Source organism: Macaca nemestrina, chromosome 14 (genome assembly GCF_043159975.1).
Source record: "Macaca nemestrina isolate mMacNem1 chromosome 14, mMacNem.hap1, whole genome shotgun sequence".
NCBI lineage: Eukaryota > Metazoa > Chordata > Mammalia > Primates > Cercopithecidae > Macaca > Macaca nemestrina.
In genome coordinates, this window is record NC_092138.1 from 60,478,734 (window position 1) to 60,622,912 (window position 144,179).

General features: G+C 35.2%; 1 protein-coding gene and 2 pseudogenes across 1 annotated transcript; all 3 read right to left on the reverse strand.

Annotated features, from left to right (window-relative positions):
• Positions 1-4,989: 4,989 nt before the first annotated feature.
• LOC105485782 (keratin, type I cytoskeletal 18 pseudogene) lies at positions 4,990-6,273 on the reverse strand (annotated as a pseudogene).
• A 9,204-nt stretch (positions 6,274-15,477) lies between these two features.
• On the reverse strand, positions 15,478-16,243 carry LOC105485630 (mitochondrial transcription rescue factor 1 pseudogene; annotated as a pseudogene).
• A 55,124-nt stretch (positions 16,244-71,367) lies between these two features.
• LOC105485783 (DNA repair protein SWI5 homolog) lies at positions 71,368-93,384 on the reverse strand. Its single transcript, XM_071077419.1, has 5 exons — positions 93,299-93,384; positions 88,185-88,298; positions 87,678-87,705; positions 77,388-77,459; positions 71,368-72,120 (listed from the first exon to the last, which is right to left on the reverse strand). Exons 1-5 carry the CDS (start codon positions 93,382-93,384, stop codon positions 71,641-71,643), a joined length of 780 nt encoding a protein of 259 aa, XP_070933520.1. The 3' UTR covers positions 71,368-71,640.
• Between the last annotated feature and the right edge of the window lie 50,795 nt (positions 93,385-144,179).

A 144,179-nucleotide genomic window follows, 5' to 3' on the forward strand; every position in this document is an offset into this window, starting at 1 on the left:
ATAATTATATTTCTGTTGCCGTGATTTAATCACATGGCTTTGTTATCCTTTCCACTTTGGACTGAAAACCAGAAATCAGCTTGTTATCTAAAGACTACCATTGACAGATTAGGGAACTGATACGCTTCTTTTACTAAGGTGTCTGGTGAAGTAAATCTTCCCAATATATAGTGACTTTCCAGTCAGCCTCAGATTCCCAAGAGGTTCTGAGTATAAAATTCACATAGGAAATGCAGCAAATCTAGAAAGAATTATACAAGCAGGAAGAAAATAAGACCCAGAGAGAAGCTGAAGTACACATTGGAGGAGTCAGGAGAATAGGAAAGAATTAATACTTAGTTCAGAGGGGATGACCAAAAAATGTGAGTAACCAAACATATTGTAGATTTATTATTCAACCCTGAAATAAATAAATTATAATTAATTTATTTATCAGCTTACAAAACGGTTATATCCTTGCAATTAGCCCTTCTGCCCTAAAGGAAAGAGCTTTTTGTTTCCTAAAACACTAAAGTGCCAAACTAACACTGTTTCAATTGTTATCACAGTGACCAAGACACAGCCTAGAGATGAAGGATGACTACTATAGCCATATATCCATATTCTGAATATATCGATTCCTGATTACTCCCAAAAAGCCCCCAATTTTTTTTCACTTTAGAAAACCAAGGTCATTAAGTTGGTATTTACCACACCAATGACTCATATATAAAAGTGTACACATATTCTTGGGAAGCTACAATCTGTAATTGTGTTGTTTTTAAATAAATGGGCACAAAACATTTTAGTTCAAATGCATTTGGTGATTCTGAGATTGCTTTCCTACAGCACACTCCTTTTTTTTTTTTTTTTTTTCCAGAGGAATACAGAAGCATTTTGGGAGAATTAACTTCTACCCTGGAGTTGGAACAGGACAGCCACAGACCTAGTTACTCTTAGAGCAATACAAAAAGACAGAACTTCCCCAGGGCCATCCTGGTCAGCATCCACCTGCTGGAGTTGACCTACCAGGTTTACAATTTAAAAAAAAAAGAGAAAGTAAAATTTAGCCCGTTTGTATATCTACACTTGAGGTATAGTGAATAGAGAATGATATTAGAAGATAGAAGCCTGGCTATATTACTAATTACCTCTCTCTCTGAGAAAGTAATTTAACCTCCCTGGTCTTCAATTTCCTAACTTCTAATGAGATGTGGCTGTAAAGGATTGTCTATAATAAACCCTCCAACTCTTCAAATCTGTAAATTATCTTGTCAACCCCTGACATATCTGAATAAACCTGAAGAAGTTATTACACTGAGCACAATTTTATTCCAGGGACTTGTTTAACTCAAGCAAGCAATCATGTTCTGATTTTGGCGATTTTAAAAATTGATATATACACTCAGCTGAGATGTTGAGAGTTGAGTTACACATTGTATCATTGTTTGAAATGGGCACAGATTTCACAGTATTAAATATTTCCAGTGTTATATTGATACATTATATAAATATGTAACTATTTATATTTTTATAAATTATTTTAAAAATTTGGAGAGTTTTAATTTGATATACTTTTGCAACTTGAGAAAAAAAGACCTTTTCTCTGAATCAGGTTTTAGTTTTCTTTGATTCTTTACTTTTCCCTACTAATTATTAAACTGAAAAAAAAATGTTCTTAGGTAAAATGAATAGTTTGGAGCTTACTTTCTATGTTTTAGTTGCTGTGGAATTTCAAGACATGTGTAATATGATTTTTCAATGGCAATAGAAGACTTGGTTTTAAGTCCCAATTCGGCTTTTAGTATTTCTTTCCATCTGATAGCAGTCTCCTTTTTCTTACTAACAAATTTCCTGACTAAGGCAAAAACAAACAACAAAAAATTAGGGAAGTAAAGCTTAATGTTAGAAAGCAAAGGAAGGAATTAAGTCGACAGAGTAGAAGGAAATGCATCACATTTAGCATTTCTTACCTTTTCTCCTGCACTTCCTAAACCCTCTTTATTTCATGAGATCACCACCTGATAGTCAGTCACCTGATAGTTAGTTTGGAGGTAGTCTTCTCCTCACTTCCTAGTATTCTTACACCAGAATTGTGCTTCCATTGTTTTAACTACAAAATCACATCTTGCAGCAGTTACAGTTCTGAATTTTCACCCCATTAAAATTTTACATTATTTGAAGACACAAAATGGATCACATTTGTATTTGTATATCCCAGAATGCTTCCTTAGTTAAAATTAAAACTCAATGAATATGTGTAAATTATAAGAAGCTGGATATCCAGAGGCTTTATTTTCTCTGTCAATATTCAACTGTTTCTCAGAGTGTCTGACTCAGTTTAGAATAGATAATATTTAATGGTTCATTTTGTGAGGCAGATTTATGTACTTGTCAGCATTGCTTTGTAATAAGTAACCCCCAGAGCTTAGCTAGTTACAATTATGGTCATTTCTTGCTCAATTCACATGTCACCATCTGCAGTTCAACTATAACTGCTGCCCTTGCAGCTTTTGTAGGTAGTGCTTGGCATAACTCCCAGAGAATTTTATCTCTGGAAAGAGGGCAGCCCTATTGTGAACATGCCAATTACCAAAGCGAAAAGGAAGAAAGCAGGGCTGAGCTCAGTCACAAAATGTAACTTCAAGTTTCTTCTTGAATGTGCCACTTTAGCTCATATTCCATAAACAAAGCAAGTCATGTGACCAAGTCCAAAGTTAAAGAGGCAAAGATCTCACATAGTAATGAGTGTATTATATAATTCTATTACTGAAAAAATTGAGTCAAAAATTATAAAGAATGCAGTAGAACACTTTCCACACTCCTGGAGAGAAATATTCATTTTCCTCCTTTTCATATGCAATATATATATTTTCCTTACCTCCCCCCAAAGAAGGCACCATCACATTCTTATGCCATCTGCTCATCAGGCTCAAAGTCAGAGTTCATGACCATCTACACAGAAGTTACAAATGTGGTTTATCTAAATATGGAGAAATATGGACTGAAAAGAGAAATTATTTTCCTACACACAGCCAATGCACATCAACAGGACAAAGGATAACTACAGTAAGCATCTGCATTCAGAAAGGGAAAGAAAGGGAGGCAGACAGATGTCATTGGTTCATAACAATTCCAAAGCCAGATAGCCCTTGTTTTGAAGGAAGAGAACATTTCTTTATTATGCTCAAATTCATTTCTGAGAGAAGTAACCCCATACAAATATTGTTGGGACTCTTTGTTTTTCCATCTGAAATGTATTGTTTCTCATTACCCTTCCTGTGACTGTCCCAAGAGGATGATGGTTAACCTGCACTCCTAGAGGGTAGCAGAACTTCTGACTTTTTTTTCCAGTCTATAAACATATGGGACATCAATTGATGGTTTACATGCCCAAAATACCAACAACTTCTAATCCAGCCTGGAATTAAATTTGTCAGTATAAAAGTCTCAAAAAATATAACAATGAGTTACTTCTATAGTAGTCTCCCCTTATCCATGGTTATGTTTTTCATGGTTGTAGGTTTCAGTAACCCACAGGCAACCATTGTCTGAAAATATTAAATGAAAGATTGCAGACAAACAACTCAAAAGTTTAAAATTACACACTGTTTGGAGTAGAGTGATGAATTCTCAAGTCATCCAGCTCCCTCCTGCCTGGGATGTGAATCCCCCGTGTTCAGCAGATTCATGCTGTAGAAGCCACTCACCACCCCGTGGTCACTTAAGTAGCCTTCTTGGTTATCTGTTAACTCTTGCTCTATCACAGTGCTTATGTTCCAGAAACCTGTATCTTACTTAATAATGACCCCAAAGTGCAAGAGCAGTGATGTTGGCATATTGTTATAATTGTTCTGTATTATTATGGGTTCTATTGTTATTGTTGTTAATCTAGTACTCTTCCTAACTTATACATTAAACTTTATCATAGGTATATTTGTATAGGAAAAAGCATTGTATATATAGGTTTTAGTACTATACGAAGTTTCAGGCATTCACTGGGGGTCTTGGAAAGCATCCCCCATGAATAAGCGGTGGACTACTGTATATTCATTATGTACAGGTCAAATTTTCTAAATTAGTTTGTTAATAATGTATCATTTAGATTTCTATGAAACAATTATGCTAGCTGTTTATAAATGTCAGCCTTATGCATTTCTTACATTAATAGTCTGTTTCTTTATATTGACTTCTTGCATTAGTTAGGACTCTGGTCTGTGACAAGCAAAAATATTGTTACTGGACACATACAGCTTTTACACAATTTTAGAGGAAAAGCATTAAATATTTTTCTAATAACTTACGTTTTAGTTGCACAGTTTTTTGTTGTTGATGTGGTTTTTCACATTAAAAATGTTCATGTCCTTGCTTATTTTGCTGAGACTTAATTTTTATCATGCCCATTTGTTGAATTTTATCAAAAACGTTTCTGCACCTATTGAAAAAATTACTTGTTATTAAGTTGCATATTGCATTGAATCACGAGTTGATGTTCAAGTATATTGCATTTTTCATTTATATGATATTGTCACACATTGGATTATCTATACATGATGCAGTATAGTTTTTATATATCATTGGATTTGAATGGCTAATAACTTGTTCGGGACTCGTTGGTTTAATCATGCAATTGTTTAAACATTGTTCCGCAATTTTTCTTTTTTTATCTAGTTTTTTTTCTTGAGGGGGCGTCAAATTTTCATATGAAAATTATTCTGGCCTCCTAAAATGAATTGGCAAGTGTTCCTCTTTGTTAGTTCTTTCTGAGTTTATGCGATTTTAGTGATATTTCTACCATACTTATTTGTACAAATTTACTTATTTACTTGCACACCATCTGAGATTGGAATTTGTTGTTTTTGGAAAGCGTTATTTAGAATTCAATTTTCTTACAGGATTTTTTAAGATTTTTCTATTATTTCTTTCCTTTTTTTTTTTTTTTTGACATCCAATGACCTCTGAACTTTTCATTGGTCTCCTGCTCCCCAAAGAGTACCCTGCTTCTCCGGCTTAATGTCTCCGAACTTTGGTGGTGTTGATCAGATGCCACTTTGGCATTCACTATCAGGAGGGTGGTGTTTTGTATGGTTTGCATGGAGTTTCTGCTGTCCAGGGCATCACCAAGATTGAAGTCTTCGCCATTTTCCAGCAGGCGGCGGTAGGTGGCGATCTCAGCCTCCAGGTTGACCTTGATGTTCAGCATAACCTGGTACTCCTAGGCCTGGTGCTACTCCTCTGCCCGGGTCTGTGCCAACTCTGACTCCAGGTGCAGCAGGATCCCGTTGAACTGTTCCATCTGTAGGGCGTAGTGGACCTCCACCTCCCTCAGGCTGTTTTCCAAGCTGGCCTTCAGATTTCTCATCAAGTCCAGGTCGATCTCCAAGGACTGGACTGTAGGTCTCAGCTCGTGAACGTCACCTCAGCAGATCCAACCTCAGGGGTCTGCGTGGTGACCACTGTGGTGCTCTCCTCAATCTGCCTAGACCAGTACTTGTCCAGCTCTTCTCAGTTCTTGCGAGCCAGCTCGTCATATTGGACCCAGATGTCTGTCACGATCTTGGCGAGGTCCTGAGATTTGGGGGCATCTACCTCCACAGTTAACCTAGAGGTGCAATCTGGGCTTGCAGGCCTTTTATTTCCTCTTCACGGTTCTTCTTCATAAACAACAGCTTCTCATTGAGAGCCTCAATCTCTGTCTCCAGCTGCAGCGGAGTGAAATTGGTGTCATCAATGACCTTGCGGAGCCCACGGATGTTGTTCTCCACAGACTGGCGCATGACCAGCTCTGTCTCATACTTGACTCTAAAGCCATCAGCAGCAGGTGGGGTATTGTTGATCTGCTTTACAATGTGGACATTGTCTGTGGTATTTGCGAAGATCGGAGCCCTCAGGTCCTGAACAGTCTTGAAGTAATGGCTCCAGTCTCTGCCCTGAGGTCCCTTCTTTTCCAGGTGTTCCCCGATTTTGCTCTCCAGCTTCCTGTTCTCGGTCTCCAGGCTCCTCACTCTGTCCAAGTAGTAAGCCAGGCCGTCGGTCAAGCTTTGCATGGTCTCCTTCTTGTTCTGGATGCCTCCCCATTCCTGCTAGACCCCTGGCCATCGCCAAGGCCGGGCCCCTGGACTCCATGCCACCTGGGAAGCTGGTGGAGCGGGACACAGAGATCCGGGAACCAGAGCCCTCGCCTGCATTGACGCTGGCTGCACTGCTGGCTGTCCAGGTGCCATAGCTGGGCACCTGGACAGAGCTCAGGGATCGGTAGTTGGTGGAGAAGGTGGAGCAAGTGGTGAAGCTCATGCTGTTCGGGGAGGTGAGCGAGAGGACAGGACTTAGGCTTTGCCGATGACCACATTTTCTGTTATTTTTTGAATTGGTTTTGATAAGTTGTGTTTTTTTCATGAACTTTGCTTTATCCAAATTGTTATTACATAAGCTTGTTCATAGCATCCTTTATTATCTTTTATTTTATTTTGATCGGTTATATTATCAATTTCTGTATAATAAATTTCACCCATTATAAATCCACAATGCAATGCATTTTTGACCAAGGTCATTTTAAATGAGGAATAAATCGTTTGGTAACATAAATAGCAACATAAAGAGTTTGGTAACGTACCTTTTTTCAGTCAATTCGCTAGCGCTACCTACTGGCTACAGGAAACAACCAATCTTCTTTATTTTGTTATGGTTTTGTCTTTTTGAGAATTTCAAATAAATGAAATAATGAAATATGTAATCTTGTGTGTCTGGATTCTTTCACTTTCAGAATACATTTGATACTCGTGCTCTATTATGTATCATACACTAAGTGATTTTCATCACTAAGTACCATTCCACTGAATGGAGATACCATAATTTGCTTAATCATTCATAATTTGGATATGCTCACAATTTGTGATGAATATTTGGGTTGTTTACAGTTTGGATCATTATAAATAAAGCTCCTATGAACATTCTCATAGAAATTTTACATAAATGTGTTTTCCTTATTCTTGGCTAAAAACCTGTAAATTTAATTTCTGGATTATACAGTAATCACATCTTTAATTATACAAGAAATTGACCAACTACTTGCACAAGTGTCTGTACCATTTCACATTCCCCTAGCAATATCCGAGAGTTATAGATGCTCCACATCTTTGTCAACACTTGCCATTTTCTTTTTAGTACTAACCCACCTGAGAGGGCATGCACCGGCATCTCATGTGGTTTTAATATTCATTTCTCTAATGACTGATACTGAGCATTATGTCTACAATGTCATTTTATGAACTTTTTAACTTCTATAGGATTTCAGGTCATGTTAAATTATTTGCAAGAATGGCAAAAATAATTTTTCCTGCATACCTACTTTTTGCCATATAAAGTTGAATTTTTTTTTCTCATTGGAAGGTGGAGTTTCTTTACCCTTTGGATCTGGGCTTAAACATGTGATTTGCTTTGGGAAATTTGCCACTTAGAAATAAGGTATAAACAAATGTTAAAATGCTTTAATCAAGTGCACCAGTAATCTTCATTTTGATTACTAAAGAATTCATTATTTTTCTGTCCTTAACTTATTAATCTGTCAGCAACATTTGACATTATTTCTCACTCATCTTTGAAACACTTTCAGACTCTATACACTTTACTTCTTAAACAGCAACCTTGCTTAATTTTCTTGCTATATTTTTGGATCTTCGTACTTCATTTCCTCATCGAAACAATCTCTTGAATTTAGAGTGCACCAGGATATGGTCTTTGGATTTCTTTTCTTTTCTACTGACATTCAGGCCATTTGTGATCTTATTCAGTCTCACAGAACATAATGCATCTATCAATTGATGAATACCCAATATATACCTCCATCTCAGATCTCTATGTATGAGCTCTAGGTTCATATCCATTGCTTACCCAATATATCCATTTAGATGCCTCCTGATGCTCTTAAAATTAACATAAACAAACAAGTTTCTAACCATTTACCTCAAACAAAGCCTTCTGAAGTCTTACAGATCTCAATTACTCTTATCATAATATTCTCGGAGTCATCTTGAATCCCTGTCTTCCTCATGAATCCCATGTCCAGTCTCTCAGCAAATTCTATCTATTGTAACTTGAAAATACATACAGAATACAACAAACTCTTAATTTCTCTATTGCCACAACTCTGATCCAATCATCGTCATTCTTGTCTGGATTATTTCATTGATCATCTAACTCATCCCCCTAATGCTATTCTAATCTTTATATGTCCCTTTTCACCCCAGTAACAATAGTATCCTTTAAAACCATGGGGCATATTATGCTACTTTTCATTTTGTAAGACCTACACAATCTGGTCCCCTCTCACCTCTTTGAATGCATTTACTATTCATCGCCTTACTTTCTCAGGTACAGTTGTAGTGACTTTCATCACATTACCCCAACATGTTGCAACATTGTTCTCTTCAAACTGACTCTCATTTTTGGCTGAAATTTCTACCATAGATTTCTATCACTCATTCCCTCATGTTGCTCAGATTTTTATTCCATAACTTTTTCAGTGAGCTCTTCCCTAAATGGCAGATTTAATAATAAATGTCCCTTTGCAAATATTCTGTCTTCACAACACACGGTGTTTGTATTTACTCTGTAAAATATGATCCTTGTTATAGCAAGGATATGTGTCATCATCCATTTGTCCACTGCTCTATCCAATGTGTGTGTCAAAGTGATAGGCTATTGATAAACATGTGTTGAATAACTGAATGCATTAATAAATCTAGTTTATAGCCTCAAATTCTTCTCACTAAAATAATAATAATATCTTGGTTTCTCTGTGGCTTTATTTCAAACAAAGTGGATATCTGAAATGCAGAAACAAAAATGTTTTGTGAACCATTAAGTCTTTGAAATAATGGAGTGACTGAAATTATCTAACAAAACTTACTAAGGCAATTTATTTTTCTAAAATTACAGAGGATAAGTGAACAAAATAGGAGTGTTGAAAACATCCTACCAAAATGAGCATACAAAAAAACCTAGGTCGCAAAATCTACCAATAATGCATTGAACCTACTGTTGAAAACTAACAATTTAGCCGGGCGCGGTGGCTCAAGCCTGTAATCCCAGCACTTTGGGAGGCCGAGACGGGCGGATCACGAGGTCAGGAGATCGAGACCATCCTGGCTAACCCGGTGAAACCCCGTCTCTACTAAAAAAATACAAAAAACTAGCCGGGTGAGGTGGCGGCGCCTGTAGTCCCAGCTACTCGGGAGGCTGAGGCAGGAGAATGGCGTAAAAACCCGGGAGGCAGAGCTTGTAGTGAGCTGAGATCTGGCCACTGCACTCCAGCCTAGGCGACAGAGCAAGACTCCGTCTCAAAAAAAAAAAAAAAAAAAAAAAAAGAAAACTAACAATTTAGAGTTGAAATATGAAATCACTAAGCATATCCTCTAAAGGTTGTTTAACCAAGTGAAAATATGTACAACACTATGTACTAAGTTTCCATCATATATTGTCAAATGAGGTTCAACTAGTATTACTTTGTCATAGCCAAATATCTAAACTACAATAATAATTATTAGCTAAGGGATTATTCCATTATAACTTTTAAAAAGCATTCTCACTATACTCATGGGTTAGCCACTATTCCATATTATCTTGTAAGCCACAGTATGTTGGTTATAACCCAAACCTACTGTGACTTCTTAACTGTTAAAAAATAATTAATATATAATTCTTGGTATAGGCTGGGGGGGTAGCTAATTGAATGATTAAAAAATTAACAAGAAATAGGCTATTTCAAGAAAATGGAAAATTTTTTGTTATTAATCAGTTCAGAAAATACAATTTTCCATTAAGAAAATATTAGCAAAACTTCTAGCTGAATAGCAGAAAGAATTTGGAATTTAAGTTTGGAAGGCATATCAAGGATATGTTCATAATGGGATACAGTTGCATATTCTTAATTGCTTATTTTGCATGTATTAGATGAATATTGAATATTAACATCTATGTAACATAAATATTTAATTCCCTTCATCATTCTGAAATGGAATTCAGGGCACTTAAAAAATTCCATTAACCAGAGTAAAAATAATTGTATATTAAAATTATTGTAAGAAGGAGAACAAATCAAGAGAAGGATTTATAAACATATATGAAAATGACTGACTTGCATGCAAATTACATGGAAGGAAAAGAAATGAATGCTTGCTGTGAACTTACTCTTTGGATCATTTTTAAGTTTACCTCATTTATAAAAATAAACATTTCAGTACCTGATTTTTTTCCCAAATTGCATTGCTTGTAGAAATATAGTAGGTGAATTGCATAAGAATCAGACTACTAAGAACTCAACAAGAACATGAACACAGAGCCCCACCTTATTGCCTCCGAGTTTTACAGACAGTATTTTAAACAAATGTCTTACAAACTACTCAATAAGATAAGGAGAATAAAGTACATGTATAACTATTGAAAAAATTATGACACAGTGCATGATATGCCTGATGTGTGTTTCTAATTGAAAGATAAAAATTATTAAAAACACTGTAAATGCTCACAAACTGGCCAATTATCCGATCTTATACAGCTTAATCTCTGAATTTTCCTATATACATATCCACACATCGAAAAATCTTATATAAACACTGACACATGAAAAATAAGAATAAATATACGAAAACATGCAAATAATTTTGATGGAATCATTTCATAAATATGTTATATTTCTTACTAACAACAGCAATGTATTTTAAACAATTGGAGCATGGGTAACTACATAAAGAAAGAAATGTACTGGATATTTTGGCCTGACAAGTTTCTAAACCCTTTCTCCAGACTAAAAGCCATTCTCAAGACAAAGAAAAAAGTGAAACTATGAAATTCTGATAGTTTGTACTGATATACCTCAAGTAAGAGATTGTTTACAATTTGAAGAAGATACCAAAACAACAGAAATAATTCTCAGCTGAGTCAAGAGATCAAAAATGTTTATTACTTTTTAGATTTTAATGTATTTTGGAGTTACTGAGTAGCTAATAGTAGGGAGGAACCCATTAGATATTTCTAAAAATTCAATATTTGACACAGATAAGGTTAGAGAGATGTCATAATAAACTTATATGATACAGGTAAATATTTGAAGGGAATTATTGAAAAAAAAATACTTAAAGGGCAAAGACCATAAAAATAATTCACAAAGTAGAACACCCAATAAACAAAACTAAAATCAAAATATCTTGGTGAGATTTAATAAAGAGAAATTGTACTGAATTGAGAGAAAAACTGTACCTTCATATTGAAAAGTCAATCTGAAAACAAGAAATTTTGACTCATCATGAGAGATATGAAGACCTAGATAAGGCCTGGCCTGAAGCTTACTCAATTTGATGCACTTTTTTATGAAAAGGAGTGTAAAATTATGAATACAGAATTGGGTATAAAATTAAATATCAATTTAGAATAAGAAAAAAATACAAATCTAAAAGTGTTTGACTAATAACTCCAACATCACAAAAGACAAAAAACAAAATAATATTTTTGTTAAGTGCATTATAAACCCTATAATAATTTTCTCCCCTACATTTATTGATAGCATTATTATTGTCTTTCAAAATTATTTTATTGACTTATGAAATATATTGCATTGCTTTCCTCCCCAAGGATCATTATTTAACATTCAGAATTTAGAATAATGTGTTTCAGATTCTCAACATGCTATTGCTAATATCATGTATTTTTTTAGGGCTTTCATTAACTTGAGAAAGTCTTGTAATAAAGTTTGTAGCCCCCTCTCCAACACTTGGATGAGTTTTCCGGTTTAGCTTCTGATGTCATACTTTTCAAAATGTCTTTCTTATACTACATCATTCAGTTGTAGGTGCTGTAGTATATACTCATATTGTATTGTGATCACTACACCTGCATCTGACTTTAGATAGCAGTTAATATAATATTTTATTGCTGATTTTGTTTTTTTTATTTCTAGGAAGTAAAGTATATAGCATTTTTTCTTCCAATTTTCTACTTTTATATAACGCTTGGCATTTAATAATACTGATATGCAGTGACAAATAAAATAAATTGTAATGAAATTAGAAAAAATTATTAAGCTTATGGGATAAAGATAGCTTTTATAAGTTCATTATTTATCCTAGAGGCTGTGAAAAAAATAAAAGATGTACAGATGAGAATTCATAAAAATTTAAGGTCCACATGTGGAGCAAAATAAAAAAAATATATAGAATACAATTGACAGATTAAAAAAGATTTTATAATATATCATTGACAAAGATTAAATAGCTAGAATATATTTTAAAACTCAAGTGAATAAGAAAAAGACAAACGACATAAGAACATAGGTAAAGGACAAGACTGAATAATTCTAAAAGAAGATACAAATTACCTATAAACAAGTGAGAAGGCAATAACAAAAAACATAAACACTGAAAGAATTGATAGAGCGTATGTTTTCTACAAAGTGGATAAATGGAAAATATAAATTCAATTTAAACTCAAGAAGTTTGGGTAACACAGAAAGTAATACAAACTTACTGACAGAAAAGTTGACAGTGTCCATTAAAATTTAAAACTTATACATACTTAAAATTCAACAATAAGAACACAAACAAACTGATTAATAAATCAACACAAGACCTTAACAGACGCCTCATTGAAGAAAATATAGAGATGGCAAGCAAGCACATCATAAAAATCAGGAAAATGCAAATTAAAAAGAGATATCACTACCTACCTATTAGAATGGTCACAATCTAAAACATTCAGAGTACTACATATTGGTGAAGATATGGAACAAAAGAAACTTTCTTTCATTGCTGGTGAAAATGCAAAATTGTACAACCACTTTGGTAAAATTTGTGGAGATTTATTTCTTACAGAACCAAGTGTACTCTGACCATACGAAACAGCAATCATACTTCTCGATATTTACCAAAAAGAGCTGGAGACTTATATCCAGACAATGACCTGCATATAGAAATTTACTGAAGCTTTTTTTTTTTCTCACAATTGCCAATATTTACAAGCAACTGAGATCTCTTTCAATAGATGAATGCCTAAATAAACTATGGTGCATCCAGACGATGGAATATTATTCAGTGCTAAAAAGAAATGATCCAGCAAGCAATGAAAAGGTATAAAGGAAAATTAAACACATTATTACTAAGTGAAAGAAGCCAGTCTGAAAAAAAGATATATACTATATAATTATAACTGTGTGACATCCTGGCAAACGTAAAACTATGGAGAAGTAAAAAGATCAATGGTTTCCAGGAGTTGAGGGGAAGGGGAGATGAATAGGAGGAGCACAGATGATTCTTAGGGCAGTGTAATTTCTCAGTATAATACTATATTAGTGGATATATGTTGTTATACATATATCCAAACCCATAGAGTGTACGTGACCAAGAAGGTACTCTAATGTAAACAATGGACATTCAGTGATAATAATGCTTCAATATAGGTTCATCAATTGTGACAAATGTACCACTCTGGTGGGGGATGTTGACAGAACTGGAGAGGCTATGCATGTGTGGGAGTAAGGGGTATGTGGGAAATCTCTGTACCTTCTGCTCATTTTTCCTATGACCTTAAATCTGCTCTAAAAATAAAATCCATTATAAAAACAAAAGCTAACAAACAGCAACAAAAAGTATATATCTATTAATCTCTCTCTCTCTCTTAAATTTAGACATTTAGATGAGGAATGTGGAGTGGTGGAGAGAGAGTAAGTTGACATTCAGAGTGGGATTGTGCAGTACAATCTTGTTTATAAAGAAAAAGAACTCAAAAAATCTATTTGACCCACAATGCCACACTGGAAAAGTGCCATATGACATATCCAAGTAATAGAATACTAAGTAGCCACTAAAAGTTAGAGGTAGATCTACACAGAGCAGCATGGATAGATATGCCCAGTATTATTAAATAAAACAGTAAGAGTAATGAAAAGTCCAGCTTCAAATGCATATGCACATGTACATGCATATATACACATCTCTATATATGCACACATATAATACAATTTATTTGCAAATAAGACATATGTCTCATTGTTTCTACATGCATATAAGTATTTATTTGAGCCAGCAGAGAAGGCATCAGAAAGATTTCCCAACTGTCAACAGAGCTTAACTCTGGTGATATCCGAGTGAGAGATAAGGAAAGCAAGCAAAGCTGGATTGGAGAAATTGAACATTTTTACTTTTCATTCATATTATTGTATATCACTTAATGAGAAAATAAAATACATATTTATCTTCAAATTTATCATTGATAATGATAAATTAGACTTGGCATTAATTCTCAATGAATTCACATAGACATGTAAACATACAGTTTTTTTTAAAAAAAAATCTTGTATACTACAAATAGTTTTAAATATCTGTGGCCCGCCAGGTCCCACATACATTTTTAGAGACACAGTGTTGAACAAGCCAATTACAACATGAGCTGTGTAACAATAGGGGTATGCTCAAGGGCTGGTAGAATTCAGGGAAGGTTTCCCATGAGGCAGGTCATCACCAGATGAGGTTTCCTCAAGAGCTGTGAGGCAAGCAGTGACTGAAAGAGCGGTTGTTAAATATAAGAGGGAGGGCCTTTTTGAAAAAGGATGTTATTTGGAAAGGCGTAACAATGTGTGAGTGCATATTTGGGAAATCTCAAATAATTGCATACTACCTATGTGCAGATTATATATGGGGATTGCAGGAGTTAAGAAAAAGTTAGCAAGAGCCCAATCATAAAGAGTATTGGGCCAGGGCATGGACTTTGGTTCCTTTTTTGTTCTGCTCTGTTTTAATTACTTTCCCCACCTCAAAAAGAGAAACGAAGAGTTTTGTTTCAAAAAGATTGTTCTGAAAATAAAACGAAAAATGAAAAACAGGTGGAATAAAGGGCAGATTCTAAATTTAGAGAAAGAAGTAAAGACGAAATACTTTAGCTTATGGAAATGTGTGATTTCATAAACTAAGGTAACAAAAATGGGAATGAGGAGAAAGGGAGAAATTCAGTAGTTACCATTACGTTAGAACATAGTGATACAGGAAGGTATTGGGTATGGGGAGATGTATATAGACTTTTCCATAAAAATTACACTATAATAAACATGAAAACACATTTCTAGATTAGATTCAGCTTTGCTTGATTATTTATTTTGCTTTCCTTACAAGATGTCAGTTTATAAATGTAATTATTAAGGATTTAGAATAACCCAATGAACCACTAAATGAACTGATATATTGACACCTCTCTAACAGAATGGGGCCAGGGTTACCACTATTTGTGTTGCCTTTTTGCTAGATAACGCAGAAGAGGTAAGAAACAAAATGAACAGCAGTAGTTTTGGCCTCTGAAAAGCTAAAATCCACTTTTTTTTTTCTTTTTGCTTAGGGACCTCATCGAACATATACAGGAAGGTAAAAAATGAAGTTTCTTGTTCCAGGAATAGTGTGTGTGTGTGTGTGTGTGTGTATATATATATAACACTAGAAAGCAGCTTTATTGCTAAAAAGCAATCCATTTATTTAGATGTTCTCTTCTTAGGCAACTGTAAACTTTTCTACCACCATAACACCACTCTGTATTTTTCACTTTCAGTCTTCTCTTCAAACACTTTTTTCAAGAGAATCCGCATAACTGTCTCTGTTCCTGCTTCTTTATCCTCTCCAATGAGAAGATCCAATGTATCTCCCACTTTCACCGTTCTGCTTTTCTTCCATAATTTTTCCTCATTCAGCCTGAGTTCACCTTTGTAGAATGCATCTTCCACTTTGTTTCTCCCAATATCTAGCCCCGTCTTCAAGACAACATCATACCAAAAAGACTGCACTGCTTTTTCCAGGTCTTTATAGTCTTTGACTACAGTGGGGTCATCCTCAAGCTCCTCTTCCTGCTCACTCATCTCCTCATGATCGCTTTCTTCATCAGAGTCCTCTTCATCTACTTTATGCAGAGACTTTTTAGTAGATTTTGTAGAGCTTATATTACTTTTGAGTCTTATGGAAAAAGGAAAAATATATTCTGGAGATAGTAAAAGTCCTGGGAGTCTCAGTGAGAAAATATTATAAAAAAGTGTTTTATAATTTGGTGCACGTAACTTGGTACTAGAAAAATACAAGTATCGATTCCAGGAAGTACAGAGTTTGTATGACGCAGGTGTCCCTCGGAGAACACCCCAGAGTCCAATCCAGGCATCTGGCTTTCTTAAAACACCAGCAAGCAATTTAACACTAGCCATAGCCATGGCGCTTATAATCTGTACGTCAGGCCCTCTCGTCCCTCCGCGCCAGGAATATTTTAAATTGAATCTCTCAACCAACTGAAATTCAAGTGAGAGACAGCAGTCAATTTAGCAAAAAAGTATATAATATCAGATCTTAAAAAATATTCACGATTATTATATATTTGTATTAGATGTGTGAGCTTAGAGTCATTTATACCCTTTGGTAAAGATTTAAAACTTTTGCTATACATTAAGCCACAATCTGTTAGTCTCACAAATTTACTCCAGTATAATGTGGTAGGGTTTTCTGGGGTTTTTTGTTTGTTTGTTTTTGTTTTAACCTAAGGTATATCATTTAGGATGTAAGTAAAAATAATATTAAAGTTTTCATGGATACTGAGTTACAGTTACTATTTTTCTTTGGAACAAGAAAAGTTTGGGACATGTGAGTCAATATATTGAGTTCAATTGCTCATCAAAGAATCCCTTTCTTGAAGATCACTTAGCAAATGAGCATAGCTTTTCAAGTTCTAATTACAATAGATAAATAGATAGGTAGATATACAATTGATCGGTAGATAGATGAATAGAAATATATAGTCATATCTTAGGGAAATACTTTTGGGCAATTGATCACAGCTAATTTAACCTTTTGCATATTTAACGTAAACCTTTAACATAAAATTTATTTCCTAAATTTTATTTGTACATGTATACACTTCCTGTGTCTGTGCTTTCGTTTCAAATTCACAGTCAATTTTTTCCTTGACTGCTGGTGTAAAACAATAGAAACAAGACATATGGGAGCAAAACTGCCAGTAAGCCACACTGGGGCAAATTATCAACCTTTACATCCCAGCCCATCAAAGACATGGTTTCAATATTACTGATTTAAGGTGTTTCAAAGTTGAAATAATTTTTAAAATGATGACTAAAGAGAAAAATCTGCATTGGTTACTAGGTAGAGATTTTTGTCATTTGTCATTTGACAATTAATTAAATTGTTTGTCTTCTGTTACAATGTGGAATAGCCTAAAGGCCACCAGGTGAAGAAGTATTGTTAATAGGAACTTCTCCATTTATTAACTACCTGTGACAGGAATTGTTGGCTAATATATCTATAATTCAACAGAGTCAAAATCTATCTATCACAGTCTAAACTAACTAAACCAGGGTGAGAATTATGTCAAAAGGGATTTCTTACTTCTAAAGGGAATTCATCTCGAGACAACTCCAAATATGGAACAGAATTTGGTAAGCCTAAAATAAGACTTAATTTTTCATATTTGTTCATAATATCTTCAGAAACATGGTTTTATGCCAGGTGCAGTCACTTATGCCTGTAATCCTAGGGTTTTGGGAGGCCAAGGAAGAAGGATTTCTTGAGGCCAGGCATTCCAGACCAGCCTGGGCAACACAGAGAGACCCCATCTCTAAAAAAAATAATACAAAATAGTTGGGCATGGTGGTGCACAGCTATAGGCCTAATTACTTGAGAGACTCAGGCAGGAGGATCACCTGAGCCCAGGGGTTCAAGATTACAGTATGCTATGATCATGCCACTGCACTTTAGCCTGGATGAGACAGTGAGACCCTATCTCAAAAACAAACCAAAACAAGAAAGCATGGTTTTATAAATTTTAAAACAATCGTAGTTAAACAATTTTTTAAAAGATTTAAAAGTTACCAGCATCCTTCAAGGAGCAAATGTTAGGTTTTATTTTTTAAGTAGGTACTTAAATATCTAAAGTTTATTTTTCTAATTTTAGTTCTTAGACGAATACAACAAAGTTTGCAGGTATTAGTATTTAAATTTAAGAATAAAATGCACTTATTTTAATAGAATTCAAACTGAAAAAAAGGAAAGAAACTCAAATTGTTTTAGCTACTTAAATCATTTCTATCAGGCTATGTCCCTGAAGGAGGATAATTCAATTTAAAAAGATCAGAGTATTGACTGAGACAAAGATCCCTAGGTACTTAACAGATAAATGAAACAGATTAAAATGAAACCTACCTAATGTGATAAAACTGAATGTGGATATTTATATTTAGGGCTCTTTTTCTTAGGACAGTTAATTATTTAGAATAGAATAGTATATGGGAGACTAACTTTCACTGGGTGTATTAAGAAAGAACATAGTAATTGCTAGAATATAAAAGATTAATTGTTAGATAATGGCCATTACTAACTACTTAACCTGAACATAAGTCTTTTCGAAGTTACACAAGAATGTAAGCTTCTTTCTCAATGTGACTTTAGTGACATTTTCGAATATTATTATTAGAAAAGGAAGAGGTTATTGTTAATAATTTGGACCCTGGATTCAAGTGCTCTGGATATATTCTTATCAGCAAAATGATCCTATGTAAGTTATGTATGACCCCTTAACATCAATTTCTTCCTCTACCACAGGGGTCCTCAAACCCCAGGCCATGGACCCATACCAGTCCATAGCCTCTTAGTAACTGGGTTTCACAGCAGGAAGTGGGTCACAGGTGAGCCACAAAGCTTCATCTATATTTACAGCCACTCCCCATCACTCGCATTACCACCTGAGCTCCACCTCCTGTCAGATAAGCAGAGGTATTAGCTTCTCAAAGGAGAACGAACCCTATTGTGAATTGCACAAGCAAAGAATCTAGGTTGCAGGCTCCTTATGAGACTCGAATGCTGATGATCTGTCACTGTCTCCCATCATCACGAGATGGGAGTGTCTAGTTGCAGGAAAACAAGCTCAGAGATCCCACTGATTCTACATTATGGTGCGTTGTATAGTTATTTTATTATATATTATAATGTAATAATAATAGTAATAAAGTGTACAATAAATGCAATGTTCTTGAATCATCATGAAACCATCCCCTTACCACCAATCTGGTCCTTGGAAAAATTGTCTTCCATGAAACAGGTCCCTGGTGCCAAAAAGGTTGAGAACTGTTGGTCTACAAAATGGTGGTAATGAGTGCCTCTCTCAGAATGGAATAAATATTTAATAATATACTGTATCTAAAACATTAACTGAAGTGATTGGCATAAATACAAAAATAATAAAAAATGATAGTTCTTGTTTTCCTGTTTTTATTACTGTATTGTTTTTATAGCTCCCCTTCAAGCATAAACAATGTCAAAAATTTCCAAGTGTACCTTTAATTAAAGTCCTTCTTGTTTTTGTTAAAATGAATACAAGTTAATATGTAATCTGTTAGGGTAAACAGATTATCTGATTAATAATTCATATTAAAACAGCACCATTATTGTTGTGGGAAGTCAGGGACCCCGAATGGATGGACTGACTGAAGCCATGGCAGAAGAACATAAATTGTGAAGATTTCATGGACATTTATTAGTTCCCCAAATTAATACTTTTATAATTTCTTATGCGTGCCTTTACTGCAATCTCTGAACACAAATTGTGAAGATTTCATGGACACTTATCACTTCCCCAATCAATACCATTGTGATTTCCTATGCCTGTCTTTACTTTAATCTCTTAATCCCATCATCTTCGTAAACTGAGGAGGATGTATGTTGCCTCAGGACCCTGTGATGATTGCGTTAACTGCACAAATTGTTCATAGAGCATGTGTGTTTGAACAATATGAAATCTGGGCACTTTGAAAAAAGAACAGGATAACAGCAATCTTTAGGGAACAAAGGAGATGACCTTGGACTCTGACTGCCAGTGAGCCAGGTGGAACAGAGCCATATTTCTCTTCTTTCAAAAGCAAATAGGAGAAATATCGCTGAATTATTTTTCTCAGTAAGGAACATCCCTGAGAAAGAGAATGTGTCCTGAGGGTAGGTCTATAGACGGCCCCCTTGAGGCAGCCACCTTTTACGGTCAAAGCCGAAGGGATGAAATAAGTCCCGGTTTCCTGTAGCGCTCCCGGGATTATTAGGATGAGGAAATTCTCACCTAATAAATTTTAGTCAGACAGGTTGTCTGCTCTCAAACCTTGTCTCCTGATACAATGCATGCCCGAAACTTCATTAGCAATTTTAATTTCACCCCTTCCTGTGGTCCTGTGATCTCGCCCTGCCTGCACTTGCTTTGTGATATTTTATTACTTTGTGAAGCATGTGATCTCTGTGACTCACACCCTATTCATACACTCCCTCCCTTTTTGAAAATCGTTAATGAAAACTTGCTGGTTTTACGGCTTGGGGAGCATCATGGAACCTGCCGACATGTGATATCTCCCCCAGACACCCAGATTTAAAATTTCTCTCTCTTGTACTCTTCCTCTTTATTTCTCAAACCAGTCGAGATGCTTAGGGAAATAGAAAAGAACCCACGATAAATATCAGGGGTGGGGTTTCCCCCAATACATTATACATATTCAACAGTCTTACAAATGCTCAATTTGCCTACCTTCTTCAACCATAGTCTTATCATTGCCCTGGGTCCTTATCAGCTGCAAGGAGAGAAACCAAGAGAGATCATCAGACACAGCAGCACAGAGACCAGAGAAAGATTTATCTCAGCTTTTGCATGAGGAAGTCAGCACCATGAAAGAAAAAAGGTAGGTTATTTCCCAAGGGTAGTATGTAGGTTAATTGTATATGGCCTCCCTATAGGGAAGGGTTTCATCAAGATATATATGGGAGGGTTTTCCCTAGCACTTGTGTAGTCACTTCACATGCTTTCTCATACATTGCATATAACATTATCATTTTAAATCTCCACCCCTGGGCATGACTTTTAGCATTGTAAACCAAAAATAAAATGTTAAGGCTCTCCAACCATCTGAATGGACCCTTCCTCTCAGCCAAGGGCATTCCAAAGTTAACTGGAAAAAATTAGTTCAGGCCATGATAGTAGTAGGGTGGTCAACTATGTCTCATTATACCCTCCTCCTTTTTGGAATTCAAGAAAAGCTGACCAGTGTTAACATCAACACTGACCTTAAGTCTGATAAGAAACATTTACGGCCGGGCACAGTGGCTCAAGCCTGTAATCCCAGCACTTTGGGAGGCTGAGACGGGCGGATCACGAGGTCAGGAGATCGAGACCATCCTGGCTAAAATGGTGAAACCCCATCTCTACTAAAAAATACAAAAAACTAGCCAGGCGAGGTGGTGGGCACCTGTAGTCCCAGCTATTCGGGAGGCTGAGGCAGGAGAATGGCATGAACCCGGGAGGTGGAGCTTGCAGTGAGCTGAGATCCAGCCACTGCACTCCAGCCTGGGCAACAGAGCGAGACTCCGTCTCAAAAAAAAAAAAAAAGAAAGAAAGAAACATTTACATATTCTCTCTGCAGCCTGCTACTTGGAGGCTTCAGCTGCATGATAATCCCTTGACCTTCACAACCCCTTATTAGAACCTAGACATCTCTTTCTATTGATAATAACTCTTCCAACAAATTGCTAACCAGAAAACCTTTAAATCTACCTATGACTGCTGCTTTGAGTTGTCTTGCTGTTCCAGATCAAACCAATGTAAATCTTACATGTATTGATTGTTATATTATGTCTCCTTAAAATGTATAAAAGCAAGCTATACATCGACCGCCTTGGGCACATGTCATCAGGGCTTCCTGAGGTTGTATCATGGGCACATCCTGAATCTTGTTAAAATAAGCTTTGTAAATTAATTGAGACTTGTCTCAGATCCTTTTTGGTTCACAGCACTAAAATGAGGGAGGGATAATTATGAGTTGAAGATTAAGTCTAAGTGTTCATGAGGGGTACTGGGTAACTTCTTAGCCCCCTAAAGCAGGCATTTGAGATTAATAGCTTCTTGGGTCTTTTGTTGGTGATTGGCTGGAAGTTAGGTTAGCTACAGTTTGAGTAAGGAGCTTTTGTTCTTTTTCTCTAAATCACATCAAAACAGTAAACCAGTCAGCCTGCCTGTCTCAATGGGAATCAATCATTCCTTCAACAAACATTCCATTGTCTCTTCTTTTGCAGAACTTATACTACAATTTTAACACTAGCAGCCCCTGAATTACTTTTATTTGCCTTTGCATTCAAGGCAAACTGCCAACCTTCAAGTGCACAGAGTAGAAAGGAAGACATGAGTTAGGAGGTGCTCAAGTGATGAAAGGACTTGAGTATTAGGCAGACTAGCTAGGAATTGTTGTTAGAAAGATCTAGGAGTTCAAACCTGGTGACTTCCATGTTTGAGGTTAAGACTGACTGAAAATAAAGGTAGATGTGACAGGTAGATGTGAAAAAAAGATGCAAAACAATCTTTTTTTGAAGTTGGGAAAATTCCTACTAGCAGAATAAGCAGACAGTTTTGCTTGGCCTTTGAAGTCATACACATTTGTGGGTCTGACCCCAAACATTAATTTATGGAGTTGTGGGATTTTCAGCATCAATACTCAGCTATGTGGATAAAGAAACTGAGAAAATAGATGGCAAGCCTGTGACTTTATGAAAATGAGAAGAAGAGGAGCAAGGGAGCTATGAGGTTTTGGAAAACAGTTCTTATAATGATGGGCTACTGACTACAGGCTGGAGAAAGGAAAATAGTGCAAGAGGAAATTCACTTTTGGACAGACTGGGGATTAACGGGATTGATGACTAATATAATTGTTGTTAGGATAAATTGTGGTGTATAATGCTAGAATTGATAAATTTATAAATAATACATTTTAAGATCATCCAGAAAAAAAAAAGTATACACATCAATTCATGTTAAGTTGACATTTAAATTGGGCCATGTGTGAGTGCTTTAATGAAATCAGTGATTTAAGTTATAGATTTGAGTATTTAGTGGGGCTGCATCAGAAATTAACTATTATTTCATATTTTTTCCTGGTGGGGAAATTTCCATTAAAAAAGAATACTAACAAAATCTCTAAACCTGGTGCTGTGCTACTTAGTGTATTATAATTATTCACCATAAATTTGAAACTATCACAAAATATATCATTATAACTATACCGAGGTTCAATATATTGAAATCAATGAAACATCTGGCTAGCTTCCATGGAAAAAATCTCTCTATTTGAAAGAGTCACATGATAAAAATCAAATTGAATACATCCTAGCAAGTCAGTGTGATTCCTATACATGCTTGATTTTAAAACTATATAAAGAACTTCATATTATGTATTTGTCAAATACAAGAGAAAGCAAATATGGACGAAACCATAGCTCATCAGAAAACTTCTACTCTCAAGGCAAAACATCTAAAACTATGGAGAGAAAATATTAAAATAGTGCAAGAATAGAAAGTCATGTAGGGGATGCTGAAGAAATATAGGTAGTCTTTACAATAAAAGTAAGTGAAAGAGTTTATATAATTTTCACAAAACTACCTACAAAAAATAACTAATTGATGTTCTGTTTTACTGACATAAGAAAAACCTTGCTCTATCAAGACAGAAGACAGCCTGCAATATAACACTGCTTCAGTTCTGAAACATAAATCTATGTTGTCTTCAAAAGTGAAATGTTTTGGCAGAGAGTTGAATGAAGAGAGAAAAGAAAGTCTCCAGAGACAAGAGAATAGATAAAATAAATTTGATAACTCAGTGAAAGCTTTTGCTTTAGTGTTAATTTGTTCTACCATGAGTTTATTGACAAGGGCCCAAACTTTGCTTTTTATATTTATAGGAGTTATGTTATGTTGGACATTTAGTTGAAAAAGGCCAAATGGCACTCCCATCCATTCTCTCAGATTGCTAGAGTAAGAGAAAGCACTTTGGCTAGAGAAGACTGGCTAAACAGTAAATTCCTGGAGTTCTTCCTGGAATTCTTCCATCACATGACCTATCTTCTTATTCAATGCTGCCAAGTGACAAAAGTTTCACCCAGGGTGAGAAAATACTTAATTTGAGCAAAAGCTCCCAAATGTCTATAATCAACCCCACCCCAGTGAAATATTACCTGATTTTTCTTTTGTATTAAGGAAAATACATCGCAAGATCATCAGGAAAGTTTTTTTAGTCCTAGAGAGGCAGGCAACAAATGAAACAACAACAACAACACTAACAAACAAATATCTCAAGGAAATGTTCCCATAGATGCATTCACACCTATCAAAGTAACACATCCCTTCCCTCAGCCAAGCGATCAGGCTGCACATGTGGGTGGGGGATGAAAATTTCAGGAGAGAATTTTGTCATTAAGAAAAAGCATAAAATATCTGAGAATATGGGCTCCTGTAAAGACATCATCTGGCTACGTACTGTGGAGATTAAGATCACCCATCCCAATCCCAGTGTAAAGCAGTAAACACATCTTCTGAAACAACTTGACAGATTAAGAAACGGCTATTTCTTGAGTTCTGTATGCAAGCCCCTTCAGTCATAGATTCCTTGAAGTGGATTGTTTCCTAGACAGTAGTACATGTGTATGCCTCTGAAATGTTTCTGGTAGGAAAATGAGTAAGGGTTTGTGTAGAACCTGGTGTTCCTGGTCCACCAAGCAGTGGACCTCCTCAGTGTTGTATCTAAAAACTCTTCCAAGTCCACTGTTATTTGGCTTTACATTTTTCAACTTTTATCACTAGGTAAAATTCAGCATACATTATATAATGTGCATTTGCCTAGATCATTCTTTCTTTAGGTATACATATTTATAAAGGTGGGTATTTCCAGGTGGTAATATAGTTTGTTTTTTAAGTATAGGGACATCAATCTGGCTTTGGTAAGAAAATAGCTTTAGTGAGCATATTTACATATCTGCCAAGCTTTCCACTTGATTCAGCTTTTCTCTATTTATGTGACTTTTTACAAGAATAGTATTTGCTTTGCATGACTTGATTTCTTATTTGAGCTATAAATTTATAACCATGCAATTTAATTCTTTAGACTCTTAAGAAAGAAATTTCAAAATAAAGCCTAACCCTTACTCTGCCAGACCTCTTAGCTCAGTTACTTAGTCATCTCTGAATCGATGCTACAATTAAGAAGGTGTTTACAGCTTGCATAAATGACACACTCATTTTATTTCAGAAGATATAATATGAAAGCTACTGTTTGAAAAAAGAATTGAAAATATTACACATTAACCTTGGATCCCCTGGAAACAACCCATGAAGCATCCCTTCTTGCACCTAGTTAGCCCTCATTATAACTAAATTCACAGAGAGGAGGATGGTTCCATCTGAATTGAAAACAACTTCATTGAAAGAAAAATATATGGGAGAAGCCCACTGAAAAAGGGAATTTACTATTCTGGGTGCTTTTAGTGGAAGACAGGGGAAAATACAATTTCAAGCTGGGTCTTATGTTGCAGACTGAAAAGAGGAAATACAATGGTAAGGAAGAAACTTCTTCCTTCAGAAGTGAGAATGGAAGATGTTTTCATGGTGGAAAAATTATGTCAAAATTTGGGTACTTTCTCTGCAAGTCTCTCTTCAGCTTTTCCATTCTGACTTTGGTTCAGAATTTATTGTTTTTCCTATAATTAGTCTTGGTATTTCCAATAAATTATTTATTATTGAGTTTCAGAAAAGGCAGTTTATTATCAGTTTATTATCAACCCATCTTTTCCTAGAAGCTAGTATTAGAAAGGAATAGGGTTAATTTTGTGTCTACTGGTTAGGATTGAAAAAAAAAGAAAAACAGAACTAATAAGCACCAGATTGATTGGCTACATGTATTTCTTGTATCTGGACCATAAGGAGGGCGCTAGTGTAGGTAGTGGCAATTAAGTATATTAAAATAAGACAGGAAGAAAACATTTAGATACGCTCCTTACTCCTTGTTATGTTCCCAAAATAATTACAAATTCAATATAAGATGCACCGTATACAATTAAATACTGTTAATATAGAAAGAATTAGTAACATTATGGATTCCTGTGCTCGTTTTCTTTACAGAATTGAGAGGCTCTTGAAGGCAGAGTTAATATCTTATTTACTTTGAACTCCCATCCTTAAGCTTACTGGTTGGCACATAGTAAATCTTTAATTAGTATATATTAAGAGAATGAGTGATGGAGCAAATGAAGAATGCATGGCACAGAGATTTCAACTCAGGATATGATATTATGTATTCAAAAATATTTAAGCATTCCTATTTAATTAAAATTATTTTATTTGTGTTTTTTTCATATTAATACCCTAAGATGATCACTAACCAAACCGAGATGAACATTTGCTCTCCCATGGGTAGTTTTCTCATAGCCTTCCCTAGTTAATGCCCTCCTCACATAGCGAATCCTTTTCATATTAGTGCCAATCTGAATTAATTTGTATACTTTTCAAGCTACACCACAGTTTATTTATTCTGCCATTGAAAACCATTTAGATTTGTTTTTCTCCAATAGAATAAAAATGTTAAGTGGGAATTGAACAATGAGAACACATGGACACAGGGAGGGGAACATCACACACCGAGGCCTGTTGTGGGGTGGGGGTCAAAGGGAGGGAGAGGATTAGGATAAATACCTAGTGCATGTGGGGCTTAAAATCTGGATGATGGGTTGATAGGTGCAGCAAACCACCATGGCACATGTATTCCTGTGTAACGAACATGCAGATTCTATACATGTATCCCAGAACTTAAAGTAAAAATTTTTTTAAAATTGTGTAAGATATTTTATGCACATAGGCATTGTTCATCTTAGATATATACTTAAGAGAAGGAATGCAGGGGTATAGGTAGGTATATGTTAAAACATATAAGAAATTGACATCACATTTTTAAAGTGGTTTTATCATTTACATTCAAACCAGAAATGTGTAAAAGCTACTGTTGCCAAACGTTTTCTCCAACACTGTGTATTTTCAGTCTTCTAAAACATAACCGTCTGGTAGGTATGTAATAGTATTGCATTGTGGTTTTAATTTGCATTCTCCTGATAACTAATAATACTGTGTACATTTTCATATGTTATTCAGTCTCTATATTATGCCATTTTATAAAATATCTATTTGAGTAGTTTGGTCTATTTTTCAATATTGTATTAAAATGTATTCAAAGACAAACAAAAGTTGAAAATATATTGCAGTGTACATTCATGCCCATAATCTAAACTCTAATTTTACTTGCTCTATCACACATACAGTCATCTAGTCATCACTATCCATTATTTTCTCTTGTACTGGAGACAACATTAAATAAAGAGAAAACATCAGTATAGTGTCCAAAATAAATATTATTAACATGTTTTTTGTTTCTTTTTAACTATCTGGCTTAGGATACACTCAGCTTTGGGGCTTGAGTATAGATGTTCTTTCGTCAATTTTGAAAAAAACAAATTCTGACATTTTCTATCTCTATATATTTTTTTCTCCCTCTTTGTCCACCTATTATTCTGAAGATCCAAATACACATAGTTTATTCTGTTAGCTATTATTCCACATAGCTCTATTTTATTTTATTTTCTGAATTTAGTCTATGATCCATTTTGAATAATTTCTATTAGATTATTTTCAAGTTACCAATCCTTTCTCCCACTACACTTAGCTTGCTCTTATTGCAGACTTCCTTGTGTTCAATATTTCTTAATGGCTTTGTAAGGGGAAAAAAATCTATCTATCTATCTGTCTATCTATCTATCTGTCTATCTATCTATCATTTATCTATCTTCTATCAATCATCTATCTAATTATCCATTCCTTAGTTCATTAGTTAGTGTACATAAACATGTAGAATATCTATTAAAAACATATTTTCTCATGACACTCTCCAGTCAGAATTTCAACAGAGGCTACAATTGTTTTGATTCTGTCCTCAAAAGGTTAGTTTTGCTTACTTTCATGAATTCTTTAAGTGAAGCTATAAATTATACACTCTTTTATGGAAGACTACATTCGCAAAACATGTTTGTGACACTCATCTTTTTGTTTTTATTGATCATTTCACTTTGTAATACTTTATTTTATGAATATATCACAGGTTTGGGGCATTTGATTGTTGGTTTTGTTTTTAATATATTTCCCTATTGATGGATATGGAGTTGTTTCTGATTTGAGGCTGTCATGAATAAACATCCTATGAAGAAATCAGATATATATGTCTTTCTGTCGATACTATTTTCACTTTTCTTGAGTAAGTACATAAGGTTGTATTTTCTGGATTATTAAATAGATATAGATTTGGTGATATGGTTTGGCTGTATTTCCACCCAAATCTCAACTTGAATTGTATCTCCCCGAATTCCCACGTGTTGTGAGAATAAGTCTCAAGAGGTCTGATGAACCCATCAGGTCAGGGGGTTCTTGCTTTTGCTTTCTCTTCCTTTTTTTCTTGCTGCTACCATGTAAGAAGTGACTTTCACCTCCTGCCATGATTCTGAGGCCTCCCCAGTCATGTGGAACTGTAAGTCCAATTAAACTTCTTTTTCTTCCCAGTCTTGGATATGTCTTTATCAACAGCCTGAAAACGGACTAATACAGTTAATTGGTACCAGTAGAGTGCGGTGTTGCTGAAAAGATAACTGAAAATGTGGAAGTGACTTTGGAACTGGGTAACAGGCAGAGGTTGAAACAATTTGGAGGGCTCAGAAGAACACAAGAAAATGTGGGAAAATTTGGAACTTCCTAGAGACTTGTTGAATGGCTTTGTCCAAAATGTAGATAGTGATATGAACAATTAGGTCCAGGCTGAGGTGGTCTCAAATGGAGATGAGGAACTTGTTGGGAACTGGAGCAAAGGTGACTCTTGTTATGTTTTAGCAAAGAGACTGGTAGCATTTTGCCCCTGCCCTAGAGATTTGTGGAACTTTGAACTTGAGAGAGATGATTTAGAGTATCTGGCAGAAAAAATTTCTAAGCAGCAAAGCATTCAAAAAGTGACCAGGGTACTATTAAAAGCATTCCATTTTAAAAGGGAAACAGCATAAAAGTTCAGAAAATTTGCAGACTGACAATGCAGTAGAAAAGAAAAACCCATTTTTTGAGGAGAAATTCAGCCTGCTGCAGAAATTTGCATAAATAGCAAAGAGCCTAATTTTAATCCCCAAGACCATGGGAAAAATGTCTCCAGGCCATGTCAGGGAACTTCCTGGCAGCCCCTCCTATCATAGGCCCAGAGGCCCAGGAAGAAAAAGTGGTTTCATGGGCTGGGTCCAGGGTCCCTGTGCTGTGTGCGGCCTAGGGACTTGGTGCCCTGTGTCCCTGCTGCTCCAGCTGTGACTGAAAGGGGCCAACATACAGCTTAGGCTGTGGCTTTGAGGATGGAAGCCCTAAGCCTTGGCAGCTTCTACGTGGTGTTGAGCCTTACAGGGGCACAGAAGTCAAGAATTGAGGTTTGGGAACCTCCACCTAGATTTCAGAGGATGTGTAGAAATGACTGGTTACCCAGTCAAAAATTTGCTGCAGGGACAGGGCTGTCATGGAGAACCTCTACTAGGTCAGTACAGAAGGGAAATGTGGGGCCAGAGCCCCCACAAAGAGTTCCTACTGGGGCACTGCTCAGTGGAGCTGTGAGAAGAGGATCGTCGTCTTCCAGACCCCACAATGGTAGATCCACTGACAGCTTGCACTATACACCTGGAAAAGTGACAGACACTCAATGCCAGCCCGTGGACACTCAATGCAACCAGGAGGGAGGCTGTTCCCTGCAGAGCCACAGGAATGGAGCTGCCCAAGACCATGGGAAACTACCTCTTGCATCAGCGTGACCTGGATCCGAGACCTGGAGTAAAAGGAGATCATTTTGGAGCTTTAAAATGTGACTGCCCTGCTGGAAATTTCTCCCATTTGGAATGGCTATATTTACCCAGTAACTGTACCCCCATTGTATCTAGGAAGTAACTAGCTTGTTTTTGATTTTACAGGCTCATAGGTGGAAGGGACTTGCCTTGCCTCAGAAGAAAGTTTGGACTGTGGACTTTTGGGTTAATGCTGAAATAAGTTAATACTTTGGGGGACTGTTGGGAGGGCATGACTGGTATTGAAATGTGAGGACATGAGATCTGGAGGAGCCAGGGCAGAATTATATGGTTTGGCTGTGTCCACACCCAAATCTCAACTTGAATTGTATCTCCTTAAATTCCAATGTGTTGTGTGAAGGACCCAGGGGGAAGTAATTGAATCTTGGGAGCCAGTCTTTTCTGTGCTATTCTCGGGATAATGAATAAGGGGTTTCCACTTTTGAGTCTTCCTCAGTTTTGTCTTGCCACCACCATGTAAGAAGTGCCTTTTGCCTCCCGCCATGATTCTTAGGCCTCCCCAGTTATGTGGAACTACAAGTCCAATTAAATCTCTTTTTCTTCCCAGTCTTGGGTATGTCTTTATCAGTAGCCTGAAAACAGACTAATACGAAATTGCGAGATATTTTCCCAAGTGGCTGTGCCATCTTAAACTACAATGAAAATGTTTGAGAGAATCAGTTGTTCCACTTTCTAATCAATATCGGATGTTGTCAATGTTTCTAATGTTATCCATTCTTATGGGAGTATAACTGCTGATTAGATATCTACCTTCTTCCTTGATATAGAAAATTGAGGGCCTAGAGAACGGTTTTCATTTTCATATTTAACACCTGCAATTTTTTTTCATACAAGGGTGATTTAGTTAGGAAAACTCCCTTTCAATTTTCTAGGTTGTCTCTGAATTTTATTGGGGTTTACCTCCATGTGCCAAAGACCACATCTAAAATTTTTCACAAGACAGGCTTTTTTTTTTTTGAGACAGAGTCTCGCTCTGTCACCCAGCCTGGAGAGCAGTGGCACCATCTCAGCTCGCTGCAAGCTCCGCCTCCCGGGTTCAAGCCATTCTCCTGCCTCAGCCTCCCTAGTAGCTGGGACTACAGGCGCCCACCACTGTGCCCGGCTAATTTTTTGTACTTTTTAGTAGAGACGGGGTTTCACTGTGTTAGCCAGGATGGTCTTGATCTCCTGACCTCGTGATCCGCCCGCCTCGGCCTCCCAAAGTGCTGGGATTACAGGCGTGAGCCACTGTGCCCGGCCAAGACAGGCTTCTTTATACTTTTGTTATACAAGGCCAGTGAGGGACAATATTCTTGAGATTTTTATAAGTACCTTTGTTTGTAATGGTCTAATAATCACAGCTTTAAAACTTTCTAAAGCACTGAAATGTTTTTATAATCAGACTCTTAATACAATTCATCTTTAGGCTGATTTTACCTTAAGAATCTCAAGCTTCCAGGAGACACTGAATTTCTGAAAAGAATTATATTTCTACTCAATCTGTCCTACACACTTCATATTTATTCTAAATTCATCTTGCAAGCTAAACAATTCCTTCTTTAGTTCATTTCACACTTTTTAAAAAGTCTTATCATATGCAGCTAAAAAATTAAATTGACACTTTCCACGTTGTGCTAGAAAGCTTATTAGTCAGAACCACAAGTTCATTTTCTACTTTTCAAGTTAACTCAGTAGACAGTTTTGCAATTTTTGTACCACTATGACTAGAAGTTGCTGTTTCTCCAGCCTCCCACAGCAATCCCACTGTTATCCCAACTCCACCAAGTTTTCTTACTGCCCTTTCAGCCTTTTGCCTGCTGTCTCCTCCCTGGACAAACGTCACATATTATAGTTTTTTGTTTTTGTTTTTGTTACAGCAACACCAAACCCTTGATAACTATGTCTGTTTCAGTTAGTTGTTTGCACATAACATACTCTCTAGAAATTACTGGCATAAAACAATAATTCATTTTTGTTTACAGTTCTTTACATTATCACATATAATCACTCACATGGCAGTAGTTATCTGACATTTTTAAGAAAGCTGGTAAATCCAAGAAAGGTACACTTAAATGAATAAAAGTGTGGGGTGAGGTATATAATAAAAGTTCTCATTTTTCATTATAATTATGCTATGGTCAATACATTAGCTATCTTTAAGTGGTAAGCATTGATGGCTATAAAGTCTAAGCTAGCATGTCTTTTCCTCTTATGAAACCAGGAAACAGCTGTGTGACAAATGTTATTCTTCTTGACATCTTAATACACTTTTCACAGTTTCTACTTATCTTTAAAAACACTTAATATGATCGTTTAAATGCCTTAAAATAGCTCATGTCTCAGTTATTTCTTACCGTGGATCGGAATGACCATACTATAAGTTCTGAGCTCAGAAATAAGCCCTAGTAAGTGCTAATGAGGTGAAAGATAGTTTAAAAAATTTTCCCTTTTCCCAGCAACATCAGTTTTGGCTACTGTCTTAACTTTACCTGTTTTTCACTAGTATTCATCCAGTTATTCAGGCAGATGAACTCGAAAACATATCCTACATCTAAATAGACATTAAGTCCTATGGATTCTATACTCCCTGGACTTATTTTGTACAATCACTCAAGACTCCAAAAGAAAGAGCAGTACAGTCTGGAAAGACAAGGCTCACAACTATCATTGCCGTGAAGATTCTGTTCTTACTTTGCCCATGAGGAATATAATGACAAGCCCTTCCAAACTCTACCCACGTGCTTCCCAGTGATTTATAGGCTTGGGATCTGCATATGTGTGTGGAGGAGAGGATGGTAAAGAGTTTAAACAATTTGACGGCAATATTCTGTCAAGTCTCCCGAGATTGCAAACTATGCAATTATAAGTAAAACTCTCAAAAAAAGTTTCACATACATGCAGGGACAAGTATATTTTTGCATAGATTTGCCTCAAGGATTTCTAAGTTTACAACAGAAAGATATTTAAGATGTTATAGAGAGAAGAAGAGATATAAGATATAGATATAGACGTAGATATAGGATATATATTTAGAGAGAGGGAAAGAGAGAAAGACAAAGACAGAGAGAGATGGGAACAGACAGAGAAAGAGATTAAAAAGTGCTATAATCGTGGGGCCCAATCCAAGTAACAGGCCGTAATAGTAGTCTAAGGATAGTCTCCTGATTATAACACAATGCCCTGAATCCTCAAAATAAATAGCAGAGAACTTATAAACTTTAAAAAAATAAATTGAGATTTTAACTCAGTTTGTTCTCTAATTTTTGTTGGATTGTAGAAGCATTCTGAAATAAGTTGCTTTAAATGACACAAATTTGTTTCATCTGAAGGAGACTTTCACTTTACAGACACATGAAAACTCACACTCTCACAGATATCGTCTATATATTCAGTAGGCATTCTATTTTTGGGGAAAATTGTTTTAACTTTGTCCATAATTAAAATAAAACTAGTTCACAATAAATAAGTTATCTAAAATATGAAAGATGATTTTCTGTTTGCTTTTAATCACATTTTAATGCACTGACAATAGCATGAATGCCTATCTTGTTCAAGACTTAACCAATTAATACAATTTACAATTCTATTTTTTAGTGTTATAATACAGTATATTTTAAGAGACTTTGGCTTCCTTTAAACACCTTTGAAAATAGTACAATGAATTATTTGGGGTTGTATTTCTGTGAGGAACTCTTTACCCCTGAGGCGTTGGATGATTTAGTAATCATAATGGCAATGTGATTTATTTATAGCTGGTCTTCCTACTAATGAATTTTATTACCCCCCTTTGCTACACAAAAAAAGAAACAAAATATACTTGCCAAAACTTAGACCATACTCTACATACAAATTTATATTTATAATGATAAGTAAAGAGTGAAAGTATTTGACACGGGTAACTCACCAGGTGGCTAAGATGAGAGTAACTAAGTTAACTGTCTATTCCAGTGGGAATCATCACTACTGTAATGAAAAACACAATTTGTTTTTAGTCTGCTCTCACACTACAACAATCAGTACAGAAGCCTTCTGTTATCAAATGTCCAGTTTCTTCCTGTACCCCAAACAAGCCATCCATTCTGCAATGGACATCAACTACGTGTTCTGAACCCAGTTTAATTCTCACACTCTCTACCTGGAGATAGTGTCAGATCTCACAGTGAAGGGCTTAGTCCCACAAGACTGCTCCCCACTTCTCAGGTCAATCACAAACCCTAGGATGTTTTACCTGTGCTTCTGACTGACCGGCTATTTATTAATCAAGGATCCCACAACTCCGTCCTTGGGCTTGCTTAATCATGGGGCCCAAGCAAGAGTAGCTCACTGAACTTAGAGAAACAGGTTTCCTGGTTTACTATAAAATATAATGTAAAGGATATAGAAAAAGCAATTCATAGAATGAGGTACGGGAAGGGACAAAGAGCTTCCATGCCCTCTTAGGGTGTGCCACCCACCGGGAACCTCCATGTGTTCAGTTATGTGGAAATTCTCTGAACATTCTCCTCTGGGGATTTTGTGGAAGCTTCAGTACATAAACATGATTCATTAAATCATTGGCCATTAGTGATCAACTTAACCTTCAGCCCCCTCCCCTTTCCAGAGATTGAAGAGTGGAGGTGAAAGTCCTAAGCCTCTAATCAATCCTTGGTCTTTCAAATGAATAACCTCCATCTTGAAGCTACTCACAGGCTGCCAGCCATCAGTTAACTCATTAGTATACAAAAAGACATCACGTTGGAGATTCTAAGGATCTTAGAGATTGTATGTCAGGAAATGGGAAAAGGACCAAATATTTATTGTACAATATCACAACTACATTCTAGTTCTTCCTCCTAATTCCTTTTCTATAAATGTGACTTTCAGATGAAAATGCACAGCTATAACAAAATTGATCTTAGCACCCCTTACTTTTAACATAGTCACATTTTCTCTTATCTATCATATAGCCATAAAAATACAATGTAATAGAAATCTGTAGTTTATTTGTATAAGAAGATATGTAGTAGCATAGAAAGTTGAGGAGCTACCTTCAAGTACTAAGAATCTGAGCCCAGGAGACAAGAAACCTCCATTCTGATTTCGATATTTTGACAATTTAGTTGTGTATCTGTGGGCAAGTCAAATAATATCTCCAAAGACTCAGCTTTCTCATCTGTAAATTAATGAATTGTGCTAGATATTTTATATGTTTTTATCTCACTACTTAGCAAAGAGTACATAGTAAGTGTTATAGAGAAAAACATAACTGATCTGATGAGCAAAACTCATTTTCTGATGAATTAGTGACGGGCCATTGGCAGGAATTATGATGATTCAGGGGAATAAAAACTGCCATTGAAAATATTTTCATAATTTGAACTAAACGAGGTACACAGGTGTTTTTATAGCCCATCACCCTTTATATATCTGAAAATGAGACTCTGTCAGAGAGCTGTGAATGCCCCAACCCTAAAATATGTAAAATTTATGTATTCTTTACTTTTCAAATGTTATAAAAATAAGTTTGTCAATACATAAAATACATAATACAGCGAGACTGATTGGGGTTTATCCCAACAATGTAAGGTTGATTTGTCTATTAAGAATATGCCAAAAAAAGACATACAATTGGCCAACAGGTATGTGAAAAAATGTTCAACATCACTAATTTTCAGAGAAATGCAAATTAAAACTACAATGAGATATTATCTTACCTCAGTTAAATTGGCTTTTCTCAAAAGACAGGCAATAATGAATGTTGGTGAGGATATGGAGAAAGGAGAACCCACGTATGCCATTTTGGAGATGTAAATTGGTACAGACACTATGGAGATCAGTATGGAGGTTACTCAAAAAACTATAGGTAAAAATAGAATTACCATATGATTCAGCTATCTAACTGCAAAGTATATATCAAAAAAAAAAAAAGGAATTCAGTATATTTGAAGGGATATCTGCACTTCCACATTTATTGCAACACTATTCACAATAGCCAAGCTATGAATCAACCTAAGTTTCTATTAGTGGATAAATTAATAAAGAAAAGGTGAGACCTATATACAATGGAATATTATTCAGTTATAAAAAGGAAGAAAATCTTGTCGTTTGCAACAAAATGGATAAAACTGGAAGTCATTATGTTAGTGAAATATGCCAGGCACAGAAAAACAAAAATCTCATGTTTTCCCTCACATGCGGAAGCTAAAACAATTTGATTTCATGAAAATAGGAAGTAGAATGATGGTTACCAGAGGAAGGGTAATGTGGATGAGGGGAAAAAAGAAATAATGGTAAATTTGTGCAAAAATACATTTAGGTAGAAGGAATAAGACTTAGTGTTTGGTAGCACAATAGGTCAAATATAGTTAACAATAATTTATTACATATTTCAAAATGACTGGAAAAGTGGAATTGGAATTTTCCTAATAAAAAGAAATGATAAATGCTTGAGGTGATGGATATCCCCAATTACTCATAGTTACCTATTTCTGAAGGCAGTTATAAAACTGTGATATGTCTATATCCCAGTACAAATCCCTGGCTTTAACTAGGACTTATCAATCAAAGATGTTTAAGCAATTTTGAATTTTAATTTAGTAACAATAATAATCACTAAATTTGTAAGATAATACGTATAGAACTATAAAAGAATGGACTATATTTAAGTTACTTTTTAGAAGTGTCACACATTAAGTTCAAGATTTTTTCCAATTATATTATTACAAATATTTCTGTTAGAGGTATTAGTTCAGTGGCTTTTGTTTCACTGTTAGTTATTGAGACATTAAATGTTTGTAAACTTTTAGTTAGCCAAACCAGTAGTTCAGATTTCTAAAGTATTATTGCTTCATAAATCTGGCTGCAAATCATAAATATCTGGTGAATGAGATGAGTGATCACTGACAATACTAGTGAATATTTGCTAAATGATTTATGAACACTCAGAGGTTTATCATATTATTCATTGGCATATTAAGGTATATTTAATGATGTTTTAGAAAAATAATTTATTGTAAAAGTTCAATGTATTATACAATTACATTTATCACTATTAGTAGAAACATACTATTTTATCAGATATTTACATAAAATATTTTCCTACCTTGGATAATATGTATTTCCTTGCCATTTATTGACACAAAAATAGTACCCTACAAATGAGTACAATTTTAATGATCCTTTAATTTATTTTCTCAATATTTTCCTATTTATCAAATGAGTGCTCTTATAATTTTACTATGAGCAGCCCAGTTTTAAAACCTGAAGTGCTTCTACAAACTAGTGATGACAATACGATACAAACTGGAAGAAATACATTGCATACTAGAGACTGAATGAGTTCTCTACCAATGTATTGTAACAGTTCAAAGATCTCTTCACATTATTTTATTTGATACTACTTTGGCTATCCCACATTAATGAAATATAGCCTAATTTAATTACATATTATGATCATTGTACATACATGAGTTCCTGGTTATTTAAATTCATCCAATGCAATGTTTAAGAAGATTTTCAGGCAATTATTTTGAGTATTGCACTACCTCTGCTAAACTAATACCTTATGGATCTAACATAAGGTATTTATCAAAAGATAAGCCATTTAAACTTATTAGATTTTAACAAATCTTGTCTTCTGGTAAGCTTGCATAATATTGTGATAGAAGACTATAAATCACTGAGTTTCCAAATCCAAAGAAAATTAATTTCTTCAAAATAAGTGTATTTTGTGTCTGGATCATTTTCCTACCACCTCATTTTCATTATAATGGCTTATTCTCACTATAATTCAAATGTGTCCCCATAACTATGTATTCATGTTATAGACAAATTGCATAGAGACAATTAATTACATTCACTTCCTTAAGTGGTCAAAATTAAACAAGTTGCATGATTCATAACATAAAAATAATGGTACTGACAGACATTAAATTAATAAACAGGGCCACCTATATTGAGAATTGCACCTGTTTTTTGTAGTAAAACATCCGCTTGTGAATTTTGTAGGTCTGAAAGCTTGTTGACTCCCTTTTGTCAGCCTTAGATAACTGTGCAATTGAGTTGATTAAATTCAGTAGAGAGGTTTATGTCTTTGGCCGTATAATGTCTAGGCTCAGCATATCTATTATTGTGCTCAATAAACTTTAATTCATGGAAAACAAAGGTTTTATAGTCAATCTTTAGAAAACACAGGTTGCTAAATCTCCTCTTAATGAATTATTATATATATAAACATGTTGAAACTTCTGTGCAGTTCTGTGTGAAGAAAAATTAACTTTACACTTGAGCAAGCAAGATTATTTATCCAGTATAAGACACTTTTATGTGCACATTCATGTACATCACTTGGAACAGATATCTCTTAACTTTGGTTCTGAGGCACTGCTGAGGTATCACAATTAGACTGGACTTGTTCTTCATCTTAAAACAAAAATTGCAAAAGTGAAATAGACATATTATAACATTTTAAAACCATTTAAAGTGAAAAAAGTATGTCTTCCCCTCTGCTTTATTCTCAATTCCTACGTTCATTATTCATTTACTCCAGTATTTTAGTATGAAAAATTTTCAAGAATACATCAAATTTGAAAGAATTTTACAGTGAATACCAGCCAGATATGAACATTCACATTATGCAAATCATTAACTGAAGTTTAATATACGTGTACTTTTAAAAAATGATGTAAACTTTACAATGAAATGCATGAATTTTAAATGTGCAACTGCTGTGTCTTTACACATATATATATATATACCCTTCAAATAAATAATATAGAACCTTGATGAAATTTAGAACATTATCATTACTGCCAGAATGTTCTCTCATATACATTTTCAACCCATCAATGTAATCTCCTACTCTAAGGCAAATCCAATTTTGTTTTAACCACAGATTAATTTTTCCTGTTCAAGAATGTTATATAAATAGATTCATATAGTATATACCCTTTTATAAAAGGTATTTTATACTTAGAATAATATTCCTGATATTTATTAATGATGTTCCAGAGGAATTATTAAGATTTATTTTCTTAAGGTAATGTATTCTTAAGAGATAGTACATATCAGACATTTTCTCATAGTGGATAACTTTTGCACATAGCCAATCTCTTCTAATTCTTGTCAACTTTATTATTCTTCATTTCAGGAGTTAAGTCTTGTCTAACTGCCTCTAAATTATTAATAAAGCTATTTTCTTTTTGTGGTTTCTGCTAAAATATTTGATCCCAAAAAGTCCACTATATTACCTTTTTGAAAAGTCTTTAGTTTTTTAGAGCCATTTTATGTTCACATCAAAATTAAAAGAAAGGTATTGAAATTTCCCATATAACCCTGGTCCCTACACATGCATACTCTCCTGTATTATCAACATCTCCCAGTACATTTGTCAAAACTGATGAATTTACAGTCATACATCATTGTAATCATCGTCATTCAGAGTCCATAATTTACATTAGCTTCACTCTTTTTATTGTATATTCTGTGAGTTTTGGACAAATGTATAATGATATATCTACCATTATAATATCATACAAAATATTTTCATTATCCTAAAAATCCTATGTGCTCTGTCTGTTCATCACACTTCCCTTCCTCCAACACCAGGCAACCACTGATCTTTTCACTGTCTTCACAGTTTTGCCTTAGAGTGTCACACAGTTGGAGTTAAACAGTATGCAGCCTTTTAAAACTAACATCTTTCACTAGTAATATACATGGACATCTTGGCTAGTTTTTTCCCCAAGTTCTGACAATTATGATTAAAACTGCCAGGCCGAGCGCGGTGGCTCGCGTCTGTAATCCCCGCACTTCGGGAGGCCGAGGCAGGCGTATTAAAGGTCAGGAGATCGAGACCATCCTGGCTAACACGGTGAAACCCCGTCTCTGCTAAAAATACAAAAAATTAGCCGGGCGAGGTTGCGGGCACCTGTAGTCCCAGCTACTGGGGAGGCTGAGGCAGGAGAATGGTGTGAACCCGGGAGGCGGAGCTTGCAGTGAGCCGAGATCGCGCCACTGCACTCCAGCCTGGGCGACAGAGCGAGATCCTGTCTCAGAAAAACAAAACAAAACGAAACAACAACAACAACAAAAACTGCCATAAACGTCCTTGTGTAGGTTTTTGCGTAGAACTAAACTTTCAGTTCCTTTGGATAAATACCAAGAAGTATGATTGCTGCATCATATGGTATGAGTTTATTTGGTTTTGTAGGAAACCACCAAACTGTCTCCTGAAATCGCTGTACCATTTTGCATTTTCAGAATCAAATGACTGAGCGTTCAATTTGATTCACATCCTCATTAGCATTTGATGTTGTCAGTGCTCTGTATTTTGGCCATTCTAATAGTTCGGTTGTAGTATATCTTTGTTCTTTTCATTGTTATTTCCCTGATGACATGATGTGGAATATCTCTTCATATGTTTATTTGCTATCTGTATATCTTTTTTGGTGAGGTCTCTGTTAAGGTCCTTGGCCCAATTATTAACTGGTTGTCTGTTATCTTATTGTTGACTTTTAAGAATTTTTTATATAGTTTAAATAACAACTATCAGGCATGTCTTTTGCAAATATTATCTCCTTGTCTGTGCTTTATTTTTTTATTTATTCTTTAGACACTGTATTTCCCAGTGCAGATTTTTTTTTTTTTTTTTTTTTTTTTTTTTTTTTTTGAGACAGAGTCTTGCTCTGTCGCCCAAGCTGGGGTGCAGTGGCCGGATCTCAGCTCACTGCAAGCTCCGCCTCCCGGGTTTAGACCATTCTCCTGCCTCAGCCTCCCGAGTAGCTGGGACTACAGGCGCCCGCCACCTCGCCCGGCTAGTTTTTTTTTTGTATTTTTTAGTAGAGACGAGGTTTCACCGGGTTAGCCAGGATGGTCTCGATCTCCTGACCTCGTGATCCGCCCGTCTCGGCCTCCCAAAGTGCTGGGATTACAGGCTTGAGCCACCGCGCCCGGACCCCAGTGCAGATTTTAAAATATTTAATAAGGTCTAGTGTATCAATTCTTTCTTTCATGAATTGTGCTTTCATTGTCACATCTAAAAATTTGCCAGACTCTCAGTCACCTAGATTTTATGTTATGTTATCTTCTAGAAGATAGTTTTGCATCTTACATTTAGTCTGTGATCCATTTTGAGTTAACTTTTGCAAAGAGTATAAAGTCTGTGTTTAGATTCTTTTTTTTTTTTTTTTTTTTTTTTGCAAGTGGATGTCCAGTTGTTTCAGGACCATTTATTAAAAAAAAAAATATCTTTGTTCCATTGTATTTTCTTTGTTCAAAGATCGGCCAACTGTATTTGTGGTAGACAAAACTATTAATGGAAAAGAATATAGAACTCTGGAGCTCTAAATTCTGTTCCATTAATAGTTTTGCCTACTCTTTTGCCAATAATACACTGTCAGGATTATAGTACTTTAGAGTAGGTCTTGAAATTAGGTGGTGTGAATCCTCCAACTTCTCTCTTCTTCATTATTATGTTGGCTATAAGACTTTTTGCCCCTCTATATAAATGTTAAAATAAGTTTATTAATATAAATAAAATGAGTTGCTGGGATTTTGATTCAGATTGCATTGACGCTACAGATCAAGTTGGGAAAAACTGACATTCTGACAATATTCAGTTCTCCTATCCATGAACATAAAAGATCTCTCCAGGTATTAAGTTCTTTGATTTTTTTTCATCAGTTTTGTAGTTTTCCTCATATAGATCTTATTTGTATTTTGTTAGATTTGTAACCAAGTATTTCATATTTGGGATGCTAGTGTAAATGGTATTGTTTTTAATTTCAAATTCCACTTTCATTCCTCATATGTAGTACAGTAACTAATTTTATACATTTTTATATTCTGCAATTTTGCTATAATCACTTATTAGATTCAGGAGATTTTTGTTAACTTGTTCGGATATACCAGATAAAAAGTCATGTCATCTGCATACAAAAATAATTTTATTTCTTCCTTCACAGTCAGTATACCTTCTCTTTCCTTTTCCTGTTTTATTACATTAGCTAGGACTTCCAGCATGATTTTGAAAGGGGGTAACAAGAGGAGACATCTTTACCTTATTTCTGTTCTTAGTGGGAATGGTTTTCTTACCATGAAGATGTATGATGTTGTCTGTTGTTTTTCCTTTTTTGTAGATTTCAAAAATCAGGTTAGGAAGTTTTCTTCTATTCAGAATGTACTGAGAATTTTTATTGTGAATAGATGTTCCATTTTGTAAAATGCTTTCTCTGCATCTATTGATATAACCATGTGATTTTTTTTTTCTTCAGCCTGTTGATGTGGTGGATTACAATAATTTACTTTTGAATGTTGAACTAACTTTACATACCTGAGATAAATCCCACTTTGTCATAATGTGGGATTATTTTTATACATAGTTTGTTCTATTTGCTAATATTTTGTTGGAAATTTTTACATCTATGCTCATCAGAGATGTTGATCTGCAGATTTTGTTGTTGTTGTTCTTGTAAGGACTCTGACTGATTTTGGTAGCAGGGTACTGCTGAAAACAGAATGAATTGGGGAGTAGCCTCTCTGCTTCTACCTTCTGAAGGAGTTTTCAGAACACTGGTATGATTTCTTTTATATAAAAGATAAGAAAAATTCACTAATGTATACATCTGGGCCTGGTGCTTTTTGCTTTATAAACTAATTAATTATTGACTGAGTTTCATTGGTAGACATTATGAATGTCTTTTTGTGTGAGTCTTAGACAATTTTGTCTGTCAAGACATTGGCCCATTTTATTCATATTTATTGAATGTGTAAGTTTGGAGTATAGTATTCATTTGTTATCCTTTTAATATTTCTGGGATGTGTAGCATTGGCCCCTCTTTTATCTCTGATACTATTAATTTATATTCTATTTTTTTCTTACTTAGCTTGGCTAGAGGCTTTTCAATTTTATCTTTTCAAAGAACCAGATTAAAAGTCATTGATTTTCTTTACTGATTTCCTGTTTTCAATTTCATTGATTTCTGCTCAAATTTTTATTATTTATTTTCTTCTCCTTACATTGGATTTAATTGGCTTTTCTATTTCTAGTTTCCTAAGGTGGAAGCTTAAAATGTTAATTTTAGCTCTTTCTTCTTTACCAATATATGCATTCATTTCTATAACTTTCACTCTCAGCACTGTTTTCACTGCTCCTCACAAAGTTTGATATTTTATTTTTATTTTCATTTAGTTCAAAGTTTTTAAATCATCCTCGAAATTTCTCTTTTGATCCAAGTGTTATTTACTTGTTTAGCATTAAGGGGAAACATGTACCAGTTAATTACATGGGTACATTATGTGACGCTGAGGATCCCATCACCCAGGTATCAAAGGTAGTTTTTCGTGCAATGCCTCCTCCCTCCTTCCCTTTTTTGGTAGTATCCAGTGTCTATTGTCTCCATCTTTATGTCTGTGTTTATGCAATGTTTAGCTCCCACTTATAAGTAAGAACATGAAGTATTTGGTTTTCTGTATTAATTCACTTAGGATAATGGCCTCCAGCTGCATCATGTTGGTTCAAAGGACATAATTTAGTTATTTTTTACAGTCGTGCAGTATTCCATCGTGTATTATACCACATTTTCTTTATTCAATCTATCATTGATGAATACCAAAGGAAAATAACTTGGTCTACCAAAAAGACATGTTGCCAGGCATAGTGGCTCATGCTTGTAATCTCCACACATTGGCTGAAGTGGAAAGAGTGCTTGAGCCCAGGAGTTCAAGACCAGCCTGGGCAACATGACCAGACCTAGTCTCTTCAAAAAATACAAAAAATTACCTGGATGTGTTTGTATGCACCTGTAGTCCCAGCTACTCAGGAGGCAGAGGTGGGAAGATCACTGGAGGCTGAGAGATCAAGGCGAGGTAGGCCATGATTGTGCAACTGCACTTCAGCTGGGTGACAGAGTGAGACCCTGTCTCAAAAAGAAGAAAGAAAGAAACCACATATCAACTTATATGGTCATCACAGTGCTACTTAAATTTCATCAAAGACAGACATAAAGTCAACTATGTGTTATTTAGATATATTTTGGAATTTTCAAGTCACTCTTAATTTACTAATTTATAGTTTAATACCATTGTGTTCTGAGAGTAGGCATTGTATAATGTCTATCATTAGAGTTTTTAATATGTGTTTTTTGTACCAGCATGCTATCTGGTATTTCATGTGAGCTTGAGAAGAACGTGTATACTTCTGCTGTGGGATGAATTAGTCTACAGATATCAATTGCATACAGTTAATTGATAGTATTTTTGAGTTTAACTATGTTACTACTCACTTTGTGTCTGCTGGATTTGTCCATTTCTGAAAAAGGGGTGTAGAATTACCCAAATACAATAGTAGTTTCCTCTAATTCCTCCTTACAATTCTCTCAGTTTTTGCCTTGCATATTTTGACAGTGTTAGGCACATACATGTTAAGGATTCTTATGCTTTCTTTAAGAATTTACCCCTTTATCATTATTCAGTGTCTTTCCTTATCTTTCTACCTAGCTAGCTTTGATGTCTGCTTTATCTGAAATTAATATAGCTATTTATACTTTCTTTTGATTAGTGTTAGCATGATATATCTTTCTCTATTCATTTTCTTTTAAGCTATGTATGTCTTTAAAGTGAGTTTCTTATAGGCAACATATACTTACTTGAGTATTATTTTTAATCCAATCTGATAATCTTTGTCCTTTAATTGATACAAGACAAGTTGATACCCAAAGTGATTACTGATATATATGGATAAATATCTACTCTATTTGTTACTGTTTTCTATTTGAGTTGCCACTGGAAGAAAGATGTCTATCCAGAGAATGAAATAATATAGCCTTCTAATAACTGGGATCATTAATTAATATTTTATTCTTGGTATTGATACAAAGTTTAACACAAAGAGATGACTTAATTACTATATACTAAATTACTCTAGAAATTCATGAATAAAATATGTTTAACTTCAATTGTTAAAGGGTCTTTTATTGGTTAGTTCCATGCTAATATGTACTTTGTGCCTGTTGAAATAATTGTAGTTCCAAAAAGATCCTAATATATGTAATTACTCAAACACACTAGAGGTTTTCTTCCTTGTTTATTTAACCATTGATATTAATATGTGTGTTTGGTGGTTAGCTTTTTGCTGCAAGTTGTTTAACAAAGTAAAGCTTGTAACTCTGCTATTCCTGCACACATTTGTGTTATTTGACAATAGCCAGCAGCAGAAGAAAATACAGGGTGGGCACACTTGCTTCATAATGTCTTGGTCTGGAAATTTCACATATAATTCCTTTCATATTCTATTAACAAGGACTCAGTTACATGGTCTATTCTTTTTTTTTTTTTTTTTTTTTTTTTTTTTTTTTTTTTTTGAGACGGAGTCTCGCTTTGTCGCCCAGGCTGGAGTGCAGTGGCCGGATCTCAGCTCACTGCAAGCTCCGCCTCCCGGGTTTACGCCATTCTCCTGCCTCAGCCTCCCGAGTAGCTGGGACTACAGGCGCCCACCACCTCGCCCGGCTAGTTTTTTGTATTTTTAGTAGAGACGGGGTTTCACCATATTAGCCAGGATGGTCTCGATCTCCTGACCTCGTGATCCGCCCGTCTCGGCCTCCCAAAGTGCTGGGATTACAGGCTTGAGCCACCGCGCCCGGCCTACATGGTCTATTCTAACTTCAAGAGAGACAGATAACTTCATCTCTGGGTGGCCAGTAATAAGAGAAACTGGATAATTTATGGAAAACTTAAAACCTCTGCAAAAACTTGTGAGGTTACAATGATGTATGTTCTGCCTCTGTGTCATGATATAGTGGATTTCAGTGATTTCATTTTCAAATTCCAGTTTTGAAACAAATTTGCATTTATATCCACACCTTAAAACTTACCTAAGATACTGGAACAAAGAAATACTCAGAATATTTTCAAACATCACCTGATTCTACTGTAGTTAAGCGTTAGCAACAGAGTGTTCGTGAAAAAGTATATACTAAGTGTTGAAGCTTTGTTAATTAGAAAAATATATATTTACTTTCTGTGAATAATTTTGTTGATTAATAATATTTTATCCCGTAAGCATCCTGACCATCTGTGGAAAGCAGAGACAGGGACTTCTGAATTACATTGAGTGAGTCATTTGGAAATGTACAATTTTAATTAAATAATCATTTACATACCACAATTTTTTCTCAAATCTCACATTCTCATATGGTGGGTCATAATTATTAATTATTATATAACCCTGCGATGTAGGTATTTAAATTTCTATTTCAGAGATTTTGAAACTGTGAATCTTTTCCATTTCAAGACAGTTAAGAAATGGCAGATGTTGAATTCAAACTCAGTTTTCTCTAAGTAAAAATTCTGTGCACCTTCTACTACACTACATTATTTTCTCTCCTTTGCTAGGATTGAGAGCATTTAGTTTGGAAGTGTAGGAGATTTCATTTAACCTTAGGATAATGTTTTATAATACATTTATTCTATTGTTCTAGATAGTAAAATTATTTGGAAAAGATCTATTTTTGTAGGCTATTCAAGTGTAAAAATTCTTGATTGGCACTTTTTTTATTTTTATTTTTTAATTTTCAGCACTTGGAATATGTCATCTCTATTGCCTTCTAACTGCAATTATTTATTACATCAGTTGTTAATTATACTGGGCTCCTTGTGTGAAGAGTTGGTTTTCTTTGGCTGCTTTCAAGATTTTCTTTTTATGTTTGGCTTTCAACAATTTGGCTATGATATGTGTAAGTGTGGAACTGTGTGTTTATCCAGCTTACTAAGAACTTCAAACATCAGAATGTATAAATGTTTTTCACCAAATTTGGGAAGTTTTCTGTTATTATTTCTTCAAAAATATTTCTTTACCTCTCATATCATTGTGGTACTCTTATTATGTGTATGTTGGTGTGCTTAATGATAATCCAAATTTATTTGAGACTGTTTGTTTTTCTTTCCTTAATTTTCACTATTTTTCAAATTGAACAATCTCTATCAATTTTTCTTCAATTTTGTGGATCTTTTCTTCTGCCAATTCCCATATACTGTTCAGCCATACCAGTACATTTTTATTATTTTAATGTAAATTCCAGAAATATTTTAAAATAATTTCTACTTCTTTATTGAAATTATGTATTTGATGAGAAATTGCCGTCATAAGTTTTTTTTGGTCTGTAATTCTTTGCACTTGCTTTCCTTTTAGCATTTCAACATACTTATTATAGTTACTTTGAGGTCTTTGTTTACTAAGCTCCAACATCATCTGGGAGTCTTCGAAAACAGTTTTTATTGACTGATTTGTATTGTTTTTTTTTTACTGCAGTGCCTGGGATCCTCTCTCTTGTTTCTTTATATACCTCATAATTTTTGTTTAAAAAATAAGCATTTTAGATAATATATTGTAGCAACTTTGAATATTGATCACCCGAGGTTGGGTTAATATTGTTGTTGTTTGCTTGTCTCTTTGTATACTTGTTTGATGACTTGGCTAATCTAATTCTGTAAAGTCTGTTTCTTCTAGAGTATGCCCTTTCTCACATTGTTTTCCTTAATTTCATCTTTTTGCCTGGTTACCAAAGGGTCCCTCCTGAGTCAGCAGAAGCCTCTTATTTGCCCAGCATGGTGTTTACGCTTCTTCAGTAAGTTATGTTTTTATGTTTTACCATTGGCTGTGTTTGTGTGGCTTGGAGGTGCTACCATAGATCAAGGATTTTAACTTTTTGCCTCACATTCAGCCAGGGACTAGTAAGTCTGATATTCTCTTTCTGACCACTTCTGAGTAGGGGCAGCCCTGGATGTGCACACAGTCTTCTACCTCTCCAAGGATGCTTTTGGTTTTATTTTTAATCCTAGTTTTTAGGAGTTGACCCTAGTTTATAGTAGCTTACTATTTATCCTTTTTTGGTAGATGGTGTGTTTCAGTGCCTTTGACAGTGAGGCTTCCAGGCTATACTGATGGACTTGTGGGCAGATTGACGTTTTCCTGTCTGCCCATGTCCTGCTCTCATTGCCGTGAGTTTAGCCTAGTACATGTGCACAACCTTTCTGACTTCCAGAAGTGCCTATGATTCCAGAAGAATGACACTTGGCTATACTTTAATCAGGTTCTTTTTGTCATAGTTTTGTTGTTCTGTTGTTTTGATTGCTGCTAGTATTCTGGAGCTAGGAAAACTCTCTTAATTACTATTAATCATGATCTCCAGTGATTTTGACACATATCTTAGGCATGGAATTTTCCATGCCCTGTTTCAAATAAAGTCAGTTTCCTTAAACAGAGCTGCAAAGCTCTTATTCATTAAATCATGACTCCTCTCCTCTGGACAGAACATCTGTGTCACCACAAAGGATCTAGGAGACCAGATGTCTTCTCAGTTCTCCAGAATAATATCCCGTCACTATGAGCAGGCATGAAGATAGAGATAATAGCTCCTGGTCTTCTCCACATACCTTTCTCAGTGTGAAATATCTTCCTCATGAGCAATCTGAATGGGAGCAATCAGAGCACAGTGTTCTTGGCCTGCCACATTTGCAGTGAAGTTTGCATCCTACAAGCAGGGGCTAGATGGGAAAAGGGAAATTCTATAATAGTTGTTTGGGTGGGGAGAGGATGAGAAAGGCTGATGGCCTCCCCCTTCAGAGGTGAAATCACAGCTATAAACTTGAAGATGGGGGTAGACAGAGTCACCTGTCTTCTTGGCTATACTCATTTGTCTTTTTTAGTTCAGGATGTTGTAACAAAATACCATAAACTTGGTTGCTTATAAAAACTAGAAATGTATTACTCACAGTTCTGGAAACTGAAAGTCAGAGATCAGGGTGACAACATAGTTGGATTCTGGTGAAGACTCTCTCTCATACAGCAGACTGCCGACTTCTCATTGTAATCTTACATGGCGGAGAGCGGAGTGAAGCGATTTCTCTTAGAACTCTTATAAGGGCACTATTACCACTCGTGAGGTCTCTGCCCTCATCACCTCATCTAATACTAATTACTTCCAGAGGCCACACTCTTAATACAATCACATTGGGGGATAGGGTTTCAACATATGAATTTGGGGAGGCAAATACTTAGTCTAGAATATTCCATCCCTTGCCTCCAAATTTCATGTTCTTCTCTCATGTAAAATACATTCACTTTATCTCAACAGCCCCAAAAGTCTGGAATCAATCCAACATCAATTGTAAAATCTAAAATATCATCAACATATCATCTAAATCAGATATAGATGAGATTTAGGGTGCAATTTATCCTGGGGCAACATTCTTCTCTAGCTGTAACCCTGTGAAAGCAAACAAGTTATATGATTCCAAAATATAAACAGACATAGCATAGACATTCCCATTCCAAAAGGAACAAGTAGGAAAGAGGGAAGGTTGAGGGTTCCCAAGAAAAGTGTAAAACCTAGAAAGACAAACTACATTAGACCTTAAGCCTCAAGAATAATCCTCTTTGGTTTGATGTTCTTCCTTCTAAGTGCACTGGGAAGGAGGTCTAACCCAGCTAACTCAACAGAAGTCAGTGCACCAGAGTGCATAGGCCCCAGAGACACGACTGCCTCCACCTAAGTTTCAAAGAACACACAGAACTGGAGAGAACCATGGGAGTGGAGTTCAGACTGATTGCTTCTTTGGGCCCTTCCCATCTGGTCTAGCCATGGGGGTGATGTCACCATCCCAGTGGTCCTAGAAGGCAGAGAAATTGAGACATAAATTGTAATGGCCTTGTCAGAATCTATATAGAGCTACATTGGAAAGTATAGGTGGTATATTCAAATTATGATATGATTTTATTTTTTATTGCTCTTTTGTAATGCATACAATGAGTGGAAATGAATAAATAAAAGGAATTTTTGTAATTTGGTACCTAAGGACAGAAATAATGCTCCATTTACTTCTGTATTTTCAGTAGCTGGCATCTAATAAGTATTCAATACATTAAATAATTGTTGCATTACTGAAGGAATTAAGGTGTTTGTTTTATGTCATTTTCTAGTATTAACTTTAATAGACTACAAATTGCATGAGCATAATATGCATGTATGTTTCACATACTTGTCATAATCTAAGATTCTAGCTCACTCTTTTGCATACAATAGAAACACAAGACCACTCTACTTATTGGATCATTAAATGATGGATGATAGAAGCCCCATGTGTAAGGTGACCAAGCAAACTTGTTCAGTCAATACATTCTTTCCGAATTAAATTATCTATATTTGATGGAATAGCTGATTTAAAGCTAGACATTATTTTTAGAAAAGGAATGCAAAAGTTAGTGCTAATAATACCTGAAAACCATTTATTGTTTAGGTGGACACTACCAGGCACACTGTCAGATTGTATCAGTGTAACTTCCTGTTCTCTGAGCCAGTTGGAAGAAAACGATGAACAAATAAAAATGGGGCTCTCATTCCTGGACTAGAAATGGGTAGAGAGCCAATTCTTACTGGCTACTGTGGAGACAATTTTTAGAAAAGCTTCTAACAAAATATTATAACTATAAGATATTCTACTTTGTATAGTAAGGAAGTGAAGGAGATTTTTTTTTTTTTAATTTCTGCTGAGGCACCAGTAGGATAATGAAAAGATAATAGATAGTAAGTGCTAGACCACCCACAGAGGACAGCAAGAGGAAATTGTTTAAATTTGATTTTGCAACACTTAAGCAGCAGCCAGCTTAAGAGTAGTTAAGTTGATTGCAGTTTTTCCTCTTTTTCTAGTCATAAAGAAGGCAAAAATATGTGTTAAAAAATAAAAATCTCTTTGCAGCATAAGCAAAGCCATGTAACTATGACTTATTTATTTATTTATTTATTTTGGAGAGAAATTGGCATGGCATTTCACCTTCATGTGGCAGGGCAAAAAGTTCATAGAGATCTCAACACTGCTCCTCTTCTAGGCTGAAGCGTAGAGGAGTACTGATGAGATCTTCACAGACTGTTTCACCTGCCACATGAAGATGCTACAAGTTCCAAATAGTACAGCTACATCATGGGGGAGTCTCTGTTATCCTGGGTCCCTGAGTGTCTGTGTAGAACAGGGCATGCCCATATCAACCTAAGTGAACTAAAAGTATAAGTGAAGAATCAAGGTTTGCTGTAGTACATTTCCATGTGTTACCACAACATAAACTTCTTCATCCAGATCAGTGCTGTTATAAAAGAGATGAGACTGAAGTGACTGAGAAAATAAAAAAAAAAAAAAAATTTGACCTGCCTATCCTGATGAACCTCCTGACTTCAACTGAGAGAGAGGGATTTCAATGATACTAAATAAAAGCCTAGCCTGACTTTCTTGTAGAGATACAGAGTTAGAGATACAGAGCTACTTAATAAAAGGAGGAAAGACATTGGTGGGTCATTGAAGGAGCAGAACTGAAAGGGACTTTCAGAATTGCCTAGCAAGTACATTGATAAACTTATTTTTCTAAACCAACAAAAATATAGACAAAATAACTAAAATTAACCATTTTAGGACTCTGGAAATTAACAAATACCACAGAATGAACTAAAAATAACTTAATCAAGAGAGAATATTTAATTTTGGTAAAATAGTGAGGTCTGCAATATTTTAACTTGAGTTTATTTCTACTTTCCCCTTCTCTGAACTCAGTGGCGTGATAGCAGAGAAAAGCTGTTAGGCAGGGATCTAGACCCAACATGGCAGTATCACCTGGCATGGCAGGCCCTTTGTTAGGACTCCCCGCCCTTCACTTCCTGCTAAGACTCTCAGCACGTGAAAAAAGCCCACGCCCACCAAAAAAACGCCTGCTCTGGGCAAGCTCCTGGACATGTCATTCCTCAGAAACCAAAACCTACAAACCCCTCCTACCTCGCCCTATAAAAGACCCCCGATACCCGCTCCTAGCGTGACTTCCTTGGCCCTCCTTCTAGGGAACCAGTGAACCTCGCCCACGAGTCCAATAAAGGCTACCTCTGTTCTCATCTGCCTCATGTCTTCTTGCTCGGGTCGCCATTACATTACAAAAGCTCTGCAGCGAAAGAAGATGACTTACCACTTTTGGAGGTATCTTAAAAGCCCCGTCTCCACACACAGTCAATATTTTGTCTGAACTTGAAGATCCTGGAAAATCTCTGTTCCCAGAGTTTAGTGCTTTTTGATCTGACACAGTCCTTAGATGAGCAGGGTAGGGGATGCCAACTTCCAGGGCATTACTAAACAAAATGAAACTGCTGGCAACAGCTCACTTGCCTTCAACTGTGATTTCAGTTAGAGCAGCTTGGCCAGGATTTATAAGGAAATTCTGGAGGACTAGATAACAACAGGGAACTTTGAAAAGCTCTGACATGTTCTGGGTAATCTAAAAGGTTCTTTACATGTGCAACGCCATAATAATTGCTTTTTGAGAAGGGTCGTATAATGAAGTATATTATCATTATTATTCTGGCAATGCTGCTGTGATGAGATAATTTGTTTTTCATTTTTGTCTTCAAATAATAGAATACATAAAAAGGGAGAGGTGAGGTGTCAATAAAAGTCTGCAGTTCATAGGCTGTATTTGAGCTATTTATCAAAAACTTATGTAAGAGGCATGCCTGTTCCTTATTTAAAACATGAATGGCTTGCCTCACAATTGATTCACTAATAAAGAAGCCAATACAGGCAGAGACAGGGCCTCATAATTTTGTTATTATATCTCATTACAATTACAATTTCATCTTTCTCCTAAATGAAAAGCAACATTTTTTTCTTTAACAACAACCTCAAACAATGTCTCTTTTCAATGTAGTCATTTTAACTTCGTGTTGTAATTGATGTACTTCTATGGGACTTACATCACTTAAGTATTTACAGTCATTACACCCCAATATTACTCTCTCTGTGTGAGTCTGTCTCTGTCTCTCTCTCTTTCTTCATTGCATTCACTCTTGAAGCACTCTCATTTTAGGATGTTTGTATCCACTGCTCTTGTCAATGTTACTAATAATCGTCACACTGTCAAAACCAATGATCAAATATCATTTATCATCTTAGTTAATATTTAAGCACTATTTGATTTGTTTGATAAATATAACACTCTTCCATTAGCTGTATGTAAATCTTTTTTGGTCCTATTCATATTTTCTTTTTTTTTTTTGTCCATTCCTTCCACTTCTCCTTAATCTGTAAAGGTTAGAGCAGTTGTTCTTCAGAGCCCTCTGGCCTCTAAATTGAACCCCAGGTAGGTTTCTCCAAATATATTGCTTTACATATTATATAACATTGGATAACTCCAAAATTTATATCTTCTATGCTGGCTTATTTTCACAGCTCCAAAGATAAGTAGCCAATTGTTCATAAGTCATCTTAACTTGATGCCTTGTAAACATCTCAAGACAATATATCCAAACCAAACTCTTAACAACTCCTGTCCAAGTATGATTCATTCCTGATTTTCCATATTTTAGTAAATGGCAACAGCATATTTCTAATTGCTCAGCCCAAACACTTTAAGATTATTTCTCAGCTCTTTACCATCACAATCCATATCTAATTAATGAAAAAAAATCTATTTTCAAAATATATCCAGAATCAAACCATTTCTCACTATCACCAATGTTACCATCCTTTTCAATACTACTATAGCATTTCATCATGTTTAATGTAGTAACATTCTAATATTCTTCTACTGTCTACACTGATTTTCTGTGTCTCTTCTTCATAAAACATTCAAACTGATATTTCTAAAGTTATAGCATGATAACTTATATTACACACTTCCCAGTGGTTTTCTATGATATTTAGAATACAATCTGAGGTAAGTTACATGGGCTAAAAATCCATATATAACTTGCTACAACTGGTTTACCTTTCTGATCTCATCTCCTGATGTCCCCTTCCTCACTCATGGCATCTACTTCCATTGACTTCATTACCATGCCTCCAACGTACCTAGCACACTCTCACTTTAAAGCTCGTTCCCAGTGCCTGGACTACTAATACTACTATCCCCCAGTAGTCTATATGGCCCACACCATAAGTAAAATACATTGGAAAATGACCCATTTTATTCCAGTTCTCACAGGGTTGTCCACAGAACATTCACACTGAAAAGAGCTGGTAGTTATTGTTAAACATGTCGGTTCTACTCTTCCTTTCAGTCATATGGAGTTCAATATCAAGGCCTGGGATCCTGGAAACTGTACCTTTAAATATCATTTGAGTCGAATTCAATACATAGTGAAATTTGAGAACCAGTGACTGGAGAGTTGGAGGCAGATCTAATACAACAAACATAACAAATGAGCTTATTTCCATGTCAAAGACAACTTTAAACAGATCTAAATCCACATGTCCACTCTTTAGCTTCACACTTGTGCATTTTGGCAGCAAAAGAGATGGCAGTTCTGGGATAGGTGATAAATAACTTACTGAGTTCATTAATGGGGCTGTAGTTCCTGGGTCTAAAAGTCATGTTTAATTTATTATTTTAAAGTTCTAGTCTTCTATGAGATAATACTGCCAAGATCTTCCAAAAACTATATAACTATATACATATATAGTCAAACAATATGTCTTTAGCACAATTAGGCAAAAAAACCCCCACTAAACTTCAATTTGGACAAGTGGAGAATGTCCTTGTATATGTAAGTGCAGAAAAAACCTGAAGTCAGCAGAGCTAGGTACGGAGTTAATATCAAAGCAAGAAGTCAGAGGGAGGCTTAGGAAAATGGAAGAGGCAGATGAATCCTAGCCAAAGCAAAACACAGTTATAATCAATCTCAGAGAGAGTGAAAGAGTTTCAAACTGTATGTCAAATACCAGAAAATATTCCAAAATCTGATGAATCTGACCTTATCTGTGTATTCTCAACAAGCAGGAGAAAAAGACTTCAAAATGAGTGAGACCAGGGGAGGTAAACTTGGACGGCAAAGTCTCATGGAGAGAGGAAACTGTCTTGCATGAAAGAAGTTAGTTCTCCTGGAGAACTGGTGGTAAAATGAAAGAAGGAAGTGAGTGTGAGAAATTAAAAGTTCCACAGAAACAGAATATCAAAAAATTGGTAAATCTCTTGCTCCCAAAACAAACGAAAGGAAAGCATCATCTACTTCTGTGAAGCTTCACTGGCTGAAAAAATAATATGGGACTTGAGCAACATAAGATTTCTTTGACAAAATCAACCTTGACAAGGTTTGATTGATACAGATGGTTCATATAGAAAACAATGTTTCCTCTAGGAAACATCTAGAGTATTAAAAACTCAGTGGGATCAAAGGAGATGAAGCACAAACATTATACAGTACACAATTGTTAGGTCATAACTTTAGTATTTTTATATATAAGAAGCCAGCATTTAGAAAGTCACTAGATATTCCTTTATTTTCATTGCATAGCACTAGAGGGTATATTTATATTCAAAAGTAATGTTAGTTTCTCAAAAATTTTCTTAAAAGAGAGTGTGAAATATGTATTAACTAAATCTTAATGGAATAATTTATTAGAATAACATACTGTATTTTCATTGGTAGTTAGAGATGTCATAAAATAATTAAATTAAACAAGAAATTAATCCAAATGACTGAAAAAATTTTATTCTACTTTTTATCTCTGGTGTCAATCCCGATGGGCCTTAAAGCATGACCCTAAAGTCATAAGTCTGACAGTTGATGAGGCTCACAACCTTTTGATAGAAAACACTTTCATTTATTTTTAGATATATTAGAAGTATTGGACTTTTAACCCCTGTGTTAGAGAAAATGCAATGGGATGTTTTGTGTCCCTGAGTATAAAAGGTTATCTCAGGTGGGTAGTCATTTGTGATACTTGCCTGCTCAACAAAACGTCTCTTTTTGATTGATGGTGTCCCTATGACATTGAGTAGAAGAGTAGTCTAACTGTGATGAAACAGAAGAAAATATAGTATATAAGAATGCTATCCAGAGAAGTGGCTATGGTTACTGACTCCTGTTAAATGCTTTTTTTTTTTCCATTCGGTTAAAATTCATATAGCTATAAATTTTAGGACAAGGGAGAAAATGTTTGTGGCTACGCATAAAGCAACACTAAATCAAAGCAAAATCTCTACGGCAAATACATGGAATTTTTTGCATTGTTAGCTGCTTTTAGATAAATTATATATCTCATCTGCAATATGACAAAATAAGTACTACTTATATGCAACAAGAAAATCACATATGTGCCCCCAAATTAACATTCACAAGAATCTTCTACTTTTATTTACCTCCCTTAGATTTCGAATATATAAAATGTACTGATTCCTGGGAAATAACAACAAATGTCAAAATCAGAAACATCTCAATATGCTAGAAAATAAACAAACTCATAATAAGCATTCTTGAGTAATAATTTAATAAACTGTAATATTCTTAGCCAAATATTGAATATTAATGTTGCCTATTAGACATCTATACTTTTAAGAAATACCCAATAGAGATAACAATGTAACTTTTTAAAATCTAGTGGTCACCAAAGGTATGTATACACAGTGAGACAGTCAGGTGGGAGACAGTCCCCGGAAAGACTCCAACCAGCCTGCACACTGGAAGGAATGTGCAGTGGGGTAGAGCTACAAATGTTTGCACTATTTGCAGTGTGAGGAGCCTGGCCCCTCCTTTTCCTGGGTGGAAACTGGGATTCAAACTGTGAGGCAGGAAGCATTCTAGCAGGAATGCTGGCCTTGCAGAGAGTCCCTTCCCCCGCTTTTTTTTCCCTCCTTTCGCCCAATAAAACCTGCTTTACTCACCCTTCAAACTGTCTGCGAACCTAAACTTTTGTGGCTGTGGAACAAGGACCCTGTCTTTAGCTGAACCAAGAAAAAGTCCTGCAACATTTTTGGCATGCAACATGGAGCTCAAGAAGTGGTGAGTGAAATGAGGACTCAAAACCTCTCACAGTGTCTTTTAAGCTGTTCATTCTCAGACTCCTGAGGTTAGCCCAAACATGCCCCAAACCGCCATTGCTCCTGGGGGTTGGGGACCTTTCCATGGCCCTTTTCTTAGTTTTTTCAGATGAGCGGGACTCTTCACTCCCACTCCCCTCCATGCCGTGGTAAGGATGCATGGTCCAGGGGTCCTGCGCAGTCAGCCAGCTGGTTCCCAGCCACATGCCACTGCAGCCTTTCCCTTGCCTAGCCAAGGGTTTTAACTCCATTGGACAGTAGTTAAACTACTCTCCCTGGTGGAGGAACTACTTGCATAAGAATAAGAGGTTCTTCCCCAGGAATTTTAAAACTGTTTCTTTTCTTCCTCTTCTCTACCCCATCAGCAGTTAACCTTTAAAGTTTCTTTTTTTTCCTGCTTTTAGAAGACACTTTACTAGGCCAGGCCCCCAAACTGTTGCTGTTTATATTTTCTGTAAAGCTTTTAATTGTGAAAAAGGATTTGTGAGGCTGGTCTTAAACAGTAGCCAATCTGGTGTGCTTCCCATGTCCCTATGGTTTGTAGCAAACTTCCTTGCAAGCCTCCATCTTGTTTTACATCCTGGGGGCATGGCTTGTAATTCCAGTGGCAAGGCTTTGTTCAGCAATCCTGCCTTACGGAATAAGTTCCTTTCTGTTTTGATATCTACATGTTTTCCTAGCCCTGTCTCTTAAAGAACCCCACTTGGGGACTGGGTTTTCTCCTGCCTGTCTTTGTAGTTATATTTGTGTGTGTGTGCGTGACATCTGTAAAAAGAGCTCTAATTAATTTGGTCTAAAGACAGATAAGTGAGTGCTTAGATAAAATATTTTTTAAAGGGAAGAATAAAGTTGTAGTACCTTTCAGTTCACTTGACTTTAATCTTTGAGAAATAAAAAACCTTAAAGATTATTGGTATAATGCAGGTATCATTAAAATATAAATAGGTGAACGAAATTATGCTGATCAGTTGCAAGGTTTGGTAAATATTTTAAGGTTATAAACTGCTTTGTGGGTTTTGAGAACAATTTGATTTGCCAGCTTCACAACTGGTAAGACCTAGGGACATAGGGAACTAACCACACCCTTAATTAAGAAGGCAAACCTTGGCTGCACTTAGCACATGATTAAAACAACTTACCAGGCTTTACCTTAAAGCCAATAATTACTAGGATTTATCATGACATGTAATTGAAACTACTGGAAATAAATGATGTTCAATCTTCATTAGGTTATATTTTTGTGAATAATGCTAATATATATTCCAAAGTTGTATGGGAGTTCTAAAATTCTAATGTCTAAGTATATGCTATTAATCATAATTAAGGTTGCTATGTTAAGTTATTGTAAACCACGGAGATAACCAAACTTCTTTGTCAATTGTGTTCTAACTGTAACTACCCTGGACATTTTGTTATTCACAGAAAATAGTTGTCTTGTTTTAATTCTTTTCAAAAATGGTTTCTAATAAGCTATAGGACTCTTACAGGTGATCATAAATACAATTTCTGCTTGTATTGGAGACAATCGGGCTTCTGATAACTTTGGAGATTGTGACATTAGAATAAAGGAATATGTACAGGACTCATCAAATCTGAAATGTTCACAAATATCAAGCAAAACAAAAGTTAACTAAATGGACTGAATTCAGAAAGCTCAAGCAAGCTTTTTGACTTTTGATTGGAATATTGCTGATCCTTGATTTGTTTTTCAAGGAAACTTATTTTGAGCTATTTATAGGCTTTAATAATTGAGTAAGGTATACTCCTATGAAAAACGTTGGAGCATGTTTGTTTCTGTCTGTCTGGTTCCTCTAGAGTTTGGAGACTATCTGTGAGTATTCTTATGGCAATATAGTTGTTTGCACCAGTGCAATAAGAATCTATTTTTATTTTGGAACAGGACACTATTGGAGAAAGTGGTTATGTTACCAAGGCTTTGACTGGAAGGGTATGCTTCCCTTTAGGGAGTCATTATTGATTTGCAGAACCAATAAAAGCCCCATGGGAGAAACTGGCCTCATACCCTCATATATGCTGTCCCTGCACAGGGTTCCTGATCTGTGGTCAGTAAAGAGTGTCACTTTCTAACAGGTCCGGGAGCTCAGAGTTTATCTTGAGACCTTAAGAGGAGAGAATTGTTATGCCCAGACCGTTTATTCCCTGAAGAAGACCACCAGAGTCCAGAGTCAAAGCTAAGCAGCAAGGATCTTTACTACAGGTTAGAACCTGGAGCTCTCACTTGCTCGTGAAACGAGACGGGCAGGAGAGCTCCCCCACTGAGCTCCGAACAATGTTATATAGTCTAAGGAAAGTAGGCATAGAATCATTATACAAATTAGAGGTATGATTGGCTGGAGTTTGAACAAAGCGATTTGGCAAGCTATGATTGGTTCCCGCCATTTCTGATATTTCAGTACAACCCTTGAGGCGGAAGAGCAGTTTTACACAAAGGCAGTTAATTATATTGCATCAGGTTGCACGACCAGTTTATGGCTATCTTGCTTAAACACACCTTGTGACCTGGCTATCTTACTTAAACATTCCTTATGACCTGGCCTCAGAAAGAAAAACATGTACTTACAGAACTTACGAAACCTCTGGTACGTGCAGAGATTAGAAAGCAGAACAAAGAGTTTGGCAACATCGGGGGGAGGGGAAGGGACGGTACGCATTTTTGTATCTTTGTGTCCTTTCAGAATCACACAACTTGCAGCTATTTGAGGATGGAAACCCATGGCTGGACTCAGATTTTAAAAGTCTTATCTGAGATTCCTTGTGGAACAAACTTCCATCAAAGCCAATCCAAAGGGCCTATGTAGAAATAATTATTCTTGCCGCACTTTATGCAAGTAATCATGCCAAGTGTAAGACTAAAGTCTATTTTGCAAACCATTTAGTCCTATAATTTTTTTTTAACAAAAATGAGAACTGGTGAGAAAGAAATCTTGTTTCAAAACTTATCATATATTTGTCATTAAATTCGAAACTCACTAGTAGTTTTTAAGTTTTTGCCTACATTTTAGACTAACCCTGCTTGTTCCTATAAAGCAACCAGCATCTCTGGCTGCAGCTCAGAAAGAACAAAAGGGATGGATAATGTAGAAATCTGGATCAATATTCTAGCTCAAAGCAATTATCCTGCAAATTCTGCCAGGTGATGGGAATAAACAGGGTGCCCATCATATGGAGGTTTCCTTTTTGGGAAAGTAAGACCAAGGGAGCTAACCAAAGCCAAGCCCCATGCACCCAAATCCTAGCAAGCATAACTATAGTTGCGAGTTATCTGGGTGTGTCAAAAGACACCCTTTTCTCTCCCTTGATGGAGGAGGGCTCAATTCCACAGTTTCGCCTTAGCACTCAGCTTATGATAAGGAGTCCACGACACCCCCTAGAGACACAGTTTTGTCCCAAACTCAATTCCAAGCTTCAGGTTAAAGCCCTAAGAAAGAAAACTAGATATAAGGGACCCAGAAGCAGACAACAGAGGTTAAAAGGCACAGTGCAGGTAAGCATGGCTGATTCCTGCCGATTAAGCCAAGTCCAAGCTTCCTATTTCAAGGATAAAGGCCATGTTAGTATCCATGGCATAAATGAAATATACGGAATTCAAGGCTACTGACAGCAGGGGAGATAGGACATCTGTGCATAACAGCAGATGATTTTCACCTCCTAGGTCCCCCTGCTTCGTGAGTGCAAGCTGCTTTGACACTCATGGCAGCACCTGCCAAGGTCGCCGGGACTTGGGGATGAGAGGATGGAAGAAGGAAAGAGAATGTTCTTCCTGCTTTCCCTCACATATCCCGCATATCTGCTAGGAAGAGAAGAGAACCAGTGATGCCTGCTCCCTCTCTCTTTATGAGTAGCCATTCATCTTCAGTCTGCACCCCTTTCAAATGCATCCTGAACTCCTGGGACTCATTTGAAAGGTGCCTTCTTTGTTCCTTTCTCCTCCTCGGTTCTGTCTTCACAGAAAGGTAACTGTCTTCATACTACAGGACACTCCCCTCAGATGCATCCTCCAAAATGGAAAGAGTTAATTTTCTAAACTGGTTGGCTTAGTATTGGGTTCGGGGGAGGGGAACCCAAAAACCCAACATGCCAGCAAAAAGGGTAAACATGTTTAAGTTGGGCTTTTGGCCTCCCTCGCCCCAAGCAAATTGGTAAAAGGCCTCAGCACTTTAGCGCTGTCCTTACCCCTCCCTTTGTTTTGCATGCGATCAATGATAGCTATTGTAATGTATACATAGGTATTGATGCAGGTTTTCTAATAACCCAGTTTGTTTGTTCTTGCCTTCAGGCCATTAAACTTCAAATGGTCATGCAACTGAAGCCTCTGACGATGGCCCCTGCTGCTGGGAGCCCCTAAATAGGCCTCTGAGGGAGCTCTGACTGCTGTTTACTCCAAAACATCACCCTCTGTCAGCAGGAAGCAGTTAAAACCAGTCTTCATCCTTATCCTTATTCTAACAGCAGTTAGATGTACTTCTTTAGAGGGTGGGAATAAACAACCAGCTGGGAGGAGGTCCCCGGAAAAACTCTAGCCAGCCTGCACACTGGAAGGAATGTGCACTGAGGTGGAGCCACAGAGGTTTACACCGTTTGCAGTGGCGAGGAGCCTGGCACCTCCACTTCCTGGGTGGAACTTGGGATTCAAACTGCGAGGCGGGAAGCAGGAACTCTAGCCTTGTGGAGAGTCCCTGGTTCCCCATTTTTTCCTTTTCACCCAATAAAACCCTGCTTTACTCACACTTTAAATCATCTGTGAGATTAAACTTTCATGGCCCTGGGACAAGAACACTGTCTTTAGCTGAACTAAGGACAAGTCTTGCAAAAAAAGCACCCTGCAGGCTCACAGATATATTAGACCTTAATAGAGTAATTATATTCTTGAGCAAGTGTTACCTAGGAGCGATTATGTGTGACACTGCCCTTACCAAGGCCATAGGATTCTGGAAAAAGTTACTTATGAAGTGACATGCGCATTCGTGTGAAGAGACCACCAAACAGGCTTTGTGTGAGCAACATGGCTGTTTATTTCACCTGGGTGCAGGCGGGCTGAGTCCGAAAAGAGAGTCAGCACAGGGAGATAAGGGTGGGGCCGTTTTATAGGATTTGGGTAGGTAAAGGAAAATTGCAGTCAAAGGGGGGTTGTTCTCTGGCGGGCAGGAGTGGGGGTCACAAGGTGCTCAGTGGGGGAGCTTTTGGAGCCAGGATGAGCCAGGAAAAGGAATTTCACAAGATAATATCATCCCTTAAGGCAAGGACCGGCCATTTTCACTTCTTTTGTGGTGGAATGTCATCGGTTAAGGCGAGGCAGGGCATTTGCACTTCTTTTGTGATTCTTCAGTTACTTCAGGCCATCTGGGCGAATACGTGCAAGTCACAGGGGATGTGATGGCTTGGCTTAGGCTCAGAGGCCTGACATTCCTGCCTTCTTATAGTAATAAGAAAAATAAAACAAAACAATGTGAAGTGTTGAGGCAGTGAAAAAATTTTTGGGGGGTGGTATGGAGAGAGAATGGGCGATGTTTCTCAGGGCTGCTTCAAGTGGGATTAGGGGCAGCGTGGGAACCTAGAGTGGGAGAGATTAAGCTGAAGGAAGATTTTGTGGTAAGGGGTGATATTGTGGGGTCATTAGAAGAAACATTTGTTGTATTGAATGATTGGTGATGGCCTGGGTACGGTTTTGGAAGAATTGAGAAATTAAATGGAAGATACAAGGTCTGAATAAAACAAGGAGAAAAATGGGTATTAAAGGACTAAGAATTGGGAGGGCCTAGGACATCTAATTAGAGAGTGCCCAAGGAGGCTCAGCATAGCCTTGCCAGCAAAGATTATTTGTTTACTTTAAGAGGGAATTTAGAGTGGTGGTTTGGGATAGCACTAGGAGATATCAGCTGTGATGGCTTGGAGAAACAGTGTAAACTGGCAGTGTAAACACGACCAGGGCATTTATGAGTCATTAAGAACGGTGAATAGGAGTATGACTAGACAGAAGACAGTAGGGATGACAAGTTTTTTGGGGTGCAGTCCAAGTTGGTCTAGTGTCTGGAATGACACTGGGACCTAATAAAAAGGAGTGTCCACGCAGGAGCTCAAATGGGCTGTAACCTGTAGCATTCTGAGGACAGGCCTGAATTCTGAGAAAGGAAAGTGGTAAAAGTATTGTCTAGTCCTTTTTAAGTTGGTGACTGAGCTTGGTGAGGTGTGTTTTTAAAAGACTATTAGTCTGTTCTACCTTTCCTGAAGATTCAGGACGGTAAAGGATATAAAGGTTTAACTGAATACCAAGAGCCTGAGAAACTGCTTGGGTGATTCGACTAGTAAAGGCTGGTCCGTTATCAGACTGTATAGAGATAGGAAGGCCAAACTGAGGAATTATATCTGACAGAAGGGAAGAAATGACCACGGTGGCCTTCTCAGACCCTGTGGGAAAGGCCTCTACCCATCCAGTGAAAATGTCTACCCAGACTAAGAGATATTTTAGTTTTCTGACTCGGGGCATGTGAGTAAAGTCATTGGCCAGTCCTGGGCAGGAGCAAATCCTCAAGCTTGATGTGTAGGAAAGGGAGGGGGCCTGAACAATCCCTGAGGGGTAGTAGAATAGCAGATGGAACACTGAGAAGTGACCTCCTTGAGGATAGATTTCCATGATGGAAAGGAAATGAGAGGTTCTAAGAGGTGGACTAGCAGCTTGTAACCTACATGGAAGAGGTCATGAAATGACGACAGAATAGAATGGGCCTGTGAGGCTGGAAGAAGATATTTTCCTTGGTCTAAGAAACATTTGCCTTGTGTGGGAAGAGATTGATAGGTGGAAGTTTCAGCGGCGGAGTAGATGGGAGTGCCCGAAGTGAAGGAGGAAAACTGCCCTGCGGGATAGAAGTTGGAATGCTAGCTGCTTTCTAAGCTAACTTATCAGCATAAGCATTGTCCTGAGTGATGGTTGGGGGAAGAAAATAGATTTTGGAAGTTATGAGAACTGTAGAGAGTTGAGCATAGTTTGTGATTTTTAGGGCCTCTAACAGTATTAAACCAGTGGCAGCCGCTGTGCGCAGACATGAGGGCTAGGCTAAAGCAGTAAGGTCAAGTTGTTTGGACAGAAAGGCTGCAGGATGCGGTCCCAGCTCTTGTGTAAGAATTCTGTCTGCACTAACCATGCCTAGGAAGGAAAGGAGTTGTTTTACAGAAGGGATTGGGGTTTGGGAGATTAGCCGGACATGATCAGCAGGGAGAGTAAGTGTGTATTTATGAGAATTATGCCGATAGGCATAATGAGGAAGACATTTGGGCTTGACTGAAGTAATGGGGGTTGTCCGTGAGGCCTTGCAGCAGTACATCCTAGGTAATTTGTTGAGCCTGATGGGTGTCAGGGTCAGTCCAAGTGAAAGCAAAGAGAGGCTGGGATGAAGGGTGCAGGGGAATAGTGAAAAAAGCTTCTTTAAGAACAAGAACAGAATAGTGAGTTGTGGAGGAAGGTACTGAGGACAAAAGAGTATACAGGTTGGGCACCACAGGGTTGATAGGCAAAACAGTTTGGTTGATAAGGCGCAGATCTTGAACTAATCTGTAAGACTTGTCCGGTTTTTGGGCAGGTAAAATGGGGGAATTGTAAGGAGAGTTTATAGGTTTTAAAAGTCCAGGCTGTAGCAGGCAAGTGATAACAGGCTTTAATCGTTTTAAAGTGTGCTGCGGGATGGGATATTGGCGTTGAGTGGGGTAAGGGTGATTAGGTTTTAATGGGATGGTAAGGGGTGCATGATCAGTCACCAAGGAGGGAGTAGAGGTATCATATACTTGTGGGTTAAGGTGGGGGGATACGAGGGGAGGATGTGAAGGAGGCTTTGAACTGGGGGAAAAGGCAGCAATGAGGTGTGGCTGTAGCCTAGGAATAGTCAGGGAAGCAGATAATTTAGAGGTTTAGAAGCCTGGCTGTCAATACCCACAACAGATATGGAGGCAAGGGAAACAGGCCCAGAAAAGAAGGTAATGTGGAGTGGGTAGCCCCGTATTGATTAAGAAGGGGACGGACTTACCCTCCACTGTAAGAGTTACCCAAAGTGTCTGTGATGGTCCAGGAGGCTTCCGAGGCAATGGGGCAGTGTCAATCTTCAGCCGCTAAGCCGAGAAGGTCTGGAAAGGAGTCAGTCAGAGAGCCTTGGGCCAGAGCTCCAGGGGCTCTGGGAGTGGCCGCTGGGCGAGATGAACAGTCTGATTTCCAGTGGGGTCCCACACGGATGGCACACGCTTAGGAGGAATCCCGGGCATTCCTTGGCCTAGTGGCCAGATTTCCAGCACTTGTAGCAAGCTCTTTGGGGAGGAGGTTCTGGAGGAACCCCTGGCAGCTGCGGTTCAGGCGTTTGGAGTTGTGTGCTGGAGATGTGGCTGGGGTTTGTCTCACAGTGGAGGCAAGGAATTACAACTCAGAAATAAGTTGCTACTTGGCTGCCCCTACTCTTATTATTGTACACCTTGAAGGCGAGGTTCATTAAGTCCTGTTGTGGGGTTTGAGGGCCGGAATTTAATTTTTGGAGCTTTATTTAATGTTGGGAGCAGATTGGGTAATAAAATAAAATGCATATTGAGAATAAGTCGGCCTTCTGACCTTTCAGGGTGTAGGGCTGAAAAGCGTCTCAGTGTTGCTGCTAAACGGGCCAGGAACTGGGCTAAGTTTTTTATATTTGATGAAAAAGAGCCTAAACGCTAACTGATTTAGGAGAGGTCGGATAAAGAAAAAGGAACATTAACCTTGACTATGCCTTTAGCTCTACCCACTTTTTTAAGAGGAAATTGCTGGGCAGGTGGGGGAGGCCTAGTCGTGGAACTAAACTGTAAGCCAGACTGGGTGTGAGGAGGGGAGGTGATAAAAGGATTACAGGGTAGGGGATCAGAAGCTGAGGAAAAATTGGGACCTAACTCGGCCTGGCGAGGAAAGAAGAGATCAGATGGGTCTATAGACAAGGAAGATTAGAAAGACTCAGCGACGATTGGGGTTGGGACTGAGGGGACAGGCAGGAGGGAAAGAAGGAAGATTTGGGAGGAGTTGCATTGGAAACAGAGACTAGGGAGGGACGGATGTGTAAAAGAATGCCTGGACGTCAGGCACCTCAGACCGTTTGCCCATTTTATGACAAGAATTATTTAGATTTTGTAGGATGGAAAAATCGAAAGTGCCGTTTTCTGGCTATTTGGAGCCATTGTCAAGGTTGTATTGGGGCCAAGCGGTGTTGCAGAAGAAGATAAGGTATTTAGGTTTTAGGTCAGGTGTGAGTTGAAGAGGTTATAAGTTCTTGAGAACACAGGCTAAAGGAGAAGAAGGAGGAATGGAGGGTGGAAGGTTGCCCATAGTGAAGGAGGCAAGCCCAGAGAAAAGAGAGACTAGAAATACGGAGAGGAGTTCGGGGGTTCTTGCCCCCCAGAAAAGCGGGAAAGGGGTCAGGGAGCAGAAATAAGGTATTGGGGTGCAAAAATAAGAGATCGGGGCACAAAAATAAGAAGGGGTGCAAAAATAAGAGGTCAGGGCACAAAAATAAGAGGGGGCATAAAAATAAGAAGTCAGGGTACTTGCCCCTCCCCCAGAAAAGCAGAGAAGGGGTAGAAACAGGGAGAGAACGGGTCGGGGTGCTTGCCCCTCCCCCAGAAAAGCAGAGAAGGGGTAGAGACAGGGAGGGTAGGGGTTGGGGTGCCTGCCCCTCCCCCAGGAAAGCGGGACTTGCTGCTTAGGGTGAAGGACCAAGGCAGGCGTCTCCGCAGCGTGGTCAGACACACCTGAAACGTGGGTGAGTAATCAGAGAGGCATCCCTGCAGTGATTAAACACCAAGGGAAGGCTGCCTTCCCCAGTCCGTGACCGGCGCCAGCATTTTGGGTTCCATGGATAAAACGTGTTTCATTTTCTGGTTAGAGACAAAGGATTTGTCTCTAACCAGAAAATGAAAGGAATTGAAATTAAGAGAAGGGAGAGATTGAAGGGTGGTGCCAAGATTGAAAGGAGAAAGAGGTTAAGAGAGAGTGAGAGAGGTTGAAGAGAGCAAAAAGAGGCCACTTACCCGATTTAAAATTGGTGAGCTGTTCCTTGGGCTGGTGGGTCTGAGGACCAGAGGTCGTGGGTGGATCTTTCTCATGGAGCAAAGAGCAGGAGGACAGGGGATTGATCTCCCAAGGGAGGTACCCTGATCTGAGTCAAGGCACCAAAATGTCATGCGCATCCGTGTGAAGAGACCACCAAACAGGCTTTGTGTGAGCAACATGGCTATTTATTTCACGTGGGTGCAGGCGGGCTGAGTCAGAAAAGAGAGTCAGCATAAGGGTGGGACTGTTTTATAGGATTTGGGTAGGTAAAGGAAAATTGCAGTCAAAGGGGGTTGTTCTCTGGCAGGCAGGAGTGGGGGTCACAAGGTTCTCAGTGGGGGAGCTTTTTGAGCCAGGATGAGCCAGGAAAAGGAATTTCACAAGATAATATCATCGCTTAAGGCAAGGACTGGCCATTTTCACTTTTGTGGTGCGAGGCAGGGCATTTGCACTTCTTTTGTGATTCTTCAGTTACTTCAGGCCATCTGGGCGAATACGTGCAAGTCACGGGATGCGATGGCTTGACTTGGGCTCAGAGGCCTGATGTGAAGAATTATTATCAAATGGGATAATATCTCTACCTTGGTTGTGCCAGGTGGGTTTTGAGAAGAAACATCATAAAATATTAGATCAATTCATTTAGACGGTTAAGCAGAATTCACCCGTGTTAGAATAATGATACCTGACAGAGATTCAGTTCATATTGTAAAGCTTTCCCAGTATTCTTTCATTTGTAATATATTTAAAAATTCTAGTAATTGCCTATGCATTGTGTACCTGTTTTAATTTACTATTAATTACTTCATTTAGCAAGCATTTATTGACACTTTGTGTCCCAGTCATTCTGTAAAATGATCATTATCCAGACGCTACACTTAGTTTCAAGGATCTCACTGTTAGTGACAGTTTCCTTCATTCAGAGTTGATGGAGTTCAGAGATTGACATTACTGATTGGTATAATCCTTTTAAATGTAACAGTTGATTGACAATAAGAGGCAAAAGGCTAGGTTTTAGAAATGACACTTTCTTACAATTAAGGTTTGCAAATTAATTATTAGTTAATTTCCTGTAATTAGTACTGCATATTTCCTCAAAGGATTAACATGTAAAGAATCTGTAGCAACGGTCTTAATAATAATGGGATATTCTATTGTAGCATCCACCCCCTCATTTCTCATTTTTAAAATACCTCAGGATAAAAAACAATATGCTCTCTATAACTTTTTATTGGATTGAAAGTCATCTGCAAATCTCTACTTCTAGTGATATATGTAGTATTACCTGTGTATATATTATAGCTATCATTACATTCTTTCTTATTGCCTCATAAAGGTATATTACATATATTTTCAATTCTGACAATAGTGATATATATATAGTAATACCTATGTATACATTATAATAGCTATCATTTATCGCATTATTTTTTATTTCCTCATATCTACATATACATTATTTTTCAATTCTGACAACAATAATAAGAAGTGGACATAAATATTTCTGCCATTTAATATGTAAGGAAATCGAAGCAAGCAGGTTAACAATTTGCCTCAGTTCTCACTTATATCTAGTAAGTAGGGGAGTCAGTATCCCAATATTGGCAGTCTGACTCCAATAACAGTTGTAATATTCTTGCTGTTTTTATAGATGTGTAATTATATATACTTTTGTATGCTTATATAGTATTATGTGTACTGTATTTAACAGTTATCCATCTGTGTATATGTTTCTGTTCTTGTTTTGTATGTTTGCTCTTGGTAAAGAGGCAATAGCATGTTGAATAGGAGAGTGCAATGGTTTGCAAGCTAATTTTAAAAACTGAAAGTTACAGAAGTATTTCCTAATATATTTATACACTCCAATTTAGCACAATAAGAAAACCTACTAAATAAATGGCAGTATATATTTGCATATACATCCATACTTCTTGGAATGCTAAAACAAAAAGTATTATTATACTGTTTGTATATGTAGAACAATTTCATCATTGCATTCATTTAGATTTCCAAAATCTGTATGTTATGATATTTTATATGTAGTCTGTCAGTCAAATCAATGAGATTGGTGTTTACTTAATGTCTTAAGATTCATTTTTTAACTTACTGTTTTGGCTTATGATTCACTTTTTAGTATCATACTGTTTTTTTCTTCAGAATGCTAAGCCATACCATTATTGTTCATTAGATCCTCAGGAGACTCTTTATTCAAGCTTTCATAATATGGTCAAATGAGAAGGTAGCATGTGATTTAATGTAAGCAAGTATATTGAATTTGAAAACAACCATTTGAATTTGGTAAGATAAACTATGCTAATGAATACAAACTGTGTACATTTTAGATATTTTCCAGTACTGAAATTAATATATTTTGCCAAAGAAAGCAATTCTTATTAGAATATATCACTTTTATTCCCATCTGTTTTTTTAGAAAGTCTCAATTATATTTAGTTTAAGCGATTTACCCATAAGGTCTATCTTGTTTTAACTCTAAAGCTTTCAAGACTGGAGAGTAATTTGATATGATCCAATCCCTTTAATGTTTGAAGATTTTTACTTTAACCTTTAAAATGTTGTTATAATTTATGCATTACTGCATCTTTGCAAAGGTTAAAAGCAAGGCACAATCATACATGGTACCAAGAGAATAGCCTACATTTCCTGCTATTATCCCCATCTTCAAAATAGATTGGTCTCATGCATTTCAATAGAATTTAATTATATTTCTCTAATTCCCTGAATGTTTTTATTAAACCAAGAAGTTCATAAGTTAATGGTTCCATTTTATCTCGCTGCATTTGAATTTTAAGAATATAATGATAACAAGGAACATAAATTTCTACATATAACCACATTTCTTCTTTCAATTTGACTATAAAACAGCACATAGGCTAGCATTTTAATGCTAAATATGATATATTTCACTTTTGGTGTTGCTTTCTTAGGAAATGTAAAATTTGTGATAGAGACATCAGCAATAATTTTTATATACTCTGCTTCAAAATTCAGTTTCATTGTAGTTTGAAAATTATCTACATCAACTCTTCCAAGTTTATATATATATCTGTGTGTGTGTGTGTGTATTCTAATTTCACATACGTTAGTCCCTTTCAAATCAGTATATAACTGGCCTTTATAATAGTGTTGTCATAATTTTTGAAGTATGTATTTTCTATATGTTTAAATTACTGTGTGATGTTGACTTGTATAATCCATGAGGCCGTGTATGCTCATAATTTTTAATTAATAATCATTTCTGGTACCATAGACTCACCTTTCAAACACTTGAGCAACAGATGATGCTAGGCTTTGCAGCATTCACTAATTGATTTTCTAGGTCAAAAGAGGTTAGAGCCAAATCTTTAGTACATATACTAATTCATTTTCAACAATAAGCTTGAAGCAGTATGCATAGTAAAAGAGCTACACATGCAGCACAGAAGTGATTGAAGACTTTGAAGAAAAATACAAAGAAAACATGGTTGAAACAAAGAAAAATAAGAGGAAACTACGGTCTTTTAATGTACTGGGCTCTCTTTTTATTCTTGACACTGGTACATGTTGTTTATTTTGTCTGAAATATTCTTCTCACATAGCATTATCTACTTTGCTTCTAGTGATTCTTAAATTCTCATCTCAGATGCCATTTATGCTGAAAAGCTTTCTTTATTCCCAATATTAAGTTTTTTCTTATTCTATGTTCTTTAATTTTTTTGTCTCCCATAAAAGATTATTGCATATTTATATTTTCTCCTATATGGCCACTCTCTAGACAAAAAGTATATGAAGAAATCAGACACTACCTCCTTATTTTTTTCGGTCATGTACCCACTTTATGCTCCAGAAATTGTGTAATAGATGGATGGATGGATGATGGATGGATAGATGGGTGGAGGAATGGATGGGATGCATGGATAGATGATTAGATGGATGCATAGATGTATGTATGCTTAGGTAGATAAATGAATTGGTGCCTGTATACCTTCTTTATCCTATTTTATCCTCTCAGAAGTCATTATCTTATGAAAACATCAGGCTTTCTCCAGAAAATGTCTCACATATATATTTGATCAATATTTCTTTCTGTTATATAAAGGTTTGTCCTCTATTCCCATTGTAAATAGACATACTTAGGAAAATAAGACTTTGGAAATGTTGACATATCCCATAAAAATAATCCGAGTAGGCAAATCCCAGTTGTTCTTATTGAAACTTGTTTATATGCAATAGATGCCAAAAACCTATATTTCTTTCAGAAAACAAAAGATAACATGTGAAAAGTACTTGACACCTAGCATTTGTTGGCTTTCTTTTGTTAATTAAAAAAGTGGGTTTCAATTTACATACGGCAATGGAGTCACAATATTAACAATGAGAAAAGGAATAACAATGTGAGATAAACTTTGTGAAATGTTTTACATACTTTTTAACCCTAAGTAGCTTCTGTTTGAGAGATATTGATTTATTCTAATTGCAGGTCTAATATATTTAATTTTATTCACTCTTTTAGAAAACAGAAGTGATAAATCTTCATAGATATATCCCATTGTATAATCATGTATAATTCTGTGAGATATAATTCCAAGGCTTCTAAGCGCATGTTTTAAAAACCTAAATTCAAGTATAAGACTAATGAAGTATAAGACTTGAATTTTAAGACTCCTTTTAACTTTTTTCTCAATTTTTTCTTATAAGGTCTATTTTTGTCTTAAAATTTCTTTTTTTTTTTTTTTTCAGTGTACAGATATGTTTATTGACAAATAAAGTACATGTATCCCTATACAAGTATCACTGCGACATTTCAGGAACCTTGGAGCTGGGAACGCCCCTTCCTCCCTGCCCGCCTCTTCTCTAGGCTCCTCCTGATTCAGCTTGGGCTCTCTAGAAAAGCGCTTCTGGCATTTTCTTGCTGGAAACTCTGTAGGTGTGCTGGTTGGGCTCTCAGCGTTTATCATGGCCACACCCTTCTGTCCCTGGGGACTGTGGACAAGGGGCGATGAGCCTGCTCAGTCATTCATGTCCAGCCCAAACTCTGGATACAACTCTTTGGTGGTGACACCTCGGATCACAGCTAGTTTGCCCATCAGCATCTGCCCCACATCCTTGATGTCATTGTACTGGTGAAGCTGGGTAATGTGGTCCTCCAGTTCATCCACACTGTAGCCTTCAGATATGAACTGGGAGATCTCCTCATCCAGCATGTCCCTCTTCTCCTTCAGTTTCTGAATGTCAAGGTGCAGAGACTCCTCGCTGGTCCCATCAGCCTGGCCAGACTTGGGCGATGGCCTAGGGGATCGGAAGGCCCCGCGGCAACTTCGGGTAAGTCCTGGTTCAGTCCTCCTGAGCCCTGGGATCCGAGGCCCCCGGATCAGGGGGTTCAGTGGCGCAAGAGGGTCCAGCGCGGGAGTCGGAGAGCGGCCTCTCAGGTGCGCGGGGCAAGGAACACTGACTGTCTTAAAATTTCTAATGATGTGCACTACAAGTTTCTAACAGTGAGTCCAAAGTTATTCTAAATTTGTTAAAAAAACATGTCTATGAAAGAATATATTTATTTAAAATATATCTCAAGAGAGGGAGAAGCAAGAATTCTGCGGAAAAGGAATTTAATGAAGTCTCTGAAGAGATTATGATAATTCTTGCAAAGTCTAAGAAATATGTTAGTACATGTGAATTAAGATAAATGCTAATACAAATAAGCATATTTTCAATTCGAGGACCATGCAGCTTCAGAAATTTTAAAAGATGACATCAAATTTTTTTAGTCTACTTGTGAAGAACTTTGTGTGTGCATGTGTGTGATTTCTGTAAAAAGTAAGAACAAGAGTGTATGTGGATCCTAGTGATAGAAGAGAGAAACTGTAACTTCTCTAATGATCACTTCGTTGCTTTTGTCTAGTTTTAAAATATTTGTGTCATTTATCTCAACTTTTTTTTTTTTTTTTTTTTTTTTTGAGACGGAGTCTCGCTGTGCCGCCCAGGCTGGAGTGCAGTGGCCGGATCTCAGCTCACTGCAAGCTCCGCCTTCCGGGTTCACGCCATTCTCCTGCCTCAGCCTCCCGAGTAGTTGGGACTACAGTCGCCCGCCACCGCGCCCGGCTAGTTTTTTGTATTTTTTAGTAGAGATGGGGTTTCACCCGGTTAGCCAGGATGGTCTCGATCTCCTGACCTTGTGATCCGCCCCTCTCGGCCTCCCAAAGTGCTGGGATTACAGGCTTGAGCCACCGCGCCCGGCCTATCTCAACTTTTTATGTGTCACAATATTTCTTCTTGAGAAGACTAAGAAATAATTGATGTAAGATGATATGTTTCTCAATTAATATGTCATAAAAAATGAAATCTTAATAGAAAAAAAGTGTGTAGCTTAGATCTCTAGAAAAATAAGATGTACTGCTAAATTCTTCAAAAAATGAATATCCTTAGTTTTGCTGGTTATTTTTTAGATAATAGAAATGAAGCCAATACTCTCCACTTTGGTCTGTTTTTCCTTTTCTACTCTCCCATCAATGTGTATCTACTGGAGTTGTAATTTTACCTGAACAGACTGGCCAGTTAGTAAAAGAGCCTACATGTTAGTCTGACACTAGAATTGGCCATCCTGGATCTTTTGAATGTAAAATGTGAAAATGCATGGTAGCACAGTATAAATAAACAAGAAAAAACTGTCTTAAATTATTATAGATAGCCATCACATGACTAATATGCATGCACGCACATACTCACGCCCCATGAACATTGGCATTCATAAGCATTCACGCATCTTTCTTTAAATTACTTGAGAGAGAGAGAGATGATATGGAGATAAAAGGAGAGAGGAATGAATGAATATCTAATAGATGACTCTTTAAAAGGAGCTTGCTACTTGGTACTTGGACATTTCTTTCACTTATTACTTACCTATTATTTACATTTATAACCAGATTTTTCCATCTATCTATGTCTTTATCTATAGTGAAGGAAGATTTTCAGGAATTAAAGAAATGACTGGAAATCCCAAATTGTCTGAGGAAAATAAAGAAATATAGTTAACTCATTAATATAAAGTGTGTGGTTTTAGGGTGCTGCTCTATATGCCACTGGATTTGCAACATAATATACATTATATTAATCTTATTGCCTTTCCAAGTTTAGAAATACATGTGGCCCTAAAGATTTTGGATAAAATTGTTGACCTCTATTTCAAAATCAGTCGCCATATTGACTGTACCAAAGTACACTTCAAACCAGCAGGGGAGTTTTTACATAGATACTGTGAGACCTTTTAATATTGCCAAGAAGATCCATGGGAAATGGCTTTCCACTGTTGTGTTACAGTAATCTTCCTTAATACTGAGGAGCTGACACTTACTTACATATCTGTAGGCATTTAGTATTTCTTCTACTTAAAAATCAAATGCCTTTCTGTAAAGTTTGCTCACTTTCCTTTGTTTTCCTTTTCTACTTAATATACAGTGTAGGAATTTTGTTTGTATTCGGAATATCACTCTTGTTATTCCATGTGCTTATTTTTTTACCTTTGTCTATATTTTTATTTGATGTCAAGATTTATCAAACTTTTTTGATCTCTGTGCCTTTCACACTTAGATCTTTAATCTACCTGAAATGGATTTATTATTCATTTACTATTTACTAAATATATATTCACTAAGCACTTCTCCATTAATTTATTTTATATTAGAAGTAGTATGAATCTAATTCATTATTCAAAAACTCAGATTTATTTTGTAATTAACCAAGTATCTCTTCAACCATGTCTTGTCTGTATTTTATCATATTCTAGAATTCTAAAATTGTGACTACCTCTCTGTTTTTTCTGTATTTTATTTTTTTATTTTTGTTTTATTTTGTTTTTGAGATAGAGTCTCTGTTGCCTAGGCTGGAATGCAGAGGCACGATCTCTGCCCCCTGCAACCTCTGCCTTCTGGGTTCAAGCAATTCTCCTGCCTCAGCCTCTCAAGTAGATGGGACTACAGGTGCCCACCACCGTGCCTGGCTAATTTTTGTATTTTTAGTAGAGATAAAACAGGGTTTCACCATGTTGGCCAGGCTGGTCTCCAACTCCTGACCTCAAGTGATCCACCTGCCTCGGCCTCCCAAAGTGCTGAGATTGTAGGCATGAGCCACCGTGCCTGGTCAGTTTTCTCTATATTTTAATTTCTGGATATCAAATGTACTAATGTCTCATGTGCAACAGTTCTCATTTCATGTGTCTCTTTGTTATAATATTTAACATTTAATATTCTATTTTTATGGACATATTTCTTCATAAATATTTGAAGTAAATTAATATTATAATTGATGTTTTTGCCTTTCCTAATATTCTATTTTTCTGCAAGTTTTAGAATTTTGACTAGGGATTGTTCATATTCTTTGATGATGTGTTGTTTTGTTTTCCCCTTTCCTTTTGTGGTCTTCATTCCGTGTTGGTTGTTTTGCATTTGCTTCCATCCAGCCCCTGGCACTCCAATCAACCTAAAGGTCTTAGATTGTATTCTAGGCTTCTATGGTGATAACAAGGATCTTATGGATCCATCCAACAGATGAACTGGTAAAGCTCCTGATGATGAGGTAAGGTATTTTGTTAGGCCTGCAGCCTCATATACACAGTAGATTTGGTAGTGGCCGACAGAGGGATTTTTTGGGGGGTTTTCAACGTATTTTCAAAATCAAATAATCTCAATTTAGACATACATGCATGCAATGAACCTTGTTACTGTCTTATTTTGAAACCACATTTAGTACTGCGGTATCATATTTGTTGCTACCAACATGTGCAGCACCAGAAAGCATAATGCTTCAACCCCACCCTTCAACTTTTCTCTTTTATCTTGTTTTTGGACCTAAAATTGTTTTTACTTTTTTCTTTTATACGTATTATAGAACAACATTTTAATCAGTCGGTATTTTGCAATACTAAACTGGCCTATGGAATTTTCCACAGTGATTTTCAGCTCCTGGCCCATATACATTTTTAAATACAGGGCCTGACAAGGGTAATGTAAAGTTGATTATTTGTTAAAAGTATACAGATGGGGGCGGTAGGTCACACCTGTAATCCCAGCACTTTGGGAGGCCGAGGTGGGCAGATTGTTTGAGGTCAGGAGTTTGAGACCAGCCTGGCCAACACGGCAATACCTATCTCTACAAAAAATACAAAAATTAGCCGGGCATAGTGGTGCACATCTGTAATCCCAGCTACTCAGGAGGCTGAGGCATAAGAATCACTTAAGACCAGGAGTTGGAGATTGCACTGAGGTTGTCCCACTGCACTCCAGCCTGGGCAACAGAGCTAGGCTCTGTCTAAAAAAAAAAAAGAAGTGTATAGATGATGTTTACAATTGTCCATTCAAAGATGAGTTTCTAAAGACCAAAAAAAAAAAAAAAAAAAAAGAAATGCAATCATCTGTTGTTCCAGAAATGAACTAACACCTCTTTCCATATGAACTATGCCACGGCAGTTGTTTTACTTCAAATCAAATCAAATTATATAGGCTTAATAGAGCATAACACATAAGGTTACCTGTGGAATTGTTTATTTATAAGTCACATCACTAGCATCTTACTGCATGCATTTTAATATTAAACTTATGTTTGAGTTTATATTATGTGATTTCTTTAGTAGCAGAGACATATAAGAATAGAAAATGTGCTTTAACTTCCAGGTAGGTTAAATAGCTATAAATATACTGATAGGAACAGAGGTGTTAATACAGATATGGAAAAGCAGAATTGGAAATATGTAACAATCTGAAATTATTTATTACAGATAATCAAGTGAAATAGAAACTATATTAAGCTTAATGTCACTCTGCATATATGAAGTTGTATTTACCATCATAGATAATAATTAACATTGTTTTAAACCATGCAAATTTCTCAGCCATAAATTATTAACAAAATATGTGCAAGAATCCAAGTGTTAAGATACTAAAAGGCAGAAATAAGGATGACTCAATTTGATTGTTTCTGTTTATTTTGTATTTAATATATACGATGGAGTGCATGATTGATAAAATGATTGGCAAAGAGTTATCTAAGGGATGAATGACATCTCATTTTTCTGTTCCTACCACACCTGGTCATTTTGCCTTAGACCTGGTAATATTTGTCTTTGTTCCATTTTTTTAAAATATATTTTTTATATTAAATAATGAACCTGGCCTTTTCATCGCTAAAATTTGTTTTAGCCGGAAAGACATGGGACCCCTCACTTTACCAGAACTTTACCATCTCTATTTTCATAGAGATAATGACCTATTTGCTCAGCACAATGTAATTTCTGACCTAATCAAACACTGTGACTAGGCATAAAATAAACCAATCAGCAAACAAGATGGAGTTAAATTTTCTATTGAAAAGAATTAGGATATATACTTTTAAATCTTAATTTTAATAATTTGTCATTATCAAAATTTGACTTTTGCAAATTTTTAAAAATAAACACTATTACTGTTAACATTTTGATAAAACTGACTGATTATTTAACTGAATTGGTAATCCACTTTTAGCCAAATTGTTGAAAGGTTGTTAAATTTTGATACAGTCATCCTGTGTTCTATCATAATTGTAGCTTTGTCAGTGTGAGAACATTGGATTTACAAAATACGTTAGTAATTTTATCCTATTACCCATAATGCAAACTCAGTGTGAGTCAATGACAATGGCAGACAGCAGGTCAAGGTGAACTGCAAAGTACAAAAGATTTACAGTTGTCCCTTGAATAATGTGGGTGTGAACTGCATGTGTCCACTTATACATGATTTTTCTTCTGCCTCTGCCATGCTTGAGACACTAAGACCAACTCCTCCACTTCTTCCTCCTCTTCGGCCTATTCAATATGACAATAATGAGGGTAAAGACCTTTATGATAATCCACTTTTGTTTAATGAATAGTAAATATATTTTCTCTTCTTTATGTTTTTTTAGTGACTTCTTTTTTCTCTAGCTTACTTTATTGTCAGAATGCAGTATATAATACATATAGCATACAAAATATGTGTTAACTGACTGTTTATGTTGTAAGGCTTGCAGTCAACAGTAGGCTATTAATAGTTAGATTTTTGGAGAATTACAAGTTGTACGTGGATTTTTGACTGTATGAGGATTGGCACCCCAGCACCCATTTTTTCCAACGTATTTTGAGTTTGCTGAGAGTTATTGGTTATCAGAATCAGAATGGTAAAGTAAGAAAAACTTTTTGTCCAGTTTTTAAAATTTTATTTAATCTCTCAATCTCCCTGTTGTTAACATACTCTGACTAAAAGGAAACATAAAAACAAAAAGAAAACTCTACTACATTGATTCATTCTATATGAAAAGTATCACAATCCTGCCATACCAAGTAATGGAAATATATTTTGAGATATATGTTATTAGAGGATTTTGTCATGTGCAAACACAAACCTAAATGGTATAGGCTACTGCACACCTAGGCTATTTCATATAACCTATTGCTTCTAGGCTACAAACCTATACTGCATGTTACTGTACTGAATACTGTAGACAATTATATCACAATGGTAATATTTGTGTATCTACACATAGAAAAGGTACAATAAAAGTACACCATGAAATATTATAAATGGCACACCTCGTATAGGGCAGCCCCATTATAATCTCATAGTCTCAATGTTGTATGTGTAGTTCCTTTTTGACAAAAACATCCTTATGAGGGGTGTGACTGTATTTTATTTCTTTGTTTATATCCATCTTTTGATAATAATGAAGAAGGAAAGTATACCTATCAGTGTTCAGCTTGCTTCCATTTGTCACCTCTCTTGATATTTTAATAATTATGTAATTTTAAATTTATTGAATAGGCTTTTCTAGAATGTATTAACTAAGACAGAATGATCCATACTCACTTATTAAAAAATCTCAAAGGTTACTAATGGTAATCCAGTAACTATGTCCTGAAAGTGTTTTCTGAAATTCTCTCCTATATCTGTGGTATTCTGCTTCGATGACTCTTATGTTCTATTTACACCTCACAGTTCAGATAATATCCTTCCATCCTGCTTTGTACTAGAAGAGGATAAATGATATGGATTCTTTTCTTGCCTTCTACCTTCCTATTGGGTTTTGTTGGTAGGGTGTGTGGGCAGAAGACTTGTGGGAGGGAGGAGACTGAGTCAGAGTCACAGAGACTCTGTCAGGTGGCCCCTCTCCAGTTTGCCCCTTAAGTCACAGGGTGTGTGCCTTAATGGTGCCCCTACACACCCTATTAGGGGGTACTACTGCACTATACCTTCTATTTTTCTGCATATTGCCCACACCTTTGTGAATTACTATTTTATTAAATTATCTCCAAATTATCAAATATTGTATGCCTCTTGTTGCCTTCAGAATTGTGACTGACCATCCCTTCTTGAGACTCCATTTTCTCTTTTCTGCTTTACTGGAATCCATTCCTACTTTGCTTTTGAGAAGTATTTATGGCAGCAGCTCTTTTTCCATATCCTATGCCTAGTGTTTTCTAGGTGTACCTTTTTAGATTTCTTTCCGTTACTCTCCATTTGTTTACTGCTTTATTGTATAGATCCCTATCTATATGCATATATACTACTTGCATCTACCTTTAGCTTGTATGCCATGCTTGAACTTCCGGCCCAAGGTGCTTATTAAATGATAACCCGTAAGTGTTACCAAACTGATCATATCATCTTCTTTCTCATATTTATTTCCAAAATGATACTTCATCTGGCCAGTTGCTCGATCTTAAAACTGAGCTATCATTGGCTACTACCTTTGACTAATCCCCTACCTCCAGTCACTAAATTATGTCATTCTTAAGTCTTAAGGTATCTTTAATCCAATCCCTTCATTGCACTTCCATTATCATTAACTTAGTTCCTGCACAGAATTACTTCAGTAGCTTTCTTACTTTTACGATTTCCCAGGTCTCAGGGCTTCACTCAGGCTGTTACCTCAACTCTTGAGTGGAAACAGTGATCTTCACTTGACAAACTCCTATGTATGTGTTTAGTCTCAATGAAGCCACCACCATCCTCCTAAGACAGCTGCTCTTTGCCTTTCCGTTCTTGGTAACATGTTTAAACGTGCTTCTCCAGCATACTATTCATGTGTCTACTAAAAGATTTTTCACAGATGTTGACAAATGGCTGTTCATTTGCCTTTGAGACCATAGATATTGTCATATGTATATTTAATTACTAATATAGCACCTGCAACAATGTAAGCATACATCCTATTTCATATAAAATAAATAAGGAAAAGAGTGTGAGCCCTGCCCTTAAAAAACTTATTTTAGTAAATGTGCAGATACACTGTAATTGCTGCAGTTTTAAAAGCTACACTGAAGTTAACAGATTCCTACTGCAGGTGCAATGATGCCCCAGGATGCAGTGTTCCATACCATTTGGACTTGTTTTTAAACATGAAATTCAAAATAGAATGAGAGAACTTAAAATCATTTTGAGGTTATATAAGTGAAAAATTTGATGATTGATTAATAAAATTTTTACTGTAAAAATTTTTCTTTTTTTAATGAATACCTTACTTTAAAGAGTTTTATAATGAGAGAAGTTTCAGGAACGAGAGTTTTAGATTGAAATAAAATTGTTCTTAATTTGATTTCTCTTAAGTTCTCATTCATGGGGAATGTCTGTATCCTTTGGAAAGACAGTCGAAGTAAACTAGGGCTAGGATCAATTCTGCTTTCAGCCTGCAATAAAACTGTCATAGACATTTACCAAATAAAATAAAATAATGATCAGCAGTGAGTAGCAGGATCAGCAGCTCAGTCAGACTACTAATATTGAAGAGTCTTGCCCGCCTGAAGAAATAGGCAACTTATTGATAATAATAAAAAGTTGCACTTGTTATTGTGTGTTGACTTTCTGTTTTCTTCTGAAGCTATAAATTGCAGAATTCAGACTTTTAAGAATTTGTGCATGAAACAAGGAACATAAGCTTAAATACTTCTCCTTGGAGATAAATCAATAATTGCAGTTCTCTCTTTTAGGCTGATATTTTATACTCTCACAAAAAGGAGAGGCTATATCAATACTTTAACTTTGGTGTGGTACTCATCCTTATTTAGGTACTTGTTTGTAAGTGTCCTCTGATGATAGTACAAATATCTGTGATGTTTTCCAAATAGAGCTCCTTAGTAAAAAATAACAGGCCATTAACAGTAACTTAATGAGGGTATTTCTGCTTCCTAAGCTTAGAATTTAATGATCATTTAATTATACATGCATCATCTATCTAAAATAAGAAATACCACTAAATTTATGATGGGAAATACATCTTTCCCAATAGCCGTTAATCTAATTGCAGTTACAATTAAGAATTTGGATTTAAGTCTCCACATTTTTAATCTAATGTAATCATTAAATACAAATAATATAATGCCATACAATTTTAGAAATTTGATTTTAATTACTACATGGATATCATAAAGTAAGCACATGTTTAATGTAACCCAGGGAAATATTTAGATGGTTTATCTCACTAATGATGTGTGTGTGTGTGTAATACCCAGTTTTAGATAAATGATGAAATTATATCTTACATAATTTACTGGTCATTAGTTATTTTTTCATAATTTACTAAGCTGAATAATTTAGATCTTTTTAAGGTGAAATAACCCAGGTAGGCACAGCCTGAAGGCATAGTGACTCGTATGACAAAGTCAAGGCGGAATCTTGAGAGTCACACCATCTTTGCATTTCTAATGAGAATACTCAGTTCTTCTCTTTCAACCAAACTATCTTTTCAGTTTCTGTAAATTAGTTCTGGAATTTATAGGTACTCAGGTAGACCAAGCCTCATTTTATGTGTCTCAACACCAAATCCTTCCACATTTTAATTTTATTCAAAGGAAGAATTTTATTTCAAATAATTCAATCTGTTTACCATTTAAAATTCCTTGACAGAAATAAGCTTGCAAACTAGTATTAGGTCTTACTCTTTATTCCCAAATATCTATTTTAGTTATCTAATATCCTAGACCTCTTCTGTAATTTTGGATAGCTCTACTTTCATTATCTTTCATCCTGAAGAATGAGACTGACTCCACATCCCAGTGCCTCAGAGTATGATGTATTATACTGACATGTCTACTGGATGCTTATCTGGATTTTAAGATGTTCTTTGTCCTACCACATTTTCGGATGCCCTTAATTTGGATTTTAAATCATATCTGGAGTTAAGATTTAACATGTTCAAAACTAATCCATTGCACTTTTGCTACCTTCAGAGCAAGACTATTTCAGAAATGATACCTGCATCCTAAAGCACAGACACAACCAAATGCATAAGTCAGTGAATCCTGGTCTAATGCAGAGGTGGCAAGTAAAGGCTGGGTGCCACTGGCTCACAATATAGAGAAAGCTGCAAGACTTGGACTTCAGTTCCCTAATAGTGACAGGTGAGCGACTGCCACTTCCTCAACCATGAATTCTGAAGTTGTAGAACAGGACTGGGTCCCATGTTTTTTCCATAATATCACGAGTTTAAATTCTAATCCCTGGGCCAGGCATAATGGCTCACGCCTATAGTCCCAGCACTTTGGGAGGCTGAGGGAGGGTGGATCACCTGAAGTCAGGAGTTCGAGACCAGCCTGGTCAACATGGTGAAACCCTATCTCCACTAAAAATACAAAAATTAGCCAGGTGTGGCTACTCGGGTGGCTGAGGCAGGAGAATCGCTTGAACCCGGGAGACGGTGGTTGCAGTGAGCCGAGATCGCGCCATTGCACTCCAGCCTGGGAGATGAGCAAAAGTCCATTAAAAAAAAAATTTGAATCCCCATTTATACCAGGCACAGAGATGATTCTCAATCAGTGTTTGCCAAATTAGTTGAGCAGAGCAGAAGGTGAGAGTCTACAATGTCATATAATTTTAGCCTTCGGTAACCAAGTCTTGGATCCTATAAGCCGGGTGCGTCCTAATCATGCATACTGTAAGCTTTACAGCCTAAGAATGAGTTTCACTCTTTGGAAATCTGATGTCCAACCTGCAATTATCCTTGATTATTTCATCAGTGTGTATTGAGGACAGATTAAACCAAGCACCTACTACTGCTTTTCTCACTAAAACGTTTTCCCAACAAATGTTATTCCTGGCTTTCAGTGTGTGCCTTGTGGTCATTTGTCCTTGTTTGCTCCACAACCTCCTCCCACTATGGACATCTTGCCTGTGAGGGTCTGTACTTACCAGGGGGATTATACATTGTCTTCTTTTGAATGAACTTGCAGTTGCATATTTATGAGTACATTTTACTTCATATTGAGTAATTTCACTAAATTAACTTACTAATTATAATTGTTGTCTGTAATCTTTTTGGATTTTCAAAATACACAAAATGTCATATGTAAATATTGACAGGTTAATTTTTTCTCTTTCAATCATTATATCCACTCTTTGTTTTGGTTTTAACTTATTTAAGTATCCAGGACTTCCAGTAGGATGGGAATAGAAATGGTGATAGTTTATTTCTCTGTTTCATTTCCAGTCTTAATATGTAAACATTCCACCATTAAATATCTGTTGTAAGTTTTTCTGTGGATACTGATTATCATGTAAGAGAAGCCCCATTATATTCCTAGTTTGTTAAGGTTTGCAAATGTGTAAGGTTTGTTTTGCTTAATCAGGAATGTGTGTTGAATTTTATGATATAATTAATTGGCTTTTGAAAATGATTGTGTGATTTTTCTCTTCATTTTCTTTTAATAAGCTAAATTATATTGGTACTATAATGCTAAATAAGTACTGTAACTCTTGAGTAAACTCAAACTGGATTTGATGTATTATTTTTATACAAAGTAGTATTCAATTTGGTACTTATTTATTGGACTTTTTATATATAAATTAGTGTAAGAGAATAGGCTTTTGTTTATTCAAATACTTTTTGAAGTATCAAGATATTTTATGCCTATTAAAATCTGTTGGGAAGTATTCCAAATTTTTCTATTTCTTGGTAGAGTTTATATAGATTAATATAACACTAGTGGGGTCGGGGCTGGGCGCAGTGGCTCACGCCTGTAATCCCGGCATTTTGGGAGGCTGAGGCAGGAGGATCACGAGGTCAGGAGATTGAGATCATGGTGAAACCTCATCTCCACTAAAAATACAAAAAATCAGCCGGGCATGGTGGTGGGCGCCTGTAGTCCCAGCTACTTGGGAGGCTGAGGCAGAATTGCTTAAACCCAGGAGGCGGAGCTTGCAGTGAGCCGAGATCTCGCCACTGCACTTCAGCCTGGGTGACAGAGTAAGACTCCGTCTCAAAAAAAAAAAAAAAAAAAAAAAAAAAAAAAATCACTAGTGGGGTCTGAACTATTTTGGGAGAAATTGTTTTAGAAAATGATTTTTTAGCAAATACAAGAATATCTCACTTTTATTTATTTCTTCTTAGGCCATTTTTGTAAGTTATGAAGTTATGAAAACAATTTGTTCATATCACTTAACAGGTGAAATTCCTATTAAATGCTGTTTCTAATATCCTTATACCATCTTTTAATAACATTAATTTCTATAATAATATCACTTTTTCTATTTCTGATATCGAAAGTTTTTATTTCTTTCCCTTCTTCTATTGAAAGTTTTTATTTCCTAATCTTCCTCTCACTTTAATTAGGCCTTAATAACTTTATTAATATTTCAAAGTAAACTTTGGCTTTGCTATTTTCTGTTATTGCATATTTATCTGTGTTGTTAATTTTTGTTCTTACATTTTAAAATTATTTTCTCTCTTCTATATTTATTTGAGTTTGATTGCTATGATATAGTCTAGCTTATAAAGATAGAAAATTCTATTAGTAATTTTTATTTTTCATCTAATCTAACAAATCTATTCAAATCTATACAGTTTACTTGAAGTAAATTCCAATATGTTAAATGTTTTAGTTTTATGCATCTCAAAATCCTTTCTAATTTCTGTTGTTATTTGACCCACAGATTATATTTATGGAGTAATATAATTAATTTTTTTCAATTGCTAGTTTAATTGTAACTTAATTGAAAACATGTACTGATTTTATAAATTATTGGAAATTAGATGAAATTTGCTTTATTAGGCAGCATATGATCAGTTTTGGGAAAGTACTATAGATACTTTAAAAATAATATGTATGCTTTCTTTGTTGGTACAATTTTCCATTAGAAAACTGATTTTCTACTGATTTGTTTTGCTGGTCATTGCAAGTAGTATATTGAAGTCTTCTATTATTGCTGTGGATTTGCCAAATTCTCTTTTAATTTTTGCCAACTGTTGCCTTATACATTGTAAATTTGGTTCTCTGTGATTCGGACTCTGAGACAAGGTTTAAGTGAAGGAGGTTGATTGAATTATGTCCTTGGGACCAAAACCTGTGAAAAGGAGATAAACAAAGTAAGGTTAGGCAGAAGAAGAATTTAAGCTGCAGTGTACATTGAACAACAGCTTTAGCCAACCTCAGGGAAACTCAGGAGTAATAATAATCACTTAGAGTAGTCCTGAGTAAAGCCAAAATTGTTCATGTTCATTGATCAGTCATTGGATGTGGATAATCTGAGAAGGGTCATCTGCAAAAGAAGTAGATGTATGGGCTTGTCGTTGAAGATTCATTTGCAGAAATTGGGGTCAAAAGTCCACGCTTGCAGGATGATCATAGTGGCATACCCCAGTGTCATCTTATATGTTTTGATTCCGTATTGATTGGGTGCATACAAATTTAGACATGTTATATCTTTATAGCAGATTGACGTCTCAAAAATATAAAACGTCACTTTTTGCCAAAAGAAACGCATCATCTCTTACAGCCTACTATACCTAATATTAGTATAGCTATACCAACATTCTTTATCAAATATGGTTTATCTTTTTTTTTTTTTTTTTTTTTTTTGAGACAGGGTCTTGTTCTATTGCCCAGGCTGGAGTGCAGAGGCCTGATCTCGGCTCACTGCAACCTCTGTCTCCCAGGTTCAAGCGATTCTCCTGCCTCAGCCTCCCAAGTAGCTGGGATTATAGGTGCACACCACCAGGCCTGGATAATTCTTGTATTTTTAGTAGAGAGGGGGTTTCATCATGTTGGTCAGGCTGGTCTTGAACTCCTGACCTCATGATCCGCCCGCCTCGGCCTCCCAAAGTGCTGGAATTACAGGCATGAGCCACTGTGCCCGGCCGGTGGTTTATCTTTTTCCATCATTTTACTTCTAAATATTTTGTTTCTTTGTATTTAATGTCATCTTTTGGAATAAACATTTTAAATTTCCAGTGTGAAATATTACTTTTTTAATGTAATTTCTAATTCACTTTGTTGTAATGTGATGGGTGATACATTTGGTTTCATATCTACTTCTCACTATTTGCTGTCCATATGACTTATCTATTTTATGTTCCTTTTGTTTCTCCTTCTTGGCTTCCTTTTAGATTGATCAAACACTTCATTTTAATTTGTCATTTTTACTTTAATATTAGATGTAAAAGTCTTTAAAATAATTTTATATATTTTTATTTGATAAATCATATAAAGATACATTCTTTACTTAGTACACTATAATACAAATATTAATTTTATTTTTTCTAACGGTAAATCTTAAGGCACTATATATAGCTATTACCTCCCCCAGGTTTTAGCACCACTTTGCATATATTTCACATGTTTTAAATCTACATACAATTTAACTTCCAAAATGCATTGCAATTATTTTTTGTAAGTAAATATTTACATACATTTAGTGCCATATTCAATTTTCATTGTTCCTCTTTCTTTCTGCATTACCATGATTCTACCTGGAATCCTGTTTTTTGGAGAGGGCAGGGGTAAAGCACTCAATTTAATCTGTCTTAACTTGAGGTTATAAGCAATTTATTCCATGATGGTTTATCTGGAAATAGATTTATTTTGTCTTCTGATGTGAAGAACACTTAGTGTATTTAATTCTAGGTGAGCAGAACTTCAAGTACAGCATTCCATTGTTTGTGTTTTCAATTTTTTCTTTGAAAATTCAGATGTCCTTATAGGGTTTTTATAGTTTTGGGTTATACATTTGTCTTTAATCTCCCTAGGCAATACCATGGAGGACATAGGCACAGGCAAAGATTTCATGCAACAAAAGCAAAAATTGACAAATGAGATCTTATTAAACTAAAGACCTTCTGTGCAGCAAAAGAAACTATCATCAGAGCAAACAGGCAACCTACAGAGTGGAAGAAACTTTTTGTAATCTATCCATGTGACAAAGGTCTAATATCCAGAATCTATGAGGAACTTAAATTTACAAGAAAAAACAAACAACCCCATTAAAGAGTGGGCAAAGGACATGAATAGACACTTCTCAAATGAAGACATTCATATGGCCAACAAATAGGAAAATAAGCTCAATATCACGGATCATTAGAGAAATGCAAATCAAAACCACAATAAGATACCATCTCACGTCAGTCAGAGTAGCAATTATTAAAAAGTCAAGAAACTACAGATGCTGGAGAAGTTTTGGAGAAATAAGAATGCGTTTGCACTGTTAGTGGGAATGTAAATTAATTCAACCATTGTGGAAGAAGGTATGGTGATTCCTCAAAGATCTAGAACCAGAAATACCATTTGACCCAGCAATCCCATTACTGGGTATATACCCAAAGGAATATAAATCATTCTATTACAAAGATACATGCAAGCATATGTTCATTGCACCACTATTTACAATAGTAATAACATGGAATGAAGCCAAATGCCCATCAATAATAGACTGGATAAAAAAAATGTGGTATATATTCACCATGGAATACTATGCAGCCATAAAAAGGAATGAGATCTTGCTCTTTGCAGTAACATGAATGGAACTGGAAGCCCTTATCCTCAGCAAATTAATGCAGGAACAGGAAACCAGAAACAACATGTTCTCACTTATAAGTGTGAGCTGAACAATGAGAATGCTTGAACAGAGGGAGGGGAATAACACACACTAGGGTCTGTCAGGGATTGGGGTGGAGTGAAGGATAGCATGAGGAAAAATGGCTAATGTATGCTGAGCTTAATACCTAATTGATGTTTGATAGGTGCAGCAAATCACCATGGCACATGTTTAACTATATAACAAACCTGCACGTCCTGCACATGTACCCCAGAACTTGAAATAAAAATAAAGCAAAAAAATTTCAGATGGACGTTATTCTTACTTTTAATCTTTTGAAATTAATGTCATTTTTTTGGCTTATTATTTTTATTTATTTATTTTATATTTTAGGGAAAACTATGGGAGTTCAGTCAGGGTGGTGGGAAAAATTATAGAAGAAAAATTATAAAGATAGTTATAGGAAATAGACACAAACCTACTTTGAAGGTCAGGGGGTTTGCATAGCTTCAGTAAAAGATTTGGCTGAAGGCAGCCTAATTGAGTTAATAGCTTAAGGTAGATACAAAGGAATGTAAGGGAGTTTATCTAAATAGCTTGTTTACTCATGTGCTCCTAAGACCAAACTTTGATCCTTCACTGGCAGGATGGCTGTCTCTGGGGGAGGACAACCAGTTTAATTACCCACAGGTGTGTTGACTCAAAGCCTTTGTCATTTAATCTGTACTAAATAAATGTGAACTTCGCCGGCTTACTGAGGACTATGCTGCAAAGTCAGGCAGTGGAGCCCCTTAGCCGTGCTGACAGGCAAAATAGCCGTCAGTGTGCGTCTCTCATCCATTGCTGGGTCAGGGTCTGCGGGACAGATCCTGCAGAAAACAAAATATTTATTGCTTTATTCATAATTAACTGACTGAGACTTTTCATTTTAAGTAAGTTAAGCCTGGAAAAATAACCAGTTAGTATGCTCAAGCAAGATATTGTCAACACTGAATATTCACTGGGTTCTTCTGAAGGTCAAAAAACTTTTATTACATTATTGGCCCAAACTTTTTTTTTTATTTTACTTAAGTTTCAGTGCTACATGTGGAGGTTTGTAATACAGATAAATTGTGAGTTATGGGAGTTTGCTATAAAGATAATTTCATTACTCAGCGAATAAGCATGGTACCCAATAGGTAGTTTTTGAATCTCCACCTTCCTCTCACCCTCCACTCTCAAGTACACTCTGGAATCTATTGTTCCCTTCCATGTGTGCTTAATATTTAGCTTCCTTTTATAAGTGAGAATATGCAATATTTGCTTTTCTATTCTTGCATTCATTTGCTTAGGTTTATGGCCTCCAGCTCCATCCATGTTGCTGCAAAAGACATGATCTCATTCTTTTTTTATGGCTGCATTTTATTCCATTAAATACATGTACCACAATTTCTTTATCCAGTCTATCATTGAATGACATTTAGGTTGATTCCATGTCTCTGCTATTGTGAACAGTGGTGTGATGAACATAGTTGCATATGATTCTTTATGGTAAAGCAATTTATATTCCTTTGGGTATATACCCAATAATGGAATTGTTAGGTCTAATGGAAGTTCTAAGTTCTTTGAGAGGTTGCAAAACTGCTTTTCCAAGTGTTCCTAACAAATTTACATTCTCACCATCAATATGTAAGCATTCACTTTTTCCTGCAATATTGCCAGCATCTATTATTTTTTCACTTTTTAATAATAGCCATTCTGACTGGTGTGAGATGGTATCCCATTGTTATTTTGATTTGCATTTCTCTAATGAATACTTATGTTGAACTTTTTTTTCATATATTTGTTGACTGCATGTATGTCTTCTGTTGGAAAGTGTCTGTTCATATCCTTTATAATGTTTTTGCTTGTAAATTTGTTTAAGTTACATACAGATTTTGGATATTAGACCTTTGTCAGATGCACAGTTTGCAAATATTTTCTTCCATTCTGTGGGCTGTCTGTTTATTCTGTTGATAGTTTCTTTTGCTATGTAGAAACCCTTTAATTTAATTAGGTCCATTTGTCAATTTTTGTTTTTGTTGCAATTGCTTTTGGCATCTTCATCAAGAAATCTTTGCCAAGACCTGTGTCCAGTATGGCATTTCCTAGGTTTTCTTTGGGTATTTTTATAATTTTTGGTTTTATACTTAAGAATTTAATCTATCTTGCATTGCTTTTTGTATGTGATATTAAGAAGTTTCAATATTATTTACATCAGTTTCAATCATCTGCATATGGCTAGCCTGTTTTTCTAGCACCATTTATTGAATTGAGTCCTTTCTCATTGCTTGTTTTTGTAGAGTTTGTCAAAGATCAGACGATTGTTAGTGTGCAGCTTTATTTCTGGGGTCTGTATTCTGTTCCATTGATCATGTGTCTGTTTTTGTCCTGGTATCATGCTTTTTTGTTAAGTGTAGCCTCGTAGTTTGTTTGGTGTTGAGTTATGTAATGACTGCACTATTCTTTTTGCTTAGGATTGCCTTGAATATTTAGCCCCTCTTTTAATTCCATAAAAATTTTAGCATAAGTTTTTTTCCAATTCTGTGAAGAATGTCATTGGTAGTTTGATATAAATGTCATTGAATCTGTACATTTCTTTGGGTAGTATCATCATTTTAACAATATTAATTCTTCCTATCCATGAGCATGGAATGTTTTTCCATTCATTTGTCATCTCAGATTTCTTTCAGCAGTGCTTTGTCATTCTTTTTGTAGACACCTTTCACCTCCCTGTTTAGCGGTGTTCCTAGGAATTTATTTTTTGTGTGTCTATTGTGAATGTGATGGCATTCTTGATATGGAACTGAGCTTGGGCATTGTTGGTATATAAATACACTACTGATTTTTGTGAATTGAGTTTCTAATCCTGAAACCCTGCTGAAGTTTTTCATCAGATCAAGGAGCTTTGGTGCAGAGACTGTGGAGTTTTTTAAGTATAAAATCTTATCATCTGCAAACAGAGATAGTTTGACTTTGTCTCTTCCTATTTGGATGCCTTTCATTTCTTTCTCTTGTCTGATTTCTCTGGCTAGGACTTTCAGCACTATATTGAATAAGAGTGTTGCGAGTGGGCATCCTTGTCTTGTTCCAGTCTCAAGGAGAATGGTTCAAGCCTTTGCCCATTCAGGATGATGTTGGATGTAGGTTTCTCATAGAGGGCTTTTATTATTTTGAGGTATGTTCCTTCAATGCCTGCTTTGTTGTGAGTTTTTTAGCATGAAGGGATGTTGAATTTTACTGAAAGCCTTTTTTGCATCTATTGAGATGATCATGTGATTTTTGTTTTTCCTTCTGTTTAGGTGCTAAATCACATTTATTGATTTGCATGTGTTTAACCAAATTTTCAAAGCCTACTTGATTGTGGTGAATTAGAAGTTTGATGAGCTGCTGAATTTAGTTTGCTGGTGTTTTGTTGAGGATTTTTGTATATATGTTCATCAAGGATACTGTCCTGAGGATTTGTGTGTGTGTGTGTGTTTGCCGGGTTTTGATATCAGAATAATGCTGGCTTCATAGAATGAGCTAGGGAGGAGTCCCTTATCTGGTACTGGGCTATTTCTGGTTGGTAGGCTTTTTATTAATAATTCAATTTGGCACTCATTATTGGTCTGTTCAATGTTTTAATTCTTCCCATTTCAATATTGATAAGTGGATGTGTCCACTAATTTATCAATTTCTTCTAAGTTTTCCAGTTTGTGTGCATAAGAGGTGTTCATAATAGTTTCTGAGGGTTTTTTTGTATTTCTGTGGGCTTAGTGATAATGTTCCCTTTGACATTTCTGATTGTGTTTATTTGGATCTTCTCTCTTTTTTTCTGTATCAGTCTAGTTAGTGGTCTGTCAATCTTATCAATCGTATTATTCTTTCAAATAACCATCTTCTGTTTCATTGATCTTTTTATGATTTTTTTGCAACTGGATTTCATTTCACTTAGCTAAGATTTTGGTTATTTCTTGTCGTCTGCAAGCGTTGGGGTTGGTTTGCTCTTGTTTTTTCTAGTTCTTCAATGTGTGATGTTAGGTTGTTAATTTGAGATCTTTTTAACTTTTTGATGTGGATATTTAGCACTATAAAGTTCCCTCTTTACAGTGCTTTAGCTGTGTCCCAGAGATTCTGGTATGTTGTATCTTTGTTTCTATTAGATCCAAGGAATCTCTTGATTTCTGCCTTAATTTTATTGTTAACTCAGAAGTCATTCAGGAGCAGGCTGTTTAATTTCCTTGTAATTATACAGCTTTGTGCAATCTTCTTAGTATTTATTTCTATTTTTATTGTACTGTGGTCTGAGAACATAGTATAATTTTGTGGTGTTTTCTGAATTTGCAGAGAAGTGTCATGGTCAATTGTGTGGTCAATTTTAGAGTACGTGCCATGTGCAAATGAGAAGATGTACATTCCGTTGTCTTTGAGTGGAGTTCTGTAAATTTCTATTAGGTTCTCTGGTCAAGTGTGAGTTCAGTTCCCAAATACCTGTGTTAGGTTTTGCCTCAATGATCTTTCTAATACTGCCAGTAGAGTGTTGAAGTCCCCCACTATGATTGTGCAGTTATCTAAGTCTCTTTATAGGGCTCTGAGAACTTACGAATCTGAGTGCCCTCGTGATGGGTGCATACATGCTTAGGATAATTAAATCTTCTTGTTGAATTGAACCTTTTATCATTTTGTAATGTCCTTCTTTGTCTTTTGTGATCTCTGTTGGTTTGAATTCTTTTTTGTCTTTAATTAGAATAGCAATTCCTGCTTTTTGTTTGTTTGTTTTCTGTTTCCTTGGTAGATTTTCTCCTTGCCTTTACTTTGAGCCTATGGGTATCATTACATGTGAGATGGATCCCTGGAAAATAGCATACAGTTTGTTCTTGCATCTTTATTTAACTAGGCCACTCTGTGCCTTTTAATTAGGGCATTTAGCCCATTTACATTCAAGGTTAATAATGATATGTGCAGATTTGATCCTGTCATTGTGTTGGTAGCTGAATATTATGCAGGCTTAATTGTGTGATTGCTTTATAGTGTCAATGGTCTGTGTACTTAAGTATGTTTTGGTGGTGGCCGGTAATGGTCTGTTTCCATATTTAGCACTCCCTAACTGACCTCTCCTAAGGCAAGTCTGGTAGTAATAAATTCTCTTAGCATTTACTTGTCTGAATAGGATCTTAACTCTCTTTCACTAATGAAGTCCTTTTTTTTTTTTTTTTTTTTTTTTTTTGGCTGGATATGAAATTATTGGTTTCTTTTATTTAAGAATATTGAATACATGTCCCCAGTTTTTTCTGGCTTGTAGGGTTTCTGCTGAAAGATCCACTGTTAGCCTAATGGGGTTCCCTTTGAATTGACCTGCCCCTTCTCCAGCTGACTTTATTATTTTTGCTTTTAGGTTGACCTTGGAGAATCCATTGACTATGTGTCTTAATGATGGTTGGTTTGTATAATATCTCACAGGGGCTCTGTGCAGTTCCTGAAATTGAATGTTGGCCTCTCCAGTGAAGTTGGTGAAATTTTCATGGACAATCTTCTCAAAGGTTTTCCTCAAAAATTTCCAAATGGTTTGCTTTCTCCCCCTCTTTCAGCAATACCAATGAGCCAGAGCTTTGGTCTCTTTACATAATCTCACATTTCTCAGAGGTTTTGTTTATTCTTTTTTACTATTTTTTCTTTATTTTTGTCTGAGTTAATTCAGAGAACCAGTCTCTGAGCTCTGAGATTCCTTCCTCAGCTTTCTGTATTCTGTTGTTAATACTTGTGATTGTATTATGAAATTCTTGTAGTGTGTTTGTTTGTCAGCTTTATCAGTTCAATTTGCTTCTTGCTTAAAATGGCCATTGTGTCTTTCAGCTCCTCTAATGTTTACATTGGTTGGATTGGCTTTTGACTTTCTCCCTCAATAATCTTCATTCCTGCCCATATTCTCAATTCTAGGTGTCTCATTTCAGTCATTACTGCCTGGTTTAAGAAACATTGCTGAGGAACTATTATGGTTGTTTGGAGGTAAGAAGATCTGGCTTTTTGAGTTCCCAGAGTTCTTGTGCTAGTTCTATCTTATCTGTGTGGGCTGATGTTCCCTCTGTCTTTGAAGCTGCGGTCCTTTGGATGGAGATTTTTGCTTTTATCTTTTTTCAATCTTTGGTTGTTTAGTTGTAGTATAATGTGGACTCTGTTAACTTGTATGTTCTGAAAAATTTCAGAGGGCCAAGGCTCAACTCTAAGTTGCATGTTCTAGCTCTGGGGGACTGGCACGAGGTCCCCAGCTTTGTCCCCGGGACCCTTGAATTTAAGAACCTGTTGCACTGGAGGGGTCAAGATGTTCCTGGTCCACTGGTCCCAATACTCCAGTGGGGGTGCCAGCGAAAGCACTTCATAGAGAAGGAGGTGGCAACAGGGTCCATGCTAGCTTGTGTGTGCCAGCAGCTATGGCAGCATGCACGTGTTGACTGGGATTGGAAGGAGCAGGGTGGTAGCGTCCATGTATGTGCTCATGCCAATGGCAGTGCATCTAGTCAAATTAAATTCAAAACATTAATATCAAGACATCTCCAATAGCATATAATACAGAACAGTGATAAACTGCCTATTTTCTTTCTCAGGATCTGCTAGGATTTTCTCTTGCTCCTCTCTTTCCTCACTCTGTAAGGAAATTATGATATGGTCAGGACTACAAGACTGGCTCAGAGAGAAGTCTTGGTCCAAACGTTGGCAGTAATGCTGCAGTAACAAATATTTATCATCTCTGGGTTAGGTCACAGCCTTGGCATGTACCCTCAGATCCATCGGTGGCTGATGTCCTCTGTGGACTAGCCTACCACGTACCAGACCCTGCCAGTTTTTACCAATCTTATTATTTTTTAGATGTTCATTTGTTCTTGGGTTTTAGACAGTTTCATACGGAAAGCCTAAAACAAACCAAAGTGTTTGAGCATATTTCATTTACCTTAGTTTTTGAATTTCAGATTGGTGAAACAAACTTGTTTTAAATAATTAATATTGAGAAAGGCATCCATATGTAAAACAACAAAATGAAAGAGATCTATCTCAATACATAATTGAAAATAAATTATAATTTAATTGTAGACCTATGTGTTAAAAACAAAATTTATAAATGTTTTAGAAGATAAATCTTAGTTGAATAATACATCTTAGAAGAAAATCTTAACAACTTGATTTAGAGAATTACTAGAGAATTACTCCTCCATCAATGATTCCTCTAACAACAGACAAATGCCACTGAGTACAAATAAAACATTGAAAATTCAACAATATTAAAATTGAGCACTTTTGTTCATCATTAGACATTCATGAATGAGTATAAAATTAAACTATGCAATCAAAATATATAATTACACTTTACTTACACCCATGTTCACACATAAAATGGAATATATTTATAATATTAAAAAATTATTTTGTAAATAAAATATTTTTAGAAGATCTCTCAAAAAATTATAGTAAAAAATCTTAACAAACAATTTACAAAAGAGAAATATCCGAATTGCCTTTCAATTTATAGGCCTTGGGGTCATGGATAATTGTGAATGCATATTAAAACTATAACTTCAAACCATCTCCACCTACCTGATTAGGAAGGGTCAAAATGTTTATCAATATCAAGGGATGGCAATGATATGGATTAACAAAACTCGTCATTTACTTCTAACAGAATTGTAAAATGGTACAAGAAAATTATAAACATAATCTATGCGTTCATATGTGTGCGTGTATGTTATATTGAATTTGAGTTCCTTTACGTGCTAACACACATCTTTAAACATTTATGGTAACATTCTTTTTCTTTTTTCTTTTTTTTTTTTTTTTGAGACAGAGTCTTGCTCTGTCTCCCAGGTTGGAGTGCAGTGGCACAATCTCAGATCACTGCCACCTCTGCCTCCCAGGTTCAAGCAATTCTCCTGCTTTAGCCTTCCAAGTCTTCCAGGCTGGACTGCAGTGGCACGATTTCAGATCACTGCAACCTCTGCCTCCCAGGTTCAAGGAATCCTCCTGCCTCAGCCTTCCAAGTAGCGGGAATTACAGGCATATGCGACCACGCCTGGCTATCTTTTGTACTTTTCATAGAGACGGGTTTTTGCCATGTTGGCCAGGCTGATCTTGAACTCCTGACCTCAGGTGATCTGCCAGCCTCCACCTCCCAAAGTGCTGGGATTACAGCCATGAACCACCACAGCTGGTCTATGGTAACATTATTTATATCAGCCCTAAACTGGAAACAACGCAAATACACATGAATAATTGAATGGCTGCATGTTGGTATATTCTTCTTATATACCAATATTTGCAGTAGAAATATATAATAAAGTGCTATGAGCAGCGAACACTTATAAATTTGTCTGCATTCTGTATGACAAACGTTTTTAGATTTCTAAATGTAGCTGAACCTTAAACAACGCTGGGGTTAGCGGTATTGACCCCTTGTGCCACTAAAAAGCTATGTATCTTTTGACTCCCCAAAATCTTAACTACTAGTAGTCTATTGTTGACCTGATAGCATATTATTATATTCATATTATTATATATTAATCTATTAATGTATAATTAATGAATTATGAACTTTTAAATTAAAATTTATAATGTAAAAATAATATTTATATATTAATATATAAGGGAAATATATATTAATATCAAATAACATTCTTTATGTAATATTTATCATATGCTATTGTTTTACAATAAAGGTAACTAGAGAAAAGAAAATGTCATTAAAAAAAGAAAAAATGTGTTCATTAAGTGAAAGTGAATCATCATAAAAGTCTTCATCTTAGTCGTCTTTACACTGAATAGGCTGAGGAGATGGAAATAGAAAAGGGATTGATTGGTCTTGCTGTCTCAGGAATGGCAGAAATCAAAAAAGGTGGCGAAAGTAGATGGGAGGCAGGAGAGGCAGGAATGCTCTCGTTACTGAAACAAACCCATGTATAAGTGGTACAATGTAGTTTTCATTTCAAACCCATGTTGTTCAACGGTCAACTGTGTGTGTGTGTATATGTGTGTGTGTGTATGTGTGTGTGGTCTGTGTGTAAAGTATTATGTAATATTCATATGCACACATATATTCTACATGTTGCCCAAATTAATAAAATTTCTTATACACACATAAATGTGAGTAACATAGTCCTACATGTATAGATATTTAATATTAAGTATTTTAATTAAGATGAAGACTAAAGGATATCTAGCAATAATGAAGATTCTATCATCACTATTTATATTTATATATTCATTTATAAGTGTACTCATTTTCTGCCTGTATTTACAAAGAGAAATATTTTCTGTATAGTGCTAATCAACATTTACATTTCAACTTATTCAATTTTAATATGCCATGAATTCTAGTTACAACTTAGAATTTTATCTGTATATTTAAAACTTCCTTTTCATGTAAGTTTTTAAAGATCATGGTATAACCTTTCAGTAGAATTTTAGACTCTATTTGATTTTTTTGAATTTTGTTCATTTCATCAGCCTGCATGTAGCAATAATGAATACCAATACCAGAAGATTGTCAGTACATTTGACCAACACACTTTTATAAATATTTTTTAATATCTATCAAAAGTCACAGATACGTCTCAAAATGAATTTTTAATTGAACAATGTAAATTCTGTTTGCTACTGTAACTGCTTCCTAATGAAAAAAAATCATAATACCTAAGTATTCTTTTCTATGAAATTTGAAAACTAATTATATTTTAAATATATATACTCAGTTATTGCTTATTAATTACTGCCCCTCTCCGTCCACTTGTCCACTCCACAGTAGATTTCTCATTGTGTTAAAGTACCTGATAATTACTCCTAGAAAAAAGAATACCAAAAACGAGGAAGTACTTTGTAAACTGGAGTAAATTAACCTCTTTGGACATTTCTTTATACTAAAAAATGTACTTATATTTTCTTATAAAGTATCAAATGTAAGCAAACAGAACATCACAGCCTTTTCTCTGTTATACAGAATGAATCTTCTCACCCTCCAGCTCCTAGAACACTATACACATTATGCCAGCCTAGTTTTATGAATGTAATTTTCATCATTCTGTAAAAGGAACAGATATTACCTATACTTTTAAATAAGCCTTATTTAACTTGAGGTTTCAGGCAACAATTTGTTTTAAAGATTCGGCCCAGCAGACACCTGAATTCCTGCAGAATCATAAATCAGAGTGTGTGTTACTGCTCCACATGAAGGGAAAGAGGATGACAAATAAGAGCAGTGTTAATTGACCACAATGAGGCAAAATGATAAGGTAATTGTAATCCTAAATAGAAAGACAGAATTTTTTAAACAAGGTTTATAAATACCATTTTAAAACCACAGGGCAAAATCAATTCTGCTGTGTGATACTTTTAGTATACTAACATAATTCTCCTCTCCTCAAATTCACCCAATGTTGTTCTTCAAAACCTACTTCTATTAAAATAAGCCTCATAGCTCTCTGATGTATTATGTCTGATTCCCAGTAAACATTACTAATAATTTTTGGGAACCCTTTGAAACATATCTTTTGTTGTTGTAGTACATATTTTAAAGAGCAAAATACAGCTGTGAATACTATATGCATGCCATGTTAATCAAATACAATCATTTCTCCAGCTACTATGTAATAAATAATAATTGACTAATAAAAACATGGCAGTAGTGTTGATGAAATAATAACCCATCTGAAAAATTGTCCTGCTCTAAAACTTCCCTTTAGGTTTAAAACATGTAGACAAACTGCCAAACCAGTTCCAATAATTTTATGTCATTGTAAATAATAAACTATAATTACATTCACACATCTCTTTCAACATAGCCTATACTTACAAGCTTCCAAAATAAAATATTGTATTATAAATAGTTTTAAAGGGGAAGTATATGGCAGACTATATTGACAAATGAGGGTTGGTTTTGTTTTGTTTTGTTTTTTACCCAACCGCTCGAATTATTTAAATCAAAGATTGAGCATGATAATAGAGTAAAGAAATAAATACTCAAACCAGAGCGTCAGGCTTTCATAAAGTATCGTAAATGTCATGTATAAAAGGTATACCTTTTACAATTATAGAAGAACACCTGAAATGTAAGTATTGTAAGTAATTTTCATTATTCTGTTTTTACTGGACTAAGTAAATCTACAATTACAATTTTAAAGAATAAGCCATGTGACTCCTGATATTCTTTACCCCATAATTGCAATCTTTTCCCTTCCTGATGTGATCAACCAGCCAAGTCATTTGCCATTGCTCATGACACAGACACACACACGCACACATTTTTCTTGTTACAAAAAGTAGATATTCTTTCCATCATAACAGGTTCTATTCACTCTTGTCTTTTAGGCTTTTAGGTTTATCCTTGAACTGGTCTATAGATTATCTGACATGCAGCAAAATACCAAGCCTACCCATTCATGAACAATTCATGAACAAAGTCTGATCTTGTTTCTCCATCATCTGTTCACAATGGAATCCCTCAGCTCCAATGCAACTATAAATCTAAGCGGGGCATCAATAGTTGTCTGGGCTACCTACTCCTGCACCTTATTTTTATTTTCTGACTCTCCTCATAAGCAATCAAGGAAACAGCACTTCCATTTTACAATGGATTAATGCTGGCTTCATTTAAACTTTAAATACAGTAAGTCTGATACTTCCAGTTCCTAATGGGCAGCTCTAGCCACATGGTCACTCAGTATTTTGTGCTTAGGTGGTTTGTCTCTACCAAGGCCCAACAGCACACTTACTATTTATGGACTAAGTACAATACCCTATTTCACTACCTGGTGCCCATATGGTCCCTCTAAGAGTGGAGTTGTGGTGATGGAGCAGTGAAAAAGCTTTAATGTCAATTCAGACTTTTATACCAAACCCTGAGAGTTGTAGCCCCCTGCCCCCTCCCACCCCCACTTCTCTATTATTCAGTTACCTTCACCAATGCAAAATGGTGAATCTGGGAAAGCACTGAGGAAGTCATTACCATTTATATTTTCTGTGGGGATTTGACCTCTTCTTCAGTCAATGGATGTGGGGTCTAAAGACTGCCTCAGTAATGGAAACTGGGAAAGGAACATAATTTTTTTCTTTGAGGCAATAGATCTCAGACTCTTGATCATTTATCCTTGACTTTTTCTTTTATTACTTTTATTTTAGTTTCAGAGGGTAAATTTGCAATTTTGTTACATGGGTAAATTTTGATAAGATATATTGAGCATTATCCCCAATCTTGGCTACCGATTTTACCCCCAGGCATGCCTTCTATTAATTCTTTGAACCTCTGCTGCAACTTTAACCTTGCTGTGCATTGTAAAATTTTGTGCACCATGTTTCTGATTGTTAAACATCAATATCTGGCCTCTAGTATGTCAGGATCCTGTAATCCCCATTGCTATCAGATTCCCTGATTATTTAAATAATCACTTGCAGTTAGTGTCAGCCAACAATAACCTTCACAATTATGATCATATGCTCTTCACCAACGTATTACTTTGTTTAGCAAATTTTGTTTAAGGTAAACCCTGTGGTACATAGTTGACTGCTAGCTTTCTATGTACCTATGACTTCAATGACTGCTGGCATAATATAACATGTCTCCCTTAACAAGCCTAATCATTTCTGCCTTTTATTCATCTTATAGCATCTGCTATGGAAATTCTCAATTTCTACTTCATTTAATGAAGCATATCCCCGTTTTCAAGCTTGTAAGAGCCAAACTAAAATCATTCAGCATTATCTACTGGGGTGCTTGTCAAAGTGATCATTTCTATATCACAGGAGTATATTCTTATGGTGATAAACTCTCTCTTATCTAACATTATGTCCTGCTCTCCCTGTTGATTCCTGCCAGCACATATTGGCTAGGTTTTATACTCTTTCAGGTTATGTTTCCTTCCTTTGCGTAGGTAGCTCAGCATCTAAGAGCATGGCTGGTGTATGCTGTAACATAACTCTGGTTATAGATTGAGTAGCCAGGAAGAGAGATGGGGGTAGATACTGGGGAAGTGTATTTGTCTTGAAAGACAGATGCCTGTGTGTCATTAGGCCCTAGACTTTAACAAGGAAGGGCCATTTCTATAAGCCCAGAGTCTTCAGGAGTACCTGGAAGTTTATTATTTTCTATTGTACAACACAGATGAAACCACGTCAAATATCAGCATCCTGTTCCTTTCCAATCATGCCCATTGCTACTTAAAGCAGACCAACTAGATTTGGAAATTTAATCTTATCTGGTGTTCTGCTAGCCTTAACACTACCTCGTACAGATCCATAGCAAGATTTTGTTGCAGATGAGAAAAGTTATGCTAAGAAAAACTACATAGAATTCCAGCAGTCTCTCCTTGTGTCATTCCCTTCTCCCCAGCCTATGCTCAATATCAACATTAGGATACAGAAGATAATATAGAAAATTCAGACCTCCTTCTTATCTCAAAGAGGACAAAAAATACAAACAACACCCCAACCAAAAACAAATAATTCCCCAGAAATTTTGGAAAAAATATTATGGAGTCACAAACAACAAATCAAAGTAGAATGAAAATATTGTACAACCATCAATAAAGAAAATTGAAGAAAATATAACTCAGTAAATGAAATAGTACATTTAATGATTACTTTGGGCTATAAAATCTTAAAATGAATTAAACAAAACAAATTAATAACATAAGATTAAAAATAACAGGATTAAATGAATTAAATGATAATTACTTAGGAAAATAAACTGAGAGCCAAAAACATCATCATTAAAGACACAAGTAATAAAGTGGAAATAGTAAAGAAATAAGTAGCCATTACTAAAAACCTAACTGTGGGCATAAAGGAAAACTGCAAAAATTATGGTCTCACAAGACAAAGAAACTAAAGTAATTAGAGATTCAAAATTCATTGAAGTTAATATCCTACTAACTTGTTGTAGGATAAAATGAAGTATGGATTTATAAGATTTTAGGAAAATTCCTTAATTCCAGAAAATGATAACTCACTACTGTAAAATATAATATGTTGTAGCATGTAACAAGGTTTTAAAGTTACCAGCAGGGTAAATAGTCAGAGTCCTTTATAATATGCTAATTGACAATTTCATAAAAGTCCCCAAATGTAGATAAAGTGGGTCACGGGTTTAACTTGGTTGTGGCTGGCTGAGAAATCAGCGGAGAAGAGCAGGAGACAACTTTAGATATCGATGGCAAAAAGGTAGAAGGAGAAAAGATGTATTCAGGGCTGTACTGCCTCTGGAGACTGAGGAAGAATCCATTCCTTGCCTCTTTGTAGCTTTTGGCGGCTCTAGGCGCGCCTTGGAGTTTCTTGGCTTGTGGTCACGTGGCTCCAATATCTGCTTCATCTTCACATTGCTTCTCTTCTGTGTGTTTGTGTTTCTTTACTTTTTATGTCTCTTACAAGGATATTTATATTGGATTTAGGGTCCATCATATAATCCAGAATCCAGAATTATCTCAGAGTCCTGAAGTTAATGATATCTTTGAAGACCTATTAAAAAATAATAACGTAGCATTCATAAGTCAGAGGGATTAGGATGTGAATATATCTTTTTAGGGGAAACCATTCAGTTCAGTACACTGGGGAAAATATTATTTAAATAAATCTCTACTGCTATTGTACACAAAATGTCAAAAATACGAATTGGGGCTTGCCCTTGGGAAAAAAAGTCCATGAAAGATGTATAAGTTGCCACTTGCTATTTCTTTTTAATATATGTATACTCTGCTGAAGTTTCTGCACACTATTAACTGCATTTTAATACCTTCAGTTGGTTGTATTCTTTTTCATTTTAGTATTTTGTCCGCAACTTATAGTAGCTGTAGGTGGGAGGGTTTATTTGACAGGTGTTATTCCTTCATTACATAAAGCCAAAAATCCCTAAATCCATTTAATTTGACTCTTTTGCTGTCCAAATGTTAGTCTGTCCAAAAAGACTACCAGCGGCCCCTGGGAGTTTGCAACAAAAGCAGAACCTCAGTCCCCATTCCAGGCTGACTGAAATGAAATCTGCCTTTTCACCAGATCACCAATTGAACTTTAATTGCTATTATTAACTAAAATATGCTGTCTCTTTGGCACTTACACACGCATACGCTATACAAGAGTCATTATGATTTTCCATATCTCTTAAGACACAATAGGAAAATCTCTATGTGTGTTTGTGCCAGCAAGAGTGAGAAAAATTTAGAATATTGGAAACAAAATTTGGGTCACTACAGATTATATAGTGTTTGTTGTCAAAGAGTGATTTGAACTAATTACATGTGTCCATCAACTTTATTCCCTGTGTTTACTTTTCAAATGTTTTCCCAATTACATAGCATTTTGGATGTTTTAAGACTTTTGTTACAAACATATTAAAGAAGCAAAATTAAGTATTTTTTGCTATTTTTACTATTATTATTATTACTTTTACTATTATTTTATTACTAGTAGTATTAGTATTATACCATCATTACTTCGAGAATGTTTAATCTAGAAATAATTGTAGAGTGACTTTATTGACTTTATTATATGGTTCATAAAGTAATACTGAACTGTAAAAATGCAATTGTGATTTTACTTCTATTTATCTTTAAAACTACATACTTGTATATATATAGTTATATGTATATATTTCACTTGATACAATGTAAAAATTGCATAACATCGTGGTATATCAAGTCCTTCTCCAATTTATACTTCTTTATTGTAATATTTTCACTCAAAAATCAATAACCATCTTGCTTATACTTGGTTTTGAAACAAAACATTAGTGTGTGCCTTTTCCTTCTATCTTATTACAGATTACGGATAAGATGAAAATTATTACTGCATGGCTCATGTCAAAACTCTATGACTCTGATTTATTCATAGCTAAATTATGTGTACGGCTAGTCCCACTATCACCAAGTATGTGCTAAAACCTTAGGGTCTTCAGAAATTAAGATGAACGTAATGCCCTAAAGGAAATCAGTTGCTGATTATTTAATTTGGGTAGCTCCTTTGCAGATTTATTACGGGCAGTGAAAAAACTAAAACTAGAATGAATAATGGTACATTTAGGAATGAGTATTTCTGCTTAAGTAGAAATACTTTGGGGAGGACAAAGAATATATAAATATATATCTCCTTTGTATCTTCACAAAACACATTTAATTATTTGATTTGAATTTTCATGTATCTATCTATATATCTGTAACTATACCTATAATTTCTATCTATCTATCTATCTATCTATCTATCTATCTATCTATCTATCTATCTATCTATGTGGTTAGCTAGCTAGCTATCTCTCATTACTTTGGGGAGGGGTCATTACTCATGTTAAAAAATGTGTTTTGAAGAAAGCCTTTAATCCTTATTTTTCTAGAAGGGTGATTATCTTTGAAATAGAGAGGTAAATGTCAATGTAATTTATAAGATGTGTGAGAAAGTAATTACAACAGAGGTTAATTGACATTTATGGAATTGTACTGACATATGTAAACTTTCAGAAAAGCCAGGGTATATTTTACCAAACACAGCCAGCTCCCTTTCTATCTTTATTTACACTGCAGACAGAAGTCTATTCACATACTCACACAAATAGACACAAACATCATTTCATTTCTCAAAGTGTGAATATTGCTTTTGTTTTTATTTGTTTGGTAGTTTTACTGATTTTCATAATGAAATATATTTTATATAAATAATAGAAATGATTCTTTCAAAGAGTGTTGAATAGTTCCTTTCTTGTAGCTTCTTTCATTCTACGGTTGCTGCTTCAGAATTCTTCTATTATCTTTAAGCTTCTCCAACAAACCCTTTTATATTTAAAAATTTGATGAGGCACTGGTGCCTGGACATGGCTTATTTGCACACGAGATCTTATTTTTGCTTACTTTTTCTAGATTTCTTTCCTTTCAGTATTTATGGATTAAATAGTATGAATTTTGGTATTTACTTTAAAATAACAGCTGAGAGCAAGAGAGAGGAGGAAGCATAGGATATTCTGATGAAAGAAGATTAACCATATGTTGAAACTTGAAACTAGGTTAGAGAAATATAGAAGTTTCTTACACTTTATACTTGTATTTATATGTGTATTTTAATAGAAAATTTAAAAATATCTATTTGGTCATCTGAATTCTCTTCTACATCTCCTACTCTCTTCTTCTTCCTGGATATATTCCTTTCTTCAGTCAACCCCATCTTATTCATAAATAATTTGTATATATTTTACTTACAAAATATTTTCCAAATGTAATCACTTATTTCTATCTTAACTGGAAAAATTCATCAAGCCTTCTCTTCTTAAATAGTCACATTAGCATTAAAATATGTTTTATTATTACCAATCTTAAAAAAATTGAGCATCCCAGTACTCAGTACTTCTTCAAGATGCTCTTTTCTTCTCTGTCTATATTGGAAGTTGCTGATTTGGAACATATTTATGTGTGTATATATATATGCACACACATATATTTTATATTGTATACTATATATTTTATATTTTATGCATTATATTATATTATAAAATATTTTATATGTGTGTGTGTATGTATATATAGCTTAAGACTTGGTATTCAAATGGCTTATTTTCTTGTTTTTGCCACATGGCTGACATCCAAATTTGGAGTCTTATGTCATGAGTTGATTTCTTATTTTGCACTTATAAACACATACATGCAAATTCTCTGCTACCAACTTCACTCCTGTCTGTGTTAGTAAATCGTACCATATTATTTCTCCTGTGTCAGTCAAGAAAGCTAAAAATTCACCATTGATTTGTTCCTTTCTGTCACTCTGCCCCATCCAATGCATAAGTAAATTGTATATATTTTACTTATGAAGTACATCCCAATTTCTATTAACTGCCAACGTTCTAGTCTAAGAAATTTTTATAAAATACCTAGATTATTTTTACAGCCTCTAAATTGGATGCTAGTCTTGGATCATACCTACACTTCCAATTTATTTTCTTCACAGTTGACCTAAATTAGTTTTTGTTTGTTTGCTTGCTTGCTTAAATGTAAAATACAAAAGTTAAGTTATACCAATAATTACAATTCTTCAATGGCTTCTCATTGCACTTAGGATAAAATGCAGATTCCTTACTGATATATTCAAGGTTTTGGATGCTCTGCTTCACAATTATCTCTGTGACGTTTGGCTGTCACTCATCTCTGTTAACAAACAAATTTGAGTCAATTAATTTTGGTTTGTTTTTATATCCTCAAATATGTCAACCTCTTCCTATTTCAGAACATTTTGCATTTACTGTTCCCATTCCTAGAAAATATTTCATTCTACTATTTGAATGATTATATTTATATTAACCTTCTCATCTTAGTTTAAATGGTAACTTTTCAGAATTGTTTTGTCTATCTTATCTAAAATAATTCCCCTCATAAACCTTTTTAAAAACATTGTTTCCTTAACTACACGCCAGTTTAAAATAGTTCACTCAACTGATCACTTGGTTTCCCAACCCTCCCTTTCTAAATTGTAACCTTTATGAGGCAGACATATTTTTATTTAGTGCCTAGAACATTACCTAATGGCTTGTATCCCAAAACTTTGGGAGACCAAGACAGAATTATCACTTCATCCCAGGGGTTCAAGACCAGCATGGGCCAAATAGTAAGCCCGTGTCTCTAAAAAATAAAATAGTTCAGCATGGTGGTGCACACCTGTAGTCCCAGCTACCCAGGAGGCTAAGGTGGGAGAATCATTTGAGCTGGTGAAGTAAGAGCTGCAGTGAGCTATGATCACACCACTGCACTCCAGTCTGAGTGACAAAGTGAAACCTAGTCTCGAAAAAATAAAATAATAATTTACGTATAATTAATCTTTAATGTATTTGTTGAGCAAATGCCACAAATCTTAGATTTCTGTTTCCAAGAAATAAAATTATTAGAGAACATTTCAGTATTTATCTGGATGGTATTCAATATGCAGTATAAGCTCATCTAAGGAATGAGCTTTTATTTTTAAATATATATTCAAATAGAAGTATTTGTATATTTTAAATATATCTAAATATTTAAATTAAATAAATATATTTGAATATTTAAATTGAATAACTATATTTAAATATAAAAAGATATATAAATATCTGTTTACATATAAATATATAAATATAAATATATATATTTATATTTTTAAATATATTTTTCTATTTTTAAAAATAGAAAATATATTTTAAAATGTATTTGAAAATTTTATATTAAGATAAAATGATCACTTTAATGAGCTGCATTAATAGGTTCTTCAGGATTAAAGAGGAATTTTTAAAAATCAAATTTCTGGCATTTACATCCGAAAGTGGCTTAAGTTTTTTTAATTTTTTTTTGATATGATGGCTTGTGTTATCCAGAAAAGTAGAATGGATGTGAACACTACTATTACCTATAGAACTTTATAGTTCACAAATTGATTTTTACACACATTAACTATTATATTTTATAATATAAAACATTATATTTATAATATGTAATATATTACATATTATATGTAATATATTATGTAATATGTAATATATATGTATTATGTAATATATATTATGTAATATGTAATATATGTATATATGTATTATAATATATGCAATATATTACATATTATAAATATAATATAATATTTATAATATATAACATAATGTTATATAATATATTATAATATAAAATATTTATTTTATAATATAAAATTAATATTATATATTAATATTAATTAATATATATTATATTAATATTAATTAATATACATTATATTACTATATATTAATATAATATAAAATATTTTATATTATAAAATATAAATTATAAAATATAAAATATTATATTTTATAATATAAAATAATATAAAAACAAAATTTTTTTTCTTACGGATCAAGAATTTGACTTTCAAAGAGTTTTAATGACTTGTCCATGTTCACAGAATTGGTACATAATGGAGACATGTCACGAGTAAATGTGACTGCCTTAAAAATGGACGAAAGATTACTAGTGGTCCTTTTAATAAAGTGTTGGGTTTTTTCAAGCATTTTTTTTTTTTTTACTCAACCTAGTTCTATACAATCTACAATGCTCATTCTCCTTGACTACAACTCTATAAGCTTAGGAAACCAAAGATAATGGACGCTTTTGTTGTCCATAGAAATGCAAATGCCAAGTAGAAATAGAATTGTTTTCTACCCACTTGAAAAGTTGATTTCAAAAGTTGTGTTTTACACTCCTATAGATTTTAAATATTTTGCATCTGTTGGCAAATGCTTTTGGCATTCCTGATTGTCTATATATGTGTTTGCTCTTCAGACTCTCCTTTCAACAGACTAACATTTTCTTAGTTTCCTCACTAATTTATGTGTTAAATAGAAGATTTGATAGGTAATAATAATTAAAAAGTCATACATTTACCTTTTTAAAAATTACTCCCTAGGAACCAGCACACAAATTCCAAGTGTCTGACTAGTGATTTTTTTTTGTGCTCTTCCCATTCATACCATAGTTACTTGTCAGTGTGGGTTGCTTTTATTAGGGATTCTGCCTAAATATAGGGAACTTCATTTGGAAAGGATTCAATAAGGTGGGAGAGAGAACAGAGAACAATCCTTTTGATGCCTGCCAAACATGTTTTGCTTAAATTCCCCTTGGTGTATGAATAATTCCTGATATTCCTTACACTCAGCTAATCATACTTTGTCAGAATCTATTGGGAACTGTTTTAGGTAGACAGATAGGCATGAGCGGGACAGGAGAGGGCTCTCTCCCTACCCACTGGAAATGTCTGGTGATGGTTTGGCAGTTATTGTATTGCCTCTCTAAAAATGATAATTCGGCAGCCAGGAAGAGATAATCTCCTGATGATCCACATCTCTTAACATTAAAAGTGTTAACTGAATGCAGGCCCCAGGGAGAAACAGTTTTCCGAGCACGCACATTAAGAGACAAAAATGGCAAAGTATGATCTTCTGGGTACACTCCACTGGAAAAAAGGGAAGAAAGCCTCAGATGAGCATGCATGTAACTCCCTAAACACACTGAGTATGCTCAATCCCCCAGGGTAAGGAGGACACTGCACATGAGAAAACCCACCTTAAGGGAAGAATCATAGGAAAGTGGAGAGCCTATACAGTCCCAGGATCAAGGTTAAACGTGCTTTTGTTCTCTCTCTTTGACCTTCAGGCACCCACTTGGATCTTTTCCAAGCACACATTCCTTTCTTTTCTGTTCTAAAGCCTTTTTAATAAACTTCCATTCCTGCTCTGAAACTTGCCTCAGTCTCTTTCTCTGCTTTATGCCTCTCAGTCAAATTCTTCTGAGGAGGCAAGGACTGAAGTTGCTACGGACTCTTACGGATACGCTGCTGGTACTTCAGGGTGATCCGGATCTCTTCCACCATTAACAGGAACCAAGTACTTTTATAGTGTTAACGTCACAGATTTAAAATGTATTGCCAGCATTGACAATTATCTGACTAGTGTCTAGAATTGATCATGAAATACAGCATGCCCTATCAAGCAACTTTTAAGAATGTAGCCCTTGGGACCCCAAACAAGAAGTAAAATTCTACTACACTTTAAGATTTAGTCACACATCTGGAGAGAGGGGCTATCTACAGCTTGGTGCAAAAGTAATTGCAAAAAAGTAATTTCCACCAAACCTAAATAGTTATGACTGGGACTAATCCCATTTTGATGACACAGGACTTCCACATTTCGTTAAAAAGCTCATTCATTTATGATTTGGAGTATTACCCATTCAAGTTAATTAACTTGAGTGGGAGATGTATTGAGTGGAGTATGTATTACCCACTCAGTATGTATTGAGTGGAGTATGTCTTCAAGTTAATTAAAGACCTTCCAGATTCTTTAGATCTTAGTCCCATCAATGATGCTTGCTGCTTGGAAATCCAATGCGTCACTGTTCCTGTGGACAAAACTTACCATCACAAGAAGAATGTAATAGCGAACACCAGTTTTCTGAATTACCCAAACTGCAGGATAACAGAAGTAGCTTTTTGTTGTTGTTTTTTCTTGAAACATGATCTTGCTCTGTTGCCCAGGCTGGAGTGCAGTGGCATGATCTCAACTCACTGCAACCTCCACCCACCATGCTCAAGCGACCCTCCCACCTCAGCCCCCAAGTAGCTGGGACTATAGGCGCATGCCACCATGCGTGGCTAATTTTTGTATTTTTTGTAGAGGCAGGGTTTCACCATGTTGCCCAGGCTGATCTTGAACTCCTGGGCTCAAGCAATGCGACCACCTCAGCCTCCCAAAGTACTGGGATTACATGCAAGAGCCATGGCGCCCAGACACAAGGAGTCTTTTTTTTCACTGTGATTTTTACTAGACTTAAACTGTGCTAATTTCCATTACTAAGGGGATAGAATAAGCTTCTCTTCTGGGTTGCATTTTGTCACTTGAATATCCAAGTGGGCCACTAGAATCTGTGATTTTAAAATACCTCATGCAGGAGCTAATAAAATTGCTTTTTTATAAGGGACTGAGAGAAAGACTACTGAGGGATTGCCATTACAAGATTCAAATAATACAAGCCCACCATTCTATTGTTGCCCTCTCCATTCTCCCTACCTCAGCCTTATTCTTCATTTGACAAACCTTACGCTCTCTATGAACCCTTTTCCTAATCAGATCAACCCACGCAGATGTGCATGAATGATTTGATGCTCAAGAAGGCCTCATGTTCTTCATAAGTATTCGTGGTCACTTCCTAAGGAGCTTTGCTGTATAACAAATTACCACACACTGGTGATTTAAAATAACCCAAATTTACTTAGTTTCTTCTATTTCTAGAAGCCAGAAGCAAAAACAAACCAAAATATTGACAGGACCAGGCTCCCTTTGGAGGCTCTACCATAAAATCTATTTCATTGCCTTTTCTAGCTTCTAGAGTTGCATTATTTGCATTCCTTTGTTCATGGTTCCTTTCTTCATCTTCAAAGTCAGCAACATATTTTCCATTATTTTCTCTCCCTTTGTGTCATATTCATATTTTTCTTCCTTAATTATATCTGCAAATTTACTTTTGCCGTATAAGGTAACAGTCAAAGGACCTAGGGATTAGTACCTGGATGTCTTTGGAGTTCATTTTACTTGCTTACCTTTCACTACTGTCCTTGTTGCTTCCAAATCATCAAACAACAAATTACCAAACTCTTGTCAGTGCTTTCATGTGAACACATCCAGAGGGGATTAAACTTAAAGTTAAGGAAGTGAAAATTAACAGCAAAAACTAATAAAATTGAAGTATCACATACTACCAGCAATGTATTAATTAAAAATTATGTTAAACAAATATAATATTTTGTATTTGTCAATAAAGAGAATGTCAAAATGCAAAAAATATTTTAATTGCTAAAAAATAAGATGTCAATCAATATTTCAAAAAACAAGCATAAATGTATAATATTTTCAGAATGCCAAGGGGAAAAATATGTGAATCAGAAGTAGCAGATAATGAACAAAAGTTTGACACATTACACACAAAGCAAAATTGACCATGGTCCCAGAAATAACTGCTGAGAAAAATAGAAGTTCATATGCAAAGTTACATAAGAGCTGAGAAATGAATTCAGTAAAAGCAACAGATGAAGATATGTTAGCACAATGCTTATTAAAAAAAATCTTTATCTGGAGACTTATTCAGAAATAGAAGTATATAAAGAGATTACATAAACTTAAATAAACTTTAAGCTTTCACAAAACATTGAATTGAATCTTCCAGTTTTTCTATTAAACAGGAAAATATTTTCTCTAGAATTCTTGGCAGAACCACTGAACATCATGTTAAAAGCACTTGCTAATATTTATGGAAGGTTAACAAAAGACTGTTGAATATAACCCAGCAACTAAATCTTCAGACTTTCACATTATATATTGAAATATGTTATTTCATAGCAATTTGTATTTATACATTAACCGGTTTTGAGACTTGCTATAACAAAATACCAGTAACTGGGTAGCTTAAGCATCAGAAATTTACTGTCTCAAAGTTCCAGAGGCTGGAGGTCTAAAATCGAGGCGTCTGCAGGATTGGTTCCTTCTAAGGACAATGAGAGTAAATTTTTGCTGTGTCTCCCTTAGCTTCCAGGAGCCTCAGGCATTCCTTGTTATGGTGAATAATATTCTTCCTGTGTCTTCACATCTTATTCGCTCTATTCCTGTCTGCCTCTGTATCAAAATTTCTTTTTTTTTTTACATTTTTGTGAGGTTTTCTAATGACTCATCTTAACTTAATCATCTTCAAGGGCCTTATTTCCAAATAAGGTCAAATTCACAAGTATAGGGTAAAGGACTCCAAAATCTTTGTTGGACACCATTCATTTATTCAGTTGTTTGAACATCAGCCAGTTTTCACTAACAGAGAAGTCATCAAAGCCAAGATTTTGATAAAAATTATGAAGTAAAATATTAAAATTGAGAAAAAATGTTTTCAGTTCTTTCTCCCAAGAATTGGGATAGGACCAAGATTAATCTATTCTAAGCAGTGAGATAAAACTGTCTAGCTTATTAAAAATATAAATTTTAAAATAATTGTATCATGATGGAATGATGTTTTTTAAGCTAGATTGAATTAAGATGGATTTCAAGTGTTAATGATAAAGCCACAAACTAAACTATAAGGGTTTATCTATGCACAGAGACTCATACATACATGGTTTGATTAAGACACATATTCCTTTCATTATTTCACAAATTTAACTTGAGAAAAGGGGAAAATTTCTAATCCAGTTTTTAAGACTTTTTAACCAAAACTTTTCTCTAACATTTTCATGGATGTTAAACATTTTTGTTTAAATATTATTTTAAAAATTATTGTGACAATGATGGAGATTTCTTTTGTATTTTACAGTTTCCTCTGCTGTACAATTCTCCCCAATCTCTCTTCATATTATGCCTCCCAAATCAGCTACCTTCCCTACCCACAATTGAGAATCCAATTGTCTGACCCCAGTGTAGCTCTCAGGTCACTCTTATGGACTCCATAGTTTGTGCTTTCTTACATTCTCTGAGAACCTCAGTATCTTGTTTCTTAGAGATGATAAGTTTATACTGTTCAAGCCACTGACTTTTTGAAAATCAAAATTTGCAATTATTTCCGGAGGTCCTGTAAATATGGCAAAAACTTTACATTTTCTTTCTCAGGCTCTTGGCTCTATACAACAGTTTGCCATTTGGTCATGAATTGATTCTTTTAATATTTAACTGATGTTTACTTGGTGCATATTGTTAGCTATGTATTGTTCCAGTCGGTTCTATTTCTTGCTCCCAGACAGATAATTAAAACATAACTGATACGCATTCAAATCCCAGGATTTGAATCACCAGGATTTTGCAACGCCAGACCTGCTCAGTTTAATAGCTAGGGTGCAGTCTGCTTTTGGAGGTGATCACCTGCATTTACAAGTGAGCTTGTATAATCCACTGCTATACTCTAAATCAAAGCAGGAAGGCATATTCTGCATTAAAGCAGAGCAATGGATTTTAAGACCTCACTTTTAAGTGGTGGCAATTTTAGACAGGAAGACATAAATTCAAGGACTGTAAGTTACTGAATAGGCCACACTTGTGCAACAACACAGCAACCATACAAATAGATATCAATGATACATATACTGTGTTAGATCTGGGGAAATGTCCTACAACTAGCAAGTCAGAGCATTGGATTGGGTGCTATTAACCGTTTCATGTTGTTTAGATATTCCTGAACAGGTCATGATTTCATCATCTTTTTCATAATGGCCTTTATAGGACTCAATAAAAATAAATGCCTAGAAATTCTACCCCAAGATAGTATGAACAATAAAAGATATTCAATACTCTGTAATTTTAAAGATCATGAATCCTTTGGTGTACAACATTTTTGAGTAACTAATGTAAGATCATCTCAGGGCTAAATAAAGGAGACAGTGTCCAAACTAAGTTACTTCTGGTGAAAGAGTCCTCACAAAGGTAGGCAGTGTGTCTGCATAACTGAAATAAATAAAATCCTTTAGGTTTTCTGGTGAATTATCTGTAATTTAGTTTTTAAAATGTATTCTATGTGTGTGCTTACCATGAAAAGTGCTCATCACTTTGTTAGCACTTGCTATTATTGCATATAAAATGAGTGACTATAATATTATATAATAATTGATATTGGCTACTGTATTAGTTGGGGTTCTCAGAGAAACAGAATTATTAGGATGTGTGTGTGTGTGTGTGTGCATGCACATGCACATACATGTGTGTGTATGTACATCATTTTTTTTAGGGGATTGGCTCACAAGATTGTGGAGGTTGGCAAGTCTCAAATCTACATTGCAGTCCTCCAGGCTGGAGCCCCAGAGAAGTGACGATATTGCAGCTGAGGTCCTAAGGCAGTCTGGAGGCAAAATTTCTTCTTGGTATACTCAATCTTTTTTTCTTAAGACCTTCAGCTGATTATATGAGGCCCACATACATTATGGAGGGTAATTTGCTTTACCAAAAGTCTACTGAGTTAAATGTTCATCAAATTTAAACTATCTTTATAGCAACATTTTGATTGATAGTTGACAGAAGATCGGGGCACCACCATAATAATCCAGTCAAGTCGACACATAGAAGTAACCATCACAGCTGCTTATTATGTTAACTATTTGTTTCTATGGGGTGCCAGTTCTATTTTATTTATGCTTTTTATTCGTAATAATATCATTACACCTAGAAAATAAAAATCATATAAAAACTGATGTATAAGTGTGTGTTAAATCCTAATTATTTGGTGTTTCCAGTTTTCAGAATTTTCTTAGTGGCAAATATTTATCTGTAGACCCCAGATCAATACTTACAGGCTTTCTCAGTCATTCATAGACATGTATAGAGTGGCAGAAAATTTAAGTCACCCTGACATACACATATCCTGTTGAAGTCTAGTAAGGCAATCTTCTGTCTTCTTGTTTCAATCTTCATCCTGTAAACAAGTGTTTTTTTCAAAGTCTATCTATACCACATTTTTTACTTTTTTGTACTCTTAATAATGTTTCTTTTTAAAATGACCCTCAAGTGTAGTGCTGAAGTGCTGGCTAATATTTTCATGATCAACAAGGCTATGATGTGCCGCACAGAAAAAATATGTGTGTTAGAAACACTTGATCAGGCATGAATTATGTTGTTGACTGTGAGTCCATTGCTCATGAGTCAACTATATGTGTATATGTATATGCATATACATATATTCACACACACATACACACCCACATATACATGTACCTTCAATAATATGTCTTTAAACAGAAACACGTATAAAATAAGGCTATGTGTTAATCAGCTGATGGAAATGTTGTGACCAGAGTCTTGTAGGAATCTAAGCCTGTATTTTCCCTGGGAGTAATGCTTTAATATTCACCAATTTAGTGTTCATGGTGACTTTATAAAACCTAACTACTATAAATAATGAGAATAGCCCATAGGAATTCATCGTCTAATAGTATTAATGTTTTTTATGTGTGCTTAACGTATATTATTGTGAGTTTCAGAAACAATTTACTCCATGTACACTTTGGAAAAAAAAAATAACTCGGTAGCACAGATCCAAGGTTTATAGGTGAAGTGTTTCCACAGAGGATTTCAAAAGGATTTATGACAGAATTAGCTTATCTCAATGTCATGAGTATGTAAGAAATTAATGGAAGATTTTTAATATATACAAATTTTTGACTTAGAATTTTAGTTAGATGTTGAGGGAGCATCATGTCACCTTCCACCACTCCCAGGCAAATTGAATAATGTTAGAGAGAAACCAATAGGAAATTTGACATGTCTTTGGGAATTTGGAAGATGTCGAGATGGTACCTGGAATAAAAGTCTGAGAGTTATAGGCTGTGACTAGAGTGATCTGTGATAGCACAACAGGGTGAGTGAGGCCTGTTTGGAAGAGACCAGACACTTTCACTAAACTGTACAGTGAACCAACCATGAGTTATTACAAACCATCGTGCCCTAGAGAGTTTCATACTGAGGGGAATTAAGGAGAACTTAAGGTCACTGTTAATTAATGTACCATGGGCACTAAGGAACCTTAGGTGGAGGCCATCATCAAAGACATCTTCAAAAAACATACACAAAGTTCCTCATTATAGAAAAAAATATTCATTTGCGCATACATGACACAGGGCACTGATTTTCAGGATGCAACTATAAGACCTTTATGCTCCCTCCCTCTTTCTTCAGGAAGAATCTAGTATGTTTCAACTATCTATTAATAGTGTGTAACAAATAACCTCCAGATTGACTGGCTTAAATCAGCAACTACTGTACTATTTTTATGATTCTATGAGTGTTAGGGGCTCAGCTGAAAGGCACTTTACTGGTATCACCTATGGTCAATCAAGGGGTTGCCGTCAGATGACAACTCAAGTAGAAAGCTAAGATGCCTTCTTCCTTCTCATGCCTGCTGCCTCAGGGCTTCACCATTTGGTCTCTTTATCCACGTGTTGTTTCTCTCCAGTAGTGTGAACTTCTTACATGACAGCTCAAATCACCAAGAACACAAAATAGGAAGGCACTGGGCCTTCTTAAGGCTGAGGCCTGGAACTGACAGTGTCACTTCTGCCATAATATATTGGTTAATTCAAGTTCCAAGACTAATCCCACATTTATGGAAAGGAAAACGATTTCTGCTTCTTGATGTGGGAAGCAGAATGTGTGTATAGGGAGTAGAGGGAAAGTTGGGGGCATTTTTGAAGACACACTATAATGCAAAGTTTCTTTAGTGAATGGAAAAGAAAAATAGCTTAGTAAGAAGACAAACTAGTAAAAAATTCAAACATCTAAACAACATCCAACACACAAAAACACAGTCACACAATTACATGCATTCACCCATCACCAAAGCACATTCGCTAGTGTGAGGTATGCCAGAGATGGGAGATGTTTTATGTAAGTGAGAAAGTCGAGCATTGACATTAAGTAAACTGAAGAATTATAATACACATAAAATATAGATTGCTAATAATCCAGAAACCTAATGCAAATTTTAAGGTATCTATATTTATATTAGTCATAGGTAAGGAATACAATTTTTAAAAAGTTTGAAGTCAGCATTCTGGATATATAAAAGTATTATAAATTCACCGTTTCTCATGTCAGGTAATTCAATAAACCAATTCATTTTAAGTACTTAAAGTTGTCGTTGCCTCAATCTCAGAATCCTTCATAGAGAAAACCAAATATATTTCTCATTAATTTGCTAAACATATCATTCCCTTTGATGGCATATATCTCCATATTAACCTAAGCCTACACATAGCATAGTCTCACTGCTTATTTTTTCTTTTTAAGACTTTATTTGCTACTATTTGTAATTTTTCCTGATGCTTAATTTCCTTCTATAGTCAGTAAATGTTTTGTTATCTCCTTGAGATCCCTCACATTTTTCTCATTTTCAACATGACAAATACATAGGTATGTTTCATCCGTAAGTACATTCTTCTCTATTGGACTAACCTAGGTTAGCCCTGCATGCTTAATTAGAGAATACATTTTAGGGTTTTAAATCTCAAGTTTTCGAACCCTGAATGAAATAGATTTGAGCACATACTCAGTATTTCATATTTGTTCAGTGATTGATATTTTGAACCACAACTCAAAATTATTGTAAAGAATATGCAATAAGGGAATACTTTGGCAACTTTTGAAAGTATTATTTGAGTGGCTGTACTCTGAGCTTTTCACAATTTCAATGCCTGTAGAGAATTTACTTGGAAAAAAAGAAATGATGAAAGCTTCGATACATTAGTGGGCTGAATGTTTAAGCTATATATTTTTTAGCAAAACAAATTACCCAGAGGAATTCTAAATCCTCCAAAGCACACTGGCAGTATTTCGCAGTCTAGAATTATGCTTGCATTATTAATATATTCACATAATTTATATGTTTTTATTAATATTTCTATATGTGTCTTATATCCTCAGGAAATGCACAAATAAGATGAAGTAAATTAAAATTATGGCATTATTGATGTCAAAATAAATGTTCTTTTGACAAAATATGGTTATATATGTAAATTTTGTGGAGATACAGCAAATACTTGAAAATCAAGTAAAATTCTTACAAATTTTTCTTCCTGTGGTAGAATAGTGTATGCCAATTGTAGAAATCTCTTAAAATGAGAGACTTTAAAGTGAGGGACTTTAATTCAGAATATAAACACATATTTGGTAGGCAAATATTAAATCAGTAAGATTGTTATTAATCCAGCCATTCATTCATCCATCCATCAATCTATATATTCATTCATTGATCTCTTCCTGGAAATATAAATATATAGGTTAGCCTCACTCTCTAAGGGTAACAGTTTGGTACATAGTTGAGGCAATAATTTATGCACACTCTTCTCTAAAAAAAAACATAAACTATCCAGTTCTTGTGGTTTTATTATTTTTGTATTGCCTATCTTCATTCATCTTACGTACATTCACATTTTAATTTTGTAAAAACATGAATAAAAAGAGAGAGAACACTTATGCCTATGAATAGTTGGCACTGAACAAGAGTATGTTGAACTTAAAGTTGTATATGGGTATACTATTTATACTGTAATAAAGATATAATAATAGGAAATAAGAAGGAATATCCTTTGTGAGGAAATAGAGAACCACAAGACGTAGGCTTAGAATTACCATTATCAAATTGAACACCCAATTTCCATAAATCAGACTAATTTGATCATCAGATATATCTTATTCTGTAAGGCATTATTCAAATTTCAAAATGATACCAGAAAATTAGACAACAAATCTTAAAAATAAATTATTTTTGCACAAGGACAAAGTGTTTTGGGTTACCCTAAAACCTCTGCTTATGAAAGATACCAGGACATAATTTATTACTGTATTTGTTGCATTCATGACTATTTTTAAAGAACAGTCTTAAAAGTGAGATCTCCAAACTGGGTATGTTCATCTACAAGCGTTTCAATCAGTCTGTGTTCTGACAAACAAATGCAGACCTGTAAAACCCATTTTCACATGCAAAGGACCCAAAAGCTAGAACATGGGAATCCCATGTGAGTCTACAGATTAATAAATTGAAATGCAGGATATTAAATGATCATCTTAGAGATATTCAGTTAAATTTCACAACATTTTGTAACATGACAGTAGTGTATTAAAATGATAATGGTAAGATATTGCCAATAATATTTCATAATACAGAAATGTGTCATCTGACAAATAAGACAAATTACTTAAAGTGAATAAATTGGATTTTCTAAACACTCCCTGCATAAGAAACTAGCCTTTGGTAACCACCATTTTAATTTTGACTTCCATGAGATCAACGTTTTAGCTTCCACATATGAGTGAAGACATGTGTTATTAATATTTATCTTTCTGTGCCTGGCTTATTTAACCTAACATGATGACCTCCAGTTCCATCCATTTCACTGAAAATTATAGAATTTTATTCTTTTTATGGCTAAATGATATTCCATTATGTATATTTATAACACTTTTTTTTATCCATTCATCTGTTGATAGGCACTTAGGTTGATTCCATATTTTGGCTATTTGAATAGTGCTGCAGTAAATATGGTAGCACAGATATCTATTAGATATATCACTTTCTCTTATTTTGGATATACATCCACCAATGGAGATTGCTGGGTCATATGGCAGTCTGTTCTATTTTCAATTTTTTGAGAAACCTCTATACTGTTTTACAGTACTGATTTACAATAGTAATGTAATACTACATAGGCTGTACTAGTTCACATTACTACCAGCAGTGTATGAGCATCCCATTTTCAATGCATCTCAGCAGCATGGGTCATTTTTTGTCTATTTTATTTTTACTGGCAGCAGATGATATCTTGAAGTTCTTTGATTTGCATTTATCTGATGATAAATGATATTGAACACTTTTTCATATATCTCTTGGCAATTTGTCTTTTTCTTTTTGAGAAATGTCTATTCAAGTCCTTTTCCCATTTTTTAAGAGGAGGATATTTATTTGCTTTTGAGTTATTTGAGTTCCTTATATATTATGATTATTAATTTCTTTTCAGGTGGATAGTTTGCATATATTTTCTCCCATTTTGTAGGTTAACTCTTCATTTTGTTGACTGTTTTCCTTTGCTGTGCACAAGTTTTTAGTTTGCTGTGTAATATCATTTGTCAATTTTTGCTTTGGTTGCTTGTGCTTTTGAGGTCTTACTCAAAAAACTTTTACTTGGACCAATGTCTTGAAGCATTTTCTCAATGTTTTTCCCTGGTCATTTTATAGTTACAAGCCTTACATTTAAGTTTTTAATTCATTTTGAGTGGTATTTTTATATGGTGAGAGATAAGGATCTAGTTTCATTCTTCTGCATGTGGATATCCAGTTTTCCCAGCACCATTTATTTATTGGAAAGACTGTTATTTCCCCAATGTATGTTCTTGATCTGTTTGTCAAAATGGGTTAACTGCCAATGTGTGGATTTATTTTTGTGTTTTATATTCTGTTCTATTGGTCTATGTGTCTGTTTTATACCAGTACCATGCTATTTTTGTTACTATAGCTTTGTAGTATATTTTGAAGTCAGGTAGTGTGACACATTTAGTTTTGATTGTTGAATGCATATATGAATTCATCTGAAAGTACCTATTCCTGTGTCAAGGAGACCAATATGTAGAAAACTTATATTTATATATTTATTTCATCAAAACAACAAAAATTTCATTGCCTATTTCAGCTACCTCTCTAATAATTGCAAGGAATATATTCATGAGCCAAAAAGACAAATTTGTCTTATCATTGTGCTGGTATAAAACAGACACATAGACCAAAATCAAGATGCCAGCAGATTTAGTGTCTGGTAAGAGCCTGTTACTCATGGATGATACCCTCTGTGTATTCTCACATGGTAGAAGGGGAAAACAAACACCGTTGAATCTCTTTTATGGGAACACTGATCTCATTCATCCCTTATAGCCTAATGGTTTTGTAAAGGCCTCCATCCCTCAAAACTATCACATTGGGAATTAGATTTCAACACATGAATTAAAGGGAAACAATCAGGTCATAGAAGGTGCCATCATAGCTCTTCTCAGGTACATTTTCTAAGATGAAACCATGAAACCAGGATAAATAAAAACAGAAGTGAAAGGGTCTTCAAAGAAGATTCTTAGGGTATAACACTTTAAGGATTCCAAGAATAAGTACACAAAATCAAATGACCAATGGAAATAATGGTAAAGTTTATTGTATGTATAGTGTTTTATCATTTTCCAAGGACTCTCTCTTATTTCACATAATCTTCTTATTTCATGTAATCTCCACAAATACACTGTGAATTAGCTTGGGGTGGGGCTTTCAAGAGGTAATTAGGTTATGAGGGTAGAGCCCTGACAAATGCAATTAGTTCACTCTGAAAGAGACCCCTTGTCCCTCCTACTATGTCAGTACGCAACAAAAAGATTTTGGTCTATAAGCCAGGAGGCTGGTTCTTATCAGATTTCACGTCTCCTGGGGCCTTGATTTGGACTTTCTAGCCTCCAGAACTGTCAGAAATAAATTTCCATTGTTTACAAACCACTCAATTTATGGTATTTTAATGTAGAAGCCAGAAGGACTAGGGAGAAATCTGAGGTTTGAGAAAATTAAACTACTTGTCTAAAGCAAGGCCCAGAAGTCTGACCTTCAAAACCAACCAAGACGTGTTCCTTTATATCTCACATTGCCTCATCACCTAGAACCTTCCTTCTTTCATTTCCAAGGATGAATGGGGCAGGATAGGGATGAAAGAAGTGTCTTAGGTTTTGACGTCTTTCCTGTGACCTTTTCTGAGTTTTTTTTTTTTTTTCCCCCTCAAAGGGTGATTTAGTATAATAGACATTCAAGAATAATGAAATTATGGTTCACCTTTGGAGAGGGCCTTTTGGGAGAGGATAGCATAACTATCAACACATTCTTTATCTGCATCTCATTGCCTTTGTATTAATGCTGAAACACAGGAAAAGAATGAAGGCAGGGGACCAAATCTCCATCTCCCTTTTCTCAACACCTTCAGTTTTCATGAATAATATGCCTTTCTACTGTGACTTAGTGGATCCTTTCATCTTTCCCTGCTATTCATTTTTAAAGTAGATAAGATACTTTCTATTTTTTTCATATTTAAAAAGTTCCAAGAAGGGTTTTGTGGATGTGGTCCTCAATGAACTTTTAGTCAAAAATTGTCTGCTAAAAACTGTGCAGAATATCAGACCACTATGTACATTTGTACTCCATATAATAACATTCTGCTTCTTCTTGGGCTCTAGCATCTGATCACAGCAATTCTCAGCATTGCTCTACAGGTCAGACAAAACACAACGACGTGATTCATGTCAGGGACATCTGAGATGAGATGATAAATGTTGAGCAGATATGTTGGGAAACATTGTTCTCCTGAAGGAGCCCCTAAATCTTATCATCTGTGTCACTTGAATCTCTGTGTTTGAAATGTATTCTGAAGGCCTCTGCTAAACCAAAATAGGTGGTCCATGAGTTTCACATCTAATTAATAGTCCTTACTCTAGTATCTTCCCTGCCCAATCTGTTCTTCCAGATTCTGTTCTTCTCTATCCTGAGAGTTCTGTTCTTAGGTGTCTCCCTGGACCAACGTCATTGAGGAAGTAAATGAATGCGGATGTTTCACAAACGTAAGTGATGCCTAATTTCTCTTTTGAAAGTGAGTCAATAAAGGAAGGTGCTCTGCCAAACACAGGAGGAAGATGAGTTCCATGTGAGCTCAGCATGGAACACTGTATTAGGGTTCTCTAGAGGTACAGAACTAATAGGGGATATATATACTTACATACATGGGAGTTTACTATTAACTCACACGATCACAAGGTCCCATAATAGACCATCTGCAAGCTGAGGAGCAAGGAAAGCAAGTCCAAGTCCCAAAACTGAAGAATTTGGAGTCTGATGTTTGAGAGCAGGAAGCATCCAGCACAGGAGAAAGATGTAGGCTGGGAGGCTAGGCCGGTCTAGCCTTTAGGTGTTTTTCTCCCTAGTTTATATCCTGGTCATGCTGATAGCTGATTAGATGGTGCCCACCCAGATTAAGGGTGGGTCTGCCTTTCGCAGTCCACTGATTCAAATGTTAATTTCATTTGGCAATACCCTCATGTACACACCCAAGACCAATACTTTGCATCCTTCAATCCAATCAAGTTGACACTCAGTATTAACAATCACAGACACTGATACTTCTTAGACAAAAGAGATGGTTCTCCCGTATCTGAAGTGAAGTGCTGTTCATCACTGGAACTGGAACCTGGGAAGGTGTGCTCCAGCCCAGAATTCTAGCCTTATAACCCAGAGCTCTGTAATATTCAGAACAGGTTTTTGAAGATGAAGAAAGAACACAAAGAGGAACATGGTCAGCATTTCCCCTGACCATGTAGGCTATCAGAGCCCTTTACTCCTCATATCCCATGCCTCTCAATCTCTCCATCCTGCCCATGCCTTTCTACTTTGTGAACCTATCCTATAAGCATACTGTCTATCTGTATTAATGTAAATGTATTTTTATTTTACTCCTCATGCAGATATAGCTGATTACCCCATTATTCTTTGAGATCTTGGCTTGGACTCTACCACATTCATGATCTTTGAAAGCCTGGATTTTTCTCAGGATTTTTTGAAAAGTCCTATGGATTTATATCCAGAATCACCACTCTGCCCTCTACTGTAGTTTCTCCATGTTATCTGTTTATCTTGCATACACTTAGATCAAGGTATTTCAGTCTTGAGACTTGTGACAGTTGGGGCCTGGAAATTAGTGATTGGGAATAGGAAGTGGTGTCCTGTGCATTGCAGAATGTTTAGCAGTGTCCTTGGCCTCTATTTATTACATGGCAGTAGCATTTTCCAAAAAAAGAAGAAAGAAAGAGAGAAAGAAAGAAAGAGAGAGGGAAAGAAAGAAAGCAAGAAAGAAAGTAAGTTATCTGAAGATATTGCCAAATGTGCCCGAGAAGAGGGAGATGGATTCTTAGTTGAGAAATAGTGACTGTCTATTAAATGTTGGCAGCTCCCTAATCAATTTTCCTCTAATAGTCTGCTTTAACAAAAAAATAATTATTCAGACTTGCACCTTTTATTATTGAGATTACACAGCAGGCCACTTAGCAAGCAATTTAAAGAACCTCCTTTTTTTAAAATTATTTTTCTCCCCAAATCCCTTTTGTGCTACTCTGCCCTGAGGCTGTCAGATGTTTCTCTCCTCCCATGAAGTGCCCCACCCTGCTGATAGCTCTCCTAGGATGTCAGGCTCACCACACATTTAATCTTCCTTTATCGTGCACAGCAATTCAGCTCTCCCTTGTCTGCACTGCAAACTCTCACTCAAGCCCATTCCAATTTAGTAAGAGATGATTTCTTTTTAACTTCTTAAAAAACGGTTGGGATTACATATAGCAAAACTTGTTTTTTTGAATCACATCCATGACAATTCCCTTTCTGAAGGGTTTCTTTATTCACTTTTCAAAATTTTCACTCAATTCCCTATTGATCACTCATCAGTGTAAAAAAAATCATTTTTGTTGATGAGGTATATGAATGTGTATGTGTGTGCATGTATATATATGTGTGTGTATATTTTTTCCCCATGCTAGCCAGGCATGTCACCAAATTGTACGCCCAGCTTCATCTTTAAGATTATGAAATGCTAAATTTAAGCACTACAGTTCATTGTTTTCTTTTATTTTCCCCCATTTCACTGCTGAACCTAATGGGTTATTCTTGGTCCAGGACATATAATCCTTTCCTTGTCAATTTTCCCTGCATCACCAGCTTCTCTATCTCACCCTCCACTAATCCTCTATCTCTGAGACTGTCAGTGATGCATGCCTCAATTATTGCCCTGATAGGGTCTAAACAGTCACAAGAATCTATATGTAAAAAAAAAAATCAAAATTTTGAGCAAACCTGTACTCCAGAATTATAATTTTCTTGTGTGAAGAAGGGACCTTATAAATTGCCCTTTGACTAAATTTTCCCAAACCTCAATGACATTTAAAAAACAAACAAATAAAAGAAAGGAAAAAGAACAGCTGCTGTGGAAATCTTCCAGATTTCTGATTAAAGAATAAAGAGACTCCAGAGACAGGAAAGTCAAATACAATATGGAAGCCTACTTGATCATGTGGTGACTGGAAAAACAGACAAAAAAGTCAACCAAAAACTTATAGGCATTACGGTGTAAATTGAAAAAGATTTAATATATGCATATAAGAGATGAGATAACATTTTGTATAAATTTTAAATGTATAGATTACATATATACTGGTTACATATAAGAGACCATCTTTCTGTTTTTATAATACAGACACTAGTATTTAGAGATAAAGGACTTCTATATGTAAGTTATAAAATTATATATATTCATGATATGATAGAGAAAATGATAGCAAACTAGGATGCACAAGGGAGAAAGATTAAAAATTGGAAAATTTGGGTAATGAGTATATATGGGTATTCTTTACCATGTTTACAAATAAGTTTGTCTTTTTACATTTTTATTGTGTAGAAACAGTCTTCCACTGTTGCCCAGTTCTCATGCAGTGGCAACATCATAGCTCATTGTCACCTGGAACTCCTGGGCTCAAGTGATCCTCCTGCTTCAGCCTCTTAAGTGGTTATGACTATAGGCAGGCAACACCACACCTGGCTAATTTTTAAAATTTGTTTGTAGAGATGGGATCTTGTGATGTTGCTCAGGCTGGTAGTTCTCAAGCTTTATGTCACTCTACAAATAAGAAAAACAAATTCAACAATAAAAAGATACAAATAACTTTATTCAAATATAGGTAAAATATTTCATTAGCCATGTTTCTAAAGAAGGTACATAAATGGCCAATAAGCACAGGGGTAGATGTTCAATATTACTAATAATTAGATAAGTGCCAACCAAAACAAAACCACAATTTATTATCACCACACACACATTAGGATAGCTGCTTAAAAACAAACAAACAAAAATAGAAAATAACAATGATTGGCAAGGATGTGGAAAACTTAGAAAATTGGGACCTTTGTGCATAGCTGGGAATGTAATGTACACATTTCCTCTGTGGAAAATAGTATGGCAGTTTCATAAAAAATTAGAAGTAGAATTATCATATGATCCAACAATTTCACATCTGAATATATACCCAAAAGAACTGAAAGCATGGTCTCAAATACATAGCTGTATACTCATGTTTATAGCAGCATTATTAACATGAAACAAAATGTGGTAGCAACCCTTGTGTCCCTCAGCAGTTAACAGGCTAAGCAAAATGTGGCATGTGCTTTTAATGGAATATTATTCAGCCTTAAGAAAATGTTGACAGATTCTACCACATGGATAAACCTTGCAGACATTATGCTAAGTGGTATAAGCTGAATACTTTACGATTCCACTTATGTGAAGTACTGAGTGTGGTAAAATTCATAGAGATAGAAAGTAGAATGGTGGTTGTCAGGGGCTATAGCAACCACTGTGTAGTTTTACAAGATGAAAAGAGCTCTGGAGATGAGTGGTGGTGATGGTTGCATGATAATGTAAACATACTTCATAGTGCTGAACTGTCCAGTTACAAATGGTGAAAGCAGCATATTTTACGTTATTAAATATGTGCATTTATCACAATTAAATACATCATAAATAATCAACTTTTTCTTTTCAAGAGGCACAGACCATATTTTAACTTTATTATTTTAAGTTTTCAAATATTCAAATATTCACAAAATCAGAGGGAAAAAATATGATGAATACCCATATACTCTTGCCAATTTTAACAAGTATTATCATTTTTTATTTTTAAAAACATTACTATAATGAAGCAGTTCAGTTGAACAGTGTACTCTCCCTATTTTGGGGACAGGACTAAGCCCTCTTACTAAAGTTCTACAGCTGTAAAGCTCTCATCCTGTGGCCTTCACCATCTGTGATAGGTTGAAATGTGTGTCTCCCGCAAAAAGATATGCAGAAATCCTAACCCTCATTGCCTCAGAAAGTGACCTTATGTTGTAATGAGTGTTTGAGATGAAATTACTTGCAATGTAGTCATCCTGATATAAGGTGGGCTCCTAATCTAGTATGGCCACTGTCCTTACAGAAGGATAGATGGAGACACAGACACAAGGAGTCCATGTGAAGATGACAGCAAATATGGCAGTGAGGCTGCCACAAGCCTGGGACTCCAAGGAGTCAGAAGAGGCAGGAAAGGATTCTTTCCTTGAGGTTTCCAAGAGAATACCATCTGAGTGACGTTCTGTTGTCTTAACTCACCCAATTTCTGGTAATTTTTACAGCATCCCTAGGAAGCTAATACACTATCTGAGAAACATGCTATTCACATCTAATGTCCAAAATCTTGGTGCCTGGCCCTTAGTGAGCTTTTGAGGTTTAGGGTATCAGTTTGCTCTGTAGTTGGTTCTGTGGTGTGATTCAAATGAACCTCAACACAAAACACAAGGATGTCATCTGACGACAGGAATTTTCTTTCCAGTCACCTAGTAACAGTAGGACTTTAAAATGCAAATGTGGTTAAAAACTTCAGATCTCTATATTATTAGGTTGTTGCAAAATAATTGTGGTTTTTGCTATTAATTTCAATGGCAAAAATCACAACTATATTTGCACCAAGCTAATAAAATGTGTTACAATGTTAATAATAAAATTGACCTATTCCAGACACATACCTACAATAAGAATGTGGAATTTCAGATCAACATTGTCATGAAGCACGTATTTTATCTCCTTCCTCTTTTAAAATACGCATTTAATAACTAATAAGAATATGATGAGGGTGGTTAGTTATGCCTTGCTCTGTAGTCAGCTCTGAGGACTTATTCAAGTGAATCCTTTCCCCACAACATACAAGGAAGTCATCTGACAAGAGTAATTTCAGTGCACAATAAAACATTCCTTCTATAACTTAGTAACTGTAGCATGAAAAAAAAAAAAGTAGTAACCAACTGTAAATGTAGTTAATGCAATGAGAAAAATTAAAACAGACACATTTATTAGGGGTAACTAGAGTCTCACATACAGAAATTGCCCACTAAATACAGATAAAAGATACACTTTGATGATTAATTCATTTCCTACATTATTTATTTTCAGTCTTCATCCTTCATTAATAATAAATAAATAAATAAATAATAGTATTTCTAAATTGTTCTACATTCCAACCAGCTGTGTTAAGGTCCATAATGTTCAGGGTATTGGTATAATGCTTTTAATCCAAATTCTGCAAACAAAAATGTCTTGACATTTATATTGTAATATGAGAAAAGAATGTAGTAGCTATGCTGGTCTGTCCCCAGAGGCACATGCAATCTTTTCTAATCTAGGATATGATTCATTTCCTTGAAGCAGCTGTATTTTTTAATCTCCACCCATTATTCTTTGTGTTATTTCTACATCTCATTTTTGGGTGGGTTTGATTTTGTACAAAACTATATTGTAGTCAAAGCATTATACATAGCTAAGCTTATGCATACCTGTAAATTATATTTAAATAGTTTATGCAAAACAGAGGATATTTCATGTTGAGCAGATACAAAAGGTATAATAGTTATACAGATGTGGGTGGAAAACAGAAAGCTTATGATAAATAATATTCCATTATTATATAAATTTACTACAGAAAATGTGTTTACTATAAACTTCTATACTATATAAGCCTAAGAACATAATAATGACAACTATTATTGCTATGATAAGTGTCAAAACTTCTCTTTTGGAGTATGAAAAGATATTCTGAGAATTTAAAAAACTAATATTTTTTGCTAGTATTTTTGTAATAAGGAATAAGTTTCTGAATGTGTTTTTAAAGGATATAAACAAGTATTCTGTCTCAACATTGCCATGCACAATTACAAAAATGAAAACCATTCATGTAGGAAAAATGTAATTAAAAATAACTAAATATCTTACTTTGGTAATTAAAAGGAGTAAACATTGGAAACAGAAAAGCATCTGACCTCTTCCCCTAAAAAGGTGACATTGTACACTGAACCATTACAGTTATAAGGATGAGACTGTTGCTAAGCAACAAGTCTCCTATAATCTTGTGGGGCTTTTGTATCTGAGGAAAATTGAGGCAAAGGAAAGTTTAGAAAGCTAATGAGGAAAAAATGACTTCAGTACAAATCGATCAATAGTGCACCTGACCAGAAAATCAACTATTAATAGGACTAGAGGAAGAAAAGCTACTTAGTGTTACTTGGGAGCAAATTTATTATCAACAGGTGTGTTTAATTGTCTACACACTAATTCCCTGTTATCATTTTGTCTTTTTGTATGTGCAGCAATATTTTCTTATGTGGAAGTTCAATAATATGCAGCAGCATTTCTACTCAGTGGGTTTAACAGTAACCCCAAACAATGTTTTGATAACTTTATATGCGACACCATTTAAGAATTCAATAAGCTATAATTGGCCTACTGTCATGCTACGGTTTTATAAATGGCAATAAAGCGTGGTTTGAATTGACCTCTACTGCCTACAAAAATGTCACGTCATTGACATTACAGTAAATCAAAGGTGGAGACTGTTTCTCATATAAGGAGTTCAGAGTCCGGCATCAGGATAGGGAGGGCAATCAAAAACAGAAAGTTATAGGCAAATTCTGTGATGAACTTTAGTTATCTGTGATGAAAAAAAGCGGTACAGCCAAATCTGAGTATTCAAGTGTTTGAGCAGCTGCAGGCAGACACTCTAGACAAGTACAAGCATTTGTACTTGCTAAAGTTTTTCTGTGTCCCAAGTTGGTGAGCCGAGATGGACCACATATCATTCCCTAGGACGCTTTTTACCTAGAGTAGAAGCTAGCACGGTGGTGGTCTTAAGCAAATAGGAGTTCTGCAGGGAATGTATAAGCATGAATCAATGATTTTTCAAAAAGGTGATAAATCAGCCTTTTTTCCTGAGGCAGCTCAAGTGGAAGCTTAGATTAGGCTTCTTGGCTATTAATAAAAAAAAAGTATAGCCTCTGTAGGCTGCAGAATTGGAAATATATGGACTACATATATATAGCCTAGAACCTGGATGGTAATATAATTTAGGGGTTAAACATAGGAGACAATTGATTGAGATGCTAGAGGAATACAGAACCAAAATGAGATCGCAAAGGAAAAACTGAGGAAGCTTTTTCTCTTCAGTCTAATTTCATGAATGCTTGACTCAAACTCTGAGGAGTAGAAGCTCTGTCTCAAAATGAGAGCTGATAGAGACTATCACATAAAATGTAGGTTACATCTGACTTCCCCCAAAACTACAAAACTACAGTGCTAGTGTACATATAATACTAGAGCTGTTTTTGTTTATTTTTTTCATCTAAATATAAAGTTCAATCCTTACAACGTAAGATAGAGGCATCCTTACTGATACACAGAGACCTATTTCACTAAATAGCCTTTTACTGATGGGTTTCATTTATCATTTTGTTTTACTCTACATATAACTTGTTAGAAATAAAATAGTCTACATACATTAAAAATAGTAAAATAGCATTCTTGTTTACTGTTCAATTAAAACACAGAGCTATTTATTCATTCCTTTCTGTTTGTAAGTATCTGTAAGGCTTATTTGAGCATTCATCTTACAAGAGGCTAACGAGTTTCAAAATACTGCTACATTGGCAATCCATTGCCTCTAGCCTGAAGCTGAATGTGCAGGGAAACCCCATTGAAGAGACCCACAATTAGTTCGTACAGCACCCTTTATGGAGACACAATTAAATCTACCCTCACTAAAGAAAAATCTCTGCCACCCACCGAACACCATTCTTCCACAACTATCTCATTCCAAAGATGTTTGATTACAACCGCATAAAAAATTTCGAATGTTTTACATATTACAAAATGAGCACAAATTTTCTCACAACTTGGAAAAAAACCAGGCCTGATTTCCACTGATGACTCTGCCAGTAGCTACTTTGATTTTCTGCAAGTCACTCTTGAGGGCTTTGTTGTCTCCTTCTTAAAGTGCAGAGCTTGGGTTAAATGATTATTGTAAAGTCCTGTCAAATTCAAATGTTCTATTACCTTTTTAAATCTAGACCAACAAAAGGTAACCTTCTCTTAGGTTTAGTTTATGCGCTTCCTAGTGCTATGGAAAAGCAATGTATCTCTACAAAGGAAAAATGAAACATGATATTTCCATATCTGGAGAAAAAACAACCTCACAATTTTACAAAGGCAAGTTGATTTGCGTAAAGTATTTAGATTTAAGGAACATATTTTATCATGAATATTCACTCCTAAAATATATTTTATAATTTCTGCAATTGAAGATGTAGCAGAGGTCAATAGAACTTTTCATATTAGATTTATCTGTAATATGCAAAGTCTTATTTTTTAAAAACGTAACCAAAAGTAGTTTAACTTACCTAATCAAAAATTTTTATAAGTAAATTTATTGTTCTGTTATTCATATTTTATTTTTAGTATCTGACAATTATCATTTTGAGATGGTCAGTGCAAACTAATTTCAAAATTAACAAATTGCTCATATATATACATGTGAGTTCATTCTTTAGAAAGCAATTTTATCTTGAAAAATATACTGCTAAATAATTATTAGCCAAAATTTTTCATAATCTGAGATCACATATGGTATCAAAATATTTAGGCAGACTACTCTTATGATAATAATTATCAATAATTATTCCATAGCTCTGCAAAGTGAATACAAGTTCCTAAACTAAATACAGGATTACATTTTTCTAAATTGAATTATTATCTTTTGCTTTCCTGAAACTGTATCCGAGAGAGAATAGAGAATTCTTTATCTTTAGTAATAAAACCATTCAAATATCCCAGGCTGGTGTGTAGTTTCTTTTTTATTAAGTTATAGAAGCAGCATGTAGTTTTATAAATATAGAAGTCCACAGTGACTAGAAACTTAATTATTCTACATTATCTAAGTTATTCTGATAAATATCCCTTGTGTTTTTGAGTCCTGGCTCACATTTGCCTCCAATTACATGTAATAATTTATCATTACTTGTTATTACATAGAAATTTCACTCTTGTAACCAATGTAAATTATTGCACAGCATGCACATAGTTATAAATAACTATTTATTAAACCTGTATTAGACTAGCTTTATATTTTTATATCAATCAAATTATTCTCATAGCAAATCTATATTGTAGGTATTTCTGATATCATCATACAGATGAAGATATTGAAGCATGAGGAAGTTAAATAACATCCCTAAGGTCATGCCACAACTTACAGGAATTCGTCAGCAGCCAATGTGAAAGTTGATTTTTTGCTGGGTAACAAGGTATTCAGCCTCCCTAGCTAAATCAAATTAAAACAACTAATACGATAACTAATAAAAAATACACTTTTTCTTTTCCAATTCAAATATCATCTGCTTAAATCCTACTACATAGGAAATTTAGTCTCTGTGTATTTGGGCTTCCTGGGTGCTTCCTTCTGTGCAGTTGTGTGTGTGATTTTTGTATATGTATGTGTGTACATATAGGTGTTTATATATATACACATGGATGTATGGATTTATAGATAAATTGGGAACTAGTGTTTTGCTCTGTAGTTGACGTTTGTCACTAGAAAATAGACTTTGTTCATGTTCACATAGGCACATTTGGAAGGCAGAGACCTCAAAGCTTTGTGTTACTTGTGCTTGTGCCTGGTTGTCTTCTACAAAGAAACCCAAGGCCCATAATTCTTAGTGTTTATTACTTACTCCTCCCCAGCTTTCAATAATGTAGTGGAGAAAATACCTTTTTAGTATGCTGTGTGTTAATTAATTTAGAAACATTATTTTTTAATAGAATATGTCTATTTTTGTTTGACCCAGTTTTGTTACATCTCTGTCTTCAACTCCACGTCAGGGTCACCATCCTGATTAGGAGAGTACATTATTGTAGGTATTTCCTTTTCATTCTCACCAGTGAAGTCAGGTTTTGTATACAATTTTAAAAAGCAAAATTTTAAATACTAATTTAATACTTCTCATCTAAGAAGCTTTCCCAGAATTAATATAGTCAGTGAACTTATAGCAGTCTAGATTTGTTTCAGAAAAACACAGAAACATATTAAGCCATTGTCACCAACCCCAACAGTGGTTGATAAGACTTTGTATGAAAGATGGAATTGTGTATTAGAGTCACATAGGAGTCAAGAAATCTAGTTTGTGATTCAACTTTACATCTCTGAGTGCCCTTTAAAAAAATGGTCCTTAGTTTTTAAATTTCAAACTTCAGATAAAACAGATGATAATGGTATATATTGAGTGCTTACAGTATTCCAAATATTGCATTAGATTTTTAAAAATCATATTATGATTGATGAAAAAAATTGAGGCTTAGAAATACTAAAAGGTTTAATTAATGCAAGGCCCCACATATGATAAACAAAAGGATTGAGAATCAAACCTAGATTTTCTGGAATCCACCATTCAAAGTCTAAACCCATGTGTTATTTACTTTTCAGAACCAATGCAGAGATACAATGAGATCTTGAATGCCCTAATGCATGGTAGACTTTATAGAACTTTATAGAGCAAAGCATTATTTTCTGAGTGGTATGTCCTCAAGCATATTATAACTATGTTAATTATATGACTTCTTATTTTTCTTAGGTTGCTTTTGTCAGTTCTTCTAACTTAATAGATATACAGTAATATATTCACATCTACTTGGATATAATGATATGATTAAGTTTTATGCTTAATGAGATTGCCATTTGAAAGAAGGCAAGCAAAAATGTGTAATGGTAAAACTGTTATCTTTTATACAATTGAATTAGTATTTAAATTTGTTGTTTGCTAAATCAAACTAAGACAACTAACACCATTGAGCAGGCTACTACACACCTTCTTTCTAGTACACATATTTTTGTAATTATGAGGAAAAATATTTATATAGAGAGGCACAACTTAGATTTGTTAGCAAAAGCATCAACATCACAATACTACTTTATGGTCTGAAATGTTATACTTTCCTCTAATATAAAATTATTACATCTAAATCATCTACTAATTTTGGAAAGTTTCTAGAAATATGATTTATTTTAAAATTATTTGTGTCAAACTATCTTTCCTCTCCCTTTAAATCATCTTATTTGCAGATTACTTTATGTGGTCTGTATCGTGATGATTCTCCCTCTAGCAGGAACGTATCAGCATGCAGTGTAACCAATAAAATTTTTTTTTTTTTTAGGTGAGTGTGGGTAAGAGGTTATTGTTAGTCAAGAGTGCCCAAAGATTGCTTTTTAGTCTTTATACACCAAGAGTATCCCCCTGGTGCATTTTCTGGTTCTTTCCCATTTACAATCAACCTTACATTTCCAAGCAGACTTGTCTCAGGTGCTTCTATTGATGAGTTTCAACTTTCTGCTTGTGGACGTATCCAATATTCCCTAATTTTCTTTATTTTTCCTCTTCTTCTCCCCATGTACTCCTCAAATAAATCTCAGATTCTATCCATTATCCAGAATTAAGTTACATTTTCTATTTTTTGTAATCACATAATCATTCATAGCAAAGTTTCCTGGTTACTGGAGAAAATGGAGAACTTTCACATGCTAATTCTTTATTGTATAATGGTGGATGTTTGTTTTCTTAAATGAAGACAGACAATACAAATAATTTAGTTTCATTAATCAGAGTCACTTAATTACATGATAAAGCATTATCTCTGCTCTTAGCCTTATTTAGTATTTTCTATCCACATGTGGAACCTATTTGTAGATACACTGAATACAAAATTTTGTTCTGCTGATGTAAAGCAAAATTCCATTGCATATATATTATTATTTTTAAGGCAAGTTTACAGAATGCAAATTTTAAGCACTAAAGCAAAATAATGATTAAATTTTTTCAGTCATTTGCATTGTTATAGTAATTACAAGTGTCATACTTTTTCTCAAAGGTCTTATTTTTCCACAGGAAACAGGTTGAAAGCCAAAGATTTACTTTTTTAGCAGAATTTTGGACTTGACTTAGATTAGTGAGAAAGAAAACAAACAGATCTGCTTTGATGATATATTGCTGTAATGCATCATCAGAGTACTGCTCATGTGATAAACTGCAATATTAGTATAATACATCATCAAGAGTGCTGTCACTCTGAAATGTATTAGTGTAATACATCAGCAGCCATCACCACGCACTGCCACTTCCAACAATGTTTAAGGAATGCTATTGTGCTACCATCTGCTAGGGCAGAATGAACAGCCTTCCTAAATGTAAGCATAATAGATTAATTTTATTGTGAACTTGTCTTGAGAAACCCACTTGTGTCTTATCAACTTTCATTAACTTATCTTCTCCTTCTGTTCTTTATTGTATCGTATTTGCAAATTACTCTGTGAGATAAAGCATTTAAGAAACTGCCTTAGCATCTCACTTTCAATCTCCAAGTTTTCAGACAGTAGTTATCACTCTAATATTAAATAATTAAGCATGTAGAGAACAATTAAAGGCACCATACTGGCTGATTTCTAACAAAGCTTTATGCTACTGGACTCTTTCTAACCAAGCCTTTTCAAAAGAGCTTCTGGTATTCGATGGTAAATTCTTCAAAAATAAAACCAAAAACTTCCTAAGGTCCCGGGCGTGTATTTTATATAAATCATTCCTTCTCCATATATGTCACCAAACTTTTCCCCATTATAATTTTCCACTCTCCAATCAAAAAAATTCCTTTCTAATTACTTCTATTCATTATCTTTTGAGGAATTCAATATCTAATTTATATTTTTTCGTGATTTCCCTTCAATGATAGGTGTTGTGCTAGTCCATTCTCGCACTGCTATAAAGAATATCTGAGACTGAGTAATTTATAAAGAAAAGAGGTTGAATTGACTCGCAGTTCCACAGGCTGTATAGGAGGCACGGCTGGGAGATCTCAGGAAACTTACAGTGATGGTGGAAGTGAAGCAGAAGCAAGCATGTCTTCGTGGTGGGAGCAGGAGGAAGGGAGAGTGAAGGGGGAGGTGCTATACACTCTCAAACAACCACATCTCCCGAGAAGTTCATCATGAGACAGCACGACTGGAATAGTGCTAACCCATTAGAAACCACCCTCAGGATCCAATCACTTCCCACCAGGCCACACCGCCAACACTGGGAGTTAAAATTCAACATGAGATTTGGATGGGGACGCAGAACCAAACTGTATCAGGTGTCTTTTATCTTCTTATGACAGTCGAATAGTCTGAGTGATTTGCATTTTTTATATAACTCCTTTCCAAGCTGATTTTAAGGATTGTGCTTCATATTTGTTCATAAAAATATGTGCATTTTGATGCTGTGGTACTTAGGTATATTAGTCCATTTTTGTACTGCTCTAAAGGAGTATCTGAGACTGGGTCATTTATAAAGAAAAGAGGTTTAATTGGCTCATGGTTCTGAAGGCTGTACAGGAAGCATGATGCTGGCATGTCTTTGGCTTCTGGTGATGCCTCAGGGAATTTTTACTCATGGCAGAAGGTGAAGCAGGAGCAGGCAAGTCACATGGCTAATGAGAAAGCAAAAGAAATGGAGGTGCTACACTCTTTTAAACAACAAGATCTTGCAAAAACTCACTCTCAGTGCAAGGACAGCACCGAGCTATTCGTGAGGAATCTGCTCCCATGATCCAAACACCTCCTACCATGCCCTACTTCCAACATTAGGGATTACATTTCCACATGAGATCTGGAGGGGGTGAAACATCTAAACTATGCCACTAAGCCTGAAAGCCAACTCTTACGTAGGCTTTTCTAAAAACACTCACTTATTTTCTACCTGTTTGTCTTTTCATCTCAGCGAATTAATGACATCTCAGAAATATTTAAATGAACTATTAGATATTAAAAATTATAAATTTTAGGTGTCGGCATCACAATTATGTTGGGGAATTTTTCTTATTATTCAGATGTGTTATGAATTTTTAGGGATGAATTGTCAGGACCTATACAATTTACTTTAAAATGTCTTAGCATTATTATTAATAAATATTTGGATACATATATAGAGAGATTTTAATTAAACATAGCAAAATGCTAGCAATTAGTAAAAATAAATATTGAGTAAATAGGTGTTAATTGTATTATTTCTTTTTACTTTTTTATATTTAAAACTTTTCCAAAAATGTTGCACAAAAATAAAGTTAAGAAACATAAGACGAAGGAATATGAAAACCGTGTTTGAATCCTACTGCAAAAAACAAATCTATAACTATTTCACAAACATTAGTAACATTTGAAAATGTATTGAGTCTTAACTGAAATTAAGGAGGCACTAATTTATTAGACATGATAATTGTACAGTATTGGGGATGTCCTTAATTTAAAAGATACATACTAATGTGTTTGGGGGATGAAATGATGTGATTTTGTAGTTTAATTTTAAATACTGATGAGAAAAATAATTCAGTATGTTAGTAATTAATAATCACTTATATTCTTAATTAGTTACTTTTCTCAATAATTAATATTAACATTTGTGAAAGGTATATAGTGGTTCATTGTTTTCTGAATTTTAAAAAATTCTCACATTCCTACTAAAGAAAGAGAGTACCCTTTCTCCACCTAAATGTCAAAGATTAAGAACAGATATTTCCAATTATTGTTTAATTGTCTCAAGATATTTGGCTGATTCCTTCATATTCATTTAGTTATGTATAAAAAATGAAATTTTTGAAAATATGTCATTAATTATATCTCCAGATTAGAAAATTGAAGTTTAAGGGGTTAAGTAATGAGTTAAAGGTTACACAGCTGCTATGCAGGAGAACTAGCAAGTGGGTCAACTACACCTTTGTTTCATGCTATTTATCTGGAATTCTATCAGTATTTTAGCATCCCTTATCTGGGACATTTCGTTGGTCTTAGGGCAGTGGAAAAAGAAACATGACACACCCCAAGGTACTCTGAAAACTTCCTCAGAAAAGACATGGTTCCCATTATTCACGCACACAATTTATTGGAAAAGTTATAGAGACAAGAGTGTCACTAAACAGGAGAAGATAATATAATGCTTGTACAGAAAATAATATGTAAGGTAGGGAATCAGGACTATTTGGTGAATTAGTACTGATGCATATCACAAGCTTATTATATGAAAATTATTGAGCATAATCATAAAAAACATTATTGCTAACTTATATGAAATACATATGGTATTAGAGGATAACAAGAAACATTAAACAAGTCACATCTACAGTGCTGTGCACTCTACCAAAGTAGGAATTATTGTTTTATAATTTATTACATCAATTTTTGTACATTGGTTTCCTGCCAAAATTTGACATGTAGGAGAAAAGGAATTACAGGTTTTACAAATTTAAAAAATCATTTTCTTTAAGTAAAATCCCTTGAATCCACCCTACTCTGTATAAAATGTCATTTAAATTTGCATGTACTGTAACTGTCTTTTGCTGAGATAAGGAATACATACTATTTTAAATAAATGTTAAGATGGAATATATTTATTACTTTTGTATAAATCTTACGGATTACAGAATAAAAGATAGAATTCCAGAAAACCAATTGGAGGTTCATATTTTTTAAGTGTTTTTCATATATTTATCAAGAAAATGAATATTTTATGTATATAATAATAAATTTAATAGATTAAAATCAAGTGTATTATAAATTGAAACACTTTTTGTATAATTTTGACTACTGATGAAATAAATTATGTTTGCAATTTAATTAAGTTAAAAATTTTTGGAAGAATTATTGTTTTAAAATCATTCATATTCACATATGTGTTAGAAACAGAAAAAAATAATATTAGAAATAAAAACGTATGCACACATTTATTCATTGAGCCCATGCCATAGGTCATACTGTGGTTAGATTTTGGAAATAAAATAATAAGTAAGACACAGGCTCTTTCTCTATTAGATGGTACTGTATGAGGAAGAATATAAGATTGTGGTTAGTTTCAATAGTGTGTGATAAATGATATGTTATAGAGTACTCTGAAAAGGTGGATAAGCAGAAGCTGATACAATCTTGGGTCATTTACAGAAAATGCTGAATTAGATTATATCTAATAAGAAATATAAAAAGTGAGCAAAAATCATTTCTGTGAAAATTAGGGAAAGATTGATTAATGCTGTTTAAGTCACAGTAAATAGATTTTGCAAAGGTATCAAGTTAAAATAGGTACTTTCTGAAAACTTCAAATCATTCCCTATGGCTAGATGTTTAATTCAGTAACTAGACTAGGGAAAAAGGGGGGAAACTGGGTCAGAGAACCAAGGGCTAGCAATATCAAAATTGGGAAAACAAGGAGCTATTAAAAGATTTTAAACTAGCGTGATGGATTATCATATTTGAATAAATATTAGAATGCTTCCTTTCTTTATTCAGTTTACTTAGAGAAATCTCAGATGTGATAAAGTAGTCAGAACTACTAGAACTAGGTGTAAAATGGCATTTCTGACTGCAATGAGTATTGCAAAAAAAGCTTGTATGTAGTCATTAAAATGATTTTTTACATTTTCATAATCCTTGATAACTGAATAGAAAAATTAGCTGTTTTTTAAAAAATAATTGTTTCATATTTCATAAGAATGCATCTGTTTAAGACACTTCAGAACATTGTATGATATTTTGCTCAGGGCTATCATTTACAATGTTACTCTGAGAAACTTTCCAAAGACTTGTATGCATTCTAATTATTTGCTTCTTTATACATTTTTATATTTTCACATTATTCTCATCATTGTGTGTTAACTTTTGCTTTCTTTAAAGTTAGATGACAAGAAACATTTCATATTGTTTCAAGAAAACAAATTTCAAAATTGAAATGGAATCATAATAATGCTACATTAAATTCATTTAACACCACAGGGAAATAATATGCTTTTCAATAACCTATTTTCCTGATAAACACCATAAAGACCATTTACATATAAAAGGTTTATAGTATTTTTCCAAATATGTAAAATTGTATGTAAAATGTACTATCTCTTTAATAGCATGTAATCTATAATATATTAAAAATAAAATATTAATAATGGGGCCAGGCGTGGTGGCTCACACCTGTAATCCCAGAACTTTGGGAGGCCGAGGTGGGTGGACCACTTGAGGTCAGGAGTTCAAGACCAGCCTTGCCAACATGATGAAACCCAGTCTCCATTAAAAATACAAAAATTAGCGTGGTGTGGTGGTCCATGCCTGTAATCTGAGTTATTCAGGAGGCTGAGGCAGGAGAATTGCTTGAAACTGAGAGGGAAAGGTTTCAGTAAGCTGAGGTCATGCCATTGCACTCCAGCCTGGGCAACAGTGAGAAGCCATTTCAAAAAAAAAAAGATTGTTATTTAAAAATAATCATTTTATTACTGATTTCTTTATTGATAGCTAGGAGTCATTATGGATATTAAATATTAATTCTATCATGATATCAAGTATTTCATTATGTATCATTGAGATTTATAAGATATTTCTTCCTTTTGTTTATGCTGAGAGTGTTTTCTTCTTTCCTACTCTTAGTTTTTTCTTCTTTCTTTCTTACCTTATTTTTAATGTTTGGAATGAGGATTCATTTATCTCAGGCCCTAGTATTGTTGTCAGGTTATTAGTATATCCTTTTTTTTGGACATCATTGCATGCCCTTCTGTGGGATCCTGTTATCAATTTAACTATGTCACTCAAAATAAATAAATAAATAAATAAATAAATAAATAAATAAATAAATATGTTGAAGTCCTAAGCCCAGTACCTTAAAATGTGACTTTCTTTGGAAATCAGGTCTTCAGATAGTGTCTTACACTATGTGGGCAATTATAATAAAATACCAAAAACTGAGTAGCTAATAAACAGCAATGATTTGTTTTTCACAGATATGCAGGCTGGGAAGCCCAAGATCAAGGCACCAGTGGCGTCTAGTGGAAACCAGTTTCCTCACAGATACTAACTTCTAGCTGTGTCCCCACTTGCTGGGGAGGGCTAGCTAGGGGTCTCTTCTATAAAGGTACTAACCCCAATAATGAGCGCTCTACCTCATGATCTAATCACCCTCCCAGGGCCCCACCTCCTAATACCATCCCATTCAGGATTAGAATTTAATACATGAATGTGAGGAGGACACAAACATTTAGATTTTAGCACAGAGGTAATGAAGTTAAAATGATGTGATTAAGGTGGGATCTAATATTATATGACTGGTGTCCTCATGAAAGAGGCAAATTTGAACACAAAGCAAACATGCACACAGGGAAGATGATGTGAAGATGGTCAGGTAATGATGGAGCGGACATTGCACTGATGCAGCTGCAAGCCAAGTAATGCCAATCATTGATAGCAACCACCAGAGCTCGGAAGAGGCCAGGAAGAATTCTATCTGGAATCTCACAGAGAGCATGGTCATTCTGATACCTTGATTGTGGACTTTTAGACTCCAGAATTGTAAGACAGTACATTTCTGCTGTTTTAGGCCACAACATTTGTGGGATTTTGTTACGGAGATTCTAGAAAACTAAGATTTTCTTTTGTAAGTTTCTGTGAAGTTGTATACTGAAGATTCTTTGTAAAACACTGGTAAATGGGTTTCAAGTAAATTTAAAGAGTTTTCTTACAATTTATTTTTTATAATACAATTTATGTAGCTATATTTATTAAATTTACATAATGCTAGTTTCAGAAAGGATAAAATTCAGACAAATAGAGTTTGATGAGTTCATATAGAGGTCATTTTTGTGATCAAATGCCAAGGAGGGTTAATTATGAAAAGAGAAAAATTTGTGCAAATATCAGTTATGCTTTTTGAAATAACCTGTTTAATGTAAAAAAAAAAAAAAGTGATCAATATGGAATGTGACAGAGTTTTCACAGCAATTACTTAAAACATGCTGTTTGACCAGTACTTTAATAAGAGAGAATTATATTAAATACAAATATTTAATATAACATTTTAGAGGTTGAAAAAATTTTGTAGTGATAGCTTAATGAACTAGAATTCTAAGGTTTGATTTAACATAGATTATCACATACAAGATTAAATAATATTGAACATATTCACTTTATTCCTGGAAGAAAATCAAAGGAAAAGTAATTATACAGAGTATCAGTAACTTAAAAAGAGAATTCAAAATAATAATTTAGAATGAACAAAATCATTGAGAAACATCATCTAGTTACTAGTTTTCCTCTGTTACTCTTACACATATACCCCACATTTGTAAATATTCAAGTTAATCTATTCTTTTATATGTGCAATTATACATAAAACATATTTAATTGAATGCAATTTTATTAGATAACATTTTCCATTTCTGCTGTAATGACTGCTAGGTAATTCATATTGCATTATTAAAATAAATTAGATTAAAATAACATAATAGAAGTGCAAATATTTTTCAATTAAATATGTTCTAAAATTCATCAACAATTGAAAATGATTTTATGTTTCAACATGGTATCATAACTTTAATAGTATAAATATTTTGCCACTATAAAGATCAGTGCTATTAATTTTTTTTAAGTTCCTGCTGTGGCAGAAGGTCATAAGCTTGACTTAGTGGTCATTTTAAAGGTCTTCCCTTCTTCAGTTGCTGTGATCTCTGAATTTCAGAAGCATATAATGTCACAAAGCATGAATGATTTGCTAATGCTCAGTTCAAAAGGATGGCATTTGAGGAAAACTGACATGGAGAGAAAAGAAACACATTAGGTGTTCATGAAGTTTTGCCCCTAATGGGATAGTCTCAATTCCATTTCTTAAGTATATAAAATATTAATATTTATATGATGAAAAACCCTATAAAATGAAATTGTCATTGCATTTGAAAAACAATATATTTTCGACAGTTGGTAGATCTATGACAAATTTGTATGGAAAATTAAGCAAAATCTCTTCCATAAGAAAATATGGGCCAGGCACAGTGGCTCACACCTGTAATCCCAGCACTTTGGGGGAGGTAAAAGAATCCTTTGAGTCCAGGAGTTGAGACCATCCTAAGCAATACAGTGAGATCTCATCTCTAAAAACATTAAAAAATTTGTTAAGCATTGTGGCATGCACTTGTAATGTCAGTTTCCTAGGAGGCTGATGTGGGAGGATGACTTGAGCCTGGAAGGCAGAGGCTGTAGTGGGTCAGGATAGTGTCACTGCACTCCAGCCTGGGTGACAGAGCAAGACCCTGAAAAAAAAAAAAAAAAAAAGAAGGAAGGAAGGAAGATAAACCCTGAAACATGTCAACCTATATCAAAGTTTTGTTCCCCATTAAGAGCGATATTATAATGAAAGTGGGTATCATTCTGATGATAGTTTCTCAAAGAAACAAATGTCATAGGATTTCCCTTTGTAAAGGACATCTCTTAATTTGGATTACCCATCGTCTATTCTGCTTTAAGATAACAGACTGTGATATTTCAATAGGAAACATCTCTCCCTGAATCACAGCACATTTGGTGTGGGTATATTTAACTTCTTTCACACATTCAACATCGAAAATATTATCGTACTAATCACAGCATTGTATCTCCCTGGTCACAGTGGTTGCTCAAAGATGACACATGATCTAATCTAAGATGACATGCCTCAAAAATAGGAGTTTATGAAATTATTGTAATGAGTCTTTCTTCTAGATTATTCATGATAAAGGTGGTGAAATCTTGATTATGCTGTGACTCCCATGTATGGCTTGAGATAATGACAACAAAAATAAAACAATTGCCAGAGATGAAACTAGATCCTGTGAATGAACATCCTTACTGCCTTTGGATCCATCTGGAAAATTTCACCTATTCTATTGTCATAGATGCCCAATATCAAATTTACTAATACGCACTTGTATCCTAATGTCTTTATGAGTTGCCAGGTTTGAAAGTAGGCGGCTGGCTGAAGGGATGAGAGACCTGGGAAATTGACCTTAGATTCCTCCATGCAGGAAGCACTAGGAATGTGCTACAGCCTTTTTCTATTTGTTTTCCCTATTTTGAGTATTCTCTGCTTTGGAAGAATCCGGGACCTGTTTTTGAGGTTTCCTATAACTCCAGCCAGTTCACTTTCAGGCATGGCCAAAAACCTTTCCTGAAAGTATTAGGAACACCAGTACACATAATTAAAGGCAAATAGGATTTCCATAATAGATGACAGAGGTCGGTAGGGTCTAATGACACCCATAAAATAGTAAGGGGAGCTTTTCAAACTGGGTCTTCAAGTCATCAGGTAGCATTAATTGGAGTTTTCTTTTCGTTGACTTTCAAGGGCAGGGTTTCCTGGCCTTTATCTCAGAGATGCTAATGATACATATCCTTTACTATATGAGTATGTTTACTGCATTTTCAACCAAGTCATCTTGGAGAGAATCATGAAATAATGTAACCAGATTTTTTTTACAAGAAAACTCCAGTAAAAGTAGAAATCTAATTTCTACTTTTTTTTAAACTAGAAATGTAATCTAAGCACAATTTATGTTTGTTAATAATGTTTCACTAATTTTGAAATGTATTTCATTCTTTTTTTCCTGTATTGTCTTTAGCACGTATTAGTTAATTGGGCTCTGAGAAATCTACAGTAAAAGACAAAATTGTATAAATGTATTCAAAGGTTAGACAACCTAAGTATTTGACCAGGAAACTTTTTTTTTCTATAAACACTATCTTTAAGAAGGGTATTCCTTTACCTAAAAATTGGGAATTAACTCACCTGAAGATCCAACCAATACCATTGTAACTGTCTTTTCACATGTACGTTTCCTGACCTGTTTTGCCCGGCTGAAATGTGCCAGACCATTAACTTGTTTTTACCAATTTCACAACATGTATTTCTCCAGCCCTCACTTTTAGGATTACAGAAAAA

Bases quoted from the DNA above. Each gene is read 5' to 3' on its own strand.
- LOC105485783 (XM_071077419.1), bottom strand. From the start codon at position 93,384: ATGACTGAAATGAGACACCTAGAATTGAGAATATGGGCAGGAATGAAG. The intron at 88,299-93,298 runs GTAAACATTAGA...TGTTTTCTGCAG, and splicing joins CAAAAGCCAATCCAACCAAT to GATCTGTCCCGCAGACCCTG. The intron at 77,460-87,677 runs GTTTGTTATATA...CATATTGAATAG, and splicing joins TACATGTGCAGGACGTGCAG to GCCGAAGAGGAGGAAGAAGT.